Genomic DNA, 144,179 nt, shown 5'->3' on the forward strand with positions numbered 1-144,179 from the left:
GATGGCACCAGCTGAATTGAAAGAACTGAAGGAACAGTTGCAAGAGCTGGTAGATAAGGGTTTCATCCGACCGAGTACTTCACCTTGGGGTGCTCCGGTTTTGTTTGTGAGGAAGAAGGATGGATCCCTCAGACTTTGTATCGACTACAGACAGTTGAACAAGGTCACTACCAAGAACAAGTACCCTCTGCCGAGGATCGACGATCTATTCGACCAGCTAGCAGGAGCAGGTTGTTTCTCCAAAATAGATCTGAGATCAGGGTACCATCAGTTGAGGATAAGGAATGAAGATGTACCGAAGACAGCTTTCAGGACCAGGTATGGGCACTATGAGTTCCTTGTGATGCCGTTTGGGTTGACCAACGCCCCTGCAGCATTCATGGACCTCATGAACAGAGTATTCAGTCAGTATCTAGATCACTTCGTTATTGTCTTCATAGACGATATCTTAGTGTATTCCAGAAATGCAGAGGAGCATGCCCATCACCTGAGGACAGTTTTGCAGACCTTGAGAGAGCATGGCTTGTATGCCAAGTTCTCCAAGTGTGAGTTTTGGCTTAGGAGCATTTCATTCTTGGGGCACATTGTGTCAGAACAGGGTATTGAAGTAGACCCCAAGAAGGTGGAGGCTGTAGCTAACTGGCCTAGACCCACCACAGTGACCGAGATCAAGAGTTTTCTGGGTTTAGCAGGTTACTACAGGAGGTTCGTTCAGGACTTCTCAAAGATTGCTGCTCCTATGACCAAATTGACAAAGAAGAATCAGAAGTTCATATGGACCGATCAGTGTGAGGAAAGCTTTGAGGAGCTTAAGAGGAGGTTGACTTCAGCACCGGTGTTAGCTCTGCCAAAAAGTGATGATGACTTCTCAGTATATTGTGATGCGTCCCGTGTGGGACTGGGTTGTGTGCTAATGCAAAATGAGAGGGTGATCGCTTATGCTTCTAGACAGCTGAAGAAGCATGAGCTGAATTACCCCACACACGATCTTGAGATGGCAGCAGTCATCTTTGCACTCAAGATGTGGAGGCATTACCTCTATGGGGTAAAATGTGAGATCTTCACAGATCATAAGAGCCTGCAGCACATCTTGAGTCAGAGAGATTTGAATTTGAGGCAGAGGAGATGGGTAGAGCTGTTGAGTGACTATGATTGCAAGATTCAGTACCATCCGGGTAAGGCGAACGTTGTGGCAGACGCCCTAAGCCGGAAATCACTCGGCAGTCTATCCCACATTTCAGCAGAGAGGAGGCCGGTGGTGAAGGAGTTCCACAGACTTATGAGTGAGGGATTACAGTTGGAGTTGTCTGGCACAGGTGCCTTAGTGGCTCAGATGAGAGTGACACCCGTGTTTCTGGAGCAGGTAGCTCAGAAACAGCATGAGGACCCAGGGTTGGTCAGGATAGCCAGAACGGTTCAGTCAGGCCAGAGTAATGAGTTCAAGTTTGATGATAAGGGGATCCTCCGCTACGGGAACAGATTATGTGTGCCAGATGACATTGGTCTGAAGGGAGATATTATGGGGGAAGCCCATAATACCAGGTATAGTGTTCACCCTGGAGCCACCAAGATGTATCAGGATCTGAAGAGAGTGTATTGGTGGCCAGCCATGAAGAAAGACGTGGCACTGTTCGTGTCAGCCTGCGATGTGTGTCAGAGGGTGAAACTAGAGCATCAGAAGCCGGCTGGAATGCTTAACCCGCTACCTATTCCAGAATGGAAATGGGAGAATATAGCTATGGACTTCGTAGTGGGGTTACCGGCGACGTCCAACAGATTGGACTCCATATGGGTGATTGTGGACAGACTCACCAAATCTGCTCACTTCATCCCTGTCAGGAGTGGTTACTCTGTGGACAAGTTGGCGCAGGTGTATGTGGATGAGATTGTCAGACTGCATGGGGTCCCGGTATCTATAGTGTCAGATAGAGGGCCCCAGTTCACCTCCAGGTTTTGGCGGAGTCTGCAGAACGCTATGGGTACCAGATTAGACTTCAGTACTACCTTCCACCCACAGACAGACGGACAGTCAGAGAGGACCATCCAGACAATAGAGGATATGCTCAGAATGTGTGTGCTAGATTTTGGCGGTTCTTGGAGGCAGCATCTACCTCTGGTGGAGTTTGCCTACAATAATAGCTATCATGCTAGCATAGGGATGGCTCCATATGAAGCTTTATATGGGAGGAAGTGCAGATCACCTATCTGCTGGGAGGAAGTAGGAGAGAGGACTCTTGCGGGTCCGGAGTTAGTAGAGCTTACCAGCAGGGTGGTACCCATAATCAGAGAGAGGATCAAGACTGCTGCTAGTCGGCAGAAGAGTTATGCAGATATTCGCAGAAGACAGCTAGAGTTTCAGGAGGGGGATTTGGTTTTGCTCAAGGTGTCTCCTATGAAAGGAGTGGTTCGGTTCGGGAAGAAGGGTAAGTTAGCTCCACGGTACATCGGTCCTTTCGAGGTGCTTCAGAGGGTCGGTAATGTGTCGTACAAGCTAGACTTGCCTGCTTCGATGGAGAGAATCCATCCGGTTTTCCATGTTTCTCTGTTACGGAAGTACGTGTCAGATCCGAGCAAGGTTCTTAGTGAGCCTGATGTAGAGATCCAAGAGGATCTCACCTATGTAGAGCAGCCAGTGCGGATTCTTGACACCCAGATCAGAAAGCTGAGGAACAAGGAAATCCCGATGGTGAAAGTCCTTTGGAACCACCACAATATTGAAGAATGCACCTGGGAGACACGGGAGTCCATGCTCCAGCAATACCCCCATCTGTTTTGAGGTGAGTGTTAGTTGTTTTATGTGTTGCATGTATGATATATTGTATGCTATGTTGTATGTTATGATTGATGCCATGCTTTGTATGTTAGTTGAGGAACATTCGGGGACGAATGTTCTTAAGGGGGGAAGAATGTAATACCCGGCTAGACTCCGGTATCGGAATCCCTACCGTCCGGTGGGACCTCTGATGTCGGAAACCTCTAGAAGGGTAAAACTATGATTTTATGAAATGTTTTCATGTATTTCATGTTTTTAAGTAAGAAATTAAATGAGTTTTTACATGAAAAGTCTTTGGAGGAAAACCCAGGTTCGGCCGCCGAAAGTCAAGTTCGGCCGCCGAACATGCATGCGTTTTGGAGGCACGTTAGGCCCCCGAAAGCATGAGTGAGGGAAGTCCAGGTTCGGCCGCCGAACCTCATGTTCGGCCGCCGAACCTTGCATGCATGCGGAGGCACTTTCGGCCCCCGAACGTGGCCTGGCCAGCCACTATAAAAGGGTCTCTTTGATCCGCACGGGCGAGTTTTTCTTCCCCGTTGTCGGCTAAGGTGAACCTCCGCCGCCCCTCACCAATCTTGAGCATTTTCCTTCAATCTTTCACGTTTTTAACAAGTTTATAACTTTGTTTTGAAGATCTACAAGTTTTAAGCACGTTTGAGTACTTTGAGGTTCAAGGAGCTCAATCCTCCCATCTTTGAGTCAAGGTCGTTTTCCTCTCGATCTTCAAGAGGTAAGGGTCGATCTTGAACTCTCATTATGTTTTAAATAAGTTTTATGCAAGATCTAAGGGTTAGAATGCATGTTTAGGTTATGTGTATGTTTATGGGTTTTTGATGACTTTTTGAACAATGTAGCTTGATTGTATGTGATTGAAGTGTTGTAGATGGGGTATATGCATGTTTGAGGCCCCTAGGAACTTGTATGCATGCTTTGGTTGAACAATATGCATGTTTGGAAGGTTTGGAGGCGAAATGTGCTAAGGGAGCCAAGTTTCTGCCCTTTGGCAGAAACCAGGTTCGGCAGCCGAAGGTACTTTCGGCCGCCGAACATGGCTGGGGAGGCAGGCCTTTCGGCTGCCGAAGTTGCCCCCGAAAAGAGACTTTCGTCTCTGTCTGGCACTTTCGGCCGCCGAAGGTGCCGCCGAACCTACCTGAGTTTCGTCTCTGTCCAGGACTTTCGGCCGCCGAAGGTGCCCTGTTCAGCCATTTCTTGCATGTTTTCATGTGATGTTTTCAGGATGTTTTAGGGGGTCTTTGAGGAGTATTTTAGAGTCATGTTCATGTATGTTTGGTGCCTCATTTGAGTCCACCTGTGTAGGTTCGGACCCGAGGAACCGAGACCCCCGGTTGTGAGGTAGTCGTGCAGAGTTCGTTATTAAAGCTTCAGTTCCCAGGTGAGTGGAACAACCCTTTAAGCTTTAAAGTAAATGAATAAATGAATGAATCATAAAGCATTGCCCATGCATCATTATGCCATGCAATATTAGGTTGTTTGCATTAGAATTCACGAATATGTTGCATTGCATACTTTGTTGTTGATGTGGATGAATGTTGAATGATCCATTGGCCCTTGTATGTCATGATAGCCTATGTGAGTCCAGGTGTGCCTGCTACGGCTCTACGCCCCTGGCACTATGAAAGATTATGGAAGTCCGGGTGTGCCTGCTACGGCTCTACGCCCCCGGCATGTATAAGTAAGAAAGATAGGGGCTAAATGGTGACAAGTTCATCCTTGTTGTGAAATGTTTGTGTTATGGCGCATACATGAAAGCATGAATAAGAAAAAGTTATATGATAATAATAATAATAAAATGAATAATAATATACCTAAAAATGGAGGAATTAAAACAAATGTTTTTAGTTTCTGCTCACTGGGCTCTAGTAGCTCACCCCACTCCCTTTATCCCCAGAGTTGCAGGTACAGGATAGATCAAGAAGTCGGCTAGAGTGAAGTCAAGCCTTGTATGTTGTAATAGATAGTTGTAATAGATGGTAGTGGACATGAACATGATGTAATGAGTATGTATGACAATGTAATGTAATTAATGATTTGATGATGTATTGAGGATTATAGTAGTGCTTGACCTAGAGGTGTGTGAATCCCCATTATGTACAGAGTGTTTAATGAGTAATGATGTTATGACTATGATTATCCAAGCTGATAGGTATGACGATGATATCCCATTGGAGTATTTGATGAGGACTCCAGTGTGGGGTTTATGTATGACTTTGTGCATGCACAGGTTTTGCTTGGATAAGACAAAAAGAAAAATTTTTACAGATCATGTATATGTTGTTATGTATGGGATTCCACAGGTTTACAGGAGGTATGTAGGCTTGCTACGGGTCCCGGCGGCCTTAAGCCGATCTGGATCCTAGCGCCGGTAACGGGTCGGATTTCCGGGTCGTTACATCCCTAGAATGACGTCAAAATCTGTCAAGTCTAGAACCACAAGGTCGGCGGACATGCATCTCCCCTCAACAAAAACTGGACTACACTGACAGACTGACTCTGCCACTGATGGATCACACTTGGGTCCACTGACCCAGAGAGGACACTCTAACCCAGAGACCATTAATCCCAACCTCTCTACGGCCCTCGGAGCAATAAAAGAATGAGATGCACCGGGGTCCATTAATGCATACACATCAGAACACCCAATGACTAAATTACCTGCCACCACGGTGTTAGATGCATCTGCCTCCTGCTGTGTCATGGTGAAGATCCTTGCTGGAGCTGACGGACCCTCACCTCTGAACCCTGCTGAAGAAGAGGCTGACCCTCTCCCTCTGCCTCTGCCACTGGCCTGTGTCATGGCTGGAGCTGCTGGCTGAGCCACACTACCAGAAGCTGTCTGCTGAGACTGTGTCACAAAAGCTGCTCTAGGACACTCCCGTGCCATGTGTCCCTCCTGCCCACATCTGAAGCAGGCTGATGTCCCAACCAGACATACTCCTCTGTGCGGTCTCCCACATTTCTTACATACTGCATTCTCTGCACCTGAGCTCGAGCCACTTCCTAATCCCAGACCTGACTTGATCTTGTTCCAGAACTTGTTCTTCTTAAACTTCTTGGTGGTACTGCCCCACCTCTTACTACCTGAGCTTAAGGAAGAAGGATCCACTTTTCCCTTACCTGAGGTTTTGGAACCAGAAGGCTGTGCTGCTGACTGTTTGACTTTTCCCTCGATGATAGCACTAGCCTCCATCCTCCTAGCCATGTCTACTATGGCATGAAAACTCTCTCTATCTGCTGACTGTATCAAGGAGGAATACCTGGAATGAAGCTTCATGATATACCTCCTTGACTTCTTCTGATCTGTATCAAGGTTCTGCCCAGCAAATGGCAGCAACTCCATAAATCTGTCAGTATATTCATCTACACTCATGTCATCAGTTTGTCTCAACTGCTCGAATTCTATCATCTTCAATTCCCTTGAACTATCAGGGAAAGCCCACCCTGCAAATTCATTAGCAAACTCCTCCCATGATAGACTATCCACCCTAGGTTTCACATAGCTCTTGAACCACTCACGGGCCTTCTTGCATTTTAGTGTGAACCCAGCCATCTGAATGGCTCTACTGTCATCCGCCCCTATCTCATCTGTTATCGCCTTGACCCTCTCAAGGTACACAAATGGGTCATCACCGGTTTCAAACTGTGGAGCACCCAACTTCATATAATCAGTCATTCTGACCTTGCTCCCTCCAGATGAGCTAGGTTGAGGTATTTGGGTTCCTGGGACAGTAGGTGCTGCTGGTGGTGGAGGAGGTGCAACATTTTCTGTAGTAGGGTTTGCTGGATTTGGATGGTAGGGTGGTGGTGGATACATAGGATACTGTGGGTATGGTGGGTAATACGGTGGATATGGCATCTGTGTGGGGTAGGGGCTAAAACTAGGGTAATCCGATGTACCTCCCATCGAATACCCGGGATTCTGTGAGAAAGGTGGGTAATGAGGTGGCTGAACAAAACCCGAGGCCTGAGTGCCTCCTTGGGACTCTCCCATACCTTCCTCTGACATACTCATCCCCAAACTGCCATCCCTCCTCTGGTCCACATCCATGTCATCTCCCACGTCTTCTGACATTCCTCCCTGAACTGTTCCTCGTACTGACCTGCTTCTACCCAGATCCAGAGACCTTCTAGGGTCTCTCATTGCTCTTTCCCTGTTAGACCTGCTAGACATTGCCCTAGGCAATGTTGGAGGACGGGCGCTCATGCCCTCATCCTCAGGTGGCACTCCAGTCAATCTTGCAGATCGACGGGTTCCTCTCATCCTGTTTTCTGAAAAACCACGCATAGCACAAACATCAGCATCATATGGTTCATGTGGGCACACATGAACCCGCATCACATACATCGCATACATAACATATCATATATGCACATGTATATAATCATGGCATATCACATTATCATGTAAGACAGGACTCCACATCCTATCCTAGTGGACATGACTTTTCCTATTGTGCTTGACCTGCTATAACATCTATGAGCCCGACACTCTAGGTCCGACCATATGAACCTAGGGCTCTGATACCACTCTGTAACGCCCCGGAAATCCAGACCGTTACCGGCGCTAGGATCCAGATCGGCATAAGGCCGCCGGGAACCGTAGCAAGCCTGACATAACCTGTAATCCTGTTTAATCCCATACATGATCAACAATACTCATAAACCTGTAAACATTCTCATATAACAACCAAGCTCAACCTGTACATAAACATAAACATATCATAAACCTCCACTGGAGCCCTCATCAAATGCTCCAATGGGGTATCTCATCATACATAAGCTTGGTTGAAACATAACCTCATATCTCATATCATAAAGACCATGTACATACAAGTGGGATTAACAATCTGTATCGGTCAAGCACAACTCTATCCTCAATATTCAAATTACATAACATAACTTAAAACACTTTTACATTACATCATAACACAATTGTCATGTCCACAATCTAACTATTACATAAACATAGCTTCCATACTCTGGCTAACCTCCTGATCTACCCTGTACCTGCACATCTGGGGTGAGGGGAGAGGGGTGAGCTACAAAGCCCAGTGAGCAGAATAGAGAAAACATATATTAAAATATTTCATGCTTCCATGAAATGCAACACATCACAAACATATCACATAAGGATGGCATTGTCACCTATAGTCCTCAACATGGTCCAATCGTGCCAGGGGCGTAGAATGGGCCTCACTGGTCTTTCTCTTACATACATAACATAACATAACATTCCAATATGCCAGGGGCGTAGAATGGGCCTCACTGGTCTTTCTCTTAACATAGTCCAGGGGCGTAGAATGGGCCTCACTGGCAATCCATACCGTATCCTCATCATATCATATCATAGGAGGATTAGAGGATCATCCAATAGCCAATCCGCATCCACATCATATTATGCAATGCAACATATTCGTGATTACTAATGCAAACACCCTATAATATCACATGGCATATATGATGCATGAACATGCTCAAAAAGTTATATTTCATTTATTTAAAAACTTAAGGTTTATTCCACTCAGCCAGACTCTGAAGTAGCTATCTCACTGCTGGGGTCCTCGGTTCCTCGGGTCCGAACCTACACAGGTGGACACCAATGAGGGACCAAACATACATAAACATAACTCTAATCTACTCCCCAAAAACCCCCTAAAACATCATGAAATAATCATGGAAACACATGCATGAAATGGCTGGACAGGGCACTTTCGGCGGTAGGTTCGGCGGCCGAAAGTCCCTCCAGAGCCGAAAGTCAAGCACTTTCGGCGGCACCTTCGGCGGCCGAAAGTCCCAGACAGAGACGAAAGTCTCTTTTCGGGGGCAACTTCGGCAGCCGAATGCTGCCTCCACAAAGGGGGTTCGGCGGCCGAAAGTTACTTCGGCGGCCGAACCTGAGCTTCTCCCGAAGGGCAGAAACTCAGCTCCTCTATGCACATTTCGCCTCCCAAGCTCAAATCATGCAAAAACTAGTTCTAAAACATGCATACTCATCCTACATCACACCTAGGGGTATCAAACTATCATATACCCCAACTACAACACTTCAAACACACAAAAACCAACATACATTGTTCAAAATCATAACATAAACCCAAATATTCAAATAACCCTAACATGCATTTCTATCCCATAAATCTTGCATAAAACTTAGTTAAAACACATAAGGAGCTTAAGATCGGCTCTTACCTCTTGAAGATCGAGTGAGAGACGACCTAAACTCGGAGATCCAAGCAAATGGGCTCCTGGGTCTCCCAAGCTCCAAAACTTTGCTCAAAAGCTCAAATCTTCAAAATAAAGTGAAAACAAGTGAAAACCTTGAGAGATTTAGAGGAAAAACATCAAAGATGGGTGAGGGGGCGGCGGAGACTCACCTTGGCCGAAAATGGGGAAAAAGCTCGCCCGTTTTCGGCTAAGGGACCCTTTTATAGTGGTTGGTCAGACCACGTTCGGGGGCCGAATGTGCCTCCGCATCCATGCAATGTTCAGCGGCCGAACATGAGGTTCGGCGGCCGAACCTGCACTTTCCTCACTCAGGCTTTCGGGGGCCTAACGTGCCTCCAAAACGCATGAATGTTCGGCGGCCGAACTTGACTTTCGGCGGCCGAACCTGGGTTTTCCTCCAAAGACTTTTCATGCAAAAACTCATTTAATTTCATACTTAAAATCGTAAAACACATTAAAACATTTCATAAAACATGGTTTTACCCTACTAGAGGCTTCCGACATCCGAGATTCCATCGGACGGTAGGAATTCCGATACCGGAGTCTAGCCGGGTATTACAACTTGTTCCTTTTATAATAAAGTAGCTTATTATGGAACTGAAATTTATATAGATGGTTTATATAACGTTTCTTCTGAAAGGGCTATTCTCAATATAAATAACAAGAAACTCAAATTAGATAATCAACTTTTATCTCATCTTTGGCATTGTAGACTTGGTCATATAAAGGAGACAAGAATCATTAAGTTACATAAAGAAGAATATCTTGATTCTCTTTTATTGTGAATCATATAAAACTCGTGAAGTTTGTTTAAAGGGTAAAACAGCTAAAACACTTTTTAAAGAAAAAAGATGAAAGGCCACAAGAATTATTGGGTATTATACATACAGATGTATGTGGACCAATAACTACCCAATCCATAGGTGAATACTCGTATTTCATTATATTCACTAATGACTATAATAGATATGGTTATGTGTATTTAATGAAATATAAATCTGAATCTTTTAAAAAAGTTCAAAGAATTTAAATTTTAAGTTGAGAAATAAACTAATAAAAGTATTAAAATCACTCAGATCTGATTGAGGTGGTAAATACTTGAGTCAAGAATTTCATGATTATCTAACAGAGAATGAGATTCTCTCACAATGGACTCCACTTCGAATACCACAACACAATAAAACTTCAAAAAGAAGAAGTCGTACTTTATTAGATATGGTATAGTCTATAATGAGTATTGCAGACTTACCTTTGTCCTTTTAGGGTTATATCTTGTAAATTGCGATGTACCTTCTTAATAGAGTTCCATCCAAATCTGTTGATAACACCTCATATGAAATGTAGACTAGCAAAAGTCTTATTACACATTAAGATTTGGGTATGTGATGCTTATGTGAAGCATCTGGTATCTGATAAAACTGGAAGCAAAGTCAGATAAATGAAAGTTTGTGAAAAGATGTCTGTCTCAAAATATGCTACATTTCTAAAAAAGAGTTTTTCCTCAAAGAAAACAGTGGAGTCAGACAGAACTTAAAGAAATTCAAGAACCACAAATAGACATCCAAGTGGTACTTGAACCAGAAACTGTAACATTTACTGTGAAAAAACAAATTGAAGCACTATCGCAAAGATCTGCTAGGATAAGTCGTACTCCAATAAGGTTAGACCTTCTTGTGGAGACTCATAAATGTTTCACTCATATCTGATGAGCCTAATAGCTATGAAAAAGTAACATTTTGACATTGATTATTCAAATTGGCTTGAAGCAATAAAATCTAAAATGGATTCCATGCACACTAATCAAGTATGGACTTTGGTTGATACACTTGAAGGAATAAAACCCATTGGGTGCAAGTGGATTTTTAAGAGAAAAATTGACATTGAAGGTAATGTACAAACGTACAAAGTCAGGCTAGTTGCTAAAGGTTATAGACAAAGATAAGGTGTTGATTTTAATGAAACTTTTTCACTAGTAGCTATGTTTAAATCCATAAGGATTTTTCTTGCAATAGCAGCATATCATAATTATGAATTTTGGCAAATGGATGTCGAAATAACATTTCTGAATGGGAATTTTCTTGAGTATGTGCACATGAAACAACCTGAAAGTTTTTAATCCAAGAAAATTCATAATAAGGTATATAAATTGTAAAGGTCCATTTATGGATTTAAGCAAACTTTACGAAGTTGAAACATCCATTTCGACAAAACAGTCAAACAGTTTGATATTTGATATTTCTGAATAATACTTCTACTCAACTAAATTGCTTGATTTGGATGGGCAAATCCATGATCATGTAAGTTTAGAGTAAGAGTTATCATAACATATATGATATGATAAAGACAAAGGGTTGTCACCTAACTGATTTAGGAGTCATATAGAGATGTGTGATTAATAAATTATGTTATCTACCTAAATTAATTTATAATAATTTGTTAGTCAAACCCAATGTTATTTAAATTAAATGAGATCCTAGCCTACTAGAAAATCTACCGTTGAATATTCTAAATTAATAGATAGGGCTATTAACTTGAATAAAATAGTAGGAGACTAATTAAAAATTAAAGACTTTATCTAATAATTAAAAAATATATGAGACTAATAATAAAATATCTTTGCATTAGTAAAATCTAATTCAATCATGAGTAATTATCTATCCATTTGTAGCATACTTGATGCTAACAAATTAACTAAGCAAACTTCTTGGACTTGTACCACAGTTTGAGAATTATTCTCAAAAGAGGTTGTATGTTCTCGATTAAGACGCACCTATTGTTTCTGATGAGAATGCTAGTAATGTTGTTAAGGATAAGTACATTCGTCATATTGATGATGATGTGCAAACTATATGTGTGATGTTAGCTAGCATGAGTCTTAAGCTTTAGAAGCAACATGAGAACATAAGCGCTCGTACTATATCTTTCATCTCAAATAGTTGTTTAACTCTCAAAGTAGGATTGAGAGGTATGTTTGTAACTGCTAAAAACTCTTAAGGAAGAAACTTTTACTTCAGGTATATTTATGATTGAGAAAAAGAGAGGTGGACCTACGAGTGATAAGTGGAGCAAGGGTTGCTACATTAACTGTATGAACTTATTTTCTGCCTTTACTTTCTGGCCTAGTATTAGAATTGAATAATTGTTTTTATATTCTAGCACTTTGCAGAAATATTATTTTAGTTTTATTTTTTTAGCTTGAATAATGGATTCAAATTTATTATTTAGAACAATACTTGTTCCTTTTATAATAAAGTAGCTTATTATTTAACTGAAATTTATATGGATGGTTTATATAACGTTTCTTCTGAAAGGGCTATTCTCAATATAAATAACAAGAGACTCAAATTAGATAATCAACTTTTATCTCATCTTTGGCATTGTAGACTTGGTCACATAAAGGAGACAAGAATCATTAAGTTACATAAATAAGAATATCTTGATTCTCTTTTATTGTGAATCATATGAAACTTGTGAAGTTTATTTAAAGGGTAAAACAACTAAAACACTTTTTAAAGAAAAAATATGAAAGGCCACAAGAATTATTGGGTATTATACATACAGATGTATGTGAACCAATAATTACCCAATCCATAGGTGAATACTCATATTTCATTATATTCACTAATGACTATAATAGATATGGTTATGTGTATTTAATGAAATATAAATCTGAATCTTTTAAAAAGTTCAAAGAATTCAAAATTGAAGTTGAGAAATAAACTAATAAAAGTATTAAAATCACTCAGATCTGATTGAGGTGGTAAATACTTGAGTCAAGAATTTCATGATTATCTAACAGAGAATGAGATTCTCTCACAATGGACTCCACTTCGAATACCACAACACAATAAAACTTCAAAAAGGAGAAATCGTACTTTATTAGATATGGTACGGTCTATGATGAGTATTGCAGACTTACCTTTGTCCTTTTAGGGTTATATCTTGCAAATTGCGATGTACCTCTTAATAGAGTTTAAATCCAAATCTGTTGATAACACCTCATATGAAATGTGGACTAGCAAAAGTCTTATTACACATTAAGATTTGGGTATGTGATGCTTATGTGAAGCATCTGGTATCTGATAAAACTGGAAGCAGAGTCAAATAAATGAAAGTTTGTGAAAAGATGTTTGTCTTAAAATATGCTACCTTTCTAAAAAAGAGTTTTTCCTCAAAGAAAACAGTGGAGTCAGACAGAACTTAAAGAAATTCAAGAACCACAAATAGACATCCAAGTGGTACTGGAACCAGAAACTGTAATATTTACTATGAAAATACAAGTTGAAGCACTACCGCGAAGATCTGCTAGGACAAGTCATACTCCAATAAGGTTAGACCTTCTTGTGGAGACTCATAAATGTTTCACTCATACCTGATTAGCTTAATAGCTATGAAAAAGCAACATTTGACATTGATTATTCAAATTAGCTTGAAGCAATAAAATCTGAAATAGATTCCATGCGCACTAACCAAGTATGGACTTTGGTTGATACACCTGAAGGAATAAAACCTATTGGGTGCAAGTGGATTTTTAAGAGAAAAATTGACATTAAAGGTAATGTACAAACGTACAAAGTCAAGCTAGTTGCTAAAGGTTATAGACAAAGATAAGGTGTTGATTTTAATGAAACTTTTTCACTAGTAGCTATGTTTAAATCCATAAGGATTTTTCTTGCAATAGCAGCATATCATAATTATGAATTTTGGCAAATGGATATCGAAATAACATTCCTGAATGGGAATTTTCTTGAGTATGTGTACATGACACAACCTGAAAGTTTTTAATCCAAGAAAATTCATAATAAGGTATATGAATTTTGTCAAAACAGTCAAACTTCACGAAGATTTGCTAGGACAAGTCATACTCCAATAAAAGCAAACTTCACGAAGTTGAAACATCCGTTTTGACAAAACAGTCAAACAGTTTGATTTTGTCAAAAAATATTAATGAACTTTGTATATACAAGAATGTTAGTGGGAGTGGAGTTGTATTTCTTATTTTATATATAGATGACATAATAATAATAGGAAATGATATTCCATTATTATAATCTGTAAAGATTTGGTTGTCCAAGAATTTCTTCATGAAGAATTTGGGAGAAGCCGTTTATATTTTGAAAATTAAGATCTATAGAAATAGATCCAAGAACTTGTTAGGATTATCCCAATCCACTTACATTGATAAAGTGCTAAAACGGTTTAGCATGGAGGGATCCAATAAAGGATTCCTGATTATGTCACTTGAAGGGATTGATAAACTCATAATTTATGGATATTCTAATGTGGATTTCCAATCAGATTGTGATGATAACAAATCTCATTATGGTTATAATTTTACTCTAAATTGTGGAGCAGTGAGTTGAAAATATTCCAAATTAGAGATCACTGTAGATTTTATAATAAAAGTCAAGTACACTTTTGTATCCTAAGCAACAAAGAAGACAATTTTGGATTAAGAAGTTTATTTTTGAACTTGGTGTAGTTCCTACCATTGTTGATCCAGTTACATTGAATTGTGATAACAACGGAGTCATTGCATAAGCAAAGGAACCCAGGTCTCATTAAAAATCCAAGTATGTACTTAGACGATTCTAAATAATTAAAGAGATCATTGAAATGAAAGATGTGGAGATAAAGTAAGTTCCACTAATGAGAATCTGGAAGATTCTCTTACTAAGTCATTATTCTAGTATAAACATAATTACTCCATTTATACTTATGTGATAAGTCATATGGGTGATTGGTTTTAGTATAAGTGGAAGATTATTAGTAATATGCCCTACAGTCAATCTATTGGTTGTAGTTTGATATTATTTTTCATGTATTTTAAGTATTTAAATATATTTTATAAATGTTGTTATTTATTTTTAGTGTTAATTTAATTGAATTTTGAGTAAAGATAAAGTCCATTATACTATATTACTGTGGTGAGAAAATTATAATATGATTATAATTGTAAGATTCCTATTGCATTTAAGTAATGTCTCGATATTCTTATCATTATTGGACAATGATTAAACCTGTTGAGACTGGTACATATTATATTATTTACTTTTAGAGGAAGTAACTGATGAGATATATGAGATATCTATAATTAATATACAAGTGCTTATTTTATAAATAACTACACTGAACTGATCCGCCTGAGAAATCCGTGTATCCAATAACCTGTGTCTATGGATTACCCAAGTGATAGTTGTGTAAATGATCATTTGACTTAAAATCAATAAATAATCTTATATAGAGATTTCTATATTTTGATTCATTGAGTAACAAATAGAATACAATTGGATATATTAGGAATTGTATGAAAGTGCTATGTAATTGAAATATGATTAATCACCCTAAATTAAATTAGAAAATGTCTCATTTATTCTCTGCTAATATTGATCATAAAATCCTTGCACAAGGTGGAATGGAATTAGAAAATAAGATTTAAAATTTTATTCAATCGTTTAATGGCTAATAGATGAGATCTAATATGATTTAACATTTCAGACACGTTCCATGTATTAAATGTTAAATCTAAACATTGTGATGAAGTGATATTAATTACACTAACAAATCATGCACTGAAAAATTAAGTCAAATCACTTTTGACATTACGAATATTTGGGTAGTCTTGCTAGATAATGTTTTTGACTTTCAAATTAATTAATTAGTTAATTATATTTGTTATTAATAATTTAGAATCTAATGGGTCATACACATAAAAAATTGCATGAAAACATAAAACGAGAAGTTAAATCAAGTAGGAGTTAATTACATATAAATTGATATTGGAATAAACTTATAATTTAAAATAAGTATAATTTTAATCTAATTAATTAAATAGGGACTTAATTAAAATTGTCTAAAATTTATATAGTCTATTTATTAAAATTATGAACTAATTTATTTATTTATTTAATTAAATAAATAAATATTATTATTCTGAAATTTAGACTTTATTATAAAACTCTAGAGTAGGTAGCACTTAAAATCTCTCCCCTTCTTAATATTTTAAAATGATTTTAAGATTTTTTGATTACCATTCTAAATAATTAGAAATTGAATACTTGAACAATTTGTGATTTATGACGATCTAATTAAAATAAACAATTTTACATTATTACTGTAAAGAAAATAATTTTTTGTAATATAATTACTTTTTTGTTTAAATGTGATGTATATCGATAAAAATTTTAATTTTTTATTTTTTCACTCTATTCAATTTAATTTAATTTGATTTATGTAATACCCGGCTAGACTCCGGTATCGGAATTCCTACCGTCCGGTGGAATCTCGGATGTCGGAAGCCTCTAGTAGGGTAAAACCATGTTTTTATAAAAATGTTTTAATGTGTTTTATGATTTTAAGTATGAAATTAAATGAGTTTTTGCATGAAAAGTCCTTGGAGGAAAACTCAGGTTCGGCCGCCGAACATGCATGCGTTTTGGAGGCACGTTAGGCCCCCGAAAGCATGAGTTAGGGAAGTCCAGTTTCGGCCGCCGAAAGTCAAGTTCGGCCGCCGAACATTGCATGGATGCGGAAGCGCATTCGGCCCCCGAACGTGGCCTGGCCAGCCACCTATAAAAGGGGCACTTAGCCGAAATGGGCGAGTTTTCTCCCATTTTCGGCCACAGCAAGCTTCCGACCTTCCCTTTGCAACTCTTGTGTTCTTCCTCCAAATCTCTTCCATTTTTCTTGAGTTTTAAACTCACATTGCAAGTTTTGAGCATTTAAACCAAGTTTTGGAGCTTTGGGAACTTAGGAGCTCATTTTCGTGGATCTCCAAGTTTAGGTCGTCTCCCTCTCGATCTTCAAGAGGTAAGAGTCGATTTTAAGCTCCTTATGTGTTTCAAATAAGTTTTATGCAAGATCTATGGGTAGAAAGGCATGTTAGGTTATATGTTGAGTTATGGGTTAATATTGATGTTTTGAGCAATGTGTGTTGATTGTGTGTGTTTGAAGTGTTGTAGTTGGGGTATATGATAGTTTGAGACCCCTAGGTGTGATGTATGACAAGTATGCATGTTTTAGAACAAGTTTATGCATGATTTGAGGTTTTAGGAGGCAAGGGGTTCATGTGAACTAAGTTTCTGCCCTTCTGGCAGAAACCAGGTTCGGCCGCCGAAGGGAGTTTCGGCCGCCGAACCCCCTTGTGGAGGCAGCATTCGGCTGCCGAAGCTTGCCCCCGAAAGAAGACTTTCGGATCTGTCTGGGAGGTTCGGCTGCTGAAGGTGCCGCTGAACCTGCCTGACTTTTGGCTCTGGAGGGACTTTCGGCCGCCGAACCTGCCGCCGAAAGTGCCCTGTTCAGCCATTTCTTGCATGTTTTTATGTGATGTTTTCATGATGTTTTAGGGGGTTTTTGGGGAGTAGTTTAGAGATATGTTCTAGTATGTTTGGTCCCTCATTTGAGTCCACCTGTGTAGGTTCGGACTCGAGGAACCGAGGACCCCAGCAGTGAGGTCAGCTGCTTCGGTGTTGGCAGAGTCAGCCAGAGGTGAGTGGAACTAAACTTAATCTTTTAAATTAAATGTTTTATCATGTTTCATGCATCATGATTATGCAATATGATGATTGCATTAGTTTCACGAATATGCCGCATTGCATCGATTGTTGTTGATGTGGGTGAATGTTGGATGACCCAATTAGTCCATGACAGGAAGACCAGGACCCCATTCTACGGCCTGACACTATGTAAGGAAAGACCAGGACCCCATTCTACGGCCTGGCACGGTTATGGGACTCGAAGACCAGGAGCCCAGAGGAGGCCCTGGGGCAAATGGTAAGTAATGTATGTTATGACAGGAAGACCAGGACCCCATGCTACGGCCTGGCACAATGTTAGCTTGGACTAATTGGTGACAAGTTCACCCAACCCTTATGTGAATTGTCTGTGTTATGATGCATTTCATTGGAGCATAGTGTTAATATGTTTTATAGTTCTGCTCACTGGGGTTTTAGCTCACCCCTCTCCCTTTACCCCCAGGCTTGCAGGTACGGTATAGTGCGGGAGTCCGGATAAAGTAAAGAAGTCATGCTTATGTAATAGCTAGTTATGGACATGATCAAATTGTAATGTAAATGTACAGTATAGTTATGTAATAAGGTTTATGGATGTTAGTGTGTGCTTGACCATAGATTGTGTTATCCCTTTTACACATGATCTTAGAGATTTTTACGATGTTTATGTAAACTAACTCAACGTATGTTATGTCACCCCTTGGGGGCACTGATGAGATCCCACAGAGGGATCAATGTTATGTTAATGTTTATGCACAGGTTGAGTTTGGTTGATGTTCATGTAAAGAAAAGTTTTAAATTTTTTATGTATGATTGTTGATCATGTATGGGATTATACAGGTTTACAGGTTATATGTCAGGCTTGCTACGGGTCCCGGTGGCCTTAAACCGATCTGGATCCTAGCGCCGGTAGCGGTCCGATTTTTGGGTCGTTACAATTTAATTGAAAATCAATAATAATATTAAAATCTGCTTCAACGATTAAAGTGTAATAAATAATTATATTTATTATTGATTTAAATTTTGTGTGCTAATAAGATTGGTGTTCTTCAAAAATCTTTTCAGATTTATTATTGTGAAACTGTTTTTATCTAGAAAATTAAAATAGTTTAATTTTTTATTAAATTAATTTTTTAATAAAATAAAAAAAGGAAAATTGAAAGCAGGAATCACGATGAACAGTCATCGTGAACCCAGTTGGCCACGACGCGGCTCGCCGTCGCCACGTACAATCGCCATGTGATGGTTGTCGGTGACGCCTAGTGATGGTGCGACTAAGGAAGTGGTGGTCGCTGAGCATGAGTTGGTCGTCTTCTTTGCCGTCGAAAACGAGGAAAATGGGATTCTCGATTCTGTCAATCGCGGACTGCTGCTGTCAGAGAAGGCTGGCTAGGGAGCGCAAGCGTTGCGCCGCCTTTGGCATCTTGCACTGGCGACTTGAGCAGCCGACTATTCTGCAGGTGGGACGTTGGGGGCTTCGAGGCCCAGATGGGTCTCGACTCCTCGCGATTTTTGTAAATCGCGAGCTTGTCAGTGTTGTTTAATCCCTCGACGAATTGCTTGCATGATCTTCTAGGCGACGAGCTCGACAGCGATGGATAATAAATTTCAGTCAAAATCAAGATAAATAATAAAGAAGAACAAAAAGAGATTTAAAAATTTTTCATTGAATATCCTGCTGCCAATACATAGAAAGTTAAATAAGAAAAAAAAAATAACAATTTGTTCCTATTCTAAAGGTCATTTATAGCACTATAAGCAATAAACTAGCCATAATATGCTCATAAAATTAAGTAGTAATTTTGATTTATTAAAATTACAAATAAATAAAAAATAATGCAGCAGTAAAAATAAAAACTAAGCAATAGACTTGATCAAAATATCTTTTATTTGTGATTGATATCCTTGAGGACCTACGAGGTCTATCATTACTCCCCTCTCTTAAAAGAACCTTGTCCTCAAGGTTAAATGCTGGAAATCTAATCTTTAAGTCCTTGGAAGTTTTCCGTGTAGCATCATCATATGGTAAATGTTTCCAGAGAACCAGACTCTCTTCTTCAATGCGGGAACTATGCTTAATCCATCTAGTATCCAGCAATGCCATGGGTTCCAAGAGAATATCACCATCATCCAAAACTATGGACAAGTCGTGAGTGACAGGTACTGCAGGTCCTACATACTTTTTCAACAGTGAGATATGGAAGACTGAATATACTTTAGAGGCAGCAGACAACTTTAGTTTATAAGCCAAGTTGTCAATCTTAGCTTCAACCGGAAAAGGCCCATACTAACGACTTGCCAACTTTTGATAAGCTCTCTTATACACTGAATGCTGGCGATATGGCTGGAGTCAGAGATAAACCAAGTCGCCCACCTGAAATCACAGCTCTACGTTTCAAGTCCACTCGCTGTTTCATCTGATTTGCAGCATGGGAAAGATTAATTTTTAGCTTCTGCAGAATTGTGTCCCGAGAGAGCAAGGACTGATCCACCTTATGAACAGGAGTTTGGCCCATTTCATAATGAGGTAGCATTGGTGGATGACAACCATACAAAGCGAAAAAAGGAAACATACTAGTGGAGATGTGGAAAGATGTATTGTACCAGTATTCGGCCCAAGGCAGAAAAAATACTCCACTTTCTTGGTGGTTGAAAGGCAAAGCAACGAAGATACTGCTCCAAGCATCTATTAGTAACCTCAGATTGGCCATCAGTTTACAGGTGATAGAAAGAGCTCATATTTAGCTTTGTCCCAAAAACTCACGCCAAAAGTTGCTAATAAAAATAGGATCTCTATCACTGATGATAGACTTAGGCATACTGATAGAGTCAAATTTAGACCCATTTTCTATATTGATATTTATGTTGATTTACACATTTTTTTGCCTAATTTTGTGGTTTTGATCTTATTTTGCAGAAAATGGAGTAAAATGGTAATTTGGCAAAAATGGCCTTAAATCTGCCCAAAAGAGAGCAAAACTGCACAAGCATGGTTTGCCCAACTTGTTTGCCCAAACCAAAGTGAAGCTGAAATGAAGGAGAAAACTGATAAACTGACTGACCAGACTGTTTGCCCAAGACTATTTGGGCAAACAGCGGAGCAAGACAGAGACAAGGACCAGCCACGCAGACAACAGCCACGACAGACAGCCTGTTTGCCCAAACAATGTTGGGCAAACAGCACCAGCAACCAGAAAACCAACAGATCTGCAGAATTTGAAGACCAAGTCAACACGAGTCTTTTTACACTCCAATCACGTGGGACAGCTCAGCAACACATAATTCCACCTCAGCACTCTCTCCTACATATTTGGGAAGCCAAAAATCAAAAAGACAAAAATGCCCTCCAAGAATCCAAGTCCAAATAGGAAAAGGAGTCCCAACTCAATAAGGAAACCCTAAGACAGCCACTCCAGCCTATAAAAGGACCAGTAAACCAGTAGAAGAATCATCTTGGGATCAATTCTCCTTCAGCAGAAGCACCATAGCAGCTGCGCCTCTTGCGCCAGCCCTTTTTTTTCCTTCTTTTTGTTTTCTTTCTTTTCTTTTATGTTAGTTTCAGCCATGAGTGGCTGAAACCCTTTTTTCTAGTTGAAGAATAAGGTGAAACTTTGGTTGTTTATGGATTGGGAGATCTGAACCTATATGTCCTTCTTTTATTTATCAATATTTATGCAATTTCATGCTTAAAGTCATTGTTGCTTTGTTATTTTAGATCAATAGGGCCCATTAAATCTTGATTGCAAGGTAATAATTTGTTAGTTTGGATAGTTTTTAGTCCGTAATTGCTGGAATTATTCAAACACAAGAACACTTGGTGTAAAAACTAAGGAAATTGCATAATCTAGCAATATCGCCAAGCTTTTGGATAGCTAGAATTAGGTCTCTCTTTCTCTTAATGCAATTGACAGTTGTTTGTTGCCTAAGGCCCAAGGACGTTCCTTGACAACTTGTTGATTAGTGATTAATTAGATGACGTTCCCTAATTAATCTATGCTTAAGGAGGGATTTGGTTGGTGAGAAGCGTCTTCCACCTCCATAACTAATTTATTGAATCAAATAAAAGAATCTTTGTGTCAATGATCAATCCCAACAACTAAAGTGGATCCAACTCTTCAACTAGGCTTTTCTCATTATTGATTTCTCTTTACTTTATTCTTTACTTTACTTGCTTGCTTTTAATTGTAGTTTAACTCAACAATCTCAAAACCCCCCTTTTTATATTATTGTCTTTTATTTACTTGGTCTTAACAAGAAAAATAAGTAAGTATCAATTCCCTGTGGATTCGATCATTTTGCCACTATCTACAGTTGTAAAATTGTTGATAACCAAAAAGATTATTTTTGACCGGCCTCGACAACCGCGAGTCACATACCATGATATTTGACAACCCCATCAATAAACTTTTCAGCAACAATTTTAGCAGTATAAGGGTGAGACAAAGGTAAGAAATGGGCATACTTGCTAAGGCAATCAATTACGACCAGAACTAAATTTTTGCCGTAAGAAGTGGAAAGTCCTTCGATGAAATCCATCACAATATCATCCCAAATCTGATGTAGAATAGGTAGGGGTTGAAGAAGTCCTGCCGGGGAAGAGGTGGAAACTTTGTTTTTTTGACAAACTGAGCAGGAAGCAATATATTGCTGGATCTGTTTGTGCATTGAGGGCCAGTAGAACTGCTGGGCGATCCGTTTGTAAGTGCGTAAGACTCCTGAATGCCCTCCACAAGGAGAATCATGGAACTTCTGTAAAAGCTTACAAGTTATATTAGAGTCAGGAGGCATTACAACACGATTTTTGTGAAAAATTAACTGATTCCGCCACACATAAGGGTCTCCTGGTTTATTCTTAGCCAAATTGCCCACATGAATCATATATGGATGTGTAGAAGCAGTAGCTCGAATTTGATCCCAAAGTGAAGTATGAAGAAGAAATAGTGCGTGAAGACTGGGGCTGCCAACAACACGGGATAAGGCATCTGCAACTTTATTTTATTTATCCGGTTTAAAAATAATTTCATAATCAAACCCCAACAGCTTGGAAACCCAATTTTGTTGTTCAGGTGTGACAATACGCTATTCTACCAAATATTTCAGACTTCGTTGGTCTGTCTGGATGTAGAATTTGCGGCCGAGCAAGTATGGTCTCCATGTACGAATTGCTTGAAGTATGACTAGCATCTCCTTGGCATATGTAGACCATGATTGTTTAAATATGCCTAAGGCTCGACTCATGAAGGCAATGGGCCTGTCTTGTTGTGATAGGACTGCGCCAATGCCGTTATTGGATGCATCCGTGGTGACCACAAAAGTATCATCAAAATTTAGCATAGCCAATGTTGGCGTGGTGGTCATAGCTTTTTTTAAGGATAAAAAACCTTCGTCGACCTCGGAAGACCAGAAGAATTGTCCTTTTTTTAACATATTGGTTAAGGGTTGTGCCAACACCCCATAATCACGCACAAACTTCCGATAATATTCTGTCAGACCTAAAAAATCACACAGTTCAGAAACGTTAGTTGGTTTAGGCCAATCAAGAACTATCTGTATTTTCCTTTGATCCGCTTGAACACCTGTATGAGACACAATATGCCCCAAATATTCAATTTCCTGCTGACCGAAAGCACATTTACTGAGTTTGATATAGAATTGATGGTGCCTCAGTAATTCAAAAGTCAATCTGACATGTTCAATATGCTTTTTCCAAATGGGGCTATAAATTAAGACATCATCAAAGAAAAAAAGCACAAATCTTTGCAAATAAGGGCGAAAAATATAATTCATAAGAGCCTGAAAAGTTGACGGGGCATTGCACAAACCAAAGGGCATCACCAAGTATTCGTAGTGGCCGTTGTGTGTGCGGAAGGTAGTCTTATGGATGTCAGCAGAATGTACCCGAACCTGATGGAATCCTCATTGAGAGCTCTATAATCAGTACAAAACCTCCAGGAGCCATCTTTCTTTTTAACAAGTAAGACGGGAGAAGAAAAGGGACTTGTGCTAGCTTGAATTAGTCCCGATTGCAACATGTCTTGTACTTGTTGATCAAGTATAATTTAACCACATTTTTATTATCTTTATTACTGTTTAAATACATATTTTTCTAGTTTAATCTATGTTTTTATGATGTTTTTGAAGAAAAGAAGAAAACTGGAAACTTGGAAAACAATTGCAGAAAAAGCTGGAAAATCGATTGAGTCGAAGTGATTTGGCCAAATCACTCGCAGGAAACTGAAGCAAAAAACTGGGACTGACTTGCAGAAACGATCTGGGCAAGTGATTTGGGCAAATCAACTGCCCAAATCAAACTGACGCAGAAGAGTCCAACAGCGCGGGAAAAAGGAAATTCAGAATTTAAAAAGTATTGGAATCCCATCCTACTTCAAACACCATAAGACCAATCCTATGACATCTCCAAGAGCCACTCCAAAGGAAAACTTTCTCCAAAAGAAGATTTATTCATGATTAAATACAAAGGCAAAGAAGGAATAAAAGACTAAAAAAGACCAAGTCAAATTAGGATTCCAAATCCTAATTGGATTAGGACTCTTCACCTATAAAGAGGGACAGCAACCAACCAACAAAAATAATTCACATTCACTGCAGAATTTCGGCAGTCCTCTTCCTCTACTCTTCTTCTTTCTTTGTGTGTATTTTTGTCCACCATGAGTGGCTAAACATTCTTTTATCTAGTTGAAGTTGGAGAATTTTTAGTTTGTGATGAATTGAGAGATTTAAAACTCCATTGTTAAGTTTCTATTTTTCAATATTTATGCAACTTGTTCTTCATGCTATTATTGCTTTGCTATTAGAATCAATTAAGGCCTATTGCTTTTAATTGCATAAGTAATATATTGTTAGTTTAAATAATTTGGGTCTGTAATTGTTTAGATTGTTTGAACACAAGCACACTTGGTTGCATAATCTAAACTTGACCACGCGATTGGCAAGGTTAGAATTAAGTTTCTTTAAGTCTTAATGCAATTAACAGTTGAAAAATAAAAAAACTCCAAGGACGTTCCTTGACAACTAGTTGACTAGTGTTTGATTAGCGAACGTTTCATAGTCAAACTAAAACTAAGGAGGAATTTGGTTGTGAGAAGCGTCTTCCACAACCAAAACTAATTTATTGAAATAAATAGGAGTATCAAAGAATCAATGATCAATTCTAAAAACTGAAATAGATCCATACTTCAACTAGATTCTTTTTACCATTGATTTACTCATTTTTTATTGCTTTCTTCTACTACTTAGTTTTAATTTCAACTCACTAATCCCAACAACTGAAGTGGATCCAACTCTTCAACTAGAGCTTTCTTATTATTTATTTCTCTTTTATTTTATTATTCGCAGATTTTGATTTGCCCAAATCATCAGTGCAAGAAGAATTTGATTTGCCCAAATTCAATACCAGATTGCAACCACCTTTTATGGAGAAATATGAATTGGAGTCCAAAGTGCTGTCCAATCACCTCAAAAATTCAAACATAAGGGCTAGAAGCACACCTCACTTGAAAGAGGAGAAACTAATCATGTTACTTTATGAGTACATGAAAGAAATAGGATGGGTTATAACCAAAACGAAAGGCGTGCTGCACTTCTTACTTAATTTTGTTGGGACCCTTTTCCCTCCCCTAATTACTTAAGCCTTGATCAAGTCAGGAAAGTTCGGCCCACGACTTTAAACTAGGGCGCTACTGGGAGGCAACCCAGCGGAGGCAATTTGGCCAAATCACCACCCCAGGGAGTCCCTTTCTCTCTTATTCTTCTCTTTATATGTTTTACATTGAGGACAATGTTTGGACTAGGTGTGGGGGTACTAGAAAAATACTTTTGCACTATCTTTTGTTATCTTTGCTATTTTTTGCCTCTTTTTGATATCTTTTTACCCTATTACATACACCAAACTTTTTTCTCACACATATTTCTTTTTGCACACATTTTCACTTCTACACACGTGCACATGCACACAGATTTTGTTTTAGCCTTTGTTCTACTCAGCATAGATGACAAAGTCAAAAGAGCCTCTAATCTCATGACCCCATTAAATTTTCCAATTCTTTAAGCCTAAATTGAATCATTTACAGTGTGTTACCTTCACTTAGGGAGTTTTTCTCTTGAATTGAATCTTTAAAATTGCTGTGGTCAAGAAAAATAAATCTAAAAATGCATGTAAAAAGAAATAAAGCTAAGTGCAACACTCTGGAGCTGATTTGCCCAAACTGTTATGAAAAGAAAAGAGAAAAAGAAAAACTCAGCAAAATCAAAAAGCACAAAACATAACCTGTTTCAATGGTCAAAAGACTATGAATAGAGATAGTAGCCATTTGAACAAGTGACCAACTGAGTAACCGGGGGTGGGTATCACCAATATGCACTTTCGCGTAAAAAGGTTGGTGATTTTTTCAGGCAAGAATAAAAATGCTCAAAAAGAAAGGCAAGTCACTCTTGGAGGGTTGTATAAAGCCAAAAACTAAAGAAAGAGCATGATCTAACCACTCTCTTGGCCACGGTAGGTGAGGGAAAACAAGGAAAGGAGAGGACAACCTTAATGCATGTACTCTATAATGTGGTACTTTAATTTGGGAGTCTAGGGGGGTTGATTAAGTGGTACTTAGGCTCAAAAGAAAGAGGGGCTTGATTGACTAAGTTATTTGTTGCTTGAGGACAAGCAAAAGGTTAGGTGTGGGGGGTATTTGATCAAGCATAATTTAGCCTCATTTTTATTATCTTTATTACTGTTTAAATACACATTTTTTCCAGTTTAATCTATGTTTTTATGATGTTTTTGCAGAAAAGAAGAAAAATGAAAACTTGAAGAAAAATTGCAGAAAAAGCTAGAAAATCGATTGGGTCGAAGTGATTTGGCCAAATCACTCACAGGAAGCTGAAGCAAAAAACTGGGACTGACTTGCAGAAACGATCAGGGCAAGCGATTTGGGCAAATCAACTGCCCAAATCAAACTGACGCAGAAGAGTCCAACAGCGCAGGAAAAAGGAAATTCAGAATTTAAAAGTATTGGAATCCCATCCTACTTCAAATACCACAAGACCAATCCTATGACATCTTCAAGAGCCACTCCAAAGGAAGACTTACTCCAAAAGAAGATTTATTTATGATTAAATACAAAGGCAAAGAAGGAATAAAAGACTACAAAAGACCAAGTCAAATTAGGATTCCAAATCCTAATCGGATTAGGACTCTTCACCTATAAAGAGGAACAGCAACCAACCAACAAAAATAATTCACATTCACTGCAGAATTTCGACAGCCCTCTTCCTCTACTTTTCTTCTTTATTTGTGTGTATTTTTATCCACTATGAGTGGATAAACATTCTTTTATCTAGTTGAAGTTGGTGAATTTTCAGTTTGTGATGAATTGGGAGATTTAAAACTCCATTGTTAAGCTTCTATTTTTCAATATTTATGCAACTTGTTCTTCATGCTATTATTACTTTGCTATTAAAATCAATTAAGGCCTGTTGCTTTTAATTGCATAAGTAATATATTGTTAGTTTAAATAATTTGAGTCTGTAATTGCTTAGATTGTTTGAACACAAGTACACTTAGTTGCATAATCTAAACTTGACCATGCGGTTGGCAAGGTTAGAATTAAGTTTCTCTAAGTCTTAATGCAGTTAACAGTTGAAAAGTAAAAAAACCCCAAGGACGTTCCTTGGCAACTTGTTGACTAGTGTTTGATTAGCGAACGTTTTATAGTCAAACTAAAACTGAGGAATTTGGTTGTGAGAAGCGTCTTCCACAACCAAAACTAATTTATTGAAATAAACAGGAGTATCAAAGAATCAATGATCAATTCTAAAAATTGAAATAGATCCATACTTCAACTAGATTATTTTTACAATTAATTTACTCTTTTTTTTATTGCTTTCTTCTACTACTTAGTTTAATTTCAGCTCACTATCATAAAAAACAAACCCCCCTTATTTTTACTTTTATTATTTATTTGCCTAAGTCATAGTTAGGAGAATTCTTAGTGTCAAATCCCTGTGGTTCGACCCTATTGCCACTATCTACAAATTATTTTTGTTGATTGTTAATAGATTTATTTTTTACGGTTTTGACAACTGCTATCACTTGTTTCTCAATTTCGGCTTTTTGAAAGTAGGCATACCTGTAAGGCCGAACATTGACTGGATTCACTCCTTCCTTGAGGGTGATGTGGTGCTCAATTTCCCTTTCTGGAGGCAGCTGAGTTGGCCTTTGATAGATGTCTGAAAATTGTTCTAGCAAAATTTGCATCTCTGGATGCAGACCTTCAGGTAAAACTTAGGATGGCGATTCCACACAAAGAGCAAAGAGAGAGCTGTTATTTTTCAGTTCTTTGGACATCGTTTTCAAGGAACAAGGTTTAATCTGCTGATTCTGAATTCCATGTAAGTGTCGTTGTTTCCCCTCCCACTTGAAGTCCATAGTCAGTTGCTTCCAATTACATTGAATAGTACCCAATTGTTGAAGCATTTAACCCCTAAAACAGCATCCAAACCCAAAATTGGAAGAGAATAAAATGTCACTATGAAGGGTATACCTTGAAGCATAATTGGAATGTTTCTGAATTTGCCGCTGCATTGCAAAGGTTCGCCATTAGCGACTTTCACATTGAATGGTTTTATGGGCACCACTGGTAATCGGAGTAATCCAGCCACTTTCTCATTGATAAAGTTGTGTGTGGAACCGCTGTCAATGAGAACGATGAGCTTGAAAAATCCAATTGTAACAGCAACCCGTATAATGCCTGCTGAAGACCAACCTGTGAGGGCGTGTAATGAAATCTCTAGGTCGTCATCTTAATCCTCTTCCCCAATTTCATACCTGCCATCTAGCAGAAGAAGTTGAGGCTTGGAACACCGGTGCCCTGGAACAAACTTCTCATCGCAGTTAAAGCATAAAGCATCAGCCCGCTATTTCTGCATCTCTTCCCAGGTAAGCCGTTTAACTGGTGTAGTTGGTTTGAGCTTAGTCGGCGATGAAGAGCTCATCTAATAAGATGGGCGAGTTGCCTTCCTTTGTCGCTGCAACTGCTCATCCCTCATTTGAGCATAGTTAATCGCCTCCTTGAGCGTCTTAGGTTTGAACATCCTTATGCCATCTGAAATCTCTCTTTTTAGACCGCCCATAAACGTTCCCACCAGGGCCTTCTGAGTCCATCCTTTCACCTTATTACCTAATCGTTTAAACTCCCGTTGGTATTCTCTCAAGGGCCCAGTTTGTCGAATTTTAGAAAGAGACTCATCGAAATCTTCGCATTCAGTCGGTCCAAAACGGGACCATAATTCTTCGACAAAAAATTTCCTAGGAAACTTCCTCATTTTCTTCTCGATATGTATGTTGTAGCCACCTCCACCATTGATTAGCTTCTCCCTGGAGATGATAAGAAGCCAAATACACATTTTCGGAAGGATCCGTCTTCTAGTAATCGAAGAACTGTTCCACCCTAGTCATCCATTATGTTGGGTCATCGCCTGAGAATTTGGAAAATTCGATCTTAGCGAGTTTGGAAGCAAAAACAGGCCTTCCTCCCTCTCTCGATTCCTCTTTGTTAGAACGACTCTGGCTACGATCACCAACGCTGCTGGTCCCCTCTCTATTAGAAATAGACATCTCAGAAAACTTTGAGATAGCTGCCTCAATATGTTGTAGTTTGTCGTTAATCCCTTGGTCCATGCTGCAAATAGTGTTTTGAAGTTGCCCGACAGCAGCTTCTAAATTTTCAATTCGTTCCTTATTGGTTGCCATAAGGTAAAAGAAAGAAACGAAAAGAGACAGAAAAGAAAAGGATAGATAATTAGGCTTTGATACCAATGATAGGTCCTAGTCAAAGCCAAGATAAATAATAAAGAAGAACAAGAAGTCATTTAAGTATTTTTCATTGAATACTTTGTTGCCAATATAAAGTAAGTTAAATAGGAAAAGAAATAACAACTTGGCCCTATTCTAAAGATCACCCATAGCACTATAAGCAACAAAGTAGCCATAATCTGTTGATAAAATCAAGCAGTAATTTTGACTTATTAAAATGACAAATAAATAGAAAATAATGCAGCAGTAAAAATAAAAACTAAGCAGCAGACTTAGTCAAAGTATCTTTTATTTTTGACTGGTATCCTTGAAGATCTACGAGGTCTATCAATGGATCGATGGACCGGTATATGCGCAATAGTTGCGCGCCGGGCTAGCTACGGTTGAAGCGGGCTGACAACGAGTGTGCTGCTGCTTAAGGTGCAGCGGCTAGGGCTTCTTCCTAAGGAATAAGATGAGACTCTTAGCCAACTTATAGTTTGATCCTTGTATTTTTAAAATTTTTCAAATTGATCTTTTTCAGACTTCAAATTAAAAATAAAAATTTTACAGTTTATAAATTATTTTTCTATTTTTTCAGTTACATTCAATTCGATTGAAAAACGCAACATTTACAGTAGAGAATAAAAACTAAGTTGGGACTCTTCTAGAAAAGTATCTCCCTTCAGACTTTAATGGTTTTGCATAGAAATCTCATTAAAATCTTAAGAAGTTTTACCAGACGTGTTACTTAGTGAATGCAAAAAAGTAATTAGAGTTTTTTTTCCCTATTTTATTATTGTACCATTTAACTTGATGCACTCTTTGTCACATTCCAAAACCTAAGGATAGAAATAGAAAAACTATTAGTTTTAAATTGTACCATTCTAAAGTTAGAGTGATTAGCTTCAGGGGAGGTGTTAGCTTAACCTCGAGCTAATTAGGAGAGGTGCTAGCTTATCCATAGCCATATGACACACAATTCGTTTATAGATAGAGCACTAAAAGTTGTGTTTAGAGGTCCAACTTGCATTTTATATAGAGTTATACATGCAAAGATAGAGTTAAAATAAGAGTGACTATTAATAATATTTTAATATCTTTAACTGTAATAATTGAATCATACAAAACCCAAATAAGAAAACAGACATATCTTAAAATAAAGCAGGTCGGAATCAAGTTGCTATCGGGAGGTGCTTAAGTGTTTCCCGACATGCTAGCTTGAGGGGCTTATTAAAACCTACGTACTTGCTTAAATGAAATGAACTTCTAAAGGTTAAAAATGTAAGTTTAGTAGGTCAATCTATAAATATTGAAAGTTTAAAAACTAAATTGAAATATGTGGAAAAGTTTAGTAGGTTAAAGTGTGAATATAGAAAGTTTAAAAGTAAATTCCAAGTTTGGCCTCCATCTTTTTCTATTTTTTTACCTAAACCTACCATGTGTCACCTAACCATACATGAAGACATGACTAAGCATGAAAGAAAAATGATTGTCATCCATTTCTCTATGCTTGTCGTGGCTACACCAAAAAGAAAGGAAAATCATTTTGCTTTCTTATCTTCCATTTCTACCATATTTCACCATAAAGACAAAAAGTTTCATCCATACAAAATCCTTTCTTGAGTGTAATAACCAGCATAGGAACCATAGAAAAGGAGGAAAGAAGGAGAGAAGTTAAGGTGCTTAAGTGGTAAGTGATAGAAATTGAAAACTAGGTTAGGTAAACATATTCTTTCATGTTTTCAATCAATTATATGTTGTTAAATGAATTAAAACTCATATTTTTCTTGTTATTTGTAAAGAACAAACTCAAAAGGAGAAAGGTACATAAAAGGAAAAAGGCAAGAAAAAAGAGTAACTAAGGTATACCTAAAGTTTTTGGACAGAATTGTACAAAAGGTTTGGTGGTTGTATGAAGTTCTATTTTTCCTTTGATTTTCTCATGAATATGTAAAATTAGGGATTGGTTTTGTTTGCTGGAAATGCTCATTTGATTGTGTGGATTTGCAATATGAATGTTGAAATGATGATTGGAAGGTTTAAGACACATAGATACAACATGGGAGCTAAAAATACAAAACTAGCAGAATAGGTTCCAACAGGACAGCTTACGTTGAAAGCCTCATAACTTATTTTGTAATCATTAAAATTAAGCCTAACATGTACCAAATGAAAGCTAAGACAAAAAGCTAAAAATTTAATGAAGGGACTAAATTCTGAATCTGTAGCTAATTATATACAAATTGCTAGTGAACCTAAGCTGGTCACAGGGAATTGTGCATCCGGAACAGTCTATATCACTTAGACCATAACCAATTATTTACTCAATGAAATGAATTAAGACCAGTGCCAAATGAACCATGAGAAGTATACCTAAAACTTTACACACATGTTCTTGATGAAACAGTGATAGGTTCATGACTGAATATTATATTCATGGGTGAATATGGACTATTACACACATATGTATGCTCTTAAGGACTTTTTTTTATCGATATGCTTACTTATGAATAAATAGTTCGACATACTTACTTTTTTCAACATGTTATGCATCTAAATGAATAATTTTGATACCAATAAATATTTAACATATAAACATGCATTCTTGGCCCTAGTAAACCTCAGTGGGAGTCATAAATAGAATAAGGGTATGGCATGCCATATACAGTTTAGCGGTACCGCACCCTAATGGGCTACATGATATGATATTTTCGACACATTATGTGTCATACAATTTCCCGGCTTTTTAGCCATACAAGCATAGCATTTGGCCTCCAAGCCATACAGTTTGGCACTTTGTGCTATACAGATACAGTTTTATCTTATCTAGCTAGATGATTTTGCGAAGAGTTTATAGGGGCTAAGATTTAATTATAAGATTTGTTAGTACCTTACAAGCATGCACATAAGATGGTTACCAAAATATGAATGATCTTACAATTATAAAATTGCATGACTTAATTTGTCCACTTTTCACCCACTGACACGTAAAATTTTGACTTGCCTTATTAAATGATTTCATTGTAACTATCATAAGTATTCCTATTTATACTTGATTGATATATATATATATATATATATATATATATATATATATATATACATTTTGTTATTCACCCACTAGGCATAAGCTCAGCGCATTGGACTTTTCCATGTGCAGGTAATAGATAAAGGAAGCAACAATCAAGAGGTTTGGTTCTGCATCAGCACAGAGACATCATCATAACCAGTTATTCACAACTTTTATACAAGAGGTTGTTTATGTTTGGCATGTACATTAGTTGTCTACCAAGAGTCTGTAAATGAGTGTTGAAAATAGTACAAGTATAAGCAAATGTGTTTACTATTTTAAGTTATTATGTTCTATTTGTGGATTTAATAGTGTGAAATGAGTAAATATTGAGATTTTATGACTATTTTTCATAGGGATAATTGCTAATAATTTTTGTACAAGAGGTTGTTTATGTTTGACATGTACATTAGTAGTCTACCAAGAGTCTGTAAATGAGTGTTGAAAATAGTACAAGTATAAGCAAATGTGTTTACTAATTTAAGTTATTATGTTCTATTTGTGGATTTAATAGTGTGAAATGAATAAATATTGAGATTTTACGACTATTTTTCATAGGGATAATTGCTAATAAACAAGGGAGACTCTTACAGTTTCTCCATTTAAAATTGTTTGTGAATCAACGTGCATTTAAACAAACTAAAGAATAATTTATAATGTAAAAACTAACTTAAGTCCACATATATAATTGCATATAGTATAGTATGTGGTATCCTTTACTGAACTATTTTATAGGCGGGTAAGGGGTGTTACACTCTTTGAGTCACTTCGTAAAATTAAGGATATTATTTAAATACCATAACCATATAAATCATACTTAAATGATTGCAAAAATTAAAATAGTTTTAATCTAAATATATAATATTGTTATTTATGTATATTTTATATATTTTTTTCTTCTTTTGAAATATTCTATATTGTTTATATTATTATTCATTTGTATGAATGAATCAACCTTATCCTAAACTTTCATTTTGATGTGAAGTTCGTTTTGACTATTTTTAGGATGAATTTCAACTGTTGAATATATATTTATTGCTTTAGTTATTAAAATTTGTTTCATTTTGTAAGGAGCTAATTTGCATTAATTGTATAGGCAATATTTTTGGATAAATAAGATGTAATAATTATTTTTAAGTGCTATATATAAAAATAATTTCATCATGCTTACTAATTTTTTCTTTATTTTATGTTATACAATTAATATATAAAATATTTTAAATTGTATAAATAATTAGGTTGAAGTAAATTTAATATCTTGTTATTTATAAAAAAGATTATAATATCTTCTACTTCAAATTCATAATCTAATTATAATTTTTATTCAATTTAGTAAGAACTCACTAAATAAGATTGTAATACCCGACTAGGCTCCGGCGTCGGAATTCCAACCTTCCGACGGAATTTCCGTTGGAATCCGGAATTTCGGATGTTGGAACCTCTTATAAGGGTAAAATATATTTTTACAAAATGATTTTCATGGTTTTATTGTTTGATTTTGAAATAAAGTTTTAAAAGAAAAGAAAATGTTTTTTTGGAGGAAATCCAGATTCGGCCCCGAAGATGGTGCTGTCGCAGGAGCTCTCCTTTCGGCCCCCGAAGGTGGTCTGGCCAGCCACCTATAAGAGGCCTCTAGTCCGAAAATGGGAGAGTTTTCTTTCTCCATTTTCGGGCAAAGGTGAGTTCTTGCCCTCCCTTTGATGATTTTATATTTTTCCTTCAAATCCTTCAAATTTTCACAAGTTTCCTCTTGTTTTTGAAGTTTTAAGCTTGGATCCAAGATTTTAAAGTTTGGAGACCATTTCTCCTAAACTCCAAGCTTGGGTCGCATCTACCTTAGATCTTCAAGAGGTAAGTGTAGATCCTTGCCTTTTCCTATGTTTTAAATAAGTTTTGAAAAAGGTTAAGAGTTAAAAATGCATGAATGTCTAGATTTAAGGTTATAGGCTTTGAGTTGGGTTTTGATGAATGTATGCTCCCTCTTGTGTTTTGTTGTTGTTTGTTGGGGTTTAGACTAGTTTTTATGCCCCTTATGCATGTTGGAGTGAGTATGCATGTTTTGAGAAGTTGGGCATGAGGATTTGAGAGTTTTGGGATTGAAATGCATAAGGCAGAATCAGGTTCTGCCATTCTAGAGAACCCTGGTTCGGCCGCCGAAGCAGGGTTCGGCTGGCGAACCTGCATGGGAGGCAGCCTTTTGGCCACCTAACATGCCCCCGAAAGCATAACTTTCGGATCTGTAAGGGAGTTTCGGCCGCCAAACCCACCCCCGAAAGTCCCTGACTTTCGGATCTATGGAGAACCTTCGGCCGCCGAACCTGCCCCCGAAGGACCCTAACTTTCGGATCTGTAGAGGACCTTCGGTCGCCCAACCTGCCGTCGAAAGTCCTCTGCCCAGCCTTCCTTTGCTTGTTTTATATGTATGTTTTGTGATGTTTTAGGGGATTTTTGGGGAGTGTTTAGAGTCATGTAATAGCTATGCTTGGTCCCTCATTTGAGTCCACCTGTGTAGGATCGGACCAGGGAAACCGTAGAGGCTTGCAGTGAGGTGACTGCACCAGTTTAAGTCAAGCGTTAGCCAGAGGTGAGTAGAACTAAACTAATCTATTGTTATAAAATAATCAAAATTTTTAAGCATCTTCATGCATCACGAATGCCATGTTATGTAATAGGTTGCTTGCATTAGAGTTCATGAATATGATGCATTGCATAAATTACTCTTGATGTGGATGGATATTGGATGGCCCACTAGCCCTCGATATGATATGATATGATATGATATGATATGATATGATATGATATGATATGATATGATATGATATGATATGATATGATATGATATGATATGATACGGAAGTCCAGGTTGAGGCCCATTCTACGCCCTTGGCACGATGTAAGAGAAAGTCCAGGTCGAGGCCCATTCTACGCCCCTAGCATTTTTGATATGTTATGTTATATTTAAGCGAAAGTCCTGAGGAGCTCTGTCGAGGGCCGGGCTGTAACGACCCGAAAATTGGACCGCTACCGGCGCTAGGGTCCAGATTGGCTTAAGGCCGCCGGGACCCGTAGCAAGCCTGACATGCAACCTGTAAACCTGTTTAATCCCATACATGATCAATAATTACACACAAAAAATTTAAAACTTTTCTTTCATACATTCTATCATTCACCAAACTCAACCTGTGCATGCACTGAACATATACATAATCATAAACTTGACCCCTCTGTGGGATCTCATCAAAGCCCCTAATGGGTGGCACAACAAGAGTTGAGTTGGCTAAACATGGACATTAATAACATTTAGATCATGTTTCAAAAGGGATTACATTAAACTATGGTCAAGCACACTTCTAACCTCAATATCATTACATTACATATCCAAACATCATTATACAATCCGTCATGTCCACATTCTAACTATTACATACATATGACTTCATGACTCTTCTTGACTTCTCTGTCTAACCCGTACCTGCAAACCTGGGGAATTTGGGAGAGGGGTGAGCTACTAGAGCCCAGTGAGCAGAATAATAAAAAATTTGAAACATATGACAACATGAAATGCATCACATCACAGCTAATCACATCAAGGATGAATTTGTCACCAATAGTCCCCTACATGGTCCAACGGTGCTAGAGGCGTAGAATGGGCCTCACTGGTCTTTCTCTTACATAACATAACATATCATGGACCAACTGTGCCAGGGGCGTAGAATGGGCCTCACTGGTCTTTCTCTTACATGGTGCCAGGGGCGTATAATGGGCCTCACTGGTCTTCCGTGCCGTATCATCATCATAACATATGGGGACTAAGGGATCATTCAACATTCATCCACATCATCAACGAAATATGCAATGCAACATATTCGTGATTCTAATGCAAGCATCCTATTATATCTCATGGCATTCATGATGCGTGAATCATGCTAAAACTGATTTATTTATTTAAAGCATAAAAGACATTCCACTCACCTCTGGCTGAAGCTCTACCGACTCAGAAGCAGCTGAACTCACTGCTGGGGTCCTCGATCCCTCGGGTCCGAACCTACACAGGTGGACTCAAATGAGGGACCAAACAACTAGAACATAACTCTAAAAAAACATCCCCCAAAAACCCCCTAAAACACCTCAAACAATCTTGCAAAAACATGCAAAGGGAGGCAGAACAGGGCAGGTTCGGCGGCACCTTCGGCGGCCGAAAGTCCCTCCAGAGCCGAAACCCAGGCAGGTTCGGCGGCACCTTCGGCGGCCGAAAGTCCCAGACAGAGACGAAAGTCTCTTTTCGGGGGCAACTTCGGCAGCCGAAAGGCCTGCCTCCTCAGCCATGTTCGGCGGCCGAAAGTTCCTTCGGCTGCCGAACCTGGTTTCTGCCAAAGGGCAGAAACTTGGCTCCTTTATGCACATTTGCCTCCCAAAACCCTCAACATGCATATAACTCATCCAAAATCATGCAAATATACATACATTGGCTCCTAGAGGCTTCAAACTAACTCAAACTCCAACTACAACACACAACAACAACTCAAATCCATCATACAAGCTCAAAACATAACATTAACTCCAAAAACCTAACTATGAGCTAAACATGCATTCTACCCCATAGATCTTGCATAAAACTTTCTTTAAACATGAAATGAGCTTAAGATCGGCTCTTACCTCTTGAAGATCGAGAGAGAGACGTCCTAAACTCGAAGGTGGGAGGTTTTGAGTTCTTGAACCTCAAAGCTCCAAAACTTGCTTTAAACTCGAAAATCTTGAAAACAAAGCAAAAGCTTGTGAAAAACTTGAAAGATTTGAAGGGAATAACTCTAGGATGGTGAGGAATGGTGGGAGGACTCACCTTGGCCAAAAATGGGGAAAAGCTCGCCCGTTTTCGGCTAAGGGACCCTTTTATAGTGGCTGGCCAGGCCACGTTCGGGGGCCGAAAGTGCCTCCGCATGCATGCCATGTTCGGCGGCCGAACTTGAGGTTCGACGGCCGAACCTGGACTTTCCTCACTTAGGCCTTCGGGGGCCAAAGGCTCACCCGAAAAGCATGCATGTTCGACGGCCGAATTTTGAGTTTCGGCGGTCGAACCTGAGTTTCCTCCAAAGGTGTTTTTATTCAAAAACTCATTTCCTCTTTACTTAAAATCATCAAAAACATTAAAACATTTCATGAAAACATGGTTTTACCCTTCTAGAGGTCTCCGACATCCGAAATTCCACCTGACGGTAGGAATTCCGATACCGGAGTCTAGCCGGGTATTACATTCTCCCCCCCTTAAGAACATTCGTCCCCGAATGTTCCTTAACTAGCACATGCATAGAATACACATAACACTCATGAAACATACAAGAACTAACCTTAGAAAAGATAAGGGTATTGCTGGAGCATGGATTCCCGTGTCTCCCAAGTGCACTCTTCCATATTGTGGTGGTTCCATAGGACTTTCACCATCGGGATTTCCTTGTTTCTTAGCTTTCTGATCTGGGTGTCTATGATCCGCACTGGCTGCTCAACATAGGTGAGATCCTCTTGGATCTCCACATCAGGCTCACTAAGAACCTTGCCCGAATCTGACACAAATTTCCTCAACATTGAAACATGGAAAACTGGATGGATTCTTGCCATTGAAGCAGGCAAATCTAGCTTGTACGACACATTCCCAATCTTCTGCAAGATTTCAAAGGGTCCAATGTATCGTGGGGCTAGTTTACCTTTCTTTCCAAAGCGAACCACTCCTTTCATTGGAGACACCTTGAGCAATGCCAAATCCCCCTCCTGAAACTCTATCTGCCTTCTGCGGATGTCTGCATAACTCTTCTGTCTGCTTGCAGCACTCTTGATTCTCTCTCTGATTATGGGTACCACCCTGCTGGTAATCTCTACTAGTTCAGGCCCTGCCAAGGCCTTTTCTCCAACTTCCTCCCAGCAAACAGGTGATCTGCACTTCCTCCCATATAAAGCTTCATATGGAGCCATCCCGATGCTAGCATGATGGCTGTTATTGTAGGCAAACTCCACCAAAGGTAGATGCTGCCTCCAAGAACCGCCAAAGTCCAGCACACACATTCTTAGCATATCTTCTATGGTCTGGATGGTCCTCTCTGACTGTCCGTCTGTCTGTGGATGGAAGGCAGTGCTAAAATCCAACCTGGTACCCATGGCATCCTGCAGACTCCGCCAAAACCTGGAGGTGAACTGGGGTCCTCTATCTGACACTATAGAAACAGGAACCCCATGCAGCCTGACGATCTCGTCCACATATACCTGCGCCAACTTGTCCACAGAGTAGCCACTCCTGACAGGAATGAAGTGAGCAGATTTGGTGAGTCTGTCCACAATCACCCATATGGAGTCCACTCTGTTGGACGCCACCGGTAACCCCACTACGAAGTCCATAGCTATATTCTCCCATTTCCACTCTGGAATAGGTAGCGGGTTAAGCATTTCAGCCGGCTTCTGGTGTTCCAGCTTTACCCTCTGACATACTTCGCAGGCGGACATAAACTGTGCCACTTCTTTCTTCATCGCTGGCCACCAATAAACCTTCTTCAAATCTTGATACATCTTGGTGGCTCCGGGGTGAACGTTGTATCTTGCATTATGAGCCTCTCTCATAATGTCTCCTTTTAGCCATATGTCATCTGGTACACACAGTCGACTCCCATAGCGGAGGATCCCCTTACTGTCAAATCTGAACTCACTGTCCTTGCCTGACTAAACAGTCCTGGCAATCTTCACTAACTCTGGGTCCTCATGCTGTTTCTGAGCCACCTGCTCTAGAAACACGGGTGTCACTTTCATCTGAGCAACCAAGGCACCTGTACCAGACAACTCCAACTGTAGACCTTCATCAATGAGCTTGTAAAACTCCTTCACCACTGGTCTCCTCTCTGCCGTGATGTGGGATAGACTGCCTAGTTACTTCCGGCTTAGGGCGTCTGCCACGACATTTGCCTTACCCGGATGATATTGAATCTTGCAATCATAGTCACTCAGCAGCTCTACCCATCTCCTCTGTCTCAAGTTCAAGTCTCTTTGACTCAGGATGTACTGCAGGCTTTTATGATCTGTGAAGATCTCACATTTTACCCCATAGAGGTAGTGCCTCCACATCATGAGTGCAAAGATTACTGCTGCCATCTCTAGGTCATGTGTGGGGTAATTCAACTCATGCTTCTTCAGCTGCCTAGAAGCATAAGCAATCACCCTCTCATTCTGCATTAGTACACAACCCAGTCCCACACGGGACGCATCACAAAAGACTGTAAAGTCCTCATCACTAGATGGCAGAGCTAACACTGGTGCTGAAGTCAACCTCTTCTTAAGCTCTTCAAAACTCTCTTCGCACTGGTCGGTCCATACAAACTTCTGATTCTTCCTGGTCAACCTGGTCAGAGGAGCTGCTATTTTTGAGAAGTCCTGAACGAACCTCCTGTAGTAACCTGCCAAACCCAAGAAACTCCTGATCTCCGTCACTGACGTGGGTCTAGGCCAGTTAGCCACAGTTTCTATCTTCTTGGGGTCTACCTCTATCCCATTCTCCGACACTACATGCCCCAAGAACGAAATGCTCCTCAGCCAGAACTCACATTTAGCGAACTTGGCATACAAGCCATGTTCCCTCAAGGTCTGCAAGACCAACCGCAGATGATGGGCATGCTCTTCAGTATTCCTGGAATACACCAAGATATCATCTATGAAGACAATAACAAAGTGATCCAAGTACTGATTAAACACTCTATTCATGAGATCCATGAATGCTGCAGGGGCATTAGTTAACCCAAACGGCATTACAAGGAACTCAAAATGCCCATATCTGGTCCTGAAAGCCGTCTTTGGCACGTCCTCATCTCTGATCCTCAGCTGATGGTACCCAGATCTCAAATCTATTTTGGAGAAACAACCTGCTCCGGCTAGCTGGTCAAATAGATCGTCGATCCTTGGCAAAGGGTACTTATTCTTGGTAGTGACTTTGTTCAACTGCCTGTAGTCGATACAAAGCCTAAGGGATCCTTCCTTCTTTCTCACAAACAAGACTGGTGCACCCCAAGGTGAGGTGCTCGGTCGGATGAAGCCCTTTTCTACCAACTCTTGCAACTGTTCCTTCAATTCTTTCAACTCGGCTGGAGCCATCCTGTAGGGAGGGATAGAGAATGGTCGGGTTCCAGGAATCAATTCTATCTCGAACTCTATCTCCCTAGCAGGTGGTAAACCTGGCAGCTCGTCTGGGAAGACGTCTAGAAACTCTCTAACCACTGGCACCGAGGCGGGCTCTCTAACCTGACTGCTAAGCTCTATCACGTGAGCCAAATACCCCTGACATCCCTTCCTAAGCAACCTACGAGCCTGAAGAGCTGATATCAGACCTCTAGGTGTACCCCTCCTGTCTCCCCTGAAGACAACCTCTGACCCATCCTGAACTCTTAACCTGACTACCTTGTCCCTGCAGTCCAAGGTAGCACCATGGGTAGATAGCCAGTCCATCCCTAGAATGACGTCAAAATCTGTCAAATCTAGAACCACCAAGTCGGCGGACAAGCATCTTCCCTCAACAAACACAGGACTACATTGGCAGACTGATTCTGCCACTGATGGATCACACTTGGGTCCACTGACCCAGAGAGGACACTCTAACTCAGAGATCATCAACCCTAACCTCTGGACGGCTCTCGGAGCAATAAAAGAATGAGATGCACCAGGGTCCATCAAGGCATACACATCTGAACAACCAATGACTAAATTACCTGCCACCACGGTGGTAGATGCATCTGCCTCCTGCTGAGTCATCGTGAAGATCCGTGCTGGAGCTGATGGACCTTCACCTCTGAAACCCGCTGAAGAAGAGGCTGCCCCTCTCCCTCTGCCTCTGCCACTGGCCTGAGTCATGGCTGGAGCTGCTGGCTGCGCTACACTGCCTGAAGCTGTCTGTTGGGACTGAGCCATCGGGGCTGCTCTTGGACATTCTCGAGACATATGCCCCTCCTGACCACATCTGTAACAGGCCGTCGTCCCAAACTGACATACTCCTCTGTGTGGCTTACCACACCTTGCACAAACTGCATTATCCGCACCAGAGCTTGAGCCACTCCCTAGTCCCAGACTAGACTTGACCTTGTTCCAAAACTTGTTCTTCTTCGACTTCTTGGTGGTACTGCTCCACCTCTTGCTGCCTGAAGCTGCTGCACTAAAAGAAGAAGAGCCTGGGATCTTAGAACCAGAAGGCTGTGCCACTGACTGTTTAACTGACCCCTGAACGATGGCACTGGCCTCCATTTTCCGGGCCATATCCACTATGGCATGGAAGCTCTCCCTATCTGCTGACTGGATCAAGGAGGAATATCTGGAGTGGAGTTTCATGATATACCTCCTTGACCTTTTCTGGTCTGAGTCAAGGCTTTGCCCTGCAAATGGCAACAGCTCCAAAAATCTGTCTGTGAACCCCTCTACACCCATATCCTCGGTCTGCCTCAACTGCTCAAACTCTATCATCTTCAGCTCCCTTGAACTATCTGGGAAAGCCCATCCTGCAAACTCGTTTGCAAACTCCTCCCAAGACATGTTATCTACTCTGGGGTTCACATAATTCTTGAACCACTCTCGTGCCTTCTTGCACTTAAGTGTGAACCCAGCCATCTGAATGGCTCTACTATCATTAGCCCCAATCTCATCTGTGATCACCTTCTCTCAAGATACACAAACGGGTCATCCCCTTTCTCATACTGGGGAGCACCCAGCTTCATGTAGTCAGTCATCTTGACCTTGCTCCCACCGGCTGAGCTAGGTCTAGGAGGTTAGGTAGCTGGGGCTGCTGTTTCTGTTGGAGGAGGTGGTGCAACATTTTCTGAAGTAGGGTTTGGATAGTAAGGTGGGGGTGGATACATTGGGTATTGTGAATATGGTGGGTAGTAGGGTGGGTATGGCATCTGTGTGGGATAAGGGGTGAAGCTAGGGTAATCCGATGTACCTCCCATCGAATACCCGAGATTTTGTGAGAAGTGTGGGTAGTGGGGTGGCTGAACAAATCCCGAGGCCTGAGTGCCTCCTTGGGACTCTCCCATTCCCTCTTCTGACATACTAACTCCCAAACTGCCATCCCTTCTCTGCTCTACATCCATATCGTCCCCCATGTCCTCTGACGCTCCTCCCTGAACTGTTCCTCTGACTGATCTGCTTCTACCCAGATCCAAAGACCTTCTAGGGTCTCTTACTGTTCTGTCCCTGTTGGACCTGCTTGACATTGCCCTAGGCAATGTAGGAGGACGGGCACTCATGCCCTCATCCTCAGGTGGCACTCCAGTCAATCGTGCAGATCGACGAGTTCCTCTCATCCTGTTTTCTGAAAGGCAGCACATAACAAGCAAACATTAGCATCATATGGTTCATGTGGGCACACATGAACCCTCATCACATATCATTAATGCACATGTATATAATCATGGCATTCACATCATCATGCAAGACAGGACTCCACATCCTATCCTAGTGGACATGATTTTCCTATTGTGCTTGACCTTCTATAACATCTATGAGCCCGACACTCTAGGTCCGACCATATGAACCTAGGGCTCTGATACCATTCTGTAACGACCCGAAAATTGGACCGCTACCGGCGCTAGGGTCCAGATCGGCTTAAGGCCGCCGGGACCCGTAGCAAGCCTGACATGCAACCTGTAAACCTGTTTAATCCCATACATGATCAATAATTACACACAAAAAATTTAAAACTTTTCTTTCATACATTCTATCATCCACCAAACTCAACCTGTGCATGCACTGAACATATACATAATCATAAACTTGACCCCTCTGTGGGATCTCATCAAAGCCCCCAATGGGTGGCACAACAAGAGTTGAGTTGGCTAAACATGGACATCAATAACATTAAGATCATGTTTCAAAAGGGATTACATTAAACTATGGTCAAGCACACTTCTAACCTCAATATCATTACATTACATATCCAAACATCATTATACAATCCGTCATGTCCACATTCTAACTATTACATACATATGACTTCATGACTCTTCTTGACTTCTCTGTCTAACCCGTACCTGCAAACCTAGGGAATTTGGGAGAGGGGTGAGCTACTAGAGCCCAGTGAGCAGAATAATAAAACATTTGAAACATATGACAACATGAAATGCATCACATCACAGCTAATCACATCAAGGATGAATTTGTCACCAATAGTCCCCTACATGGTCCAACGGTGCCAGGGGCGTAGAATGGGCCTCACTGGTCTTTCTCTTACATAACATAACATATCATGGACCAACTGTGCTAGGGGCGTAGAATGGGCCTCACTGGTCTTTCTCTTACATGGTGCCAGGGGCGTATAATGGGCCTCACTGGTCTTCCGTGCCGTATCATCATCATAACATATGGGGACTAAGGGATCATTCAACATTCATCCACATCATCAACGAAATATGCAATGCAACATATTCGTGATTCTAATGCAAGCATCCTATTATATCTCATGGCATTCATGATGCGTGAATCATGCTAAAACTGATTTATTTATTTAAAGCATAAAAGACATTCCACTCACCTCTGGCTGAAGCTCTACCGACTCAGAAGCAGCTAAACTCACTGCTGGGGTCCTCGGTTCCTCGGGTCCAAACCTACACAGGTGGACTCAAATGAGGGACCAAACAACTAGAACATAACTCTAAAAAAACATCCCCCAAAAACCCCCTAAAACACCTCAAACAATCTTGCAAAAACATGCAAAGGAAGGCAGAACAGGGCAGGTTCGGCGGCACCTTCGGCGGCCGAAAGTCCCTCCAGAGCCGAAACCCAGGCAGGTTCGGCGGCACCTTCGGCGGCCGAAAGTCCCAGACAGAGACGAAAGTCTCTTTTCGGGGGCAACTTCGGCAGCCGAAAGGCCTGCCTCCTCAGCCATGTTCGGCAGCCGAAAGTTCCTTCGGCTGCCGAACCTGGTTTCTGCCAAAGGGCAGAAACTTGGCTCCTTTATGCACATTTGCCTCCCAAAACCGTCAACATGCATATAACTCATCCAAAATCATGCAAATATACATACATTGGCTCCTAGGGGCTTCAAACTAACTCAAACCCCAACTACAACACACAACAACAACTCAAATCCATCATACAAGCTCAAAACATAACATTAACTCCAAAAACCTAACTATGAGCTAAACATGCATTCTACCCCATAGATCTTGCATAAAACTTTCTTTAAACATGAAATGAGCTTAAGATCGGCTCTTACCTCTTGAAGATCGAGAGAGAGACGTCCTAAACTCGAAGGTGGGAGGTTTTGAGTTCTTGAACCTCAAAGCTCCAAAACTTGCTTTAAACTCAAAAATCTTCAAAACAAAGCAAAAGCTTGTGAAAAACTTGAAAGATTTGAAGGGAAGAACTCAAGGATGGTGAGGAATGGTGGAAGGACTCACCTTGGCCGAAAATGGGGAAAAGCTCGCCCGTTTTCGGCTAAGGGACCCTTTTATAGTGGCTGGCCAGGCCACGTTCGGGGGCCGAAAGTGCCTCCGCATGCATGCCATGTTCGGCGGCCGAACTTGAGGTTCGGCGGCCGAACCTGGACTTTCCTCACTTAGGCCTTCGGGGGCCTAAGGCTCACCTGAAAAGCATGCATGTTCGGCGGCCGAACTTTGAGTTTCGACGGGCGAACCTGAGTTTCCTCCAAGGGTGTTTTTATTCAAAAACTCATTTCCTCATTACTTAAAATCATCAAAAACATTAAAACATTTCATGAAAACATGGTTTTACCCTTCTAGAGGTCTCCGACATCCGAAATTCCACCTGACGGTAGGAATTCCGATACCGGAGTCTAGCCGGGTATTACATTCTCCCCCCCTTAAGAACATTCGTCCCCGAATGTTCCTTAACTAGCACATGCATAGAATACACATAACACTCATGAAACATACAAGAACTAACTGTAATACCCGGCTAGACTCCGGTATCGGAATTCCTACCGTCCGGTGGAATCCCGGATATCGGAAACCTCTAGAAGGGTAAAAGTATGTTTTTATGATATGTTTTCATGTTTTTAATAATTTTAAGTATGTTTTTAAATGAGTTTTTGCATGAAAAGTCTTTGGAGGAAGACCCAGGTTCGGCCGCCGAAAGTCAAGTTCGGCCGCCGAACATGCATGCGTTTTGGAGGCACGTTAGGCCCCCGAAAGCATGAGTGAGGGAAGTTCAGGTTCGGCCGCCGAAAGTCAAGTTCGGCCGCCGAACATGGCATGCATGCGGAGGCAAGTTCGGCCCCCGAACGTGGCCTGGCCAGCCACTATAAAAGGATCACTTAGCCGAAATGGGCGAGCTTTCTCCCATTTTCGGCCACAGCTAGCTTCCGACCTCCCTCTTCCAAATCTAGTGTTCTTCCTTCAAATCCCCACCATTTTTCTTGAGTTTTAAGCTTGCATTGAAGGTTTTGAACTTTTGAAACGAGTTTTGGAGCTTTGGGAACTCAGGAGCTCATTTTCTTGGATCTCCAAGTTTAGGTCGTCTCTCTCTCGATCTTTAAGAGGTAAGAGCCGATCTTAAGCTCAATGCATGTTTTAAGTAAGTTTTAAGTGATTTTATGGGGTAGAATGGCATGTATAGGGTTGTATGAGTTTTTAAGTAAATGTTAGGTTTTATGAGATTTTTGAACAATGTGGCATGTTTGAGTATGTTTGAAGTGTTGTAGTTGGGGTATTTGTTTGTTTGAGGCCCCTAGGAGCTTATATGCATGTTTTGGTTGAGTTTATGCATGATTTGAGAGTTGGGAGGCGAAAGTGCACAAAGGAGCCGAGTTTCTGCCCTTTGACAGAAACCAGGTTCGGCAGCCGAAGGCACTTTCGGCCGCCGAACATGGCTGGGGAGGCAGGCCTTTCGGCTGCCGAAGTTGCCCCCGAAAAGAGACTTTCGTCTCTGTCTGGGACTTTCGGCCGCCGAAGGTGCCGCCGAACATGCATGAGTTTCGCCTCTGTCTGGGACTTTCGGCCGCCGAAGGTGCCGCCGAAAGTGCCCTGTTCAGCCATTTCTTGCATGATTCTATGTGATGTTTTCATGATGTTTTAGGGGGTTTTTGGGGAGTATGTTAGAGTTATGCTCATGTATGTTTCGTCCCTCATTGGAGTCCACCTGTGTAGGTTCGGACCCGAGGAACCGAGGACCCCAGCAGTGAGCCAGCTGCTACAGAGTTTGTCAGAGCTAGCCAGAAGTGAGTGGAATAAACTTTAAGTTTTAAAATGAATGAAATATGAATTTTGAGCATGATCCATGCATCATGAATGCCATGAGATATAGTAGGTTGTTTGCATTAGTATTCACGAATATGTTGCATTGCATTTATGATGTTGATGTGGATTGGTCATTGGATGATCCTTAGTCCTCATATGATATGATGATGCTACGGCATGAGATACGGTATGGAAGTCCAGGTTGTACCCATTCTACGTCCCTGGCACGATGTAAGAGGAAGTCCAGGTTGTACCCATTCTACGTCCCTGGCACAGTTGGACTGTATGATATGTTATGTTAAGGGAAAGACCGGTTGTACCCATTCTACGGGTCCCGGCGGCCTTAAGTCGACCCGGATCCTAGCGCCGGTAGCGGTCCGATTTTCGGGTCGTTACAGAATGGTATCAGAGCCCTAGGTTCATAGGATCGAACCTAGAGTGTCGGGCTCATAGATGTTCTAGAAGGTCAAGCACAATAGGAAAGGTCATGTCCACTAGGATAGGATGTGGAGTCCTGTCTTGTATGATGATGTGAAATGCCATGATTATATACATGTGCATTGATGCTATGATATGTTTATGTGATGAGGGTTCATGTGTGCCCACATGAACCATATGATGCTAATGCTTGCTTGATGTGTACTGTTTTTCAGAAAATAGGATGAGAGGAACTCGTCGATCTGCACGATTGACTGGAGTGCCACCCGAGGATGAGGGCACGAGCGCCCGTCCTCCTACATTGCCTAGGGCAATGTCTTGTAGAGCCAACAGAGAAAGAGTGTCAAGGGACCCTAGAAGGTCTTTTGTTGCTAGCAGAAGGGGGACTGATAGAGGAGGAAGTTCTTCGGATGTGAGGGAGGTTATGGAAGAGGATCAGAGGAGGGATGGGAACCTGGATGTGAGCATGCAGGAAGAAGGGACAGGGGAGTCTCAGGGAGGCGTTCAGGCCTCGGGGTATGGTTTTCCACCCTATTATCCACCCTTCCCACAGGGTTCAGGGTATCCGATGGGAGGTACATCGGATTACTCCAGCTTTAACCCCTACCCTACCTACATGCCTTATCCACCTTTCTATCCACCTTACACACAGTACCCAGCTTATCCACCCTCACCTTTCTATCCAAACCCGGCAAACCCCACCTCGGGGAATGCTGCACCTCCACCTCCACCACCTACAGAACCAGCAGCCCCAGTTACTCAACCTCCTAGACCTAGCTCAGCTGATGGGAGCAAGGTAAAGATGACAGATTACCTCAAGTTGGATGCTCCCAAATACAATTCAGGGGATGACCCCTTTGAGTATCTGAGAGTAGTGAAGACGATAACTGATGAGCTAGGGGCAAGTGACAGCAGGGCCATTCAGATGGCAGGGTTCACCTTAAAGTGCAAGAAGGCACGGGAATGGTTCAAGTGTTATGTGGACCCGAGACTAGAAGATATGACATGGGAAGAATTTGCGAATGAGTTCGCTGGATGGGCTTTTCCAGACAGTTCTAGAGAACTGAAGATGATTGAGTTTGAGCAACTGAGGCAGTCAGAGCATATGGGTGTAGAGGAGTTCACGGATAAATTCTTGGAGCTATTGCCTTTTTCAGGGCAAGCTCTAGATACAGATACGAAGAAAGCCAAGAAATATGTTATGAAGCTGCATTCCAGGTACTCCTCGTTAGTTCAGTCAGCTGAGAGAGAAAGTTTCCACACTGTGGTGGATATGGCTCGAAGGATGGAAGCGAGTGCTATAGTTGAGGGGTCAGTGAAGCAGTCAGTGACCCAGTCTTCAGGGGTTAAGACCCCAGGTAGAGGAGGACCAGGGTTCTCTTCTCAGAGTTCAGGTAAGAAGAGGTGGGATAACACCACCAGGAAGTCGAAGAAGAATAAGTTTTGGAGCAAGCTGAAATCCGGTCTGGGTTTTGGCGGTGGCTCGAGCTCAGGCTCAGATGGTATAGAATGCCAGAGATGTGGAAGACCACACAGGGGAGTGTGTCGAGCTGGGACTAACACATGTTTCAGATGTGGACAGGAGGGACACATGGCTCGGGATTGTCCTAGAGCGCCTTTCATGGGCCAGCCCCAGCAGACAGCTTCTGGTAGTGTGGCACAGCCAGCAGTTCCAGCCACGACTCAGGGCAGTGGCAGAGGTAGAGGGAGAGGGGCAGCCTCTTCTTCTGGTTCCCGAGGTGAAGGTCCATCAGCTCCAGCCAGGATCTTCACCATGACTCAGCAGGAGGCTAACACATCCAACACCGTGGTGTCAGGTAATCTCGTCATTGGGTGTTCTGATGTGTATGCATTAATGGACCTAGGTGCATCTCATTCATTTATTGCTCCGAGAGCCGTTGAGAGGTTAGGTCTGATAGTCTCTGGGTTAGAGTGTCCCCTATGGGTCAGTGGACCCAAGTGTGACCCGTCAGTGGCAGTGTCAGTCAGCCAGTACAGTCCAGTTTTTATTGAGGGAAGATGCCTCTCCGCCGACCTTGTGGTTCTAGATTTGACAGACTTTGACGTCATTCTAGGGATGGATTGGCTATCTACCCATGGTGCTACCTTGGACTGCAGGGACAAGGTAGTCAGGTTCAGAGATCAGAACGGGTCAGAGGTCGTCTTCAGAGGAGACAAGAGGGGCACACCTAGAGGTCTGATATCAGCTCTTCAGGCTCGTAGGTTGCTTAGGAAGGGATGTCAGGGGTACTTAGCTCATGTGAGAGAGCTAGACAGTCAGGTCAGGGAGCCGGCCTCGGTGCCAGTTGTCAGAGAGTTTCAGGATGTCTTTCCTGATGAGCTTCCAGGTTTACCACCTGCTAGGGAGATAGAGTTCGAGATAGAGTTGGTGCCTGGAACTAGACCGATCTCTATCCCTCCCTACAGGATGGCTCCAGCCGAGTTAAAGGAGTTGAAGGAGCAGTTGCAAGAGCTGGTAGAAAAGGGTTTCATCCGACAGAGTACCTCACCTTGGGGTGCTCCGGTCTTGTTTGTGAGGAAGAAGGATGGATCCCTTAGACTTTGTATCGACTATAGGCAGTTGAACAAAGTCACTACCAAGAATAGGTACCCTTTGCCAAGGATCGATGATCTATTCGACCAGCTAGCAGGAGCGAGTTGTTTCTCCAAAATAGATCTGAGATCGGGGTACCATCAGCTAAGGATAAGAGATGAAGATGTACCGAAGACAGCTTTCAGGACCAGATATGGGCATTTTGAGTTCCTTGTAATGCCGTTCGGGTTGACCAACGCCCCTGCAGCATTCATGGATCTCATGAATAGAGTGTTTAGCCAGTACCTGGATCACTTCGTTATTGTCTTCATAGATGATATCTTAGTGTATTCCAGGAATGCAGAGGAGCATGCCCATCATCTGCGGTTGGTCTTGCAGACCTTGAGGGAACACGGCTTGTATGCCAAGTTCTCTAAATGTGAGTTCTGGCTGAGGAGCATTTCGTTCTTGGGGCATGTAGTGTCAGAGAATGGGATAGAGGTAGACCCCAAGAAGATAGAAGCTGTGGCTAACTGGCCTAGACCCACTTCAGTGACGGAGGTCAGGAGTTTCTTGGGTTTAGCAGGTTACTACAGGAGGTTCGTTCAGGACTTCTCGAAAATTGCAGCTCCTCTGACCAGACTAACCAGGAAGAATCAGAAGTTTGCGTGGACCGACCAGTGCGAAGAGAGTTTTGAAGAGCTTAAGAAGAGGTTGACTTCAGCACCAGTTTTAGCTCTGCCATCTAGTGAGGAGGACTTTACAGTCTTTTGTGATGCGTCCCGTGTGGGACTGGGTTGTGTACTGATGCAGAATGAGAGGGTGATTGCTTATGCTTCTAGACAGCTAAAGAAGCATGAGTTGAATTACCCCACACATGACCTAGAGATGGCAGCAGTGATTTTTGCGCTCAAGATGTGGAGGCACTACCTCTATGGGGTGAAATGTGAGATCTTCACAGATCATAAAAGCCTGCAGTACATCCTGAGTCAAAGAGATTTGAACTTGAGACAGAGGAGATGGGTGGAGCTGCTGAGTGACTATGATTGCAAGATTCAGTATCATCCGGGTAAGGCGAATGTTGTGGCAGACGCCCTAAGCCGGAAGTCACTAGGCAGTTTATCCCACATATCGGCAGAGAGGAGGCCAGTGGTGAAGGAGTTTTACAAGCTTATTGAGGAAGGTCTACATATGGAGTTGTCTGGTACAGGTGCCTTGGTGGCCCAGATGAGAGTGGCACCCGTGTTTCTGGAGCAGGTGGCTCAGAAACAGCATGAGGACCCGGAGTTAGTAAAGATTGCCAGGACTGTTCAGTCAGGCAATGACAGTGAGTTCAGATTCGACAGCAAGGGGATCCTCCGCTATGGGAGCAGACTATGTGTACCAGATGACATAGGGCTAAAAGGAGACATTATGAGAGAGACTCATAATGCAAGATACAGCATTCACCCCGGAGCCACCAAGATGTATCAAGATATGAAGAAAGTTTACTGGTGGCCAGCTATGAAGAAAGAAGTGGCACAGTTCGTGTCAGCCTGCGAAGTGTGTCAGAGGGTGAAGCTGGAACATCAGAAGCCGGCTGGAATGCTTAACCCGCTACCTATTCCAGAGTGGAAATGTGAAAATATAGCTATGGACTTCGTAGTGGGGTTACCGGCGGCGTCCAATAGAGTGGACTCCATATGGGTGATTGTGGACAGACTCACCAAATCTGCTCACTTCATTCCTGTCAGGAGTGGCTACTCTGTGGACAAGTTGGCACAGGTGTATGTGGACGAGATCGTCAGGTTGCATGGGGTTCCTGTTTCGATAGTGTCAGATAGAGGGCCCCAGTTCACCTCCAGGTTTTGGCGGAGTCTGCAGAACGCCATGGGTACTAGGTTGGATTTCAGTACTGCCTTCCACCCCCAGACTGATGGACAGTCAGAAAGGACCATCCAGACTATCGAGGATATGCTCAGAATGTGTGTGCTGGACTTTGGCGGTTCTTGGAGGCAGCATCTACCTTTGGTGGAGTTTGCCTACAACAATAGCCATCATGCTAGCATCGGGATGGCTCCATATGAAGCTTTATATGGGAGGAAGTGCAGGTCACCTGTTTGCTGGGAGGAAGTTGGAGAAAAGGCCTTGGCGGGGCCTGAACTAGTAGAGATCACCAGCAGGGTGGTACCCATAATCAGAGAGAGAATCAAGACTGCTGCCAGCAGACAGAAGAGCTATGCAGACGTCCGCAGGAGACAGTTAGAGTTTCAGGAGGGGGATCTGGTATTACTCAAGGTGTCTCCAATGAAGGGAGTGGTTTGCTTCGGGAAGAAAGGTAAACTAGCCCCACGATACATCGGACCCTTTGAAATCTTGCAAAAGATTGGGAATGTATCGTACAAGCTAGATTTGCCTGCTTCAATGGAGAGAATCCATCCGGTTTTCCATGTTTCTATGTTGAGAAAGTTCGTGTCAGATCCGGGCAAGGTTCTTAGTGAGCCTGATGTGGAGATCCAAGAGGATCTCACCTATGTTGAGCAGCCAGTACGGATCATAGACACCCAGATCAGAAAGCTAAGGAACAAGGAAATCCCGATGGTGAAAGTCCTGTGGAACCGCCACAACTTGGAAGAATGCACTTGGGAGACACGGGAGTCTATGCTCCAGCAGTACCCTCATCTCTTTTAAGGTTAGATCCCTATGTGTTGATGTGCTATGTATGTATGTTATGTTTTATGCCATGCTATGTGTGCTAGTTGAGGAACATTCGGGGACGAATGTTCTTAAGGGGGGGAGAATGTAATACCCGGCTAGACTCCGGTATCGGAATTCCTACCGTCCGGTGGAATCCCGGATGTCGGAAACCTCTAGAAGGGTAAAAGTATGTTTTTATGATATTTTTTCATGTTTTTAATAATTTTAAGTATGTTTTTAAATGAGTTTTTGCATGAAAAGTCTTTGGAGGAAGACCCAGGTTCGGCCGCCGAAAGTCAAGTTCGGCCGCCGAACATGCATGCGTTTTGGAGGCACGTTAGGCCCCCGAAAGCATGAGTGAGGGAAGTTCAGGTTCGGCCGCCGAAAGTCAAGTTCGGCCGCCGAACATGGCATGCATGCGGAGGCAAGTTCGGCCCCCGAACGTGGCCTGGCCAGCCACTATAAAAGGATCACTTAGCCGAAATGGGCGAGCTTTCTCCCATTTTCGGCCACAGCTAGCTTCCGACCTCCCTCTTCCAAATCTAGTGTTCTTCCTTCAAATCCCCACCATTTTTCTTGAGTTTTAAGCTTGCATTGAAGGTTTTGAACTTTTGAAACGAGTTTTGGAGCTTTGGGAACTCAGGAGCTCATTTTCTTGGATCTCCAAGTTTAGGTCGTCTCTCTCTCGATCTTCAAGAGGTAAGAGCCGATCTTAAGCTCAATGCATGTTTTAAGTAAGTTTTAAGTGATTTTATGGGGTAGAATGGCATGTATAGGGTTGTATGAGTTTTTAAGTAAATGTTAGGTTTTATGAGATTTTTGAACAATGTGGCATGTTTGAGTATGTTTGAAGTGTTGTAGTTGGGGTATTTGTTTGTTTGAGGCCCCTAGGAGCTTGTATGCATGTTTTGGTTGAGTTTATGCATGATTTGAGAGTTGGGAGGCGAAAGTGCACAAAGGAGCCGAGTTTCTGCCCTTTGACAGAAACCAGGTTCGGCAGCCGAAGGCACTTTCGGCCGCCGAACATGGCTGGGGAGGCAGGCCTTTCGGCTGCCGAAGTTGCCCCCGAAAAGAGACTTTCGTCTCTGTCTGGGACTTTCGGCCGCCGAAGGTGCCGCCGAACATGCATGAGTTTCGCCTCTGTCTGGGACTTTTGGCCGCCGAAGGTGCCGCCGAAAGTGCCCTGTTCAGCCATTTCTTGCATGATTCTATGTGATGTTTTCATGATGTTTTAGGGGGTTTTTGGGGAGTATGTTAGAGTTATGCTCATGTATGTTTCGTCCCTCATTGGAGTCCACCTGTGTAGGTTCGGACCCGAGGAACCGAGGACCCCAGCAGTGAGCCAGCTGCTACAGAGTTTGTCAGAGCTAGCCAGAAGTGAGTGGAATAAACTTTAAGTTTTAAAATGAATGAAATATGAATTTTGAGCATGATCCATGCATCATGAATGCCATGAGATATAGTAGGTTGTTTGCATTAGTATTCACGAATATGTTGCATTGCATTTATGATGTTGATGTGGATTGGTCATTGGATGATCCTTAGTCCTCATATGATATGATGATGCTACGGCATGAGATACGGTATGGAAGTCCAGGTTGTACCCATTCTACGTCCCTGGCACGATGTAAGAGGAAGTCCAGGTTGTACCCATTCTACGTCCCTGGCACAGTTGGACTGTATGATATGTTATGTTAAGGGAAAGACCGGTTGTACCCATTCTACGGGTCCCGGCGGCCTTAAGTCGACCCGGATCCTAGCGCCGGTAGCGGTCCGATTTTCGGGTCGTTACACTAACCTTAGAAAAGATAAGGGTATTGCTGGAGCATGGACTCCCGTGTCTCCCAAGTGCACTCTTCCATATTGTGGTGGTTCCATAGGACTTTCACCATCGGGATTTCCTTGTTTCTTAGCTTTCTGATCTGGGTGTCTATGATCCGCACTGGCTGCTCAACATAGGTGAGATCCTCTTGGATCTCCACATCAGGCTCACTAAGAACCTTGCCCGGATCTGACACAAATTTCCTCAACATTGAAACATGGAAAACCGGATGGATTCTTGCCATTGAAGCAGGCAAATCTAGCTTGTACGACACATTCCCAATCTTCTGCAAGATTTCAAAGGGTCCAATGTATCGTGGGGCTAGTTTACCTTTCTTTCCAAAGCGAACCACTCTTTTCATTGGAGACACCTTGAGCAATACCAGATCCCCCTCCTGAAACTCTATCTGCCTTCTGCGGATGTCTGCATAACTCTTCTGTCTGCTTGCAGCAGTCTTGATTCTCTCTTTGATTATGGGTACCACCCTGCTGGTAATCTCTACTAGTTCAGGCCCTGCCAAGGCCTTTTCTCCAACTTCCTCCCAGCAAACAGGTGATCTGCACTTCCTCCCATATAAAGCTTCATATGGAGCCATCCCGATGCTAGCATGATGGTTGTTATTGTAGGCAAACTCCACCAAAGGTAGATGCTGCCTCCAAGAACCGCCAAAGTCCAGCACACACATTCTTAGCATATCTTCTATGGTCTGGATGGTCCTCTCTGACTGTCCGTCTGTCTGTGGATGGAAGGCAGTGCTAAAATCCAACCTGGTACCCATGGCATCTTGTAGACTCCGCCAAAACCTGGAGGTGAACTGGGGTCCTCTATCTGACACTATAGAAACAGGAACCCCATGCAGCCTGATGATCTCGTCCACATATACCTGCGCCAACTTGTCCACAGAGTAGCCACTCCTGACAGGAATGAAGTGAGCAGATTTGGTGAGTCTGTCCACAATCACCCATATGGAGTCCACTCTGTTGGACGCCACCGGTAACCCACTACGAAGTCCATAGCTATATTCTCCCATTTCCACTCTGGAATAGGTAGCGGGTTAAGCATTCCAGCCGGCTTCTGGTGTTCCAGCTTCACCCTCTGACATACTTCGCAGGCGGACACAAACTGTGCCACTTCTTTCTTCATCGCTGGCCACCAATAAACCTTCTTCAAATCTTGATACATCTTGGTGGCTCCGGGGTGAACGCTGTATCTTGCATTATGAGCCTCTCTCATAATGTCTCCTTTTAGCCCTATGTCATCTGGTACACACAGTCGACTCCCATAGCGGAGGATCCCCTTACTGTCAAATCTGAACTCACTGTCCTTGCCTGACTGAACAGTCCTGGCAATCTTCACTAACTCTGGGTCCTCATGCTGTTTCTGAGCCACCTGCTCTAGAAACACGGGTGTCACTTTCATCTGAGCAACCAAGGCACCTGTACCAGACAACTCCAACTGTAGACCTTCATCAATGAGCTTGTAAAACTCCTTCACCACTGGTCTCCTCTCTGCCGTGATGTGGGATAGACTGCCTAGTTACTTCCGGCTTAGGGCGTCTGCCACGACATTCGCCTTACCCGGATGATACTGAATCTTGCAATCATAGTCACTCAGCAGCTCTACCCATCTCCTCTGTCTCAAGTTCAAGTCTTTTGACTCAGGATGTACTGCAGGCTTTTATGATCTGTGAAGATCTCACATTTTACCCCATAGAGGTAGTGCCTCCACATCTTGAGTGCAAAGATTACTGCTGCCATCTCTAGGTCATGTGTGGGGTAATTCAACTCATGCTTCTTCAGCTGCCTAGAAGCATAAGCAATCACCCTCTCATTCTGCATTAGTACATAACCCAGTCCCACACGGGACGCATCACAAAAGACTGTAAAGTCCTCATCACTAGATGGCGGAGCTAACACTGGTGCTGAAGTCAACCTCTTCTTAAGCTCTTCAAAACTCTCTTCGCACTAGTCGGTCCATACAAACTTCTGAGTCTTCCTGGTCAACCTGGTCAGAGGAGCTGCTATTTTTGAGAAGTCCTGAACGAACCTCCTGTAGTAACCTGCCAAACCCAAGAAACTCCTGATCTCCGTCACTGAAGTGGGTCTAGGCCAGTTAGCCACAGTTTCTATCTTCTTGGGGTCTACCTCTATCCCATTCTGCGACACTACATGCCCCAAGAACGAAATGCTCCTCAGCCAGAACTCACATTTAGCGAACTTGGCATACAAGCCATGTTCCCTCAAGGTCTGCAAGACCAACCGCAGATGATGGGCATGCTCTTCAGTATTCCTGGAATACACCAAGATATCATCTATGAAGACAATAACAAAGTGATCCAGGTACTGATTAAACACTCTATTCATGAGATCCATGAATGTTGCAGGGGCGTTAGTTAACCCGAACGGCATTACAAGGAACTCAAAATGCCCATATCTGGTCCTGAAAGCCGTCTTTGGCACGTCCTCATCTCTGATCCTCAGCTGATGGTACCCAAATCTCAGATCTATTTTGGAGAAACAACCTGCTCCGGCTAGCTGGTCAAATAGATCGTCGATCCTTGGCAAAGGGTACTTATTCTTGGTAGTGACTTTGTTCAACTGCCTGTAGTCGATACAAAGCCTAAGGGATCCATCCTTCTTTCTCACAAATAAGACTAGTGCACCCCAAGGTGAGGTGCTCGGTCGGATGAAGCCCTTTTCTACCAACTCTTGCAACTGTTCCTTCAATTCTTTCAACTCGGCTGGAGCCATCCTGTAGCGAGGGATAGAGATCGGTCGGGTTTCAGGCATCAATTCTATCTCGAACTCTATCTCCCTAGCAGGTGGTAAACCTGGTAGCTCGTCTGAGAAGACGTCTAGAAACTCTCTAACCACTGGCACCGAGGCGGGCTCTCTAACCTGACTGCTAAGCTCTCTCACGTGAGCCAAATACCCCTGACATCCCTTCCTAAGCAACCTACGAGCCTGAAGAGCTGATATCAGACCTCTAGGTGTACCCCTCCTGTCTCCCCTGAAGACAACCTCTGACCCATCCTGAACTCTGAACCTGACTACCTCGTCCCTGCAGTCCAAGGTAGCACCATAGGTAGATAGCCAGTCCATCCCTAGAATGACGTCAAAATCTGTCAAATCTAGAACCACCAGGTCGGCGGACAAGCATCTTCCCTCAACAAACACAGGACTACATTGGCAGACTGACTCTGCCACTGATGGATCACACTTGGGTCCACTGACCCAGAGAGGACACTCTAACTCAGAGATCATCAACCCCAACCTCTGGACGGCTCTCGGAGCAATAAAAGAATGAGATGCACCAGGGTCCATCAAGGCATACACATCTGAACAACCAATGACTAAATTACCTGCCACCACGGTGTTAGATGCATCTGCCTCCTGCTGAGTCATCGTGAAGATCCGTGCTGGAGCTGATGGACCTTCACCTCTGAAACCCGCTGAAGAAGAGGCTGCCCCTCTCCCTCTGCCTCTACCACTAGCCTGAGTCATGGCTAGAGCTGCTGGCTGCGCTACACTGCCTGAAGCTGTCTGTTGGGACTGAGCCATCGGGGCTGCTCTTGGACATTCTTGAGACATATGCCCCTCCTGACCACATCTGTAACAGGCTGTCGTCCCAAACTGACATACTCCTCTGTGTGGCTTACCACACCTTGCACAAACTGCATTATCCGCACCAGAGCTTGAGCCACTCTCTAGTCCCAGACTAGACTTGACCTTGTTCCAAAACTTGTTCTTCTTCGACTTCTTGGTGGTACTGCTCCACCTCTTGCTGCCTGAAGCTGCTGCACTAAAAGAAGAAGAGCCTGGGGTCTTAGAACCAGAAGGCTGTGCCACTGACTGTTTAACTGACCCCTGAACGATGGCACTGGCCTCCATTTTCCGGGCCATATCCACTATGGCATGGAAGCTCTCCCTATCTGCTGACTGGATCAAGGAGGAATATCTGGAGTGGAGTTTCATGATATACCTCCTTGACCTTTTCTAGTCTGAGTCAAGGCTTTGCCCTGCAAATGGCAACAGCTCCAAAAATCTGTCTGTGAACTCCTCTACACCCATATCCTCGGTCTGCCTCAACTGCTCAAACTCTATCATCTTCAGCTCCCTTAAACTATCTAGGAAAGCCCATCCTGCAAACTCGTTTGCAAAATCCTCCCAAGACATGTTATCTACTCTGGGGTTCACATAATTCTTGAACCACTCTCGTGCCTTCTTGCACTTAAGTGTGAACCCAGCCATCTGAATGGCTCTACTATCATTAGCCCCAATCTCATCTGTGATCACCTTGACCATCTCAAGATACACAAACAGGTCATCCCCTTTCTCATACTGGGGAGCACCCAGCTTCATGTAGTCAGTCATCTTGACCTTGGTCTCATCGGCTGAGCTAGGTCGAGGAGGTTGGGTAGCTGGGGCTGTTGTTTCTGTTGGAGGAGGTGGTGCAACATTTTCTGAAGTAGGGTTTGGATAGTAAGGTGGGCGTGGATACATTGGGTATTGTGAATATGGTGGGTAGTAGGGTGGGTATGGCATCTGTGTGGGATAAGGGGTGAAGCTAGGGTAATCCGATGTACCTCCCATCGAATACCCGAGATTTTGTGAGAAGTGTGGGTAGTGGGGTGGCTGAACAAATCCCGAGGCCTGAGTGCCTCCTTGGGACTCTCCCATTCCCTCTTCTGACATACTAACTCCCAAACTGCCATCCCTTCTCTGCTCTACATCCATATCGTCCCCCATGTCCTCTGACGCTCCTCCCTGAACTGTTCCTCTGACTGATCTGCTTCTACCCAGATCCAAAGACCTTCTAGGGTCTCTTACTGTTCTGTCCCTGTTGGACCTGCTTGACATTGCCCTAGGCAATGTAGGAGGACGGGCACTCATGCCCTCATCCTCAGGTGGCACTCCAGTCAATCGTGCAGATCGACGAGTTCCTCTCATCCTGTTTTCTGAAAGGCAGCACATAACAAGCAAACATTAGCATCATATGGTTCATGTGGGCACACATGAACCCTCATCACATATCATTAATGCACATGCATATAATCATGGCATTCACATCATCATGCAAGACAGGACTCCACATCCTATCCTAGTGGACATGATTTTCCTATTGTGCTTGACCTTCTATAACATCTATGAGCCCGACACTCTAGGTCCGACCATATGAACCTAGGGCTCTGATACCATTCTGTAACGACCCGAAAATTGGACCGCTACCGGCGCTAGGGTCCAGATCGGCTTAAGGCCGCCGGGACCCGTAGCAAGCCTGACATGCAACCTGTAAACCTGTTTAATCCCATACATGATCAATAATTACACACAAAAAATTTAAAACTTTTCTTTCATACATTCTATCATCCACCAAACTCAACCTGTGCATGCACTGAACATATACATAATCATAAACTTGACCCCTCTGTGGGATCTCATCAAAGCCCCCAATGGGTGGCACAACAAGAGTTGAGTTGGCTAAACATGGACATCAATAACATTAAGATCATGTTTCAAAAGGGATTACATTAAACTATGGTCAAGCACACTTCTAACCTCAATATCATTATATTACATATCCAAACATCATTATACAATCCGTCATGTCCACATTCTAACTATTACATACATATGACTTCATGACTCTTCTTGACTTCTCTGTCTAACCCGTACCTGCAAACCTGGGGAATTTGGGAGAGGGGTGAGCTACTAGAGCCCAGTGAGCAGAATAATAAAACATTTGAAACATATGACAACATGAAATGCATCACATCACAGCTAATCACATCAAGGATGAATTTGTCACCAATAGTCCCCTACATGGTCCAACGGTGCTAGGGGCGTAGAATAGGCCTCACTGGTCTTTCTCTTACATAACATAACATATCATGGACCAACTGTGCCAGGGGCGTAGAATGGGCCTCACTGGTCTTCCGTGCCGTATCATCATCATAACATATGGGGACTAAGGGATCATTCAACATTCATCCACATCATCAACGAAATATGCAATGCAACATATTCGTGATTCTAATGCAAGCATCCTATTATATCTCATGGCATTCATGATGCGTGAATCATGCTAAAACTGATTTTTTTATTTAAAGCATAAAAGACATTCCACTCACCTCTGGCTGAAGCTCTACCGACTCAGAAGCAGCTGAACTCACTGCTGGGGTCCTCGGTTCCTCGGGTCCGAACCTACACAGGTGGACTCAAATGAGAGACCAAACAACTAGAACATAACTCTAAAAAAACATCCCCCAAAAACCCCCTAAAACACCTCAAACAATCTTGCAAAAACATGCAAAGAAAGGCAGAACAGGGCAGGTTCGGCGGCACCTTCGGCGGCCGAAAGTCCCTCCAGAGCCGAAACCCAGGCAGGTTCGGCGGCACCTTCGGGGCCGAAAGTCCCAGACAGAGACGAAAGTCTCTTTTCGGGGGCAACTTCGGCAGCCGAAAGGCCTGCCTCCTCAGCCATGTTCGGCGGCCGAAAGTTCCTTCGGCTGCCGAACCTGGTTTCTGCCAAAGGGCAGAAACTTGGCTCCTTTATGCACATTTGCCTCCCAAAACTCTCAACATGCATATAACTCATCCAAAATCATGCAAATATACATACATTGGCTCCTAGGGGCTTCAAACTAACTCAAACCCTAACTACAACACACAACAACAACTCAAATCCATCATACAAGCTCAAAACATAACATTAACTCCAAAAACCTAACTATGAGCTAAACATGCATTCTACCCCATATATCTTGCATAAAACTTTCTTTAAACATGAAATGAGCTTAAGATCGGCTCTTACCTCTTGAAGATCGAGAGAGAGACGTCCTAAACTCGAAGGTGGGAGGTTTTGAGTTCTTGAACCTCAAAGCTCCAAAACTTGCTTTAAACTCGAAAATCTTCAAAACAAAGCAAAAGCTTGTGAAAAACTTGAAAGATTTGAAGGGAAGAACTCAAGGATGGTGAGGAATGGCGGAAGGACTCACCTTGGCCGAAAATGGGGAAAAGCTCGCCCGTTTTCGGCTAAGGGACCCTTTTATAGTGGCTGGCCAGGCCACGTTCGGGGGCCAAAAGTGCCTCCGCATGCATGCCATGTTCGGCGGCCGAACCTGGACTTTCCTCACTTAGGCCTTCGGGGGCCTAAGGCTCACCCGAAAAGCATGCATGTTCGGCGGCCGAACTTTGAGTTTCGGCGGCCGAACCTGAGTTTCCTCTAAGGGTGTTTTTATTCAAAAACTCATTTCCTCTTTACTTAAAATCATCAAAAACATTAAAATATTTCATGAAAACATGGTTTTACCCTTCTAGAGGTCTCCGACATCCGAAATTCCACCTGACGGTAGGAATTCCGATACCGGAGTCTAGCCGGGTATTATACGGGCACATTGGATTATGTAGAGGGTTACTGGTAATAAGTCCACCTTGTTGTGATTTGTTTGTGCTGTGATGCATTCCATATGAGCATATGTTTAATAAACTGTTTTATGTTCTGCTCACTAGGCTCTTGTAGCTTATCCCTTTCCCCTAACCCCAGGTTTGCAGGTTCAGAGGTAGCTTGAGAAAGTCGGCATAGCTTCTGGTATAGTTTATGTAATAGAATAGTTGTGGACATGTAATTTCTTATGGATTAGAATTGTGCTTTGCCCTAATGATAGTTTTGTAATCCCGGTTTATATGATTTTTTATGTAAAAGTTTTATGTATATGTTATGTTGAACCAAGCTGAGACATGTATGTTAACCATACTAGAGCATTTGATGAGGGCTCTAGTATGTGTTTTTATGTTTTCAGTATATGATACATGCACAGGTTAAGCTTGGTTTTAGGAAATGTTTAAGTTGTTTTATAAATGTATGATCATGTATGGGATTTTATCAGGTACACAGGATGTATAGTAGGCTTGTTACGGGTTCCGGCGACCTTAAGTCAATCTGAATCCTAGCGCCATTAGCGGTCCGATTTTCGGGTCGTTACAAAGAGATAACCTATTCTATTTAGAAAAAATATTCATCCTAATGAGGCATATTTCTTCCCTTTAAATAAAAAAATAATATTTCCAGATTATATTAAGATTATAAGTAATAAATTTAACAATTTTTATATTGACTTAAAATCAATACTTAAAATAAATCAATCAATCATTAAATATCTGAATTAAAATCTATAGAAATAGATCCACAAACTTATTAGGATTATCCCAATCCACTTACATTGATAAAGTGCTAAAAGGGTTTAGCATGGAGAAATCCAAGAAAGGATTTCTAACTATATCACTTGAAGGAATTGATAAACTTAAAATTTATGGATATTCTGATGCGGATTTCCATTCAGATTTTGATGATAATAAATCTCAATCTGGTTATAATTTTACTCTAAATGGTGGAGCAGTGAGTTAAAAAAGGTTTCAAACTAGAGACCACTATAGATTCTATAATAAAAATCAAGTGCACTTCTGTGTCCTAGGTAGCAAAGGAGACAATTTTGGATCAAGAAGTTCATTTTTGAACTTGGTGTGGTTTCTAGCATTGTTGATCCAATTACATTGAATTGTGATAACAATGGAGTCATTGCATGAGCAAAGGAACCTAGGTCTCATTAAAGATCCAAGTATGTACTTAGACGATTCCAAATGATTAGTGAGATCATTAAAAGAAAGATGTGGAGATAAAACTAGTTCCACTAATGAGAATCTTAAAGATTCTCTTATTAAGGCATTATTCTAGTAGAAACATAATTATTGCATTTATATTTATGTGATAAGCCATATGGGTAATTGGCTTTAGTACAAGTGGGAGATTATTAGTAATATGCCCTACAACCAATCTGTTGGTTGTAATTGAATATTATTTTTCATGTATTTGAAGTATTTAAATATATTTTATAAAAGGCTATTATTTACCTTTAGTGTTAATTTAATTGAATTTCGAGTAAAGATAAAGTTTATGAGACTATATTACTGTGCAAAGAAAAGTATAATGTGGTTATAATTGTAAGATTCCTATTGCATTTAAGTAATATCTCCAAATGTTCTTAGTCAATGTTCTTATCATGATTGGACAATGATTAAAATTGTTGAGACTGGTACATATTATGTTCTTTACTTTTAGAGAAAGTAACTGATCTCATAGGTTGAAATATGTGAGATATCTAGAACTAATATACAGGTGCTTATTTTATAAATAGGTGCACTGAACTGACCCGTTTGAGAAATCCATATGAAAAATAACCTATGTCTATGGATTACTCAAGTGATGGTTGTGTAAATGATTCTTTGACTTGAAATCAATAAATAATCTTATATAGGGATTTCTATGTTTTGATTCATCTTATACGTTATTTAGTTCATGAGTAATAAATGGGGATTAATTAAATATATTAGTGACCGTGTAAAAGTGTTTATGTGATTGAGATAGGAATAATCACCCTAGGTTAAATTAGGAAATGTCTCATTTATTCTCTGCTAGCATTAATCATGAAATCCTTGCGCAAGGTGGAATGAAATTAGAAAATAAGATTTAAAATTTCATTCAATTGATCAATGGCTAATAGATGAGATCTAATATGATTTAACATTGCAGACACGTTCTATATATTAAATGTTAAATCGGGACAATGTGATGAAAGAATATTAATTAAACTGACAAACCATGTACTGAAAGATTAAGTCAAATCACTTTTGACATTATGAATATTTGAGTAGTCTTTATATGTTACTAGATAATATTTTTGACATTTAAATTAATTAATTAGTTAATTATATTTGTTATCAATATATTTAAAATCTAATGGTTTTTATGTATGAGAGGGGCTTTTTACAATTTCAGGTTAAAAAATAATAATTCTGAAATCTTGGTCCGGAAATTTTTTTTTTAATATATTTAGATTTTAAAGATTAATTCCGAATAGGCACACCTCCCGCTAGGGGTGAGCATTCGGTCGGTTCGGTTCAAAACCAAACCGAATAAACCGAAAACTAAAATTTTAATATTTATGAAAATCAAATCGAATCGATTTTGGCCAGAAATCGAATCGAATCGGTCTGATTCAGTTCGATTTGATTTGGTTTGATTGGTTTAAATTTTTTTATTTTCTATAATTTATTTTTAGTATTTTAAAATTTAATTGAAATATTTTAATTTTAAAGTGATCTAATCTCTCTAAATTATTGAAAATGATATATTATTATTACTAATCGGTTCGGTTCAGTTTTTTTGATTTTTTCAGATCAAAATCAAATCAAATCGAAATAACTGAAAATTTTAAAATTAAAAACCGAATCGAATCGAAGTAAATAAAAAATCGAACTGAATTTTCAAATTAATTCAATTCAATCAATTTTTTCGATTTGAACCGAATATTGCTCACTCCTAACTCCTGCTGACTCTATTGCACTTCAAAAGTGCGGTAGAAATTCAAAATTTTCTATTGCACTTTTCAAGTGCGGTAGAATTTCTGTCAGGTGCAGAGATTTCTGACAGAGATACGCTATAAATTTGACAGAATTAGTGACCCAAAGGTATTATGTAAATTATGGAATGTACTTGGATTACTATGATATCTTTTAAAAATTTGTAATAAATATATATATATTTTTTATTTTAGATGGTATGGGAGGCATATTCCGATGAAATCCTTGCATCATTACCATTATATTGCATGCAAGGACGTGACATTTGGAGAGCAGTGGTTCCCTTGATATGCTTCCACGTGATAAAATGGCATCACAATACATCTTCACAGTACATCTCTATTACCATTCGACAATAATTGGATTATAATTCAATTACCATCCGACAGTAATTGGATTACAATACCAAATCTACCACGTCAGCCAGCTGATATTCACAATACATCTCTATTACCATCCGACAGTAATTGGATTATAATTCATGCACGTTGGATTGCCATATGGGAAGATAGATGGCAGAGGTTGGTTGAAGCAACATCATTAGATATGCCACTACATTATCATTCAGAGTACCTAAAATGGTATATCGCATCGTGGTGCAGCTATTGGCACAATGATAATATTTTATTATTCATTACATTTTCATATGTTTATTTTTTTAAAACATATCAATGTTTAATTATTGTAATGTCAACAGGAGGATGATATCGAGAATATACATTTGATAAATCGACAGTTTTCTAAGCCGGGTACAAATCTTATTGAAAAACAAACAACTATATTCTATGCCATAGATGAAGAGAAACGAATAACAGAAGTACCTCCACCACAGCCGGGACCTCGGGCGCAACCTATACCAGATGACCCTGATGAGTCTGTTGACTCGCCGAGAAGGCCTAGGCATAGACATAGTTCACGCCAAGAAGCTATCTAATTAATTAGACGTAACTCACGCCGAGGAGGCATAGACGTAGCTCACACCAAGAATTTATTCTTCCTTTAATTTAATTAATTAAGTAGGTATTTAATTAAAATTGTTTAACATTTATATGGTCTATTTATTAAAGTTATGGATCATAATTATAATTTATTTATTTAATTAGTTAAATAAATAAATAAATATTATTTTTCTGAAACTTTGGAGTTTTAGTATAAAAGGATTTCTTATGAAACTCTAGGGTGACTTTTTGAAAGCCTTCAAAATTTATAGGAAAAGTAAATAGCTGGCATTCAAAATCTCTCCGCTTCTCAAAAGTTTAGAATGGTTTTAAGGTTTTTTATTACTAATGTCATTAGAAACTAGACACTTGAATAATTTATAATTTATTTGTATTTTCAGTGCAAAGAAAATAAAAAATATTTATTTTATCTTCGATATAATTAATTTTTTCGTTTAATTGTGATTCATATTTTATTTAAACGCATGATAATAAAATTTTTATTTCTTTTGTTGTATTTAATCTAATCCAATACCATAAAATTATAATAATTATGTGTAATAAATAATTATATTTATTATTAAATTAATTAATTTAAATTTTGTGTGCTAATAAAATTTGGTGTTGTTTAAAAATCTTTTCAGATTTATTGTTGTGAAATTATTTTTATTTAGAAAATTAAAATAGTTTAATTTTTTATTAAATCAATTTTAATAAAATAAAAAAGGAAAATTAAAAGCAGAAATCACTATGCACAGTCATCGTGAACCCAGTTGGCCACGACGCGGCTCACCGTCGCCATGTACAGTCGCCATGTGATGGTTGTCGGTGGTGCCTAGTGATGGTGCGACTAAGGAAGTGGTGGCCGTTAGGGACTTTTGGGGGCGGGTTCGGCGGCTAAAACCCCTTCATAGATCCGAAAGTCCATGCTTTCGAGGGCTTTGGCTACCTTCACCAGCAGGTTCGGCGGCCGAACCTTGCTTCTCCAGCAAGGTAGAACCCGATTCTGCCTTATGTACTCAGCCACTAAAACTCTCAAATACTCAGACCCAACTCCTTAAAACATACATACTCACTCATCAAGCATAAGGGGCATAAAAAATTAGCTTAAACTCCAACAAACAACAATAAAACTCATAAAAGCAAACATCCATTAACAATCCAACTCAAACTCTATAACTTTAGATCTAACCATTACATGCATTTTTTACCCTTTACCCCTTCTTAAAACTTGATTAAAAACATAAGAAAAATAAGGATCTAGGCTTATCTCTTGGAGATCTAAGGGTATCAGCAACCCAAACTTGGAGATGAGGTAAAACGGTCTCCAGAGGTCTCCAAGGTTTAAAAACTTGGATTCAAGCTCAAATCTTCAAAAACAAAAGGAAACTCATGAATTTCCTAAGAGATTTGAGGGAAAAACGATAAGATCATCAAAGGAAGGGCAATGACTCACCTCTGCCCAAAAATGGAGAGAAAGCTCTCTCATTTTCGAGCTGAACGCCTCTTATAGATGGCTGGACAGATCACCTTCGGGGGCCAAAAGGGGAGGTCTCGCGGCGGCACCACCTTCGGCAGCCGAACTTGAAGATTCGGCGGCCGAACCTGGTTTTTTCCTTCCAAAACCATTTTCTTTCCTTTTAACTTAAAACCTTAAAATTTTCAAATTCATTTTATTATAACCTTATCGTACCCTTCTAAGGAGATTCCAGCTTTGGGAATTCTGGATTCCAATGGTGATTCCATCGGAAGGTCGGAATTTCGACGCCGGAGTTTAGCTGGGTATTACACTTCACATACTCTATGCCAGGGGCGATACGGCCACACCTGGACTTCTCTTCCTCTATGCTAGGGGCGATACGGCCACACCTGGTCTTTCCATCATATATCATGTCATACATGCCATATCGTATCATATCATGTCATACTGAGGGCTAATGGATCATCTAAAATCCATCCACATCATCATCATCGTATTATGCAATGCAACATATTCGTGATCTCTAATGCAACAACCTATTACATAACATGGTATTTGTGATGCATGAACATGCTTTAAACATTTAATTTCTTTAATATTAAAAGAGTTATGTTCTACTCACCTTTGACTAGCTCTGGACTGACTCTGAAGCAGCTAACACTGCCAAACACCTCGGTTCCTCGGGTCCGATCCTACACAGGTGGACTCTAGTGAGGTGCCAAACACACTCTAAACAACTCATAAATAACTCCCCAAAAACCCCCCTAAAACATCCTCAAAGCATGCATAGAAAACAACCATGAAAGGGCTGGACCGGGCACTTTCGGCAGCCGAAGGTCCCTTCCAGAGCCGAAAGCCATGCAGGTTCGGCGGCAGGTTCGGCGGCCGAAGCCTCTCTCCAGATCCGAAAGTCAGGCACTTTCGGCGGCCGAACATCACCTTCGGCGGCCGAAAGTCTGCTCCAGATCCGGAACACAACTTTCGGGGGCAAGGTTAGGCGGCCAATCCATGCATCCATAGGCTGGTTCGGCGGCCGAAACTACCTTCGGCGGCCGAACTTGAGTTCATCAGAATTCAGCCTCTCGTGCATACCAGCCTCCAAAACCTTACCAAACACACCAAACAAGCACCCAACCTCACTTGCTCTCTCCCAATCATGCATACACTCTCCCACATGCATAACCTTATAACACCCGGCTAGACTCCGGTATCGGAATTCCTACCGTCCAGTGGAATCTCGGATATCGGAAACTTCTAGAAGGGTGAAAGCATGTTTTTATGAAATGTTTTCATGTTTTTAATGTTTTTAAGTACAAAATTTAATGAGTTTTGCATGAGTAATCTTTGAAGAAAACCCAGGTTCGGCCGCCGAAAGTCAAGTTCGGCCGCCGAACATGCATGCGTTTTGGAGGCACGCTAGGCCCCCGAAAGCATGAGTGAGGGGAGTGCAGGTTCGGCCGCCGAACATTGCATGGATGCGGAGGCACATTCGGCCCCCGAACGTGGCCTGGCCAGCCACTATAAAAGGGTCCCTTTGGTCCGCACGGGCGAGCTTTTTCTCCCCCATTGTCGGCCAAGGTGAGTCTCCACCGCTCCTCCCTCAATCTTGAGTGTTTTCTTTAGATCTTTCATGGTTTTCACGGGTTTTAACTTCTATTTTGAAGATTTTCAAAGTTTTGAGCAAGTTTTGAGCTTGGAGACCCAAGGAGCTAAATCTCTCCCAACTCCAAGTTAGATCGCCTCTACTCTCGATCTTCAAGAGGTAAGAGTCGATTTCTGAGTTACATTATGTTTTAAACAAGTTTTATGCAAGATTTATGGGTAGAAATGCATGTTAGGGTATATGTTGAACTTATGGGTCTTTGATGCTTTGATGAACAATGTGGCATGTTTGATGTGTGTTTGAAGTGTTGTAGATGGGGTATATGCATGTTTGAGGCCCCTAGGAACTTGTATGCATGCCTTGGTTGAAAAATATGCATGTTTGGATGGTTTGGAGGCGAAATGTGCAAAGGGAGCCAAGTTTCTGCCCTTTGGCAGAAACCAGGTTCGGCAGCCGAAGGTACTTTCGGCCGCCGAACATGGCTGGGGAGGCAGACCTTTCGGCTGCCGAAGTTGCCCCCGAAAAGAGACTTTCGTCTCTGTCTGGCACTTTCGGCCGCCGAAGGTGCCGCCGAACCTGCCTGACTTTCGTCTCTGGAGGGACTTTCGGCCGCCGAACCTGCCTCCGAAAGTGCCCTGTCCAGCCATTTCATGCATGATTTTCCTATGAGCTTTTCATGATGTTTTAGGGGGTTTTTGGGGAGTATATTAGAGTCTTGTTTAAGTATGTTTGGTCCCTCATTTGAGTCCGCCTGTGTAGGTTCGGACCCGAGGAACCGAGGACCCCAGCAGTGATAGCTGCTTCAGAGTATTGTCAGAGCTAGCCTGAGGTGAGTAGAATAAACCTAAATTTTTAAATAATGAAATATGAATTTTGAGCATAATCCATGCATCATGAATGCCATGTGAATATAATAGGTTGCTTGCATTAGTTCACGAATATGTTGCATTGCATATTTGATGATGATGATGATGTGGATGGGCATTGAATGATCCTTTAGTCCTTGATATGTTATGATGAGATATGGCATGGTATGTTTGCCGGTTGACCCATTCTACGTCCCGGCCAGAATAAGAGAAAGACCAGGTTGACCCATTCTACGTCCCTGGCATATTGGAATGTTATGTTATGTATGTTATGTAAGAGAAAGACCGGTTGACCCATTCTACGTCCCGGCACTTTGGATTGTAGAGGACTAGAGGTGACAATACCATCCTTATGTGATTTGTTTGTGATGTGTTGCATTTCATGTAAGCATGAAACTTTAATATAATGCTTTCTTTATTCTGCTCACTGGGCTCTTGTAGCTCACCCCCCTCCCCTAATATCAGATGTGCAGGTACAGGGTAGACCAGGAGGTCAGCCAGAGTTATGAAGTCATAGATAGATTGTGGACATGACAAATGATTATGATGTAATGTAAAGTCTAGTACAGTTATGTATTTTCAAGTTATAATATTGAAGATAGAGTTGTGCTTGACCAATACAGATTGTTAATCCCACTTGTATGTACATGGTCTTTATGATATGAGATATGAGGTTATGTTTCAACCAAGCTTATGTATGATGAGATACCCCATTGGAGCATTTGATGAGGGCTCCAGAGGAGGTTTATGATATGTTTATGTTTATGTACAGGTTGAGCTTGGTTGTTAAATGAAAATGTTTACAGGTTTATGAGTATTGTTGATCATGTATGGGATTAAACAGGATTACAGGTTATGTCAGGCTTGCTACGGGTCCCGGCGGCCTTATGCCGAACTGGATCCTAGCGCCGGTAGCGGTCCGGATTTCCGGGGCGTTACAGAGTGGTATCAGAGCCCTAGGTTCATATGGTCGGACCTAGAGTGTCGGGCTCATAGGTGTTATAGAAGGTCAAGCACAATAGGAAAAGTCATGTCCACTAGGATAGGATGTGGAGTCCTGTCTTGTTATGATGATGTGATATGCCATGATAATATGCATGTGCATAAATGATGTGATATGTATGTTATGTATGTGATGAGGGTTCATGTGTGCCCACATGAACCATAAGATGCTAATGTTTGTTTGTTATGCGCTATTTTTCAGAAACAGGATGAGAGGAACTCGTCGATCTGCACGATTGACTGGAGTACCACCTGAGGATGAGGGCATGAGCGCCCGTCCTCCAGCATTGCCTAGGGCAATGTCGAGTAGGTCCAACAGAGATAGAGTAATGAGAGACCCTAGAAGGTCTTTAGATCTGGGAAGAAGCAGATCAGTACGAGGAACCGTTCAAGGTGGCATGTCAGAAGATGTGGGAGATGACATGGATGTGGACCAGAGGAGGGATGGCAGTTTGGGGATGAGTATGTCAGAGGAAGGTATGGGAGAGTCCCAAGGAGGCACTCAGGCCTCGGGTTTTGTTCAGCCACCTCATTACCCACCTTTCTCACAGAATCCCGGGTATTCGATGGGAGGTACATCGGATTACCCTAGTTTTAGCCCCTACCCCACACAGATGCCATACCCACCATATTACCCACCATACCCACAGTATCCTATGTATCCACCACCACCCTACCATCCAAATCCAGCAAACCCTACCCCAGGGGATGCTGCACCTCCTCCACCCCCAGCAGCACCAGAAACCCAAATACCTCAACCTAGCTCATCTGGAGGGAGCAAGGTGAAGATGACCGACTACATGAAGTTGGGTGCTCCCCAATATGAAACCGGTGATGACCCGTTTGTGTACCTGGAGAGGGTCAAGACCATTACAGATGAGATAGGGGCGAATGACAGTAGAGCCATTCAGATGGCTGGGTTCACCCTAAAATGCAAGAAGGCCCGTGAGTGGTTCAAGGCCTATGTGAAGCCAAGGGTGGACAGTATGTCTTGGGAGGAGTTTGCCAACGAGTTTGCGGGATGGGCTTTCCCTGATAGCTCAAGGGAACAGAAGATGATAGAGTTTGAGCAGCTGAGGCAAACGGATGAGATGAGTATTGATGAGTACACCGACAGGTTTTTGGAGCTGTTGCCTTTTGCTGGGCAGAATCTGGATACAGACCAGAAAAAGTCAAGGAGGTACATCATGAAGCTCCACTCCAGGTATTCCTCCTTGATACAGTCGGCAGATAGAGAAAGCTTTCACGCCATAGTGGATATGGCTAGGAGGATGGAGGCTAGTGCTATCATTGAGGGCAAAGTTAAACAATCAGTAGCACAGCCTTTTGGTTCCAAGACCCCAGGTGGGGGAAGAGTGGACCCGGCATCCTTGAGTTCAGGCAGCAAGAGGTGGGGTACTACCTCCAGGAGATCAAAGAAGAGTAAATTCTGGAACAAGATCAAATCAGGTCTGGGATTGGGAAGTGGTTCGAGCTCTGGTGCAGATAATGCCGTATGTGCAAGGTGTGGCAAGCAACACTGGGGAGTGTGCCGGTTTGGGACGACAGCCTGCTACAGATGTGGGCAAGAGGGACACCTGTCTCGGGAGTGTCCTAGGGCAGTTCATACGGCACAGCCTCAGCAGACAGCGTCAGGTAGTGTGGCGCAGCCAGTAGCTCCAGCTGCTACACAGGCCAGTGGCAGAGGCAGAGGGAGAGGGTCAGCTTCTTCCTCAGCAGGGTTCAGGGGTGAAGGTCCATCAGCTCCAGCCAGGATCTTCACCATGACACAGCAGGAGGCTAACACATCCAACACCGTGGTGTCAGGTAATCTCATCATTGGGTGTTCCGATGTGTATGCATTAATGGACTCGGGTGCATCTCATTCTTTTATTGCACCGAGAGCCGTTCAGAGGTTAGGGTTGATGGTCTCCGGGTTAGAGTGTCCCCTATGGGTCAGTGGACCCAAATGTGACCCGTCAATTGCAGAGTCAGTATGCCAGTGTAATCCAGTTTTTATAGAGGGAAGATGCATGTCCGCCGACCTTGTGGTTCTAGAGTTGACAGACTTTGACGTCATTCTAGGGATGGACTGGCTATCTACCCATGGTGCTACCTTGGACTGCAGGGACAAGGTAGTTAAGTTCAGATGTCAGGATGGGTCAGAGGTCGTCTTTAGAGGAGACAAAAGGGGCACACCTAGAGGTCTGATATCAGCTCTTCATGCTCATAGGTTGCTTAGGAGGGGATGTCAGGGGTATTTGGCTCATGTGAGAGAGCTAGACGGTCAGGTTAGAGAGCCCGCCTCAGTGCCAGTGGTCAGAGAGTTCTTAGACGTTTTCCCAGACGAGCTTCCAGGATTACCACCTGCTAGGGAGATAGAGTTTGAAATAGAGTTAATGCCTGGAACTAGGCCTATCTCTATCCCTCCCTACAGGATGGCACCAGCAGAACTGAAAGAGCTAAAGGAGCAGTTGCAAGAGCTGGTGGACAAGGGTTTCATCCGACCGAGTACCTCACCTTGGGGTGCTCCAGTGCTCTTTGTGAAGAAAAAGGATGGATCCCTCAGGCTTTGTATCGACTACAGACAGTTGAACAAAGTCACCATCAAGAACAAGTACCCGTTGCCGAGGATCGATGATCTATTTGACCAGCTAGCAGGGGCTGGGTGTTTCTCCAAGATAGATCTACGATCCGGGTACCACCAGCTAAGAATCAGAGAGGAAGATGTACCGAAGACAGCCTTCAGGACCAGATATGGGCATTTTGAGTTCCTTGTAATGCCGTTTGGGTTAACCAACGCCCCTGCAGCATTCATGGATCTCATGAACAGAGTATTCAGACAATACCTGGATCACTTCGTTATTGTCTTTATAGATGATATCTTAGTGTACTCCAGGAATGCAGAGGAGCATGCCCATCATCTGAGGATAGTTCTGCAGACCTTGAGGGAACACGGCTTGTATGCCAAGTTCTCCAAGTGCGAGTTCTGGTTGAGGAGCATCTCATTCTTGGGGCATATAGTGTCAGAGAATGGAATAGAGGTAGACCCCAAGAAAGTAGAGGCTGTGACTAACTGGCCTAGACCCACTACAGTGACAGAGATCAGAAGTTTCTTGGGTTTGGCTGGTTATTATAGGAGGTTCGTTCAGGACTTCTAAAAAATTGCAGCTCCTCTAACTAGATTGACCAGGAAAAATCAGAGGTTCGAGTGGACCGATCAGTGTGAAGAAAGCTTTGAGGAGCTCAAGAAGAGGTTGACTTCAGCACCGGTGTTAGCTCTGCCGAATAGCAATGAGGACTTCACAGTGTTCTGTGATGCATCCAGAGTAGGCTTGGGTTGTGTGCTAATGCAGAACGGGAGGGTGATAGCTTATGCTTCTAGACAGTTGAAGAGGCATGAGTTGAATTACCCCACACACGACCTTGAGATGGCAGCAGTTATCTTTGCACTCAAGATGTGGAGGCATTACCTCTATGGGGTGAAATGTGAGATCTTCACAGATCATAAGAGCCTGCAGCACATCTTGAGCCAGAGAGAGCTGAATTTGAGACAGAGGAGATGGGTAGAACTGTTGAGTGACTATGATTGCAAGATCCAGTACCATCCGGGTAAGGCTAATGTAGTAGCTGATGCCTTAAGCCGGAAATCACTTGGCAGTCTATCCCATATTATAGCAGAGAGAAGACCGGTGGTGAAGGAGTTTTACAAGCTCATGAATGAAGGTCTACAGTTGGAGTTGTCTGGTACAGGTGCTTTGATTGCACAGATGAAAGTAACACCAGTGTTTCTGGAGCATGTGGCTCAGAAACAGCATGAGGACCCAGAATTAGTGAAGATTGCCAGGACTGTTCAGTCAGGCAAAGATAGTGAATTCAGATTCGATGATAAGGGGATCCTCCGCTATGGGAGCAGACTATGTGTACCGGATGACATAGGGCTAAAAGGAGACATTATGAGAGAGGCTCATAATGCGAGATACAGTATTCACCCTGGAGCCACCAAGATGTATCAAGATCTGAAGAGAGTGTATTGGTGGCCAGCTATGAAGAGGGAAGTGGCACAGTTCGTGTCAGCCTGCGAAGTGTGTCAGAGGGTGAAACTGGAACATCAGAAGCCGGCTGGGATGCTTAACCCGCTACCTATTCCAGAGTGGAAATGGGATAATATAGCTATGGATTTCGTAGTGGGGCTACCGGCGGCGTCCAACAGATTAGACTCCATATGGGTGATTGTGGACAGACTCACTAAATCTGCTCACTTCATTCCAGTGAGGAGCAACTACTCTGTGGATAAGTTAGCGCAGGTCTACGTGGATGAGGTAGTAAGGCTGCATGGGGTCCCAGTGTCTATAGTATCAGATAGAGGGCCCCAGTTCACCTCCAGGTTTTGGCGGAGTCTGCAGAGTGCTATGGGTACCAGGCTAGATTTCAGTACTGCCTTCCATCCCCAGACTGATGGACAGTCAGAGAGGACCATCCAGACAATAGAGGATATGCTCCGAATGTGTGTGCTAGATTTTGGCGGTTCTTGGAGGCAGCATCTACCCTTGGTGGAGTTTTCCTACAATAACAGCTATCATGCTAGCATCGGGATGGCTCCATATGAAGCTTTGTATGGGAGGAAGTGCAGGTCACCTGTTTGCTGGGAAGAGGTTGGAGAGAGGTCCTTAGCAGGGCCCGAGCTAGTAGAGATCACCAGCAGGGTGGTGCCCATGATCAGAGAAAGAATCAAAACCGCTGCAAGCAGACAGAAGAGTTATGCAGACCTTCGCAGAAAACAGGTAGAGTTTCAGGAGGGGGATCTAGTGTTGCTCAAGGTGTCTCCAATGAAAGGGGTGGTTCGGTTTGGGAAGAAAGGTAAGCTAGCTCCACGGTACATCGGACCCTTTGAAGTCTTGCAAAAGATTGGGAGTGTATCGTACAAGCTAGATTTACCTGCATCGATGGAAAGAATCCATCCGGTTTTCCATGTTTCCATGTTGAGAAAGTTTGTGTCAGATCCGGGCAAGGTTCTTAGTGAGCCTGATGTGGAGATCCTAGAGGATCTCACTTATGTAGAGCAGCCAGTGCGGATTCTTGACACTCAGATCAGAAAGCTAAGGAACAAGGAAATCCCGATGGTGAAAGTCCTTTGGAACCACCACAATATGGAAGAATGCACTTGGGAGACACGGGAGTCCATGCTCCAACAATATCCCCATCTCTTTTAGAGGTTAGTATTTGTGTGTTTTATGTGTTATATGTATGTATGTTATGTGTATGCTATGCGTGTATTAGTTGAGGAACATTCGGGGACGAATGTTCTTAAGGGGGGGAGAATGTAACACCCGGCTAGACTCCGGTATCGGAATTCCTACCGTCCAGTGGAATCTCGGATATCAGAAACTTCTAGAAGGGTGAAAGCATGTTTTTATGAAATGTTTTCATGTTTTTAATGTTTTTAAGTACAAAATTTAATGAGTTTTGCATGAGTAATCTTTGAAGAAAACCCAGGTTCGGCCGCCGAAAGTCAAGTTCGGCCGCCGAACATGCATGCGTTTTGGAGGCACGTTAGGCCCCCGAAAGCATGAGTGAGGGGAGTGCAGGTTCGGCCGCCGAACCTCATGTTCGGCCGCCGAACATTGCATGGATGCGGAGGCACATTCGGCCCCCGAACGTGGCCTGGCCAGCCACTATAAAAGGGTCCCTTTGGTCCGCACGGGCGAGCTTTTTCTCCCCCATTGTCGGCCAAGGTGAGTCTCCACCGCTCCTCCCTCAATCTTGAGTGTTTTCTTTAGATCTTTCATGGTTTTCACGGGTTTTAACTTCTATTTTGAAGATTTTCAAAGTTTTGAGCAAGTTTTGAGCTTGGAGACCCAAGGAGCTAAATCTCTCCCAACTCCAAGTTAGATCGCCTCTACTCTCGATCTTCAAGAGGTAAGAGTCGATTTCTGAGTTACATTATGTTTTAAACAAGTTTTATGCAAGATTTATGGGTAGAAATGCATGTTAGGGTATATGTTGAACTTATGGGTCTTTGATGCTTTGATGAACAATGTGGCATGTTTGATGTGTGTTTGAAGTGTTGTAGATGGGGTATATGCATGTTTGAGGCCCCTAGGAACTTGTATGCATGCCTTGGTTGAAAAATATGCATGTTTGGATGGTTTGGAGGCGAAATGTGCAAAGGGAGCCAAGTTTCTGCCCTTTGGCAGAAACCAGGTTCGGCAGCCGAAGGTACTTTCGGCCGCCGAACATGGCTGGGGAGGCAGACCTTTCGGCTGCCGAAGTTGCCCCCGAAAAGAGACTTTCGTCTCTGTCTGGCACTTTCGGCCGCCGAAGGTGCCGCCGAACCTGCCTGACTTTCGTCTCTGGAGGGACTTTCGGCCGCCGAACCTGCCGCCGAAAGTGCCCTGTCCAGCCATTTCATGCATGATTTTCCTATGAGCTTTTCATGATGTTTTAGGGGGTTTTTGGGGAGTATATTAGAGTCTTGTTTAAGTATGTTTGGTCCCTCATTTGAGTCCGCCTGTGTAGGTTCGGACCCGAGGAACCGAGGACCCCAGCAGTGATAGCTGCTTCAGAGTATTGTCAGAGCTAGCCTGAGGTGAGTAGAATAAACCTAAATTTTTAAATAATGAAATATGAATTTTGAGCATAATCCATGCATCATGAATGCCATGTGAATATAATAGGTTGCTTGCATTAGTTCACGAATATGTTGCATTGCATATTTGATGATGATGATGATGTGGATGGGCATTGAATGATCCTTTAGTCCTTGATATGTTATGATGAGATATGGCATGGTATGTTTGCCGGTTGACCCATTCTACGTCCCGGCCAGAATAAGAGAAAGACCAGGTTGACCCATTCTACGTCCCTGGCATATTGGAATGTTATGTTATGTATGTTATGTAAGAGAAAGACCGGTTGACCCATTCTACGTCCCGGCACTTTGGATTGTAGAGGACTAGAGGTGACAATACCATCCTTATGTGATTTGTTTGTGATGTGTTGCATTTCATGTAAGCATGAAACTTTAATATAATGCTTTCTTTATTCTGCTCACTGGGCTCTTGTAGCTCACCCCCCTCCCCTAATATCAGATGTGCAGGTACAGGGTAGACCAGGAGGTCAGCCAGAGTTATGAAGTCATAGATAGATTGTGGACATGACAAATGATTATGATGTAATGTAAAGTCTAGTACAGTTATGTATTTTCAAGTTATAATATTGAAGATAGAGTTGTGCTTGACCAATACAGATTGTTAATCCCACTTGTATGTACATGGTCTTTATGATATGAGATATGAGGTTATGTTTCAACCAAGCTTATGTATGATGAGATACCCCATTGGAGCATTTGATGAGGGCTCCAGAGGAGGTTTATGATATGTTTATGTTTATGTACAGGTTGAGCTTGGTTGTTAAATGAAAATGTTTACAGGTTTATGAGTATTGTTGATCATGTATGGGATTAAACAGGATTACAGGTTATGTCAGGCTTGCTACGGGTCCCGGCGGCCTTATGCCGAACTGGATCCTAGCGCCGGTAGCGGTCCGGATTTCCGGGGCGTTACAAACCTAGCCTAAACCTTCAACATAACATCATTTAAACATACATAAGCACACATTGGGCATAAAACCCTCATAAACCTAAACATGCATATCTACCCATGCTCAACCATTAAAACTTCATTAAATTTACTTAAAACTTCATTAAAACACAAGGAAAGCAAGGATCTACACTTACCTCTTGAAGATCGAGGGGTGGTGCGATCCCTAACTCGGAGGTGTGGAGGATCCAAGCTCCAACAGCCTCCAAGCTCCCAAAACTCCTATTTAAGCTTCAAAACTTCAAAACAAAGGTAGACTCATGAAAAACTTGAGGGATGGGTAGAGAAAACATGAAAACGATCAAAGGAGGGCATAAACTCACCTGAGCTCGAGAATGGGGAGAAAACTCGCCCATTTCCGATCTGAGGGCTCTTTATAGGTGGCCTGGTCAACAACCTTCGGCAGCCTAACGTGCCCCCTAAACTCATGCATGTTCGGCGGCCGAACTTGAGGTTCGGCGGCCGAACCTTGGTTCGTTCAAACAAAGCTTTCGGAGGCCAAAAGCACTCCCGAAACCTTCCCCTGTTCGGCGGCCGAACTTCACTTTCGGCGGCCGAACTTGGCAAATGCCTCCTTGGTCTTTTCTTTTCAAAACTCAATTCTTTTTCATTTAAAACTATGAAATCAGTAAAAACATTTTAGAAACCACATTTTACCCCTCTAGAAGACTCTGGCATCATCAAAATTTCAGATTCCAATGGAGATTCCGCCGGAAGGTAGGGATTCCGATGCCGGAATCTAGCCAGGTATTACATTCTTCCCCCCTTTAAGAACATTCATCCTCGAATGTTCAAACAACAAACATTCTAAAAAACATAGCATCAAGCATACATAAACAAGCAAGCAACAAGCAAGCAAAACCTAAAAACCTCTCTCCTAAAAGATAGACACGGGTACTGCTGGAGTATAAACTCCCGGGTCTTCCAGGCACACCTTTCCATACTGTGGTGATTCCAAAGGACTTTCACCATCGGGATTTCCTTGTTCCTCAACTTCCTATCTTATGTGTCCATGATCCGCACTAACTGCTCAACATAGGTGAGATCCCTTGAGATCTCCACCTCTGGTTCTTTAAGAACCTCACTTGGATCTGACACGAGCTTCCATACACGGAACCCGAAAATCCGAATGGATCTCCTCCATTGAAGTAGGTAAATCTAACTCGTATGATACATTCCCAATCCTTTGTAGGATTTCGAAGGGTCCGATGTATTTGAGAGCTAATTTACCTTTCTGCCCATAACGAATCACCCTCTCTTTAGGAGACACCTCCAGCAAACCTCAACTTTCTCGAGAACCTTTACGTGCTTCCGCTGCGCACTCTGACAAAACTCTTTTCTCTTCTGAAACTCTACATGCCTCTTGCAGACAACTTCATAACTCTTCTGCTGACTCATAGCAGTTATGATTCTTCTCATTTTTTACTACTGGCCTTCTTCTTACTGTACTAAGGGATGGGATAAGCGGCCAAGTGGCTTCCGGTTGAGGGCGTCTATCAAAATATTTGCCTCACCCGGATAATACTGAACCTTGAAGTCATAAACACTACGCAGTTCTCCTCTGCCTCAGGTTCTTCTCCCTTGACTCAAGATGTATTGCAAGCTCTTTCGATCTATAAGGATCTGTCATCATACCTTATACCGGTACCGCCTCCACATCTTGAGTGCAAAGATTACCATCGCCATCTCTAGATCATGTGTAGGATGATTCAACTCATGCTTCTTCAGCTACCTAGAAGCATAAGCAATCATCCTGCCACTATACATTAACACACAATCTAGTCCCACCCGGGACGCATCACCGGACACTGTGACATCTTCATTACTGGTGGACAGAGCCACCACAGGTGCTGACATCTACATTTTCTTCGGCTCTTCAAAGCTCTCTTCACACTGAGTAGACCACACAACCCTCTGGTTTTTCTTGATCCATCTGGCCATAGGAGCGGCAACTCTAGAGAAGTTCCAGATGAACTTCCAGTAGGTAACCTGCCCAACCCAAAGAGCTCTTGATCTATGTCACTACAACGGGCCTGGGCTAGTCAGCTATAACTTCAACTTCCTCGGGTCTACCTCACTTTTTCTTTTTCCGACATACCATGACCTAAGAAAGATATGCTCCTTGACCGGAACTCACATTTGGAGAACTGGGCATCCAAGCCATGTCCTCTCAGGATCTGCAATCCTGACCTCAGATAATGGGCATACTCTTCTGTATTTCTGGAACTCACCGAGGTACCGTCAATGAAGACAATAACGAAGTGATCCAGAAACCGACTAAAACTCTGCTTATGAGATCCATGAATGCTGTAGGGGCGTTCATTAACCCGAACGACATTCCTAGGAACTCATAGTGCCCATATCTGATTCTAAACACTGCTCTCTGTACATCTTCTTCCTTGATCTTAACTGATGGTACCTAGATTTTAGATCTATCTTGGAAAGGCAACCAGCTCCTGCTAGCTGGTTTAAAATAGATCGTCGATCCAAGGTAACAAATACTTGTTCTGGGTAGTGACTTTGTTCAACGACTTGTACTCGATACAAAGTCCTGGGGATCCATCCTTCATTTTCATAACCAACACTAGAGTATCGTAGGGCGAGGTACTCAGTCGGATGAAACCCTTGTCTACCAACTTTTATAACTGCTATTTCTACTCCTTTAACTTTGCAGGTGCTACCCTGTAGGGAGGGATAGGGATGGGTCTGGTCCCCATTATCACTTTAATTTAAAACTCCATCCTCCTAGCAGATGGTACACTCGGCGGCCTGTCTGGGAAAACATCTAAGAACTCACTACTGGTACTGAGGCGGGTTCCCTGACCTGACTACTAAACTCTGCTAGAAACCCCTGACAACCTCTCCTGGCCAACCTACGAGCCTGCAGGGCTGATATCGAACCTCTAGGTATCCCTATTCTGTCCCCTCTAAGGACTACCTCTGATCCATCCTGACCCCTGAACCTGACTACCTTGTCTCTGCTGACTCAGGTAGTACCAGTAGTAGAAGAACCAATCCAACCCTAGAATGACGTCAAACAGTCAAATCTAGAACCGCTAGGTCGGTTGGAAGGCATCTACTCACAACATACTCTGAACTATTTCGGCAGACTGACTCTGCCACTGATGGATCACACTTGGGTTCACTGACCCAAAGGGGATACTCTAACCCATAAGCTATCAACCCAACCTATCTACAGCTCTCGGATCAACAAGGAAAGAGAAATACATCAGGGTTCATAAAAGCATACACATCAAACATAAGAGAGTGAGATTACCTGTCACCACCATGTCCGATGTGTTAGCTTCCTGCTGCGTCATGGAGAAGATCCGAGCTGGAACTGATGGACCTTCACCTAGGGAACCTGCTGAAGAAGGGGTCGTCCCCCTTCCTCTGCCTCGACCACTACCCTGCAACATGACTGGAGCTGATGGCTGTGCCATACTGCCTAGAGTTGTCTGATGGGACGGTGCCATAAAAGCTGCCTTAGGACACTCCTGAGCTATGTGTCCCTCCTGGCCGCATCTGTAACATGCTGAAGTCCCAAGCTGACAGACTCCCTTGTGCGGCCTACCGCACCTCGCACACTCTGCAACCTTTGTGCCTGAGCTCGAGCCACCTTCTAATCCCAGACCAGACTTTATCCGATTCCAGAACTTGTTCTTCTTTGATCTTCTGAGACCTCTGTCTCCCTTCTTACTTTTCGTGACAGTCTCGCCTAGAGGGGAGAGATTAACATCACTTTTCCCCAAGTTTTTGGAACCCGAAGATTGTGCCACAGACTGTTTAACTGACCCTTGAATGATGGCACTAGCCTCCATCTTCCGAGCCATATCTACTATAGCATGGAAACTCTCCCTGCCTACTGATTGAATCAAAGATGGAATGGAGTCTCATGGTATACCTCTTAGCCCTCTTCTGGTCCGTATCATAGGCTTGCCCCACGTACGACAACAACTCCAAAAACTTATCTGTAAACTCATCAACACTCATCTCTTTTGTTTGCCTCAACTGTTCAAACTCAATCATCCTCAGCTCTCTAGAACTCTCTGGAAAAGCCCATCCTACAAACTCATTGGCAAACTGCTCCCAGGATAAGCTCTCCAATCTTGGGTCTACATAGTTTTTGAACCATTCCCTTGCCTTCTTGCATTTCAATGTGAACCCTGCCATCTGAATTGCTCTACTGTCACTTGCTCCCAACTCATCAGTTATCATCTTCACCGTTCTGAGATACTCAAAAGGGTCATCACTTGTTTCAAACTTGGGGGCATCCAACTTTAGGTACTCTGTCATCTTTACCTTACCCCCTACTGATGAGCTAGGTTTGGGTGTCTGGGTACTAGGGACAATTGGCTCTGTTGGTGGAGGAGGAGGTGCAGCATTCCCAGGGTTAGGGTTTGCTGGACCTGGGTAAAAGGGTGAGGATGGAAACATGGGGTACTGTGGGTACGGTGGGTAAAAAGGAGGGTAGGGCATAAAGGTGGGGTATGGGTGGTAACTGAAATAATCCGATGTGCTTCCCATCGGATACCCTAGCCCCTGAGGATAGGGTGCATACTGTGGTGGAACAAAGCCCGAGGCCTGAGTGCCTCCTTGGGACTCTCTCATATTCTCTTCTGACATACTCATGCCTAAACTACTATCTCTTCTCTGGTTATCCTCCTCTGATTCCATCACATCCGCTGACATACCATCATAAACAGATCTCCTCCGACTTGCATCAAAAGACCTTCTAGGATCCCTTGATGTACCTTCTCTGATTGTCCTACAAGATCTTGCCCTCTGCAGAGCAGGGAAATGGGCATCCATGCCCTCATTCTCTGGCGGAGCTTCAGTCAATCTAGCAGATCGACAAGTTCCTCTCATCTTGACTTCTGAAAGCATAACATATCACATAAACATTAGCATCATACGGTTCATGTGGAAACACATGAACCTACCTCACATACATAGCATAACATTAATGCACATGTCTATAGTCATGGCATTGCACATCATCATACAAGACAGGACTCCACATCCTATCCTAGTGGACATGATCTTTCCTATTGTGCTTGCCCTTCTATAACCTCTATGAGCCCGACACACTATAGGTCCGACCATGTGAACCTAGGGCTCTGATACCAATCTGTAACAGCCCGAAAATCGGACCGCTACCGGCGCTAGGATCCAGATCGACTTAAGGTCGTCGGGACCCGTAGCAAGCCTAACATAAATCCTATATACCTGTTTGATCATGTATGGGATTTAACAGGTATACAGGATGTATGTTAGGCTTGCTACGGGTCCCGGCGACCTTAAGTCGATCTGGATCCTAGCGCCGGTAGCGGTCCGATTTTCAGGTTGTTACATTACTAATAGGTCAAGAAAAATAATTTAGCAATGAGTAAGGATGACTTGTTCCATGCCTTATGCAAATCATGATATCTTATGGCAAAGGATTGTACTAGTTCACTAGTAAGGCGATTTTCTGAGCAAATTCATAACTATTCAATTTGGATAATTATAATATCTTTCTAGAGACTAATTATAATTTATGGGCCTTAAAAATCTATTACCAACATTGAATAGTCCTACAGAATCGCACACGATGAAATTTGGATAAGGGTACTTTAGTCTTTTCTTATCAGACTATTAATAAGTATTTTATTTAAAAAATTATCAATGGACTCATGAAAATTTCGGTACACATTCCTAGTCCCACTTAATGTGCCTTAAGGTCTTATATAATTAGTTAATTAAAAGATTTAATTAATTAATTAAAAAAAAAGAGAGAGTCCTAATAGGATTATGACTTATTTTAAGGAAGTTTATTTTGAATTTAATGCCAATATCTGGATTTGAATTCAAACTAAATAAAAAATTTCTCTCAAGGTTTTTCACTCTCTTGGCCAAATTAAAGTGCCTAAAATAGGGGAAAATAAAACCTTAATAGGACTCTGAAGATGTAGCTATATATAAGTGAGAAAAAGGAGAAAGAAGGGCAAGTTTCTTCCACCTCCTCTCTTTGGCTGAACCTTTTAGAGAAAAAGAAAAAAATTTTCTCCTACTTTCTCTTAAGTTTTTGGCACTAAACTCTTCAGGGATTGAATGAGATCAAATCTCCAATCCTCTACATAAGCCGAATTCACAAAAACCCGAAAGGAAGAGGCAAACATTCAAGGTGCTAGCACACTTGCTTTGGTCGAGAATTTCAGTGTGTGAAATTGTAGAGGGGAGTCACTATTAGGTAGTCCCTTGGTTACGTTTTGCTGCTGGAGAGGAGATCAAAAAGGTGATTTTGATTCATTTTATTTTGGTCTAGTCTTGCAAACAATTTAGCAATCCTAGAGGATAGACATCACCAAGGCAGTGAGGAATGCTGTTTGATCTTGGTAGAGCCATCTTCAAGCAAGTCAGGCTTGGGGTCCTCACCCACCCAGCCTTCTCTGCCTTGGGGAAAGCACCTCCTTGATTAGCGAGCAGGGTATTTCTCTTTCCAACTCTTTTTGTATTTCAAACTGCCTTACCTACTCACCTTTTATTTTATGCTAATATGGTCGGGTCACGAAATAAGTTTGCTGAGGCAACATGCGCTGCTCGTAAGTCCAAAGCAGTTGTTGGAATGACTGGTCCACCTCCTAAATGGGCTCGTCGTAGTGAGGAGATTATCATGCTTCCTCCTCCTCCACCCTCTCCAACAATAGAAGAATTGGCCCTTATTCAACCCGAGTATTCTACAAAGGGCGCCTCTATAGCCATCCCTGTTACTGTTGAGCCCACACCAGAGAATGCTGGGGTCGAGTCCTCATGGCCTCATAGCATCCAATACCTGGCGCTGGCACTGATCCGAACGACCTCTCTTCTTAAGGAACCCACCTGTTAGTCCTCACAGCTAAGAATGCTTTGAGGCCTGGGGACCTTCATCACCTGAACGAGGTCAAGATGGATGACCTCTTCGACAACATCATACACTCTGCCATGGAGAGTCTCCTCTACGCTTACATGGCTAAAGAGTGGAACAAGGGAGGTGAGAGTTTAGGGTGAAGGAAATAAATAAAAAACTCCTATAAGAGGAGTGCTCAAGGATGAAGGCTCGGGTTGACGAAATGGAGGGCAAGATAAAGGAGACTCTGGAGTTAGTGGATAAGCTCCAGACAGACTTGGACCAAGCAAACGTTTCAAAATTCGCCCTCGAGTATCGAGCAGAAGCACCTGAGGATCAAGTGGCCATGCTTCAGTGCCAAGTCCAAAAGCTACAATCTCAAGCAGAGAGGGCCTGGGCTACTACTTTTAGAGTGGCTGAATTAGAGGCTGAGCTTGAGGAAATGGTGGCCTAGGGCGGAGAGATATTCGTACAAGGGCAGGACTCTATTAAGAAAGAACTTGCCAAGCATTTTCTTGGAGAGGACTTGTCCTGGATTGAAAATATCTTTTCGGATGAGGAGATGTGGACAAGGATGGACAAGACAAGGAGAGGATAATTGAAGAGAATCCTCCTGTCTCGTCCTCTACTGTAATAGCAATAAATGAACTTATACTTCCTGCCTTGTAATTTTCATTTTTTTTCTTTAATGAGAAATCTTCCTTTCTATACTCTTTCTCATTATTATTGCAGTCTTTATATGCTCAATACTCGACCATAACCTTCGTCTAACCATAGCCAAATAAGACTTAAATAATTTTTAAAGGATTGCTAAGGGGTTAACTCATTGCCTTTAGCAAAAATGACTAAAACATGTTTACTAACCGAACATAACACTCGGTCACTGCCCTAACTAGTGGCCATAAAATAAATAACTTGGAAAATATGAAGAATGGGACCCATACTCAAATATATGGCCCGGCAGATACCCACCTTGTGGCCTGAGCATGAAATGCCTTAGAGAAATTATAAAATGGGACTATTACCCACACATGTGGCCTAACGACAATGGCCCACCTTATGGCTTGAGCATGAAATGCCTTAGAGGCTTTTTGTGAAATGGGAATAACACCCGGTCGCATGACTAGGCTAATACCCGCCTTGTGGCCTAGGCATAAATTGCCTTGAAAACTTCTTGTGAAACATGACTAACACTCGATTGTGTGGCCTAGCGGATACTAGTCTAGTGGCCTGGGCATAAAATTCCTTAGCAATTTTTATTGATCGGGACTGACACTCTGTCATGAGACTGGCGGATACCTGTCTTGTGGCTTTAAGCATAAAATGCCTTAGTTAACGGGACTAATACTCAGTCATGATTCTGGCGGATACCTGCCTTGTTGCCTGGGACTAACACCCAGTTGCATGGCCTGGCGAATACTCGCCTCGTGGCCTTGGCATGAAATGCCTTGTTTATTGGGACTAACACCCAGATTATGGCCTAGCGGATATCCGCCTTATGGCCTTGGTATAAAATGCTTTGTTTAGCGGTACTAACACCCAGATTATGGCCAGGCGGATATCCGCCTTATGGCCTAATATAAAATGCATTATGTAGCTGGACTAACACTTGGTAATGGGCCTGGCGGATATTCGCCTTGTGGCTCACCTGGCGGTTACTCGCCTTGTGGCTTTTTTCTTGTCTCTACGCTTTCATCCACCAATGTTTCTGATTTAAACACCAAAAAAGTTTAAAGAATACACCATAGTTTTATTTATGACATTTTCATAAGATATAAACATTCTTTCAAGAATAATTTAAAAGACTCGGTCATCTAAGTTGAGCTATTTCAAAACTCGAGGTTTGACTTAGAAGCTAAATATTTGTAATATTCTACTTCTATAGACCCTTATTGCCACTCGATCCTCCTGCAATCACGTGAATAACCCCTATGGGTTCACTGTCAGGGGTAGATTCAGGAGTTGTTACCTCGCGTCCAGGCCTCCTATCCTCTCTACTCTTTCTAGTAAACTTTCAAAGTGTGTCGTCCCTTATTAACCTCTCAATCTCGTCTTTTAGCTTTCGGCGCTCCTCCATTATATGTCCGTGGTTTTATGAAATCAGCAATACTTGGTCCTATATTGCCTTCCAATTTTCTCAGGGTTGAGCTCAGGAGGCCATCTGACTTCCTTGTCATTTTTCCTTATCCACATTAAAATATTTGTTCGTGAGTCATTCCATAGAGTATAATTCACATACTTACCTTGGTCGTCCCTTCTTCGGGAGAATGGGTAACTTCTGTGATCACCTTCATATCCTCGCTTCTCCAGCTTTTGATTTTGCTTCTAACTCGTCCTCTTGTCTTCTCTCAACACTTGGACTTCATCATCCAACCTTATGTACTTCTGGGCTTTGTCCATTATTCGTTGGTAAGTAGCAGCTAGATTCTTAGAGAATCTATGAACTTGATATTGCGCGTTTCTTTTTTTAATGCTTCACATCTTATCTCATGATTTAGTTCTTCCATCTGTATTGCTTTTACGTTTAAACATGAGATAAAGCTCCTTAAATACTCACCCTCTTCTTATGGATCTTCTACAAGTTAGATGAGAGCTTTTTAGGAGATATGCAAGTAATAAACCCATACTTAAACAACATAGCAAATTGTGTAAAGTGGTGAATTGAACCTGAGCTCATATGTTGGTACCATTTCTAAGCCAAACCTGTGGGCTCAGATGTTGGTATTGCTCGAGAGTAGATTGCAACTTTTTGATGTATTGGAGCATTTGTGTAATACCCGGCAGATTCAGACATCGGAATTTCTACCGTCCGGTGGAATTCGAGGATGTCAGAGGTTTCTAGACGGGTAAGAGAAGGCTTTCTCCATTCTTTGTAAGTATTTTAAAGGTTTAGAATGAAAAAGGAGTGAGTTTTGAAGAGAAAAGGCATTGGGGACAAAGGCCAAGTTCGGCTGCCGAAGGTAAGTTCGGCCGCCGAAAGTGCCCAATGTTCGGCCCCCGAAGGTTATGTTCGGCCCCCGAAAGTTGCATGGTTTTGCATGCAGTTTCGGCAGCCGAAGCTGAGGTGGTCGGTTAGTTATGCACACTCCTCAGCCAGTGATTTGGACAGGTGTTGCCTCCAGATCTTTGCCAGAGGTTAGGCCACGTCTCCCATGACTCATCTGCAAACGTTATCAGCTTATGCAGAGGGTTAGTTGTGTCTAAGTGGTTTGAAAGGTTTTGAGAGAAAAGAAGAGTGTTGGAGGTGTGGTGAAGGTGAAGTCGTGGTGGCCATAGTTCAGTGTTTAGGTTGTCCCAGCATCTGGTTTCAAGAGGTAAGGGAAGCTTTTAACTTGTTTTCATAAACCAGCTTGTAAGGAGGTTAAGGGGAGAGTTGTTTATATAGGTGTTAGGTATAGTTTTGATGGTTTAATGGTGTAAGCATGTTATGTGTATTGTTTTGTTGGCGTTTAAGTTGTTTGATGCTTCTTTATGCTTGTTAAAGTGATTATGCATGTTTTAGAGGGGTTCACTGCATGTATTGAGGGCTGAGCAGGTGCTGGAGGGACTGGCAGGCGTCCTTGTGCACGAAACTGAGTTCTGGCTGAACTCAGGTTCGGCCGCCGAAAGTCCAAGTTAGGCCGCCGAAAGTCCAAGTTAGGCCGCCGAACATGCCTGACTTTCGTCTCTGGAGGAGACATTCGGCCGCCGAAGGTGCCGCCGAAGGTGCCCTGTCCAGCCTTCCTTTGCTTGTTTTGCATGCATATTTTGAGGTAGTCTAGAGGGGTTTTGGGGAGTTGTTTCTCAGTTGTCTAGAGTATGTTTGGTGCCTCATTTGCGTCCTCCATTGTAGGCTTGGACCCGAGGAACCGAGGTGTTTAGCAGTCGTCGTAGCTGTTTCAGAGTTAGAGGTAGCCCAGAGTTAGCCAAGCAGTGGCTACAGGTGAGTGGAACTAACTGTACTAGTTTACATTCAGAAATGACACGAATCTAGCATGATCCATGCATCATAAAATGCCATGTTATGTATTAGGTTGTATTGCATTAGATTCCACGAATAAGCTGCATTGCATAAGCTGATATTTGTGTGGATGAATGTTGGATGATCCTTAGCCCTTGATAGAGCACAGATACAGAGTTATGGCATGAGATAGCCATACCAGGTCGCCCCTGGATAGTCCAGGTCGCTCCTGGTACTATGAGTGAGACAGCTGGGCTGTCAGATCAGAGCTCAGAGCAGTCCAGGTGAGGCCTAATCGCCCCTGGCACAGTTGGACATGTTATGATATGAGTTACTTAAGAGAAGTCCAGGCGAGGCCTAATCGCCCCTGGCAAGTTGGACATATTACTATATGTCTACAGTAAAGGGCTATTGGTGACAAGTTCATCCTTGAGATGATATGTTTGTGATGTGATGCATTTCATGAGAGCATGTAATTAATGAACTGTTTTTATTGTTCCTCCTCACTGGGCTCTAGAGCTCATCCCGCTCCCTTAACCCCAGTTTTGCAGGTTCTGAGATAGCTATGGGAAGTTAAAGTCAGCAAGAGTACAGAGGAAAGTTATGCATGAATGTATGTTGTAATAGCATAGTGGACATGCTGTAATTAACAGAATAGTTGTGAAGTAATCTATAGATATGTATTGGCATATACTGGATAGACTTGTGCTTTCCCTAGTGTCTTTGCTGTCGTGTGATGTATGAGTAATCCCTTAGTACATGAATCCTATTTTACGTTTCTTGATGAGAAATGTGTAAGTTAGGCTTAATGTATGGCTTCAATGAGATACCAGTGGGATGTGTTACAGATTGTGTTAATCCCTGGACCACAACAGATAGTAGTCCCTGGTACAGGCCCTGAGGGCCATTTCAGATTGACCTATCTGAGTAGCAGTGGTTAAGCCTACAGAGTTTTACAGGATTGTGAGTATTGTTTTGTATTATGAATGGGATTTATCAGGTACACAGAGAGTATAGTTGGCTGACTACGGGTCCCGGCGGCCTTAAGCCGATCTGGATCCTAGTGCCAGTGATGGTTCGGACCGTTACTGAGGGGTACCGGTTTTCGGGTCGTTACAGATTGGTATCAGAGCATAGGGCCTCGAGAGTACGATGTGCTGAGTCAGTATACTTAGGGATATCTCACATCGGAAAGAGGTTAAGATGTTAGAGTTTTAGATCTTTTGAGTACGGTGTGATGAGCGAAGATGCTCCAGGATTAGAGTCCCACATCGGAAAGAGGTGTAGTCTTGTATAGGAGGGAAAGCACAATAGGTAAACGCATGTCCACTAGGATAGGATGTGGAGTCCTGTCTTGCATGATGTGAAATGCCATGATGAGCTACATGTGCTATGAATATGTTTGATGATAGGTGCTGAGGATTCATATGTTCTCACATGGATCATTTGATGATATTTTTGTGTGCTGTTGTGCTTTACAGAGGCAGGATGAGAGGAACTCGTCGATCTGGTAGATTGACTGGAGCTCCGCCAGAGGATGAGGACATGGATGCTCACCTCCCCGTTCTGCAAAGGGCAACATCAGATAGCTTAAGTATCGAAGGTACATCAAGGGACCCTAGAAGGTCTGTTGAGGAGAGTAGAAGGGGAGTTGTCCAGAGTGGTATGTCAGGGCTTATGAGAGAAAGAGAGAAGGATGACCAGAGTAGAGAGGGCGGCTTGGGTAGCGGATTAGGAGGAGATATGGGTGAGTCCCAAGGAGGCACTCAGGCCTCGAGGTTTGTTCCACCTCAGTATCCACCCTACCAGTGGGGGGCAGAGTACCCGATGAAAGATACAGCAGAGTTTCCTAGGTATCACCCATATTCCACCTTTATGCCCTATCCTCCCTTTTATCCGCCATATCCACCATCATGTCCACAGTATACCATGTTTCCACCCTTCTTTTGTTACCCAAGGTCAGTAAACCCTAACCCAGGGCAAGTTGCACCTCCTCCACCACCAGTAGAACCAGTAGCCCCAGTTATCCAAACACCTAAGCTTAGTTCACCTGGAGAAAGTATGGTACAGCTGACAGATTATTTGAGGTTAGATGTTCCCCAATTTGAGACTGGTGATGACCCTGTTGAGTATCTTAGAATGGTTAAGATGATAACGGATGAGTTGGGAGTCAGTGAGAATAGAGCCATTCAAATGGCAGGGGTCACATTGCATTGTGAACAAGCAAGGGAATGGTTCACCCAGTATGTGGATTCGAGGGTAGAAAGCTTATCCTGGGAGCAGTTTGCTCATGAGTTTGTAGGAGGGGTTTTCGATAGGTCAAGGGCAAGTTCCCATGATATAGTAGATATGGTACAGAAGAGGGAAGCTAGTACCAAACTTGCAGGGACAAGTGATGTTAATCTCTCCCCTCTGCATGAGGCTGATACAAAGAGTAAGAAAGGAGGTAGAGGCCTCAGGAGATCAAAGAAGAATAAGTTCTGGAAGCAGATAAAGTCTGGTCTGGGAATAGGTGAGGGTTCGAGTTCTGGTTTGAATACCTCAAAATGTCCGAGGTGCGGTAGGCCGCACAAGGGAGTCTGTTTAGTAGGGACAACAGCATGTTTCAGGTGCGGACAGGAGGGGCACATAGCACGTGAATGTTCCACCATGACTGTGATAACACAGTCCCAGCAGACAGCCGCAGACAGAGTGACTCAGCCAGGAGCTTTAGCCTTGGCGTTGGGCAGAGGCAGAGGGAGCGAGAGCACTCCTTCTTCCACAGGTTCCCCAGGTGAAGGTCCATCAGTACCAGCACGGATCTTCGCTTTGACGCAGCAGGAGGCTGACATATCGGACATGGCAGTGACAGGTATGTTTCCCTTCCATATGTTTTAATGTGTTTGCTAGTAGAGACTCTGATGTTTCGCTTTCCTTCGGGCCGTAAGAGCCGTAGAGAGTATGGGTTTGATAACTTCTAGGATTAGAATGTCCTCTAGAGGTCAATAGACTCAAGTGTGATCCGTCAGTGGCAGAGTCAGTCTGCCGATAGAGTTGAGTGCGAGTTGTGAGTAGGTGCCTTCCAGCTGACCTAGTGGTTCTAGAGTGACTGGTTGAGGTCATTCTAGGGGTGGATGGGCTAGCTACTCATAGTACTGCCTTAGATAGCAGAGGCAGAGTAGTCAGGCTTTGCGACTAGGATGGATCACAGGTAGTGTGTGAGGGGACAAAGTAGAGATGCCTAGAAGGGTGCTATCAGCCCTAGAGGCTCTTACGCTGTTTAGGAGAGATTATCAAAGGTTTCTTGCTTGTGTCAGAGAACAGCGTAGTTAGTCAGATTAGAAGGGGAACAGTTGTAGTGCCCACAGCCAGAGAAAAGTTGTCGATAGGACCCAGACAAGTCATCAGGTGTACCACCCGCTAAATGAAGAGAGTGTGAACGACGAATGGTAAAGATTGCACTACTAGAGTGCGAGAGATAGGAAAAGCCAAATGAGTAATAGCGAGATAGTGAACCAGGAAAGATATTCGAGAGTGGTGCTATGAGATGCTTTTTATCCAGGTATAGGGAGAGTGATCTCTCATCTCCGAGTGCAGCCCTCAAAGATAAGAAATAAGTCAAAGAACAGAGGAAGAAAAGAATAAGAGTAAGAGAAACGTAAGTGACGACATAGAGTAACAAAACAAAAGAAAGAAAAGAGTAAGATGAAGGGTAAGTTCAGGAGGAGCTTTCAGTTTACTCTGGGATTCGGTGGTAATTGAGGCAGAGGAAAGGGTTAGCCTTTTCAGTAGTACGTTCCCGAGAGAAGGTCCGTTACCGATAGTGCGGAGCTTCACTCTGACTCAGTAGGAAACTATCACATCGAACACAGTGACATCAGGTATGTTCACTTGTGGATGTTCGAATGTGTATGTTGTTTGTTTTGCACCCGCGTGTTTCTACTTTCTTGTGACTTAGTGAGCTGTTAATCGAGTGGGTTGGATGCCTTCTAGGCTTTGTTTTCTCTGGGTTAGTGGACCCGAGTATGATCCATCTGAGGCAGAGTCTGTTAGTCAGAGCAGTTTAGCGGTTGGAGTGAGTAGAGACTATCCAGCTGACCTTATGGTTCTAGAGTTGACTAGTTGATGTCATTCTAGGGCGGATTGGCTACTTACTCATTGTACTATTTGTGTCTGTATCTGTAGAGACAAGGTAAGAGAGTTCAGAGGCTAAGATGGATCAGAGATAGTCCTTGAAAGGGACAGAGTATAGGTGCCTAGAGGTTTGATGTCAGCCCAGTAGGCTCAACGGTACACAGGAAAGGGTATCAGAGGGGTCTAACTCTTGTGAGCGAGTTTAGGAGTCAGATCAGGGAATCAGCCTCAACGCTCATTGCTAGTGAGTTCTAGATGGTTGTCCCAGACGAGCTGTCAGGTTTTCCATCTGTCAGGGAGTCAGAGTTTGGAATAGGAGTGGTGTCTGGACGCGGAACCATTTCTTTCCTTCTTTCCTTCTACCCTACAGCATGGCACCTGCAAAGAGAGCATAGTCAGCATAGTATAGAGAAGCTTGGTAGAGAAAGGTTATCCGACCTAGTACCTCACCCTGGAATGTTCCAGTGTCAGTGTGAGAAACGAAGGATGAAACCTTGAGCTTGTGAGCAGATACACAAACTCACTACCAAGGACAGGTGTTCCCACGCAGGATTAATAGTTTGTGGAGACAGCGAGTAGGAGTTGCTGATTCTCCACGATAGATCTAAGCGTTAGAGAGAGTAAAAAAAAAAACACACAAAAGCCAGTATAGTAAAGAAGAAAAAAAAAAGGCGGGCAAGGATCAGAGTGCGCAGCAAAAGCGTAGAATCGTTCAGAAAATAGAGAAGCATGCCCAGTAGCTACTCAATGTAGTAGTAGCTAGAGAACATGGTCTGAAGGCCAAGATCAGGGCATGTCTATTCCCTTGTGTTGTGTCACACACAAGTAGAGTGAGTGAGCGAAGCATATCCTGAGAGTCATTGCTCCTCTGACCGGAGTGAGTACAAGGAAACTAAGGGTAAAGATCTAGCGTAGGGAGAAAGCTAAGAAGAGCCAAAGAGAAAAAGAAAGGTAGCAGTCCGTATAGAGTATGGACACAGATTAAGCAGATAAGAATCCACAGAGTCAGCAAAGATGGCTAACCCGGGAGTATGTACTCCAGTGGTGTCTGTGTCGCTTCTTAGAGGAAGGTGGTAGGCTTTCCTTATTTCCTTGTGTGTATATGTGTTTGTTGTGTGAACAGTCGAGGACGAATGTTCTTTAAGGGGGGAAGAATGTAATACCCGGCAGATTCAGACATCGGAATTTCTACCGTCCGGTGGAATTCGAGGATGTCAGAGGTTTCTAGACGGGTAAGAGAAGGTTTTCGCCATTCTTTGTAAGTATTTTAAAGGTTTAGAATGAAAAAGGAGTGAGTTTTGAAGAGAAAAGGCATTGGGGACAAAGGCCAAGTTCGGCTGCCGAAGGTAAGTTCGGCCGCCGAAAGTGCCCAATGTTCGACCCCCGAAGGTTATGTTCGGCCCCCGAAAGTTGCATGGTTTTGCATGCAGTTTCGGCAGCCGAAGCTGAGGTGGTCGGTTAGTTATGCACACTCCTCAGCCAGTGATTTGGACAGGTGTTGCCTCCAGATCTTTGCCAGAGGTTAGGCCACGTCTCCCATGACTCATCTGCAAACGTTATCAGCTTATGCAGAGGGTTGGTGGACCCGAGTATGATCCATCTGAGGCAGAGTCTGTTAGTCAGAGCAGTTTAGCGGTTGGAGTGAGTAGAGACTATCCAGCTGACCTTATGGTTCTAGAGTTGACTAGTTGATGTCATTCTAGGGCGGATTGGCTACTTACTCATTGTACTATTTGTGTCTGTATCTGTAGAGACAAGGTAAGAGAGTTCAGAGGCTAAGATGGATCAGAGATAGTCCTTGAAAGGGACAGAGTATAGGTGCCTAGAGGTTTGATGTCAGCCCAGTAGGCTCAACGGTACACAGGAAAGGGTATCAGAGGGGTCTAACTCTTGTGAGCGAGTTTAGGAGTCAGATCAGGGAATCAGCCTCAACGCTCATTGCTAGTGAGTTCTAGATGGTTGTCCCAGACGAGCTGTCAGGTTTTCCATCTGTCAGGGAGTCAGAGTTTGGAATAGGAGTGGTGTCTGGACGCGGAACCATTTCTTTCCTTCTTTCCTTCTACCCTACAGCATGGCACCTGCAAAGAGAGCATAGTCAGCATAGTATAGAGAAGCTTGGTAGAGAAAGGTTATCCGACCTAGTACCTCACCCTGGAATGTTCCAGTGTCAGTGTGAGAAACGAAGGATGAAACCTTGAGCTTGTGAGCAGATACACAAACTCACTACCAAGGACAGGTGTTCCCACGCAGGATTAATAGTTTGTGGAGACAGCGAGTAGGAGTTGCTGATTCTCCACGATAGATCTAAGCGTTAGAGAGAGTAAAAAAAAAACACACAAAAGCCAGTATAGTAAAGAAGAAAAAAAAAAGGCGGGCAAGGATCAGAGTGCGCAGCAAAAGCGTAGAATCGTTCAGAAAATAGAGAAGCATGCCCAGTAGCTACTCAATGTAGTAGTAGCTAGAGAACATGGTCTGAAGGCCAAGATCAGGGCATGTCTATTCCCTTGTGTTGTGTCACACACAAGTAGAGTGAGTGAGCGAAGCATATCCTGAGAGTCATTGCTCCTCTGACCGGAGTGAGTACAAGGAAACTAAGGGTAAAGATCTAGCGTAGGGAGAAAGCTAAGAAGAGCCAAAGAGAAAAAGAAAGGTAGCAGTCCGTATAGAGTATGGACACAGATTAAGCAGATAAGAATCCACAGAGTCAGCAAAGATGGCTAACCCGGGAGTATGTACTCCAGTGGTGTCTGTGTCGCTTCTTAGAGGAAGGTGGTAGGCTTTCCTTATTTCCTTGTGTGTATATGTGTTTGTTGTGTGAACAGTCGAGGACGAATGTTCTTTAAGGGGGGAAGAATGTAATACCCGGCAGATTCAGACATCGGAATTTCTACCGTCCGGTGGAATTCGAGGATGTCAGAGGTTTCTAGACGGGTAAGAGAAGGTTTTCGCCATTCTTTGTAAGTATTTTAAAGGTTTAGAATGAAAAAGGAGTGAGTTTTGAAGAGAAAAGGCATTGGGGACAAAGGCCAAGTTCGGCTGCCGAAGGTAAGTTCGGCCGCCGAAAGTGCCCAATGTTCGGCCCCCGAAGGTTATGTTCGGCCCCCGAAAGTTGCATGGTTTTGCATGCAGTTTCGGCAGCCGAAGCTGAGGTGGTCGGTTAGTTATGCACACTCCTCAGCCAGTGATTTGGACAGGTGTTGCCTCCAGATCTTTGCCAGAGGTTAGGCCACGTCTCCCATGACTCATCTGCAAACGTTATCAGCTTATGCAGAGGGTTGGTTGTGTCTAAGTGGTTTGAAAGGTTTTGAGAGAAAAGAAGAGTGTTGGAGGTGTGGTGAAGGTGAAGTCATGGTGGCCATAGTTCAGTGTTTAGGTTGTCCCAGCATCTGGTTTCAAGAGGTAAGGGAAGCTTTTAACTTGTTTTCATAAACCAGCTTGTAAGGAGGTTAAGGGGAGAGTTGTTTATATAGGTGTTAGGTATAGTTTTGATGGTTTAATGGTGTAAGCATGTTATGTGTATTGTTTTGTTGGCGTTTAAGTTGTTTGATGCTTCTTTATGCTTGTTAAAGTGATTATGCATGTTTTAGAGGGGTTCACTGCATGTATTGAGGGCTGAGCAGGTGCTGGAGGGACTGGCAGGCGTCCTTGTGCACGAAACTGAGTTCTGGCTGAACTCAGGTTCGGCCGCCGAAAGTCCAAGTTAGGCCGCCGAACATGCCTGACTTTCGTCTCTGGAGGAGACATTCGGCCGCCGAAGGTGCCGCCGAAGGTGCCCTGTCCAGCCTTCCTTTGCTTGTTTTGCATGCATATTTTGAGGTAGTCTAGAGGGGTTTTGGGGAGTTGTTTCTCAGTTGTCTAGAGTATGTTTGGTGCCTCATTTGCGTCCTCCATTGTAGGCTTGGACCCGAGGAACCGAGGTGTTTAGCAGTCGTCGTAGCTGTTTCAGAGTTAGAGGTAGCCCAGAGTTAGCCAAGCAGTGGCTACAGGTGAGTGGAACTAACTGTACTAGTTTACATTCAGAAATGACACGAATCTAGCATGATCCATGCATCATAAAATGCCATGTTATGTATTAGGTTGTATTGCATTAGATTCCACGAATATGCTGCATTGCATAAGCTGATATTTGTGTGGATGAATGTTGGATGATCCTTAGCCCTTGATAGAGCACAGATACAGAGTTATGGCATGAGATAGCCATACCAGGTCGCCCCTGGATAGTCCAGGTCGCTCCTGGTACTATGAGTGAGACAGCTGGGCTGTCAGATCAGAGCTCAGAGCAGTCCAGGTGAGGCCTAATCGCCCCTGGCACAGTTGGACATGTTATGATATGAGTTACTTAAGAGAAGTCCAGGCGAGGCCTAATCGCCCCTGGCAAGTTGGACATATTACTATATGTCTACAGTAAAGGGCTATTGGTGACAAGTTCATCCTTGAGATGATATGTTTGTGATGTGATGCATTTCATGAGAGCATGTAATTAATGAACTGTTTTTATTGTTCCTCCTCACTGGGCTCTAGAGCTCATCCCGCTCCCTTAACCCCAGTTTTGCAGGTTCTGAGATAGCTATGGGAAGTTAAAGTCAGCAAGAGTACAGAGGAAAGTTATGCATGAATGTATGTTGTAATAGCATAGTGGACATGCTGTAATTAACAGAATAGTTGTGATGTAATCTATAGATATGTATTGGCATATACTGGATAGACTTGTGCTTTCCCTAGTGTCTTTGCTATCGTGTGATGTATGAGTAATCCCTTAGTACATGAATCCTGTTTTACGTTTCTTGATGAGAAATGTGTAAGTTAGGCTTAATGTATGGCTTCAATGAGATACCAGTGGGATGTGTTACAGATTGTGTTAATCCCTGGACCACAGCAGATAGTAGTCCCTGGTACAGGCCCTGAGGGCCATTTCAGATTGACCTATCTGAGTAGCAGTGGTTAAGCCTACAGAGTTTTACAGGATTGTGAGTATTGTTTTGTATTATGAATGGGATTTATCAGGTACACAGAGAGTATAGTTGGCTGACTACGGGTCCCGGCGGCCTTAAGCCGATCTGGATCCTAGTGCCAGTGATGGTTCGGACCGTTACTGAGGGGTACCGGTTTCCGGGTCGTTACAATTTGCTCATTATTCAGATTGTTGAGATTTGCTTCGTTGACCATAAAGAATGTGTTTTGTCCACTGACAAGAGCAGAAAAATGATAGTGCCCTCATTGGTAGCAATCTTAGTAGCAGCTCGTGAACTGCCAGCCATTTCGAGAGAGAGAAAAAAATGATTTTTTTTAAGAGAAAAGGGATAAGAGACTTATTTTAATCCAAATGAACATAGAGAATTTAATGGATTTTTTGGCAATAAAATCAAATAATGTGGTTAAAATGAAACTGTGCTGCGATTGGTCACTTTATAAGAAAGAGAACGTGAGGTGGTTGCCACCTATGATAGTCAATCCGATGCTCAAGTTAGTAAACTGAAGAAAATGACAAATATAAGGAATTGCTTAAAATTTAAGAGTAGTTGTGTAAGAATGCGTACCTTGATTTCTGTGATTATTAACTTTTATACTATAAAAAATGGAGTTAATTATCATATCTCTTGAAAATCTGGTTGGTACCGGCTAATGATAGGGATTTCGTGATTATAGGTGTAATGAGAATTTGTTGAATTGTACTTGCTAACAGTAACTTTATTTATGTGAAAACTCGACCTATTTAGGAGAAAACGAGTCTTGATGAAGAACTGGATTCTATGGTGTTCGGGTGTTCCTTTCTACAGGTGGAACCGTGTATCGGCTTATCAAATTCTTGTCACGTGACCATGTTTTATGTGACAGTTTATAACTTACTTTGATTTATTGTTGTGTTACATTAAAAGTTGGAAAAATATTTTCAAAAGGGGTGAAGGGCTTATATCATAAATGTCCCAATACCTTTGTGGTCTTTTCACAGTGAAAACTTCATGAGGTAATAACATTATACGCTTAGCCTTTGAAAATATTTTTTTATAAAATATTATTTACATTTGTACCCTCTGTTAAAATTAATAAAAAATATTTTTCAGATTAAATAAAAATTAAGTTATTTTTACTGAATATAATTTATGAAAAAATATGTTCTTAATAGAGGTTAATTTTTGTAAATAAAACAAATGTTTACATTGCTTAATTTCTCTCTTTGTTTTTATTTTAACTTTTTAAGGATGAAAATAAATACTTAGGTGATGGATATTTTTTTATTTGGTGAGAATATTTATTAGGAAAACAATAACGTGCATGATGAATAAAAATTAACTAATAATTACTTTTTTTATTATATTTCATTTAAAATGATTTATTTTATAAGAAAAAAATTTAAATAAATTTTAATTTTGATTCATTTTAAAATAAAATTCTTTAACTAAAAATAATTAAATTTTTTAATTTCAAATAAAACAATAAAAAAATTGAATTGAATTACACTCATACAAAATTATTGATTAGGGAAATATAAAAAAGAAATAAACATTTTGTTCAAATGTCAAGATCAAAAAACATAAATAATGAGATTTCCTATTAAAAGACAAGGGATAGAAAAGGAATAGAATATTGTAGAAGAAGAGAAGAAGCAAAGGCTGACCTGAAATCTGAAATGGTGAGCGTCGACAAATACGACTAATTTTCAAGTGAGGTGACATGCTTAACTTGACTGTGATATTTATATATGGGCTCTGCTGGATAATACTAGTTAATTATTATAATAACTTATAATTATTTAGGAGATTAATTAAATATTATAAAAAATAATTTTTTATAAATTAAATTTTTAATTATTAAATAATAATATTTTAATTAAATTAAAATATTAAATATTATTTTAGAAATAATTGTCGAACTAAGTCATAATCAGCGTCTCTATTTTTTCATGCATCTCGAAGTTTCTGCCCTTCTGTGTATAACCTCTTTCAAGGCTCCCATACTTTTCAAAGTGTATAAAATTCAAACACTTGACAATTCAATAATTTTAATTACTCTATCATACCTAGAAATTATAATCTAAGTCATTTGTAAATAAGTAAAAATTAATGTTATGGATAAAAGGTCTATTGTAATTATATAACTAAGCTCCTTCCAAGAACTTTCCAGCAGATTGTGAAACAGATTGGAGGGAAGGGGTCATGAGACAGTGATATATAGATTCTAGTGAAAAGGGGATTTGTCATTTACAAAGTGATGTATATTTGCAAATCATGAATTGTCGGTTAGGTGTTTGATAAAATGTGGAAATGGAGATGCATTGCTAGGGAAGATTTTAATCCCAGAGATGGATTGGTGACGTATAGCCTTTCTGCCAAATAGGATCAGTCACCCTTGGCCGCCTTGTATTGCTTCTCAAGCTGTGGAAGCTCTCTTGTCTTCTGATGCCTAGTCAATTACGTAATGCAATTTTAAAGGTACGATAAATACTTTATTTAAATAAATTTTAAAATGATTTAATTTCTAATATCATGAAAGCAATTATTTTTTATTATTTTAAATTAGAAAATAACTCTTGTAAAAGGCATATACACGATTTTTTTTATAAAAAATGTAAATAAGAATTTTCTTTAAAAAAAACAAAAATAAAAAATAAAAATTATTTTGCATAAGTAAGTACACCTTTATTTTCTTTGCAAAGAATGATGTAATGTGTTTGGCATTTGTAAAAATCAAGCTTATAGAGATAAATTGAAGCCAACTAATTATGACTCATTTATATAGAAATTTTATTATTTTTTATATTGAAAATATATACTATCAAAATTAAAATTTATTATTATAATAAAATTTAAAATTAAAAATATATGAAAAATTTATCTTACTCTTTAATGTTATATATATATATTAAATATTATTCACTTTTGCATCACTTATTTATTGAAAATTTTATTCTTTATTGTTTTTATATAATATGTTAATTTGATAAATATTAAAATTGAATATTTTATTATTGTAATAAATTATTATTAATTATTTTCAAAAAAACCCATAGAAAGATAAAATATTGATAAATTAAATTTAATCTATTAGATAATATTTAAATTTACTAAAAAAAATATTTATTTATTTTATTATAAATTTATAAATAAAGCCGCAAATAGAATACTGACAAAAAATTTCATCTCTAAAAAAAAAAAAAATTTAAAAATAATAATTAGACTATCAAGCACAATATTTATTTATAAATACAATAATTTTTTAAAATGATAATAAAAAAGAATAAAATGCCTATAAAAATTACTAAATAATTTGTACTAACTAACATCTTCTAACTCTAAATTAATATAAAAATTCTACTAGCAAAATTTTCTCATTTGAAATATTTAAAATATCTTACAAAATTCTAAAATTTATTGATTAATCTCAATTTTGAGAAAAAAAAAAATAAAGGTGAACAGACAAAAATAATTTTTTAGCTTTGTATAAGGAGCGGAGCATGAGTTTCAATACATTTAAATTAAAGATTTATTGATTAGATTAAATTTAATTTGTTATTTAAAAATTTTCAAATTTAATCTATAAAATCTTATTTTTTAAAAGAATATTATTTGTTATTAGATTTTTAAAAAATAATTATCATTTAAAACATAATTACCTCTCATCATTTATTACAATAATTATTTTAAAATAAGTAATCATCCATCATCATTTATTCAAATTTTCTTAATTAAATAAAATTATTATCTATTTTAAAAGTTAAATTTTAAAAAATAAAAATTATTAACTACTTAAATAATTAAATATTATTGTAAATAATTTAAAAGTATAAAGATAGATGAAAATTTTCATTATTCTCCTGCTTTTCATTTTTAAACTGAAATACCTCCTAAATCGTATAAATTTTATTGAGATTCGTCCTATTTATAACTGTCAAATAAAATTATTATCATAATTTTAGTCTATATATAATTTTAAATAAAATTACCTATCTTATTTAAAATTAACTATTTATTTAATAATTATATATATATTAGATATATAATCTAATATATAATAATATAATAGTTTTTGTATAAAAATAAAATGAAATTTATTTATTTATATGTAAAATTATTTAAAATCTATATTTATTTTTCAAATTTTGAAAATTATAATATCCAAAAATTATAAATTACTTTTGAAAGTTATTTTTTTAAGTTTATTTAAATTATTTTTATAGGATAGAATAAACATTTTAAATTTTATTTCTTATATTTAAACTTAAGGTAATAAATAACTAAATTATTATAAAATTTATTTAAATTTATAGTAAAAATAGAATTTAAATACAAATAGAATTAAGAATTACGTTCTTTAGTATTGGTATTGCAAAATTTTGTATACATATATATGTATTCACTGCCCGACAAGAAAGGAAAATGTGGGGACCCATGCATTAATCTCACTATGAAGGCCCTTTATAAGATGGATTCATATCAGTAGCCCATATAATAATCCTTGATAAGGGAAACTAAAATATGGATTCAAGTTTAGGCAGGAAGATTTCATAACTAAAGCTACCCAATAATTTCAGATATTTAATGATTGATTGACTAATTTTAAGTAAATATAAATATTATTAAATTTGTGACTTATAATCTTACTATGATCTGGAAATATTATTTTTTTTATTTAAATGGATGAAATATGCCTCATTAGGATGAATGGATGAGTACCATTTTTTTCTAAGTTTAATAAAAATTATAAAATCATCATTACAAACTTAATATTATTTATTCATCAACTCAATTAATTATTCTCTCACAATAAATTGCTCAAATTAAACATATTTAATTTCTCTTCCTTCCTACAAATAATCAATATATATATTATAATTATATTATATACCACAAAAAGTATTTCAACTACCACGTTTGAAATTCATTCTAAAAATAGTCAAAACCAACTTCACATCAAAATGAAATTTTAGCAAAGGTTGATTCATTCATACAAATGAATAACAATATAAACAATATAGAATAATTCAAAAGAAGAAAAAAATATATAAAATATATGTAAAAAACATAAATAACATATTATATATTTAAATTAAAATTATTTTAATTTTTGCAATCATTTAAGTATGATTTATATGGTTATGGCACTTAAATAACATCCCTAATTTTACTAAGTGATTCGAAGGGTGCATCTTTAACTTGTTAAATAGTACAATAATAAAATAGAAAAAAAAAAACTCTAATTACTTTTTTGCATTCACTAAGAAACCCATCTGATGCGTTTAAATGAGATATAAATCACAATTAAATGAAAAAATCAATTATGTCCAAGAGAAAATAAATATTTTTTATTTTTTTTATTAAAAATATAAATAAATTATAAATTATTCAAGTGTTCAGTTTCTAATGATATCCACACAAAATGGTAATAAAAAAATTTTAAAATCATTCTAAGCCTTTGAGAAGGGGAGAAATTTTGAATGCCAGCTATTTATTTTTCCAAGGTTCTCAAAAAGTCATCTCTAAGATCTCATAAAAAATCTTTTTAAACTAAAACTCTAAAGTTTCAGAAAAATAATATTTATTTATTTATTTATTTAACTAATTAAATAAATAAATTATAATTATGATCCATAACTTTAATAAATAAACCATATAAATTTTAAACAATTTTAATTAAATACCTACTTAATTAATTAGTTCAAAGGAAGAATAAATTCTTGGCGTGAGCTACGTGTATGCCTCCTCGGCGTGAGCTACGTCTAATTAATTAGATAACTTCTTGGCGTGAGCTATGTCTATGTCTAGGCCTCCTCGGCAGGTCAACAGACTCGTCATGGCCATCTGGTATAGGTTGCGCCTGAGGTCCCGGCTGTGGTGGAAGTACTTCTGTTATTCGTTTCTCTTCCTCTATGACATATAACATAATTGTTGTTTGTCTTTCAATAAGATTTATACCCATATTAGAAAACTGTCGATTTATCAAATGTATATTCTCGATATCATTATCATGTTGACATTACAATAATTAAACACTTATATGTTTTAAAAAAAATAAACATACAAAAATGTAATGAATAATAAAATATTACCACTGTGCCAATAGCTGTACCACAATGCGATATCCATCGACGAGAAACTCGTCTATACTATTTTAGGTACTCTGAATGATAATGTAGTGGCCCATCTAATGGTATTTTAAATTTAAGAGTAGTTGTGTAAGAACGCGTACCTTAATCTTTGTGTTCGTCAGTTTTTATACTATAAAAAGATGAAAATGGTTATCAAATCTCCTAGAAATTTGACTAGTACCGACTAATGGATATGAGATTCCGCAATTATAGATGTGACGAGGATTTGCTAGATTGCTCTATAACGACAACATTTTGTGAAGTCTCCCCCAGTTGAGGAAAGTGTAACGATCCGAAAATCGGACCGCTACCGGCGCTAGGATCCGGGTCGGCTTAAGGCCGCCAAGACCCGTAGCAAGCCCAACATACCTCCTGTATACCTGTTTAATCCCATACATGATCAACACATACATAAAAATTTTAAACTTTTACATTCATTCACCAACTCAACCTGTGCATGCACAACTCATAATCATCATTCCCCTTATTGGAGTCCTCAACTATGCTCCAATGGGAAACATTCATTCATACATTAAGTTTGGTTTTTCATAAAATATCATTACATTTGATAGATCATGTATTAAAAGGGATAAACCACATAATGGGGTCAAGCACCACTCTAATCCTCAATAACATCATTACATTACATAATTATTCCATACTATTCAACATCTATCATGTCTACCACTAGCTATTACATGACCACAACTTTACTCTAGCTGACCTCCTGGTCTATCCCGTACTTGCAAACCTGGGAAAATAGGGGAGTGGGGTGAGCTACTAGAGCCCAGTGAGCAGAATAATAAAACATAGTGTAACGACCCGAAAATCCGGATTGCTACCGGCGCTAGGATCCAGGTCGGCATAAGGCCGCCGAGACCCGTAGCAAGCCTAACATTCATCCTGTAAACCTGTTTAATCCCATACATGATCAACACATACATAATAATTTTGAACTTTTCCTTACATTCATTCATTCTTTCATTCATTCACCAAACTCAACCTGTGCATGCACTATACATAAACATAGTCATAAACATTAACTCCTCTTTGGAGTCTCATCATTGCCCCAATGGGGTGACATAACATGTATTGAGTTTGGTTTACAATAATCATCCTTAAACATTAAGATCATGTACTAGAAAGGGATTACATAACACTATGGTCAAGCACAACTCTAAACCTTCATAAGCATTATTACATGACATTCTATATCATACTTTTACATGACTGTTCTCAACATAACATAACAACATTTATCATGTCCACACTAGCTATTACATGACCATGACTTCCTTACTCTTGCTGACCTCCTGGTCTATCCTGTACCTGCAAACCTAGGGGTTAAGGGAGAGGGGTGAGCTACTAGAGCCCAGTGAGCAGAATAATAAAACATAGCATTTAAAACATATGATATCATGGAATGCATCACAACACAAACATTTCACATCAAGGATGAACTTGTCACCACTTAGCCCTCTATACAGTCTAATTATGCCAGGGGCGTAGTGCAGGCACACCTGGACTTCCATAGCATAACATACATATTCAGTCATGCCGGGGGCGTAGTGCAGGCTCACCCGGACTTCCATAATCTGTCATGTCATACCATATAAGGGCTAATGGATCATTCAACATTCATCCACATCAACAACATAATGTGCAATGAGACATATTAGTGAATTCTAATGCAAGCACCCTAATATATCTCATGGCATTCATGATGCGTGAGTCATGCTAAAACGTTCATTATTTACTTTAAAAACATAGAGAGTTATTCCACTCACCTCTGGCTAGCTCTGACAAGACTCGAAAGCAGCTATCTCATTGCTGGGGTCCTCGGTTCCTCGGGTCCGAACCTACACAGGTGGACTCAAATGAGGGACCAAACATCTATGAACATAACTCTAAAATACTCCCCAAAAATCCCCCTAAAACACTTCAAAATATCCATAGAAAACATGCAAAGGAAGGCTGAACAGGGCACTTTCGGCGGCAGGTTCGGCGGCACCTTCGGCTGCCGAAAGTGCCCTCCAGAGACGAAAGTCCATTTTCGGGGGTAGGCTTCGGCAGCCGAAAGGCTTGCCTCACAGACAGGTTCGGCGGCCGAAAGTCCTTCGGCTGCCGAACCTGGTTTCTGCCAAAAGGGCAGAAACTCGGCTCAAACATGCTCCCATGCCTCCCAAACTTCCAACATGCATTAATCCTATTCTACAACATGCATACTCAAGCATACAAGCTCCTACGGGCTTTAAACCATCAAGAACCCCAACTACAACACATCATACAACCCACATTGCTCATAAACATACATAAACCCATAAACATAACAAAAACCTAACATGCATTTCTACCCCATAGATCATCATGAAACTTGTTTAAAACATACTATAAGCTCAAGATCGGCTCTTACCTCTTGAAGATCGAGAGAGAGACGACCTAAACTTGGAGAACCAAGGAAAAGAGCTCCTGAGTCTTCCAAGCCTCAAAACTTGCTTCAATGCTCAAAATCTTCAAAACAAAGTGAAAACTCATGAAAATCATGAAAGATTTGACGAAAAGGACTTAAAATCGGCGAGGGACGGCGGAGAACTCACCTTGGCCGAAAATGGGGAGAAAAGCTCGCCCATTCGGACAAGGAGACCCTTTTATAGGTGGCTGGCCAGGCCACTTTCGGGGGCCTAACGTGCCTCCGCATGCATGCCATGTTCGGCGGCCGAACTGGAGGTTCGGCGGCCGAACCTGGACTTCCCTCACTTATGCCTTCGGGGGCCTAAAGCACTCCCGAAGTGCATGCATGTTCGGCGGCCGAACTTGAGGTTCGGCGGCCGAACCTGAGTCTTCTTCTCAAGACCATTTTCATTCAAAACTTAATTTCTTTCTTGCTTAAAACCATAAAATACATTAAAACATTTTATGAAAACATGGTTTTACCCTTCTAGAGGTTTCCGACATCCGAGATTCCACCGGACGATAGGAATTCCGACATCGGAGTCTAGCCGGGTATTACATTCTTTCCCCCTTAAGAACATTCGTCCCCGAATGTTCACCAACAACATAGCATGGCATCAAACATAAGCATACATATAGGAACACATAACACTTACCTTAGAAGCGATGAGGATATTGCTGGAGCATGGACTCCCGCGTCTCCCAGGTACACTCTTCGATGTTGTGGTGATTCCAAAGGACTTTCACCATCGGGATTTCCTTGTTCCTTAGCTTTCTGATCTGGGTGTCTAGGATCCGTACTGGCTGCTCAACATAGGTGAGATCCTCTTAGATCTCCACATCAGGCTCACTAAGAACCTTGCCCGGATCTGACACGAATTTCCTCAACATAGAAACATGGAAAACCGGATGGATTCTTTCCATTGAAGCAGGCAAGTCCAGCTTGTACGATACATTCCTGATCTTTTGCAAGACTTCGAAGGGTCTGATGTACCGTGGAGCCAGCTTACCTTTCTTCCCGAACCGAATCACCCCTTTCATTGGAGACACCTTGAGCAATACCAAATCCCCCTCCTGAAACTCTACTTGCCTTCTGCGGATGTCTGCATAACTCTTTTGCCTGCTTGCAGCAGTCTTGATTCTTTCTCTGATTATGGGTACCACCCTGCTGGTGATCTCTACAAGCTCAGGCCCTGCCAAGGCCTTTTCTCATACTTCTTCCCAACAGACAGGCGACCTGCACTTCCTTCCATACAAAGCTTCATATGGAGCCATCCCGATGCTAGCATGATGGCTGTTATTGTAGGCAAACTCCACTAAAGGTAGATGCTGCCTCCAAGAACCTCCAAAATGCAGCACACACATTCTGAGCATATCTTCAATTGTTTGGATGGTCCTCTCTGATTGTTCGTCCGTCTGTGGATGGAAAGCAGTGCTAAAATCCAACCTGGTACCCATAGCGTTTTTCAGACTCCGCCAAAACCTGGAGGTGAACTGGGGCCCTCTATCAGACACTATTGAAACAGGAACCCCATGCAGCCTGACAACCTCATCAACATACACCTGCGCCAACTTATCCACAGAATAGCCACTCCTGACAGGGATGAAGTGAGCAGATTTGGTGAGTCTGTCCACAATCACCCATATGGAGTCCAATCTGTTGGACGTTGCCGGTAACCCCACTATGAAGTCCATAGCTATATTCTCCCATTTCCACTCTGGAATAGGTAGGGGGTTAAGCATTCCAGCCGGCTTCTGATGTTCTAGCTTCACCCTCTGACACACTTCACAGGCTGACACAAACTGTGCCACTTCTCTTTTCATAGCTGGCCACCAATAAACCTTCTTCAGATCTTGATTGTAACGACCCGAAAATCGGACCGCTACCGGCGCTAGGATCCGGGTCGACTTAAGGCCGCCGGGACCCATAGCAAGCCTAACATAATACCTGTAAACCTGTATCATCCCATACATGATCAACAATAAGCATAAAAATTAAAACTTTCCTTTGCATACTCATCAACCAAACTCAACCTGTACATAAACATGAATATAACATTGATCCCTCTGTGGGATCTCATCTGTGCCCTCAAGGGGGTAACATAACCTGTGTTGAGCTGGTTTACATAAACATCATGTGAATCTCTAAGATCATGTATAAAAGGGATACAACAATCTATGGTCAAGCACATACTAACATCCATAAAACTCATTACATAACTATACTGTACTTTTACATTACAATTTTGATCATGTCCATTACTAGCTATTACAAAGGCATAACTTCTTTACTCTATTCGGACTCCCGCACTATACTGTACCTGCAAGCCTGGGGGTAAAGGGAGAGGGGTGAGCTAAAAGCTCAGTGAGTAGAGCTAGTAAAACACATTAACACTATGCTCAAATGGAATGCATCATAACACAGACAATTCACATAAGGGTTGGGTGAACTTGTCACCAATTAGTCCAAGTTAACTCTGTGCCAGGCCTGTAGAATGGGGCCTGGTCTTCCTGTCATAACATACATTACTTACCATTTTCCAGGGCCTCCTCTGGGCTCCTGGTCTTCGAGTCCCATAACCGTGCCTTACTCTGTGCCAGGCCTGTAGACTGGGGCCTGGTCTTTCTTACTCTGTGCCAGGCCTGTAGCATGGGGCCTGGTCTTCCTGTCTTGGACTAATTGGGTCATCCAACATTCACCCACATCAACAACAATTTATGCAATGCGACATATTCGTGAAAACTAATGCAATCATCCTATTGCATAAACATGATGCATGAAGCATGATAAAACATTTAATTTAAAAGATTTAGTTTAGTTCCACTCACCTCTGGCTGACTCTGACAACACCGCAGCTGAACTCACTGCTGGGGTCCTCGGTTCCTCGGGTCCGAACCTACACAGGTGGACTCAAATGAGGGACCAAACATACTTGAACATAACTCTAAAGTATTCCCCAAAAACCCCCTAAAACATCCTGAAAATATCACATAGAGATATGCATGGAGTGGCTGAACAGGGCACTTTCGGCGGCACCTTCGGCGGCCGAAAGTCCTGGACAGAGACGAAACTCAGGCAGGTTCGGCGGCACCTTCGGCGGCCGAAAGTCCCAGACAGAGACGAAAGTCTCTTTTCGGGGGCAACTTCGGCAGCCGAAAGGCCTGCCTCCCCAGCCATGTTCGGCGGCCGAAAGTACCTTCGGCTGCCGAACCTGGTTTCTGCCAAAGGGCAGAAACTTGGCTCCCTTAACACATCTCGCCTCCAAACCTTTCCAAACATGCATATTTCTCAACCAAAACAAGCATACAAGTTCCTAGGGGCCTCAAACATCCATATACCCCATCTACAACACTTCAATCACACACAAACAAGCTACATTGTTCAAAACATCAACATGTATCCATAACTCAACATATACCCTAACATGCATTTCTACCCATAGATCTTGCATAAAACTTATTTAGAACACATAAGGAGCTTAAGATCGGCCCTTACCTCTTGAAGATCGAGAGGGAGACGACCTAAACTTGGAGATCCACGAAAATGAGCTCCTGAGTTCCCAAAGCTCCAAAACTTGTTTCAAAAGCTTAAATCTTCAAAACCAAGTGAAAACAAGTGAAAATATTGAAAGATTTAGAGGAAGAACATTGAAAATGGGTGAGGGACGGCGGGAAGCTCACCTTGGCCGAAAATAGGGGAAAAAGCTCGCCCGTTTTCGGCTAAGGGACCCTTTTATAGTGGCTGGCCAGACCACGTTCGGGGGCCGAATGTGCCTCCGCATCCATGCAAATGTTCGGCGGCCGAACTTGACTTTCGGCGGCCGAACCTTGCCTGCCCTCACTCATGCTTTCGGGGGCCTAACGTGCCTCCAAAACGCATGCACGTTCGGCGGCCGAACCTGGGTTTTCCTCCAATGCTATTTTCATGCAAAACTCATTCAATTTCATACTTAAAATCATTAAAAACATGAAAACATTTTTATAAAACATGATTCTACCCTTCTAGAGATCTCCGACATCCGAGATTCCACCGGACGGTAGGAATTCCGATACCGGAGTCTAGCCGGGTATTACATTCTCCCCCCCTTAAGAACATTCGTCCCCGAATGTTCCTCAACTAGTACATGCATACCAAACAACATAACATACACGTAAACACATAGAGACTAACCTTAAAAGAGATGAGGATATTGCCGGAGCATGGACTCCCGTGTCTCCCAAGTGCATTCTTCTATATTGTGGTGGTTCCACAGGACTTTCACCATCGGGATTTCCTTGTTCCTTAGCTTTCTGATCTGGGTGTCTAGGATCCGTACTGGCTGCTCAACATAGGTGAGATCCTCTTGGATCTCCACATCAGGCTCACTAAGAACCTTGCCCGGATCTGACACGAACTTTCTCAACATAGAAACATGGAAAACCGGATGGATTCTCTCCATCGAAGCAGGTAAATCCAGCTTGTACGATACATCCCCAATCCTTTGCAGGACTTCAAAGGGTCCGATGTACCGCGGAGCCAGCTTACCCTTCTTCCCGAACCGAACCACTCCTTTTATTGGAGACACCTTGAGCAATACCAGATCCCCCTCCTGAAACTCTACTAGTCTTCTGCGGATGTCTGCATAACTCTTCTGTCTGCTTGCAGCTGTCTTGATTCTTTCTCTGATCATGGGCACCACCCTGCTGGTGATCTCTACTAGCTCGGGTCCTGCTAAGGACCTTTCTCCTACCTCTTCCCAGCAAACAGGTGACCTGCACTTCCTTCCATATAGAGCTTCATATGGAGCCATCCCAATGCTAGCATGATGGCTGTTATTGTAGGCAAACTCCACCAAAGGTAGATGCTGCCTCCAAGAACCGCCAAAGTCCAGCACACACATTCTGAGCATATCCTCTATGGTTTGGATGGTCCTTTCTGACTGTCCATCAGTCTGGGGGTGGAAGGCAGTACTGAAATCCAATCTAGTACCCATGGCATCCTGCAGACTCCGCCAAAACCTGGAGGTGAACTGGGGTCCTCTATCTGACACAATAGAAACAGGAACCCCATGCAGTCTGACTATCTCATCAACGTACACCTGCGCCAACTTGTCCACAGAGTAGCCACTCCTGACAGGGATGAAGTGAGCAGATTTGGTGAGTCTGTCCACAATCACCCATATGGAGTCCAATCTGTTGGACGTCGCCGGTAACCCCACTACGAAGTCCATAGCTATATTCTCCCATTTCCATTCTGGAATAGGTAGCGGGTTAAGCATTCCAGCCGGCTTCTGATGTTCCAGCTTCACCCTCTGACATACTTCGCAGGCTGACACAAACTGTGCCACTTCTTTCTTCATAGCTGGCCACCAGTAAACTTTCTTCAGATCTTGATACATCTTGGTGGTTCCGGGGTGAATTCTGTATCTTGCATTATGAGCCTCTCTCATAATGTCTCCTTTTAGCCCTATGTCATCTGGTACACACAATCGACTCCCATAGCGGAGGATCCCCCTATTGTCGAATCTGAACTCACTGTCCTTGCCTGACTGAACAGTCCTAGCAATCTTCACTAACTCTGGGTCCTCATGCTGTTTCTGAGCCACCTGCTCCAGAAACACGGGTGTCACTTTCATCTGAGCGACCAAGGCACCTGTACCAGACAACTCCAACTGTAGACCTTCCTCAATGAGCTTGTAAAACTCCTTCACCACTGGTCTCCTCTCTGCCGTGATGTGGGATAGACTACCTAGTGACTTCCGGCTTAGGGCGTCTGCCACGACATTCGCCTTACCCGGATGATACTGAATCTTGCAATCATAGTCACTTAGCAGCTCTACCCATCTCCTTTGTCTCAAGTTCAAATCTCTTTGACTCAGGATGTACTGTAGGCTTTTATGATCTGTGAAGATCTCACATTTTACCCCATAGAGGTAGTGCCTCCACATCTTGAGTGCAAAGATTACTGCTGCCATCTCAAGGTCATGTGTGGGGTAATTCAACTCATGCTTCTTTAGCTGCCTAGAAGCATAAGCAATTACCCTCTCATTTTGCATCAGTACACAACCCAGTCCCACACGGGACGCATCACAAAAGACTGTGAAGTCCTCTCCACTAGATGGCAGAGCTAAAACTGGTGCTGAAGTCAACCTCTTCTTAAGCTCTTCGAAGCTCTCCTCGCACTGGTCGGTCCACAGAAATTTCTGATTCTTCCTGGTTAGTCTGGTTAGAGGAGCTGCTATCTTTGAGAAGTCCTGAACGAACCTCCTGTAGTAACCTGCCAAACCCAAGAAACTCCTGATCTCTGTCACTGAAGTGGGTCTAGGCCAGTTAGCCACAGTTTCTGTCTTCTTGGGGTCTACCTCAATCCCATTCTCTGACACTACATGCCCCAAGAATGAAATACTCCTCAGCCAGAACTCACATTTGGAGAACTTGGCATACAAGCCATGTTCCCTCAAGGTCTGTAGAACCAACCTCAGATGATGGGCATGCTCCTCTGCATTCCTGGAATACACCAAGATATCATCTATGAAGACAATAACGAAGTGATCCAGGTACTGGCTAAACACTCTGTTCATGAGGTCCATGAATGCTGCAGGGGCGTTAGTTAACCCGAACGGCATCACAAGGAACTCAAAATGCCCATATCTGGTCCTGAAAGCCGTCTTTGGCACATCCTCTTCCCTGATCCTCAACTGATGATACCCGGACCTCAGATCTATTTTGGAGAAACAACCCGCTCCTGCTAGCTGGTCGAATAGATCGTCGATCCTTGGCAATGGGTACTTGTTCTTGGTAGTGACTTTGTTCAACTGCCTGTAGTCGATACAAAGTCTAAGAGATCCATCCTTCTTTTTCACAAACAGAACTGGAGCACCCCAGGGTGAGGTACTCGGTCGGATGAAGCCCTTGTCTACTAGCTCTTGCAACTGCTCCTTCAACTCTTTTAATTCTGCTGGCGCCATCCTGTAGGGAGGGATAGAGATCGGTCGGGTTCCAGGCATCAGTTCTATCTCGAACTCTATCTCCCTAGCAGGTGGTAAACCTGGCAGCTCGTCTGGGAACACATCTAAGAACTCTCTAACCACTGGCACCGAGGCGGGCTCTCTAACCTGACTATTTAGCTCTCTCACATGAGCCAAATACCCCTGACATCCCTTCCTAAGCAACCTACGAGCCTGAAGAGCTGAGATCATACCTCTAGGTGTACCTCTCCTGTCTCCTCTGAAGACAACCTCTGATCCATCCTGACCTCTGAACCTGACTACCTTGTCCCTGCAGTCCAAGGTAGCACCATGGGTAGATAACCAGTCCATCCCTAGAATGACGTCAAAGTCTGTCAAATCTAGAACCACAAGGTCGGCGGACATGCATCTCCCCTCAACAAAACTGGACTACACTGACAGACTGACTCTGCCACTGATGGATCACACTTGGGTCCACTGACCCAGAGAGGACACTCTAACCCAGAGATCATCAACCCTAACCTCTGGACGGCTCTCGGAGCAATAAAAGAATGAGATGCACCAGGGTCCATCAATGCATATACATCCGAACAACCTATGACGAGATTACCTGCCACCACGGTGTTGGATGCGTCTGCCTCCTGCTGTGTCATTGTGAAGATCCGTGCTGGGGCTGATGGACCTTCACCTCTGAAACCCGCTGAAGAAGAGGCTGCTCCTCTCCCTCTGCCTCTGCCACTGGCCTGAGTCATGGCTGGAGCTGCTGGCTGCGCTACACTGCCTGAAGCTGTCTGCTGGGACTGAGCCATCGGGGCCGCTCTTGGACAGTCTCGAGCTATATGCCCCTCCTGACCACATCTGAAGCAAGTGTTTGTCCCAAACCGACATACTCCCTTGTGTGGCCTACCACACCTCGCACATACTGCATTATCCGCACCAGAGCTTGAGCCACTCCCAAATCCCAGACTAGATTTGACCTTGTTCCAGAACTTATTCTTCTTACCCTTGGGTTTACTCCATCTCTTACTGCCTGAAGCTGTTGCACTCAAGGTAGAGGGATCTAACCTTCCCCCTCCCGGAGTTTTAGAACCAGAAGCTTGTGCCACTGTCTGCTTCACTGTCCCCTGAATGATGGCACTAGCCTCCATTCTCCTAGCCATGTCTACTATGGCATGAAAACTCTCTCTATCTGCTGACTGTACCAAGGAGGAATACCTGGGATGGAGCTTCATGATATACCTCCTCGACTTCTTCTGGTCTGTGCTAAGGTCTTGCCCTGCAAATGGCAGCAACTCCATAAACCTGTCAGTATATTCGTCTACACTCATGTCATCAGTTTGCCTCAACTGCTCGAATTCTATCATCTTCAATTCCCTTGAACTATCAGGAAAAGCCCATCCTGCAAACTCATTTGCAAACTCTTCCCAAGTCATGCTGTCCACTCTCGGGTTCACATAATTCTTGTACCACTCCCGTGCCTTCTTGCACTTAAGCGTGAACCCGGCCATCTGAATGGCTCTACTGTCATCCGCCCCTATCTCATCTGTAATTGCCTTGACCCGCTCTAAGTACACGAACGGATCATCACCGGTTTCAAACTGGGGAGCACCCAGCTTCATATAGTCTGTCATCTTGACCTTGCTCCCACTGGCTGAGCTAGGTCTAGGAGGTTGAGCAACTGGGGCTGCTGGTTCTGTAGGTGGCGGAGGTGGTGCAACATTTTCTGAGGTAGGGTTTGCTGGATTTGGATAGTAGGGTGGAGGTGGATACATTGGGTACTGAGAGTACGGTGGGTAGTATGGTGGGTATGGCATCTGTGTGGGATAAGGGGTGAAACTAGGGTAATCCGATGTACCTCCCATCGAATACCCGGGATGTTGTGAGAAATGTGGGTAGTGAGGTGGCTGTACAAATCCCGAGGCCTGAGTGCCTCCTTGGGACTCTCCCATTCCTTCTTCTGGCATACTGACTCCCAAACTGCCATCCCTCCTCTGTTCCATGTCCATATCATCTCCCATATCCTCTGACGCTCCTCCCTGAACTGTTCCTCTGACTGACCTGCTTCTACCCAGATCCAAAGACCTTCTAGGGTCTCTTGCTACTCTGTCCCTGTTGGACCTGCTAGACATTGCCCTAGGCAATGCTGGAGGACGGGCGCTCGTGCCCTCATCCTCAGGTGGTACTCCAGTCAATCTTGCTGATCGACGAGTTCCTCTCATCCTGTTTTCTGAAAAACAGTACACATCACAAGCAACATTAGCATCATATGGTTCATGTGGGCACACATGAACCCGCATCACAAACATCACATATCATAGTATATCATTAATGCACATGCATAAAGTCATGGCATTTCACATCATCATGCAAGACAGGACTCCACATCCTATCCTAGTGGACATGATCTTTTCCTATTGTGCTTGACCTTCTATAACCTCTATGAGCCCGACACTCTAGGTCCGACCATATGAACCTAGGGCTCTGATACCATTCTGTAACGACCCGAAAATCGGACCGCTACCGGCGCTAGGATCCGGGTCGACTTAAGGCCGCCGGGACCCATAGCAAGCCTAACATAATACCTGTAAACCTGTATCATCCCATACATGATCAACAATAAGCATAAAAATTAAAACTTTCCTTTGCATACTCATCAACCAAACTCAACCTGTACATAAACATGAATATAACATTGATCCCTCTGTGGGATCTCATCTGTGCCCTCAAGGGGGTAACATAACCTGTGTTGAGCTGGTTTACATAAACATCATGTGAATCTCTAAGATCATGTATAAAAGGGATACAACAATCTATGGTCAAGCACATACTAACATCCATAAAACTCATTATGTAATACCCGGCTAGACTTCGGTATCGGAATTCCTACCGTCCGGTGGAATCTCGGATGTCGGAAACCTCTAGAAGGGGAAAACCATGTTTTATGAAATGTTTTTAAGGTATTTTATGTTTTAAGTAAAAAGGAAAATGAGTTTTGAATGAAAAAGGCCTAAGGAGGCTTTACCAGGTTCGGCCGCCGAAAGTTAAGTTCGGCCGCCGAACATGGATAGGTTTTGGGAGCGCCTTTGGCCCCCGAAAGCCTTGTTTGAAAGACTTAAGGTTCGGCCGCCGAACCTCATGTTCGGCCGCCGAACATGCATGAGATGTGGGGGCACGTTAGGCCGCCGAAAGGTGGCAGAACCAGCCCTATAAAAGGCCCCGTGACCGAAACAGGCGAGGTTTCCTCTCCCATTTCGGCCGACGGTGAGCTCTAGCCCTCCTTTGGTCATTTTAAGTGTTTTCCCTCAAATCTTTCAGATTTTAACAAGTTACATCTTGTTTTTGAAGAGTTTTGAAGTTAGAGTAAGATTGGAAGCTTGGAGACCAAAGAGCGGATTTCTCCCTACCTCCAAGCTAGGATCGTTTTTCCCTCTCGATCTTCAAGAGGTAAGCTTAGATCCAACCTCTCTTGCATGTTTTAAGAAAGTTTTAAGTAGACCTATGGGGTAGAAATGCATGAGTAGGCTTATTGAAGTTTCTTTTATGTTTATGGGTTCAATGTGCATGTTCTTGAGCAATGTGCCTTGTTTGTGTGTTGTAGTTGGGGTTTAAGTTAGTTTGAGACCCTTAGGAGCTTGTATGCTTGAGTATGCATGTTGTAGAATAGGTCTTTGCATGATTGGTTGTGTAGGGGGTTGGAATGGGCAAGAAGAACCAAGTTTCTGCCCTTTGGCAGAAACCAGGTTCGGCAGCCGAAGGGACTTTCGGCCGCCGAACCAGCTTGGGAGGCAGCTTTAGGCTGCCGAAGCCTGCCCCCGAAAGTGGGAGTTTCGGCTCTGTCCGAGACTTTCGGCCGCCGAAGGTGCCGCCGAACATGCATGAGTTTCGTCTCTGTCTGGGAGTTTCGGCCGCCGAAGGTGCCGCCGAACCTGCCTGACTTTCGGATCTGTCTGGACTTTCGGCCGCCGAAAGTGCCGCCGAAAGTGCCCTGTCCAGACTTTTCTTGCATGTTTTACGTGATGTTTTCAGAATGTTTTGGGGGGTTTTTGGGGAGTATAGTAGAGTTATGTTTATGTATGTTTGGTCCCTCACTGGAGTCCACCTGTGTAGGATTGGACCCGAGGAACCAAGGTGTTTAGCAGTGTCAACCATTTCAGAATCGGTGCAGAGCTAGTCTCAGGTGAGTGGAACTAAACCTAATGTTTTAAACTAAGAAATTAAATGTTTTTAGAGCATGGTCCATGCATCATAAATGCCATGATATATGTATTAGGTTGTTTTGCATTAGAACTCACGAATATGATGCATTGCATAATATGTTGTTGATGTGGATGGATGTTGGATGATCCTTAGCCCTCAGTATGAGATGAGATAATATGATATGATATGCCATGGTATGATATGAGACAGAAAGACCAGGTCGCCCCTGGTTCTATGTTATGTAAGCGAACACTAGGTGAGGCCTAATCGCCCCTGGTGTAGTTGGACTTGTTATGATATGAGTTATGTAAGCGAATACTAGGTGTGGCCTCATCGCCCCTGGTATAGTTGGACGTACTACAGTATGCAGAGGGCTATAGGTGACAAATTCATCCTTGATGTGATATGTTTGTGATGTGTTGCATTTCATGAAAGCATGAACAAGAAAAAGTTACTTAATAAGGTACCTAAAAATGGAGGAACTATGATAATAATAAAATGAACAATAAGATACCTAAAAATGGAGGAATTAAAGCAAATATTTTTAGTTTCTGCTCACTGGGCTTTCTAGCTCACCCCTCTCCCCTAACCCCAGTCTTGCAGGTGCAGAGTAGATAGAGATAGTCAGGAGATCAGCAGGTTACGTCCATGGTCATGATTATGTAATAGAATAGTTGTGGACATGATGTAATGTAAGGTTTTGTATTGATGTAACAAGAGTTGTATTGTATAATGATATTATGTTATATGATCAGAGTTATAGTATTGTGCTTGGCCCGAGTTGGTTAATCCCTCTGTACATGAGTTTTATTTTATGTGTTTCATGTGATGGACCGAGTTTGACAAAGGGGTATGCTGACCCTAGGGGTTCTATGAGTTTAGTCATAGTGCATACACAGGTCAAACGGGTTAAAGAAGAAGTTTACAGTTTTATACTTTAAAGTTTATGCTTATGTTTGATCATGTATGGGATTATACCAGCTATACAGGATGCATGTTAGGCTTGCTACGGGTCCCGGCGGCCTTAAGCCGATCTGGATCCTAGCGCCGGTAGCGGTCCGGATTTCCGGGTCGTTACAGAGTGGTATCAGAGCCCTAGGTTCACATGGTCGGACCTATAGTGTGTCGGGCTCATAGAGGTTAGAGTAGGGCAAGCACAATAGGAAGATCATGTCCACTAGGATAGGATATGGAGTCCTGTCTTGTCTGATGATGTGGAATGCCATGATGATGAGCATGTGCATTAATGCTATGATATGTATGTGATGCAGGTTCATGTGTTTCCACATGAACCGTATGATGCTTATGTTTATGTGCTATGTTATGCTTTCAGAAGTGAAGATGAGAGGAACTCGTCGATCTGCGAGATTGACTGGAGCTCCGCCAGAGAATGAGGGCATGGATGCCCATCCCCCTGCTCTGCAGAGGGCAAGATCTTGTAGGACGATCAGAGAAAGTACATCAAGGGACCCCAGAAGGTCTTTTGATGCAGGTCGGAGGAGATCAGTTCATGAAGGTATGTCAGCGGATGTGATGGAAACAGAGGAGGATAACCAGAGAAGAGATAGTAGTTTGGGCATGAGTATGTCAGTAGAGGATATGGGGGAGTCCCTAGGAGGCACTCAGGCCTCGGGTTTTGTTCCACCGCAGTATCCACCCTACCCGCAAGGGCCAGGGTATCCGATGGGAGGTACGTCGGATTTCTTCAGCTATAACCCATATCCCACCTTTATGCCCTATCCTCCCTTTCACCCACCGTACCCACAGTACCCCATGTTTCCATCCTCACCCTTTTTCTCAGGTCCAGCTAACCCTAACCCAGGGAATGCTGCACCTCCTCCTCCACCAGCAGAACCAATTGTCCCTGATGTCCAGATACCCAAACCTGGTTCATCAGTTGGGGGTAGAGTAAAGATGACAGATTACCTAAAGTTGGATGCCCCCAAGTTTGAATCAGGTGATGACCCTTTTGAGTACCTCAGAACGGTAAAGATGATAACAGATGAGTTAGGAGCGAGTGACAGTAGAGCCATTCAGATGGCAGGGTTCACATTGGAATGCAAGAAGGCAAGGGAATGGTTCAAAAACTATGTGAACCCAAGGTTGGAGAGCTTATCCTGGGAGCAGTTTGCCAATGAGTTTGCAGGATGGGCTTTTCCAGATAGTTCCAGAGAACTGAAGATGATTGAGTTTGAGCAGCTAAGGCAGACGGAAGAGATGAGTATAGATAAGTTTACAGACAGGTTCCTGGAGCTGTTGCCGTTTGCAGAACAAGGTCTTGACACAGACCTGAAGAAGTCTAGGAGATATGTTATGAAGCTTCACTCCAGGTATTCCTCGTTGGTTCAATCAGCAGAAAGGGAGAGCTTCCATGCTATAGTGGATATGGCACGGAGAATGGAGGCTAGTGCCATTGTCCAGGGGACAGTTAAACAGTACGTGGCACAGTCTTCGGGTTCCAAAATCCCAGGGACAAGTGATGTTGATCTCTCCCCTTTGAACGAGGCTGTCACAAAAAGTAAGAAGGGAGGCAGAGGCCTCAGAAGATCGAAGAAGAGCAAGTTTTGGGAACAGATAAAGTCTGGTCTGGGTTTAGGTGATGGTTCGAGCTCTGGTTCGGGTAACTCCAGATGTATACGGTGCGGTAGGCAGCACAAGGGAGTCTGTTTGATTGGGACAACAGCATGTTTCAGGTGCGGACAGGAGGGGCACATGGCACGTGAGTGTCCCACCGCGACCTTGGTGGCACGGTCCCAGCAGACAGTTTCGGACAGTGTAGCTCACCCAGTAGCTCCATCCTTGTTTCAGGGCAGTGGTAGAGGCGGAGACAGGGGGACAGCCCCTTCTTCAGCAGGTTCCCGTGGGGAAGGTCCATCAGCTCCAGCGCGGATCTTCGCCATGACCCAGCAGGAGGCTAACACATCAAACCCGATGGGATCAGGTAATCTCACTCTTTTATGTTTGATGTGTACACTTTTATGAACCATGATGTTCCTCTTTTTTTCCTTGTTTACTTGTGAGCCCTTGTGAGGTTGGGTTGATAGCTTATGGGTTAGAGTATCCCCTTGGGGTCAGTGCACCCAAGTGTGATCCATCTGTGGCAGAGTCAGTCTGCCGGTATAGTCAGAGTTTGTGTTGTGAGTAGATGCTTTCCAGCTGACCTAGCGGTTCTAGATTTGACTGTTTGACGTCATTCTAGTGTTGGATTGGTTCTTCTACTAGTGGTACTACCTAGTCTGCAGAGACAAGGTAGTCAGGTTCAGAGTTCAGGATGGATCAGAGGTAGTCCGTAGAGGGGACAAAATAGGGATACCTAGAGGTTCAGTATCAACCCTATAGGCTCGTAGGTTGTTCAGGAAAAAGTTGTCAGAGATTCTAGCTTTTCAGAGAGAGTATAGCAGTCAGGTCAGGGAGCCCGCCTCAATGCCCGTTGTTAGAGAGAGTTTTAGATGTTTCTCCAGATGAGTTCCCAGGACTACCACCTGTCAGGGAGATAGAGCTTAAAATAGAAGTAATTCATGAAATTGGACCAATCTCTATCCCTCTCTACAGGATGGTATTAATAGAGTTAAAGGAGTTATAAGGATCAGTTGTAAGAATTGGTAGTTGAGGGTTTCCATCTGACTGAACACTTCGCCTTGGGGTGTTCCAGTGTTGTTATGAGAATGAAAGACGGATCCCTAGGACTTTGTATCGACTACAAGTCGTTGAACGAAGTCACTACCCCGATCAGGTAGTTGTTACCGTGGATCGACGATCTAGTTGAAATCAGCTAGCAGGAGCTAGTTGCCTTTCCAAGATAGATCTGAAGTCCAGGTACCATCAGTTAAGATCAAGGAAGAAGATGTACAGAGAGCAGTGTTTAGAACCAGATATGGGCACTATGGGTTCCTAGGAATGTCGTTCGGGTGAATGCACACCCCTACAACATTCATGGATCTCATAAGCAGAGTTTTAGTTGGTTTCTGGATCACTCCGTTATTGTCTTCATTGACGGTACCTCGGTGAGTTCCAGAAATGCAGAAGGGTACGCCCATCATCTGAAATCAGGATTGCAGATCCTGAGAGAACATGGCTTGGATGCTCAGTTCTCCAAATGTGAGTTCCGGTCAAGGAGCATACTTTTCTTGGGTCATATGTGTCGGAGAAAAAAAAAAAGAAAAGTGAAGTAGACCTGAGAAAGTTGAAGTTGTAGCCGACCAGCCCAGGCCCATTGTAGTGACAAAGATCAAGAGCTTTTGGGTTGGGCAGGTTACCTAATGGAGGTTCATCTAGAACTTCTCTAGAGTTGCCGCTCCTATGGCCAGACAGATCAAGAAGAACTAGAAGGTGTGTGGTCTACTCAGAGTGAAGAGGGCTTTGGAAGAGCCAAAGGAAATGTAGATGTCAGCACCAGTGGTGGCTCTGTCCGCCAGTGATGAAGATTTCACAGTGTCCCGTGATACGTTCCGAGTGGAACTAGATTGTGTATTAATGAAAAGGGGTAGGATGATTGCTTATGCTTCTAGGTAGTTGGAGAAGCATGAGTTGAATCATCTTATACATGATCTAAGGATGGCGATGGTAAGCTTTGCACTCAAGATGTGGAGGCGGTACCTGTATAAGGCGTGGTAGTAGATCCTTACAGATCGAAGAAACTTGCAATACATCTTGAGTCAAGGGGAAGAACCTGAATTAAAGGAGATGGGTAAAAACTGCGTAGTGGTTATGACTTCAAGGTTCGGTATATTCGGCAGAGGCAGATATTTCGATAGATGCCCTCAACCGGAAACCACTTGGCAGCTTACCCCATCCCTCAGTACAGTAAGAAGAAAGCCACTAGTCAGAAGATGAGAAGAAACAGAACTGCTGAGAGTCAACGGGAGAGTATGGAGTCGTCCGCAAGAGACATGTAAATTTCAGAAGAGAAGAAGAGTTTTTGTTAGAGTGCGCAGTGGAAGCGTGTTGAGGTTCTCGAGGAAGATGAGGTTACTGGAGATGTCTCCTAAAGAGAGGGTGACTCGTTATGGGCAGAAAGGTGAATTAGCTCTAAGATACATTAGACCCTTTGAAATCCTGCAAAGGATTTGGGAATGTATCCCACGAGTTAGATTTACCTACTTCAATGGAAGAAATCCATCCGTTTTTACATGTTTCCACGGTATATGAGTTTGTGTCGGGTCCGAGTGAGGTTCTTGAAGGAACCAGAGGTGGAGATCGCAGAGGATCTCACCTATGTTGAGCAGCTAGTACAGACCGCAGACACGCACGTTAGAAAGTGTGGAAACAAGGAAATCCCGATGGTGAAAGTCCCTTAGAATCACCTTAAGATGAAAAGTGCATCAGGGAGACCGAGAGTTCATACTCCAGTGACACCGTGTTTCTTTTTAGATTAGAACTTATGTGTTGTTATGATTGTATGTTATGTTTCACGTTATGCATGTCCTAATTGAGGAACATTCGGGGACGAATGTTCTTAAGGGGGGGAGAATGTAATACCCGGCTAGACTTCGGTATCGGAATTCCTACCGTCCGGTGGAATCTCGGATGTCGGAAACCTCTAGAAGGGGAAAACCATGTTTTATGAAATGTTTTTAAGGTATTTTATGTTTTAAGTAAAAAGGAAAATGAGTTTTGAATGAAAAAGGCCTAAGGAGGCTTTACCAGGTTCGGCCGCCGAAAGTTAAGTTCGGCCGCCGAACATGGATAGGTTTTGGGAGCGCCTTTGGCCCCCGAAAGCCTTGTTTGAAAGACTTAAGGTTCGGCCGCCGAACCTCATGTTCGGCCGCCGAACATGCATGAGATGTGGGGGCACGTTAGGCCGCCGAAAGGTGGCAGAACCAGCCCTATAAAAGGCCCCGTGACCGAAACAGGCGAGGTTTCCTCTCCCATTTCGGCCGACGGTGAGCTCTAGCCCTCCTTTGGTCATTTTAAGTGTTTTCCCTCAAATCTTTCAGATTTTAACAAGTTACATCTTGTTTTTGAAGAGTTTTGAAGTTAGAGTAAGATTGGAAGCTTGGAGACCAAAGAGCGGATTTCTCCCTACCTCCAAGCTAGGATCGTTTTTCCCTCTCGATCTTCAAGAGGTAAGCTTAGATCCAACCTCTCTTGCATGTTTTAAGAAAGTTTTAAGTAGACCTATGGGGTAGAAATGCATGAGTAGGCTTATTGAAGTTTCTTTTATGTTTATGGGTTCAATGTGCATGTTCTTGAGCAATGTGCCTTGTTTGTGTGTTGTAGTTGGGGTTTAAGTTAGTTTGAGACCCTTAGGAGCTTGTATGCTTGAGTATGCATGTTGTAGAATAGGTCTTTGCATGATTGGTTGTGTAGGGGGTTGGAATGGGCAAGAAGAACCAAGTTTCTGCCCTTTGGCAGAAACCAGGTTCGGCAGCCGAAGGGACTTTCGGCCGCCGAACCAGCTTGGGAGGCAGCTTTAGGCTGCCGAAGCCTGCCCCCGAAAGTGGGAGTTTCGGCTCTGTCCGAGACTTTCGGCCGCCGAAGGTGCCGCCGAACATGCATGAGTTTCGTCTCTGTCTGGGAGTTTCGGCCGCCGAAGGTGCCGCCGAACCTGCCTGACTTTCGGATCTGTCTGGACTTTCGGCCGCCGAAAGTGCCGCCGAAAGTGCCCTGTCCAGACTTTTCTTGCATGTTTTATGTGATGTTTTCAGAATGTTTTGGGGGGTTTTTGGGGAGTATAGTAGAGTTATGTTTATGTATGTTTGGTCCCTCACTGGAGTCCACCTGTGTAGGATTGGACCCGAGGAACCAAGGTGTTTAGCAGTGTCAACCATTTCAGAATCGGTGCAGAGCTAGTCTCAGGTGAGTGGAACTAAACCTAATGTTTTAAACTAAGAAATTAAATGTTTTTAGAGCATGGTCCATGCATCATAAATGCCATGATATATGTATTAGGTTGTTTTGCATTAGAACTCACGAATATGATGCATTGCATAATATGTTGTTGATGTGGATGGATGTTGGATGATCCTTAGCCCTCAGTATGAGATGAGATAATATGATATGATATGCCATGGTATGATATGAGACAGAAAGACCAGGTCGCCCCTGGTACTATGTTATGTAAGCGAACACTAGGTGAGGCCTAATCGCCCCTGGTGTAGTTGGACTTGTTATGATATGAGTTATGTAAGCGAATACTAGGTGTGGCCTCATCGCCCCTGGTATAGTTGGACGTACTACAGTATGCAGAGGGCTATAGGTGACAAATTCATCCTTGATGTGATATGTTTGTGATGTGTTGCATTTCATGAAAGCATGAACAAGAAAAAGTTACTTAATAAGGTACCTAAAAATGGAGGAACTATGATAATAATAAAATGAACAATAAGATACCTAAAAATGGAGGAATTAAAGCAAATATTTTTAGTTTCTGCTCACTGGGCTTTCTAGCTCACCCCTCTCCCCTAACCCCAGTCTTGCAGGTGCAGAGTAGATAGAGATAGTCAGGAGATCAGCAGGTTACGTCCATGGTCATGATTATGTAATAGAATAGTTGTGGACATGATGTAATGTAAGGTTTTGTATTGATGTAACAAGAGTTGTATTGTATAATGATATTATGTTATATGATCAGAGTTATAGTATTGTGCTTGGCCCGAGTTGGTTAATCCCTCTGTACATGAGTTTTATTTTATGTGTTTCATGTGATGGACCGAGTTTGACAAAGGGGTATGCTGACCCTAGGGGTTCTATGAGTTCAGTCATAGTGCATACACAGGTCAAACGGGTTAAAGAAGAAGTTTACAGTTTTATACTTTAAAGTTTATGCTTATGTTTGATCATGTATGGGATTATACCAGCTATACAGGATGCATGTTAGGCTTGCTACGGGTCCCGGCGGCCTTAAGCCGATCTGGATCCTAGCGCCGGTAGCGGTCCGGATTTCCGGGTCGTTACACATTACATAACTATACTGTACTTTTACATTACAATTTTGATCATGTCCATTACTAGCTATTACAAAGGCATAACTTCTTTACTCTATTCGGACTCCCGCACTATACTGTACCTGCAAGCCTGGGGGTAAAGGGAGAGGGGTGAGCTAAAAGCTCAGTGAGTAGAGCTAGTAAAACACATTAACACTATGCTCAAATGGAATGCATCATAACACAGACAATTCACATAAGGGTTGGGTGAACTTGTCACCAATTAGTCCAAGTTAACTCTGTGCCAGGCCTGTAGAATGGGGCCTGGTCTTCCTGTCATAACATACATTACTTACCATTTTCCAGGGCCTCCTCTGGGCTCCTGGTCTTCGAGTCCCATAACCGTGCCTTACTCTGTGCCAGGCCTGTAGACTGGGGCCTGGTCTTTCTTACTCTGTGCCAGGCCTGTAGCATGGGGCCTGGTCTTCCTGTCTTGGACTAATTGGGTCATCCAACATTCACCCACATCAACAACAATTTATGCAATGCGACATATTCGTGAAAACTAATGCAATCATCCTATTGCATAAACATGATGCATGAAGCATGATAAAACATTTAATTTAAAAGATTTAGTTTAGTTCCACTCACCTCTGGCTGACTCTGACAACACCGCAGCTGAACTCACTGCTGGGGTCCTCGGTTCCTCGGGTCCGAACCTACACAGGTGGACTCAAATGAGGGACCAAACATACTTGAACATAACTCTAAAGTATTCCCCAAAAACCCCCTAAAACATCCTGAAAATATCACATAGAGATATGCATGGAGTGGCTGAACAGGGCACTTTCGGCGGCACCTTCGGCGGGCGAAAGTCCTGGACAGAGACGAAACTCAGGCAGGTTCGGCGGCACCTTCGGCGGCCGAAAGTCCCAGACAGAGACGAAAGTCTCTTTTCGGGGGCAACTTCGGCAGCCGAAAGGCCTGCCTCCCCAGCCATGTTCGGCGGCCGAAAGTACCTTCGGCTGCCGAACCTGGTTTCTGCCAAAGGGCAGAAACTTGGCTCCCTTAACACATCTCGCCTCCAAACCTTTCCAAACATGCATATTTCTCAACCAAAACAAGCATACAAGTTCCTAGGGGCCTCAAACATCCATATACCCCATCTACAACACTTCAATCACACACAAACAAGCTACATTGTTCAAAACATCAACATGTATCCATAACTCAACATATACCCTAACATGCATTTCTACCCATAGATCTTGCATAAAACTTATTTAGAACACATAAGGAGCTTAAGATCGGCCCTTACCTCTTGAAGATCGAGAGGGAGACGACCTAAACTTGGAGATCCACGAAAATGAGCTCCTGAGTTCCCAAAGCTCCAAAACTTGTTTCAAAAGCTTAAATCTTCAAAACCAAGTGAAAACAAGTGAAAATATTGAAAGATTTAGAGGAAGAACATTGAAAATGGGTGAGGGACGGCGGGAAGCTCACCTTGGCCGAAAATAGGGGAAAAAGCTCGCCCGTTTTCGGCTAAGGGACCCTTTTATAGTGGCTGGCCAGACCACGTTCGGGGGCCGAATGTGCCTCCGCATCCATGCAAATGTTCGGCGGCCGAACTTGACTTTCGGCGGCCGAACCTTGCCTGCCCTCACTCATGCTTTCGGGGGCCTAACGTGCCTCCAAAACGCATGCACGTTCGGCGGCCGAACTTGACTTTCGGCGGCCGAACCTGGGTTTTCCTCCAATGCTATTTTCATGCAAAACTCATTCAATTTCATACTTAAAATCATTAAAAACATGAAAACATTTTTATAAAACATGATTCTACCCTTCTAGAGATCTCCGACATCCGAGATTCCACCGGACGGTAGGAATTCCGATACCGGAGTCTAGCCGGGTATTACATTGATACATCTTGGTGGCTCCAGGGTGAACACTGTATCTGGCATTATGAGCCTCTCTCATAATGTCTCCCTTCAGCCCTACGTCATCTGGTACACACAATCTGCTCCCATAGCGGAGGATCCCCTTGCTGTCAAATCTGAACTCACTATCCTTGCCCGACTGAACAGTCCTGGCAATCTTCACTAACTCTGGGTCCTCATGCTGTTTCTGAGCCACCTGCTCCAGAAACACGGGTGCCACTCTCATCTGGGCAACTAAAGCACTTGTACCAGACAACTCCAACTGTAGCCCTTCATTGAGGAGCTCGAAGAACTCCCTCACTACCGGCCTCCTCTCTGCTGATATATGGGACAAACTGCCAAGTGATTTCCGGCTTAAGGCGTCTGCCACAACATTCGCCTTACCCGGATGGTACTGGATCTTGCAATCATAGTCACTGAGCAGTTCTACCCATCTTCTCTGCCTCAAATTCAAATCTCTCTGACTCAGGATGTACTGCAGGCTTTTATGATCTGTGAAGATCTCACATTTAACCCCATAAAGGTAGTGCCTCCACATCTTGAGTGCAAAGATTACTGCTGCCATCTCTAGGTCATGTGTAGGGTAATTCAACTCGTGCTTCTTCAGCTGCCTAGAAGCATAAGCAATCACCCTTTCATTCTGCATTAGCACACAACCCAGTCCCACACGGGACACATCACAATACACTGAGAAGTCTTCATTACTAGATGGCAGAGCTAACACTGGTGCTGAAGTCAACCTCTTCTTTAGCTCCTCAAAGCTTTCCTCACACTGGTCGGTCCACGCAAACCTTTGGTTCTTCTTAGTTAATCTGGTCATGGGAGCTGCAATCTTAGAGAAGTCCTGAACGAACCTCCTGTAGTAACCTGCCAAACCCAAGAAGCTCTTGATCTCTGTCACTGTAGTGGGTCTAGGCCAGTTAGCTACGGCTTCCACTTTCTTGGGGTCTACCTCGATTCCATTTTCTGACACCACATGCCCCAAGAAAGAGATGCTCCTCAGCCAGAACTCACACTTGGAGAACTTGGCATACAAGCCATGTTCCCTCAAGGTCTGCAGAACTAACCTCAGATGATGGGCATGCTCCTCTGCATTCCTGGAATACACTAAGATATCATCTATGAAGACAATAACAAGGTGATCCAGGTATTGGCTAAACACTCTGTTCATGAGATCCATGAATGCTGCAGGGGCATTGGTTAACCCGAACGGCATTACAAGGAACTCATAATGCCCATATCTTGGAGAAACAACCTACTCCGGCTAGCTGGTCAAATATATCGTCGATCCTCGGCAACGGGTACTTATTCTTGGTAGTGACCTTGTTCAACTGCCTGTAGTCGATACAAAGTCTGAGAGATCCATCCTTCTTTTTCACAAATAGCACTGGAGCACCCCAAGGCGAGGTACTCGGTCGGATGAATCCTCTATCTACCAACTCTTGCAACTGATCCTTAAGCTCTTTCAATTCTGCTGGTGCCATCCTGTAGGGAGGGATAGAGATCGGTCTAGTTCCAGGCATCAACTCAATTTCGAACTCTATCTCCCTAGCAGGTGGTAAACCTGGCAGCTCATCTGGGAGCACATCTAAGAACTCACTGACCACGGGCACTGAGGCGGGCTCTCTAACATGACTATCCAGATCTCTCACATGAGCTAGAAAACCCTGACAACCCTTCCTGAGTAGCCTACGAGCCTGAAGGGCTGATATCAAACCTCTAGGTGTACTCCCCCTGTCTCCTCTGAAGACAACCTCTGACCCATCCTGACATCTGAACTTGACTACCTTGTCTCTGCAGTCCAAGGTAGCACCATGGGTAGATAGCCAATCCATCCCTAGAATGACGTCAAAATCTGTCAAATCTAGAACCACAAGGTCGGCGGACAGGCATCTTCCCTCCATAAAGGACTACACTGGCAGACTGACTCTGCCACTGACGGGTCACGTTTGGGTCCACTGACCCATAGGGGACACTCTAACCCAGAGACCATCAATCCCAACCTCTCGACGGCCCTCGGAGCAATGAAAGAATGAGATGCACCAGGGTCCATTAATGCATACACATCAGAATAACCAATGATGAGATTACCTGACACCACGGTGTTGGATGTGTTTGCCTCCTGCTGAGTCATGGTGAAGATCCGTGCTGGAGCTGACGGACCCTCACCCCTGAAACTCGCTGAAGAAGAGGCTGCCCCTCTTCCTCTGCCTCTGCCACTAGCCTGAGTCCCGGCTGGAGCTACTGGCTGAGCCACACTGCCAGAAGTTGTCTGCTGAGACTGTACCATAGAAGCTACTCTAGGACACTCCCGTGCCATGTGTCCCTCCTGCCCACATCTGAAGCAGGCTGTCGTTCCAACCAGACATACTCCCTTGTACGGCTTCCCACACTTCATACATGCTGTAACACTTGCACCCGAGCTCAAGTCACTTCCTAACCCCAGACCTGACTTGATCTTGCTTCAGAACTTGTTCTTCTTGGACTTTCTGGGACCTCTGTCCCACTTCTTACTGCCTGAACTCAGAGAAGAAGGGTCTAACCTACCCCCTCATGGGGTTTTGGAACCAGAAGGCTGTGCCACTAACTGCTTGACTTTCCCTTCGATGATAGCACTAGCCTCCATCCTCCGAGCTATATCCACTATGGCATGGAAACTCTCCCTCTCTGCTGACTGAATCAAGGAGGAATACCTGGAATGGAGCCTCATGATATACCTCCTTGACTTCCTCTGATCTGTGTCCAGATTCTGCCCAGCATACGGCAACAGCTCCAAGAATCTGTCTGTATACTCATCCACGCTCATCTCATCTGTCTGCCTCAACTGCTCAAATTCAATCATTTTCAGCTCCCTGGAACTGTTAGGGAAAGCCCATCCTGCAAACTCATTGGCAAACTCCTCCCAGGATAGACTATCCAACCTCGGGTTCACATAGTTCTTAAACCACTCTCGGGCCTTCTTGCATTTTAATGTGAACCCAGCCATCTGAATGGCTCTACTGTCATCAGCTCCTATCTCATCTGTAATTGTCTTGACCCTCTCAAGGTACACAAACGCGTCATCACCGGTTTCAAACTGGGGAGCACCTAGCTTCATGTAATCGGTCATCTTGACCTTGCTCCCTCCAGATGAGCTAGGTTTAGGCATTTGGGTTTCTGGGACAGTAGGTGCTGCTGGTGGTGGAGGAGGTGCAGCATCCCCTGGGGTAGGGTTTGCTGTACCTGGATAGAAAGATGGGGTGGGTACATGGGGTACTGTGGGTACGGTGGGTAGAAAGGTGGGTATGGCATCTGAGAGTGATAAGGGTTAAAACTGGGGTAATGACAGGAGCGGTTGTCGAAGCCGGTCAAAAATGACCTTCTTGGTTACCTACAATTTACAACTCCAGATAGTTGTGAAGGATCGTATCCACAGAGAATTGTTTACCTATTTATTTATCTCAATCAAGACCAATAGAACTAATTGAAAGCACAAGTGAAAGCAAGTAATCAAAAAGAAATAGAAACAAGTGCAAGGAAAGTAAAAAAAGGGGGTTTTGAGATTGATTTGTCTAACAACTATTGAAAACAATTAAAACAGCAAGTAATCAAAATAAAATAAGAAATCAATATGAGAAAAGTCTAGTTGAAGATATGGATCCACTTTGGTTGTTTGGGTTGATCATTGAAACATGGTTATCTTGATTGATTCAATAGGTTGGTTAGGGTGGTGGAAGACGCTTCTCACCACCATGTCTTTCCTTATGAACAAACTGATTAGGGAACGTCCTCTAATCAATTACTAATCAACAAATTGCCAAGGAATGTCCTTGGGCCATAGGCATCAAAACAATTGCCAATTGCATGAAGAACAAGAAAGATCCAAACCCTAGCTACTCAAACGCATGAGATGTTGCTAGATCATACAATTTCTTGGGTTTTTACACCAAGTGTTCTATGGACAGAATATTTCCAGCAATTACGGGCTAACAAATATCCTAATCCAAAAATTAATTAACTTTGCAATCAAGAATCAAGTGGCCAATTTGATCAAAACAACAAAGCAATCTTGGAATTAAAGCACAATTGCATGAATATTGAATAAACCAAAATCAAACACTTTATGTTCACATCTCACAACCTTTTAAACAACCTTAGTTTCAACCAAACTTCAACTAGAATAAAGGGTTTCAGCCACTCATGGCTGAACCAAAACAGAAAATAAAAGAAAAGAAGAAGAAAAGATGAAGAACTAGATGAAGAGAGAGCCTAGGAGAGGCTGCCGAATTTCCTTGAGAAGAGGTGGAACCAAATCTGCCTTTCTTGTCTTCTTGAAGCCTTTATATAAGTCTTGAGAGGCTGCCTAGGGTTTCATGGAAGTCCAGGAGACTTTTAGAGGCTGTCCAAAGTGTCCTTGGTGTTGCATGTGCCTTGTTTGTGCATGAGCGAAGGCAAAAACGAGTCACATGTGATGGAAGGCAAGTGGGGGCTCTTTGGTCTTTTCAATTGCTGCCCAAGGTCTTCAAGATGTTGCCCAAAGAGTTAAGAGGCTGCCCATGCACTAATAAGGAAGGTGGAGCCTCCTTTTGAATTTTGAATGTGCATGATACTAAGTGGGAAACATGTGATCTTTGGATTTGGCTTCCTTAATAAGCTTGATCTTGAAATCCAATATTTGAATGTAAATCTTGAAGATTTGGATCTCAAAATACTTCCCTTGTTTGGCTCCTCAAATATGGCAACTTGAGATATGGCTTCTTGAATAAGGAAAGTGTGCATTGGAGTGCATTTTCGGCTGCCTAAAGTGAGTTTCGGAGGCTGGACTTTCGGCTCTGGACATAAGGTTCGGCGGCCGAAGGTGCCGCCGAAGGTGGTCGACTTTCGTCTCTGGAGTCCTCTTTCGGCCGCCGAAGGTTGCCGCCGAAGGTGACTGATTTTTGGCTTCCGAAAGTTGCCTCCGAAGGTTGCTTCTCTAGTTTTGGCTTCTTTTGGCATTTTTAAGAGCATTTTCTCCAAATTGTTTCTTCACACCTAATACTTGCAAAACATGATTAAAACCACAAAATTAGGTAGAATAGGTGCAAACAAACATCAATAAGATCATGAAAATATGGGCTAAAATATGCTCTATCAAATACCCCCACACTTAAGCTTTTGGTTGTCCTCAAGCAAATAAACATAGTCAAATAAGTTTTCTTCCTCTAGATCCTTATTACCACTTAAACTCATACTCTAGACACTTATTTTGAAGCATTGCAGTGAACAATATATGCATGAAGATTACTCACCCCTTTTCCTTGTTTCCCTTTGCTTACTATGGCTAGGATTTGTTTTCCTCAAGAGAGACATGCACATTAATTTGTTAAGACTTTTTCTAGCTTTTGGATTGACTTGCCCTTACCTTGAAGTACTTTATTCAAGCTTTTGCACTTTAGATCTTGTTTGGAAAGGTCACCAACCTATTTTTGATGTCATGGTTTATATTTTTCAGTTGGTCACCTATCCAAGTGGCTACTAGCCTTGTTCATAGTCTTTTGACCATTGGAACAATTTGTGCTTTTGAGATTTTTGCCTTTGCTGAATTTTCTTTCTCTCAATGATTTGGGCAAATCAACACCAATTGCTAAATTAAGTCACATTAGGTTCATTCACACAATTTTAATTTATTCTCAATCAATTGAGGGTCATCAATACATTTTTCACCATGGCAAACTCAAAGATTCAATTCAAAAGGCAATTCTCAAACATGAATACAACCCACTGCAATTGATTCAACATAAGTTTAAAGAGTTATCACATCAATGAGGTCATGGAAAGAAAAAATCATTCAACATAGTTCATCAGTTTGAGTAGAGCAAAACAAAAAGAAGAAGAAGGTTGTGGTTGTGTGTGTTTTATTGAAAGCATAAACAACAAAAATGAAAAATTTTTCCTAATGCAAGCAAACTAGAGATTAAAGCAAAAATAAACTTAAAAGTAAAAATTCAGATATATTCACCCCCACACTTAAATCATGCATTGTCCTCAATGTATAAGAAACATAAAAGAACAAAGGAAACTGAGTACTCCCCTGGGTGTGGTGTGCATGGCGCGATCCTCTTGATCAAGTCTCAAGTAATTGGGGAGGGAAAAAGAGTCCCAACTGTATTGAGCAAAAAATGCATCACTCATTTTGATTTGATCATGAACCATCCTACTTTCTCCATGTACTCATGAAGTAACATGATGAGCTTCTCCTCTTTCAGATGAGGTGTGCCTCTAGCTCTTATGTTTGCATTTTTGAGCACTTCCCACTTCAATTGATATTTCTCCATAGGTGGCTGCAATTTGGCATCAAGTTCAAGCAAAACAAATTCTACCTTATCCGGAGGTTTGGGAAGGCATTGATTTGCATGCTCCTTTGGTTTTGGCTCTTGGACCTCCACTTGTTCCTTGTGCACATGGGCTGTTTGCATTGGATCTATGGCTGAATTGATTTTAGATTGCTCCTTTTGCGCAAAATCTAACTGAAAGGAGAACTGAGGAGTGGTTGGATTCGACGGCCTAAAGATGGCTAAGTTCGGCGGCCGAATGATGGTTTTAGTTTGTGATGGGAGCTGAGGTGCAGGGTCCGATGGCCGAAAGATGGTGGAGTTCGGCGGCCGAAAAGTCATGGCTTCAGTTTGCGCAAGTCCTTCCTGAAGTGGTGCGACAGAGCTCTCTTCAGTCTGTGCTTGGCTGCAGTTCACCTGATGGATGCAACAGTCAGTTTCTTTCAATTCTGGCTCTTTCTGAGTCTCTTCCCTGCAAAGATCATCATTTAGTGTATCATCTTGATAAAAAACATTTTCACTCAAACAATCAATGATATCTAAATTATCAACAGGTTTTGTTTGATCAGTTTGTTTGGACAAACAGTTTTCTGGTTGTGTCTCTTCAGCAGCTTGTTCTTGTACTTGCCAACTTTCCTCATCATCCTCCATATCTTGAAGCTCTTGCTCTCTTCTTAACATGTTTGCATTCATTGACGCAGTCAGCTGTCTTATGTCTTGTCTCACGCTTTGCATGGAACTTACCATTGTTTCCATCATCTTTTCAAGGTGCTGGTAAGGATTTGGAGGTTCTGGTTGGGCTTGATATCCTTGATAATTTTGGTAGTTGTTATCCTCTACATAACTGAAGTATGGATGGGCTCCCCAATTTGAATTGTATGTGTTATGGTAGGGATCATTTCTTGGCTGTTCATAGAATCCTTCATATGTGTAACGACCCCAAAATGGACCGTCATCGGCGCTAGGATTCAGGTCGGCTTAAGGCCGCCAGAACCCATAGCAAGCCTGCTATACTCTCTGTGTACCTGTAAATCTCATACATGATCATACATTTTCTGTGAAAATAAAAACTCTTTTCTGAACCAAGGCTTAACCTGTGCATGCACTATCTCTGTACTCTGTACTCTGTACCCCTGACTAGAGCTTGCTCTAGATGGGTTAACTCATACCTGTTAAGCCTGGTTTTTCACATATGCTGTAAAACATATACATATACAGATCATGTACATAACAAAAGATTTACAACACAAACATCACTAAGTCAAGCACAACTTTAACTGTATACACAACTAGTACATCTCTTTAATATTACATGTCCACTCTAAGCTGTTACAAATCTCTTTACTTTTTCTGTACTCTGCTGATCTCCCCTGTACACTGTACATTGAACCTGTAAGACTGGGGTTAAGGGAGTGGGATGAGCTCTATAGCCCAGTGAGTAGAACAGTAAAACAAGTCATTAAAACATGCTTCTATGGAATGCATCATATCACAAACAATCCACATCAAGGGAAAACCTGTCACCACATAGTCCCGGTAACTCTGCCGTGCCAGGGCGTAGAATCGAGCACCTGGTCTTCCTGTCATATATGTATATGTGTATATAACACCTCTGTACTTACCATTGCCAGGGCGTAGTCAAAGGCTCCTGGACTTTACTATACCTGCCAGGGCGTAGTCAAAGGCTCCTGGACTTTTCTATACCTGCCAGGGCGTAGTCAAAGGCTCCTGGACTTCTCTCAGAGACTATTGGATCATTCAGCATTCACCCACATCAACAAATAACTATGCAATGCAACATATTCGTGAATTCTAATGCAATCAACCTACTGCATACTCATGATGCATGAATTATGCTAAAAGCATTTCAGTTCTCAATTAAAAGAATTAAGTTTAGTTCCACTCACCTGTAGCCAATGCTTGGCTAACTCTGGGCCACCTCTAACTCTGATGCAGGTACTACTGCTAAACACCTCGGTTCCTCGGGTCCATTCCTACAATGGAGGACTCAAATGAGGTACCAATCATACTCTATAAACTCTTACACAATTCCCCAAAAACCCTCTAAACCTCCTAGAACAATCATAGAAATCATGCAAAGGAAGGCTGAATAGAGCATCTTCGACGGCACCTTCAGCGGCCGAATGCTCCCTCCAGAGACGAAAGTCGGGCATGTTCGGCGGCCGAATCCTCCTTCGGCTGCCGAACCTGAGTTCATTCAGAACTCAGCTTCGTGCACAAGGACGCCTTCCAGTCCTTCCAATCCCTGCTAAGCTCTCACCACATGCAACTAACCTCTCAAAACATGCACAAACACTTTTACTAGCTCATAGGGGCTGAAAACAAGTTCAAAAACCCAAAAACACTAACATCATACACATCAAACATGCACAAAGGGTACATAAACCCTAATATGCACAACTCATGCATAAATTCCCTTTTCCCTTCATAAAACTCATATAAAACATTGTAAAAGCTGAAAATCAACACTTACCTCTTGAAGAACAAAGGCTGGTGTGATTCAAACTCGAAGATATGGAGATCCAAGCTCCAAACTTCTCCAAGCTTTCAAACTCTTCCAAAAACACTTAAAACTTACTTAAAACTTGTTTAACTTTGAAAGATTAGAAGAAAAACCATAAAAACAATCCAAGGAGATCAAGAACTCACCTAGGCCAGAAAGAGAGAAGAACCTTCTCCATTTTCTGGACTCGGTGCCCTTTATAGATGAACAACCGCCTCAGCTTCGGCAGCCGAAACTGCATGCAAAACCATGCAACGTTCGGCGGCCGAACTTGAAGTTCGGAGGCCGAAACCCTGCAATGTTTTGCAGCCGAACTTGCCCTTCGGCGGCCGAACCTGCACTTGTGCCCTTTGGTCTTTTCTCTTCAAAACTCAAGTCCTTTTCCATTCTAAACCTTTAAAATACTTAAAACATTTAAGAAAACCTTTCTCTTACCCTTCTAGCTACCTCTGACATCCTCGAATTCCACCGGACGGTAGAAATTCCGATGCCTGATCTAGCCGGGTATTACATTCTTCCCCCCTTTAAGAACATTCGTCCTCGAATGTTCAAACAAATAAACATGCAAGTAAGCAATCAAGGAAAGTCTAAAACCTTCATCTGAGAAGAGACACAGATACTACTGACTCTTAACTTCTTGATCTGCGTCCATACTCTACATTGACTGTTTATCACTCCTGCCGGTATACAACCGACAAATTCTTTTCTTTCAGACTATTGACTTTCCCTTCTCTTTGGCTCTTCTAAGCTTTATTCACACTATTCTGGCTACATTAACCTTTGCTTCTCTTTACTCAACCTGGTCACAGGAACAACAACTTTAAGGAAATTCTAAATGAACTTCTTATTACTTCAACTTTCTACTTACTTCAGAAACCTTATTGTGACACATCATGATTCAAACAGACATGCCCCTTAAGAACTTGGCCTCTATGCCGTGTTCTCTTAGAGTCTGTAACATCTTTATTAGACAATGGGCATGCTTCTCTATTTTTTCTTCTTCTTTTTCTTTTTGAACTACTCTACGCATCCGCTGCGCACTCTGGTCTTTGTCTTTCTCTATCCATCTCTACTCAACTACTAAACTGACTTTTCTCTAACTCTCAACATATAGTTCCCGAATCTCAGATCTATCATCCATAGATCATCAATCCTACATGGGAACACCTGTCCTTGGTAGTGATTTTGTTCAACTGCTCACAGTCGTTATAAAATCTCAAGGTTTCATCCTTCATTTCTCACACCGACACTGGAACATTCCAGAGTGAGGTACTAGGTCGGATACAACCTTTATCTACCAAGCTTCTCTATACTACTCTGACTATTCTCTCTCTGCAGGTGCCATCCTGTAGGGAAGAAGGAAAGAAATGGTTCCGCGTCCAGACACCACTTCTATTCCCAACTCGAACTCCCTGACAGATGGTAAACCTGACAGCTCGTCTGGGAAAAGCATCTAGAACTCACTAGTTACAGGCATTGAGGCTGATTCCCTGATCTGACTACTAAACTCGCTCGCAAGAGTTAGAACCCTCTGACACCCTTTCCTGTGTAACCTAGGAGCCTGCTGGGTTGACATCAAACCTCTAGGCACCTATACTCTGTCCCCTCCAAGGACTACCTCTGATGCATCTAGCACTCTGAACTCTCCTCCCTTGTCTCTGCAGACATAGGTAGTACAATGAGTAGCTAGCCAATCCGCCCTAGAATGACATCAAATAGCCAATTCTAGAACCATAAGGTCAGCTGGATAGCATCTACTCATCACAAACTCTGAACTGAACTGTTTGACTGACTCTGCCTCAGATGGATCATACTCGGGTCCACTAACCCAGAGAAAACACTCTAAGCCCAGAAGTCATCAAACCCACTCTATTAACAGCTCACTCACAGCAACAAGGAAAGAGAAACACTAGGGTTCAATACAAACAGTATACACATCCGAACATCTACAAGTGAACGTATTTGACGTCACGGTTTTCGATGTGATAGCCTCCTACTAAGTCAGGGTGAAGATCCGAGCCAAAGCTAACGGAACTTCCCTCGGGAATCTACTAATGGAAAGGCCAACCCTTTCCTCTGCCTCAACCGCCACCTAATCCCAGACTAAACTGAAATCTCTTTCTGAACTTATACTTATTCTTACTCTTTTCTTCCTTTGTTCTACTCTCGTTTACTTACTTTTCTCTTCCTCTTATTCTGATCTATTTCACCTTACTGCCTTTTATTCTTTTCTTACTCTTCTATTATTTCTTATACTTGAGGGCTGCATTCAGAGATGAGAGATCACTCTCCCTATATCTGGATTTTATAAAATCCACGGCTATAGCATCTCATAACAACACTCTCGAGCTCTTTCCTGGCTCACTAACCTCTAACTACTACTCGTTTGGCTTTTACTATCTCTCTCACTCTACTGATGCTATCCTGCAGAGAAAACTAGGAATGGTTCTGGGTCTAAACACCATTCCTATATCCCATTCGATTCTCTTAGCAGGTGGTCAACTTAGCGACTTGTCTGGGTCAACATCTAAAACTTTTCTCTGGCTGCGGGTACTAAAACTGGTTCCCCTCCTGATCTAACTAACTGCTATGCTCTCTGTCACGAGCAAGAAACCTCTGATACCTCTCCTGAACAGCTTAAGAGCCTCTAGGGCTGATATCAAATTCCAGGCATCTCTACACTGTCCCCTCAACAAACTACCTGTGATCCACCCTGATCTCTAAGCCTGACTACTCTGTCTCTGCTATCTAAGGCAGTACTATGAGTAGCTAGCCCATCCACCCCTAGAATGACATCATACAATCACTCTAGAACCACTAGGTCAGCTGGAAGGCACCTACTCACAACAAGCACTGAACTCAACTGGCAGACTGACTCTGCCGCTGATGGATCACACTTGAGTCCACTGACCCAAAGAGGACATTCCAATCCCAGAAGCTATCAAACCCCTACTCTCTGTGGCTCTCAAGGCCCTAAGGAAAGCGAAACATCAGAGTTTGTAATAGCAGACACATCAAAACATATGGAAGTGAAAAGTACCTATCACTGCCATGTCCGATGTGTGAGCCTCCTGCTGAGTCTAAGCGAAGATCCGTACTGGTACTGATGGACCTTCACCTGGGGAAACCTGTGGAAGAAGGAGTGATCTCGCTCCCTCTGCCTCTGCCCTGCACGATGGCTAGCACTCCTGGCTGAGCCACTCTGTCTGAGGCTGTCTGCTGGGACTATGTTATCAAAGTCGCGGTGGAACACTCAAGTGCTATGTGTCCCTCCTGTCCGCACCTGAATCATGCTGTTGTCCCTACCAGACAGACTCCTTTGTGCGGCCTACCGCACCTAAAACATTTGGAGTCGATCAAACCAGAGCTCGACCCCTCACCTATTCCCAGACCAGACTTTCTCTGCTTCCAGTATTCCTTTTTCTGTGACCTTTTGAGGCTTCTAACTTTCTTTTTACTCTTTACGGCAGCCTCGCCCAGAGGGAAAAGATCAATATTCTCTGGGTAATCTTCTACACTCATGTTTTTTGTCTGCCTTAGCGGCTCAAATTCACTCTCCTTACACTCCCTTGAGCTATCTGGAACAGCCCATCCTACAAACTCATTGGTAAACTGCTCCCAGGATAAGCTGTCCACCCTCGGGTCCACATAATGATTGAACCATTCTGAGATATTTCAAACGGGTCATCACCTGTTTCAAACTTAGAAACATCTAACTTTAAATAATCCATCATCTTTACCCGAACTCTCTCTTACTCTTACTCTTTTTGAAGGGTTGAACTCAGAAATGAGAGATCAACTCTCACTATACTTGGGGTTATAAAACCCGAGACCATAGCATCTCCTAGCAACTCTCTCATGCTAGAGAAGGGCATATTAACTGCTAACTATTATCTCTTCTCTAAACATCTATCTCTGTTACTTGCTATTCTCTATTCTCTCTTACATCAGTTAATATCCTCTAGGGTCCAGTCCTGCTCTGACTGTATCAAAAGACCTCCTAGGGTCCCTTGATGTACCCTCTCTGCTACTGCTACACTACTGTGCTCTTGGCAGAACAAGGGAAAAATATCCATGCCTTTCCTCTCAAGTGGTACTCCTGTCAATCCGTAGATCAACGAGTACCTCATATCTTGCCTGCTAGAAAAAAAACACACCTAGAAGCCACAACGTATCATAACATATCATGCTATAAAACATAGTATCATTTGGGCATATCATCATAATATGATCCATGTAGTAATACATGAACCCCATAACACATACATAGCATATCATGGATGAACTGGTCACCAATAGCCCTCTACTACTGCCAGGGGCGCTGAAGCCTCACCTGGACTTCTCTTACTCTATGCCAGGGGCAACTAAGCCAATCCTGGTCTGCTCATCTCATACATGTCATCACATGCATACTAAGGGCTAGAGGATCTTCCAACATCCATTCACAACATAACATAAATGCACATGCATACAATCATGGCATTTCACATCATCCTCAAGACAGGACTCTATATCCGATCCTAGTGGACATGATTTGACCTATTGTGCTTGACGTCCTCTAACCTCTATGAGCCCAACACTTTCTTTTATAGGTCCGATCATTTGAACCTAGGGCTCTGATACCAATCTGTAACGACCCCAAAATGGACCGTCACCGGCGCTAGGATTCAGGTCGGCTTAAGGCCGCCAGAACCCGTAGCAAGCCTGCTATACTCTCTGTGTACCTGTAAAACTCATACATGATAATACATTTTCTGTGAAAATAAAAACTCTTTTCTGAACCAAGGCTTAACCTGTGCATGCACTATCTCTGTACTCTGTACTCTGTACCCCTGACTAGAGCTTGCTCTAGATGGGTTAACTCATACCTGTTAAGCCTGGTTTTTCACATACGCTGTAAAACATATACATATACAGATCATGTACATAACAAAAGATTTACAACACAAACATTACTAAGTCAAGCACAACTTTAACTGTATACACAACTAGTACATCTCTTTAATATTACATGTCCACTCTAAGCTGTTACAAATCTCTTTACTTTTTCTGTACTCTGCTGATCTCCCCTGTACACTGTACACTGAACCTGTAAGACTGGGGTTAAGGGAGTGGGATGAGCTCTATAGCCCAGTGAGTAGAACAGTAAAACAAGTCATTAAAACATGCTTCTATGGAATGCATCATATCACAAACAATCCACATCAAGGGTAAACCTGTCACCACATAGTCCCGGTAACTCTGCCGTGCCAGGGCGTAGAATCGAGCATCTGGTCTTCCTGTCATATATGTATATGTGTATATAACACCTCTGTACTTACCATTGCCAGGGCGTAGTCAAAGGCTCCTGGACTTTACTATACCTGCCAGGGCGTAGCCAAAGGCTCCTGGACTTTACTATACCTGCCAGGGCGTAGTCAAAGGCTCCTGGACTTTTCTATACTTGCCAGGGCGTAGTCAAAGGCTCCTGGACTTCTCTCAGAGACTATTGGATCATTCAGCATTCACCCACATCAACAAATAACTATGCAATGCAACATATTCGTGAATTCTAATGCAATCAACCTATTGCATACTCATGATGCATGAATTATGCTAAAAGCATTTCAGTTCTCAATTAAAAGAATTAAGTTTAGTTCCACTCACCTGTAGCCAATGCTTGGCTAACTCTGGGGCACCTCTAACTCTGATGCAGGTACTACTGCTAAACATCTCGGTTCCTCGGGTCCATTCCTACAATGGAGGACTCAAATGAGGTACCAATCATACTCTATAAACTCTTACACAATTCCCCAAAAACCCTCTAAACCTCCTAGAACAATCATAGAAATCATGCAAAGGAAGGCTGAACAGAGCATCTTCGGCAGCACCTTCGGCGGCCGAATGCTCCCTCCAGAGACGAAAGTCGGGCATGTTCGGCGGCCGAATCCTCCTTCGGCTGCCGAACCTGAGTTCATCCAGAACTCAGCTTCGTGCACAAGGACGCCTTCCAGTCCTTCCAATCCCTGCTAAGCTCTCACCACATGCAACTAACCTCTCAAAACATGCACAAACACTTCTACTAGCTCATAGGGGCTGAAAACAAGTTCAAAAACCCAAAAACACTAACATCATACACATCAAACATGCACAAAGGGTACATAAACCCTAATATGCACAACTCATGCGTAAATTCCCTTTTCCCTTCATAAAACTCATCTAAAACATTGTAAAAGCTGAAAATCAACACTTACCTCTTCAAGAACAAAGACTGGTGTGATTCAAACTCGAAGATATGGAGATCCAAGCTCCAAACTTCTCCAAGCTTTCAAACTCTTCCAAAAACACATAAAACTTACTTAAAACTTGTTTAACTTTGAAAGATTAGAAGAAAAACCATAAAAAAAATCCAAGGAGATCAAGAACTCACCTAGGCCAGAAAGAGAGAAGAACCTTCTCCATTTTCTAGACTTGGTGCCCTTTATAGATGAACAACCGCCTCAGCTTCGGCAGCCGAAACTGCATGCAAAACCAAGCAACGTTCGGCGGCCGAACTTGAACTTCGGAGGCCGAAACCCTGCAATGTTCGGCGGCCGAACTTGCCCTTCGGCGGCCGAACCTGCACTTGTGCCCTTTGGTCTTTTCTCTTCAAAACTCAAGTCCTTTTCCATTCTAAACCTTTAAAATACTTAAAACATTTAAGAAAACCTTTCTCTTACCCTTCTAGCTACCTCTGACATCCTTGAATTCCACCGGACGGTAGAAATTCTGATGCCTGATCTAGTCGGGTATTACAATATGCATGAACTGGTTGGTCATACTCATAATGTGTAGGACATTGGGAAGTTAGGTGTCCCACATATCCACAGATCATACATGGTTGAGATTGCTGAAGTTGTCGAGCCTGTAGAGCTAAGACATGTCTTTCCACAATAGAGGTTATGTCAGGAATTTGAGAAGTGAGATTATATGTACTTACCTCTTCCATGATTCAGAGATGTTCGGTCATCGGTGCAAAGTTCGGAGGCTGGAGTGAAGGACTTTCGGCGGCCGAATGTTGGGATGGTTCGGCGGCCGAAGGTTGGGCAGAATGTTCTTCAGGCGCAGAGGCTTGCTTTCCTAGCCTTCTGAGGGTGCGTTCAATTTCTGGATCAAAGGGTAGAGTGTCTCTACTTTCAGATCTGGTCATGAAAGAAAAATAAACAAACAAGTAAAATCAATTCCCCGGCAACGGCGCCAATTTTTGACAGGAGCGGTTGTCGAAGCCGGTCAAAAATAACCTTCTTGGTTACCTACAATTTACAACTGCAGATAGTGGTGAAGGATCGTATCCACAGATAATTGTTTACCTATTTATTTATCTCAATCAAGACCAATAGAACTAATTGAAAGCACAAGTGAAAGCAAGTAATCAAAAAGAAATAGAAACAAGTGCAAGGAAAGTAAAAAAAGGGGGTTTTGAGATTGATTTGTCTAACAACTATTGAAAACAATTAAAACAGCAAGTAATCAAAATAAAACAAGAAATCAATATGAGAAAAGTCTAGTTGAAGATATGGATCCACTTTGGTTGTTTGGGTTGATCATTAAAACATTGTTATCTTGATTGATTCAATAGGTTGGTTAGGGTGGTGGAAGACGCTTCTCACCACCATGTCTTTCCTTATGAACAAACTGATTAGGGAACGTCCTCTAACCAATTACTAATCAACAAATTGCCAAGGAACGTCCTTGGGCCATAGGCATCAAAACAATTGCCAATTGCGTGAAGAACAAGAAAGATCCAAACCCTAGCTACTCAAACGCATGAGATGTTGCTAGATCATACAATTTCTTGGGTTTTTACACCAAGTGTTCTATGGACAGAATATTTCCAGCAATTACGGACTAACAAATATCCTAATCCAACAATTAATTAACTTTGCAATCAAGAATCAAGTGGCCAATTTGATTAAAACAACAAAGCAATCTTGGAATTAAAGCACAATTGCATGAATATTGAATAAACCAAAATCAAACA

The sequence above is a fragment of the Manihot esculenta genome, chromosome 16 (genome assembly GCF_001659605.2).
Source record: "Manihot esculenta cultivar AM560-2 chromosome 16, M.esculenta_v8, whole genome shotgun sequence".
In the NCBI taxonomy this organism is placed as follows: Eukaryota; Viridiplantae; Streptophyta; class Magnoliopsida; order Malpighiales; family Euphorbiaceae; genus Manihot; species Manihot esculenta.